General features: G+C 39.8%; 4 protein-coding genes across 14 annotated transcripts in view; all 4 read left to right on the top strand.

Annotated features, from left to right (window-relative positions):
• The first annotated feature begins 25,497 nt into the window (after positions 1–25,497).
• LOC124134431 lies at positions 25,498–33,376 on the top strand. Of its 2 annotated transcripts, none has more exons than XM_048381109.1 (4): positions 25,498–25,600; positions 26,561–26,704; positions 31,688–31,817; positions 31,990–33,376. In XM_048381109.1, the coding sequence occupies exons 1-4, from the start codon at positions 25,534–25,536 to the stop codon at positions 32,300–32,302; spliced, it is 654 nt and encodes a 217-aa protein (XP_048237066.1). In that variant the 5' UTR covers positions 25,498–25,533; the 3' UTR covers positions 32,303–33,376. The 2 variants fall into 2 exon arrangements, with proteins under 2 accessions (XP_048237066.1, XP_046355192.1); XM_046499236.2 differs by lacking the exon at positions 25,498–25,600 and adding an exon at positions 25,814–25,944.
• A 15,473-nt stretch (positions 33,377–48,849) lies between these two features.
• On the top strand, positions 48,850–115,834 carry LOC124134433 (multiple epidermal growth factor-like domains protein 10). Of its 10 annotated transcripts, none has more exons than XM_048381083.1 (11): positions 48,850–48,956; positions 74,881–75,024; positions 76,129–76,341; positions 78,311–78,508; positions 79,994–80,125; positions 83,902–84,045; positions 84,611–84,754; positions 85,510–85,653; positions 85,946–86,083; positions 87,900–88,029; positions 88,221–89,609. In XM_048381083.1, the coding sequence occupies exons 1-11, from the start codon at positions 48,890–48,892 to the stop codon at positions 88,531–88,533; spliced, it is 1,767 nt and encodes a 588-aa protein (XP_048237040.1). In that variant the 5' UTR covers positions 48,850–48,889; the 3' UTR covers positions 88,534–89,609. The 10 variants fall into 10 exon arrangements, 8 of the variants coding, with proteins under 8 accessions (XP_048237040.1, XP_048237044.1, XP_048237042.1 ...); XM_048381082.1 differs by lacking the exon at positions 48,850–48,956 and adding an exon at positions 50,413–50,520; XM_048381087.1 differs by lacking the exons at positions 48,850–48,956; positions 87,900–88,029; positions 88,221–89,609 and adding exons at positions 50,412–50,520; positions 93,524–94,339.
• LOC125372097 lies at positions 98,826–110,038 on the top strand. The gene is made up of 3 exons (XM_048381092.1): positions 98,826–98,906; positions 106,981–107,121; positions 109,386–110,038. Exons 1-3 carry the CDS (start codon positions 98,840–98,842, stop codon positions 109,676–109,678), a joined length of 501 nt encoding a protein of 166 aa, XP_048237049.1. The 5' UTR covers positions 98,826–98,839; the 3' UTR covers positions 109,679–110,038.
• Positions 115,835–137,014: 21,180 nt separating the features above from the next.
• LOC125372095 (multiple epidermal growth factor-like domains protein 10) overlaps positions 137,015–144,179 on the top strand; it is a 13,761-nt gene continuing 6,596 nt past the window's right edge. The window contains exons 1-4 of the mRNA XM_048381090.1: positions 137,015–137,095; positions 139,633–139,773; positions 142,115–142,321; positions 144,164–144,179. The exon at positions 144,164–144,179 is cut by the window's right edge and continues 185 nt beyond it. Coding sequence (XP_048237047.1) covers positions 137,029–137,095; positions 139,633–139,773; positions 142,115–142,321; positions 144,164–144,179 — 431 coding nt within the window. The 5' untranslated portion in view covers positions 137,015–137,028. The remainder of the gene's footprint in view (positions 137,096–139,632; positions 139,774–142,114; positions 142,322–144,163) is intronic.

Here is a 144,179-nt window from a genome sequence, read left to right as displayed (position 1 = left end):
CAGGGTGTGGTGCTGGGTGTGGTGCAGGGTGTGGTGCTGAGTATGGTGCTGGGTGTGGCATTGGGTGTGGTGCAGGGTGTGGTGCTTGGTATGGTGCTGGGTGTGGTGCAGGGTGTGGTGCTGAGTATGGTGCTGGGTGTGGCATTGGGTGTGGTGCAGGGTGTGGTGCTTGGTATGGTGCTGGGTGTGGTGCAGGGTGTGGTGCAGGGTGTGGTGCAGGGTGTGGTGCTGGGTTTGGTGCAGGTTATGGTGCTTGGTGTGATGCTGGTTGTGATGCTGGGTGTGATGCTGGGTGTGATTCTTGGTGTGGTGCAGGGTATGGTGCAGGGTGTGGTGCTGAGTATGGTGCTGGGTGTGATGCTGGTTGTGGTGCTCTGTGTGATGCTGGGTGTGATTCTTGGTGTGGTGCAGGGTATGGTGCTGGGTGTGGCGCTGGGTGTGGTGCTGAGTATGGTGCTGGGTGTTATGCTGGGCGTGATGCTGGATGTGATGCTGGGTGTGATGCTGGATGTGATGCTGGATGTGATGCTTGGTGTGATGCTGGGTGTGATGCTGGGTGTGATGCTGGGTGTGATGCAGGATGTGATGCTGGGTGTGATGCTGGGTATGGCGGTGGGTGTGATGCGTGGTGTGATGCTTGGTGTGATGCTGGGTGTGATGCTGGGTGTGATGCTGGATGTGATGCTGGGTGTGATGCTGGGTATGGTGCTGGGGTGTGATGCTGGGTGTGATGCTGGATGTGATGCTGGGTATGATGGTGGGTGTGATTCTGGATGTGATGCTGGGTGTGATGCTGGCTATTGTGCTAGGTATGATGCTGAGTGTGGTTGTGGTGCTGGGTATGCTATTGAGTATGATGCTGGATGTGATGCTGTGTATGATGGTGGGTGTGATGCTGGGTGTGATGCTTGGTATGGTGCTGGGTGTGATGCTGGGTATGGTGCTGAGTACCTTGTTGCGTATGATGCTGGGTATGGTGCTGGGTGTGATGCTGGGTATTGTGCTGGGTATGATGCTTAGTGTGGTTGTGGTTGTGGTGGTGGGTATGCTATTGTATGATGCTGGATGTGATGCTGGGTATGATGGTGGGTGTGATGGTGGGTGTGATGCTGGGTATGATGCTAGGTGTGATGCTGGGTGTGATGCTTGGTATGTTGCTGGGTTTGATGCTGGGTATGGTGCTGAGTACCTTGTTGAGTATGATGCTTGGTATGGTGCTGGGTGTGATGCTGGGTATGGCGCTGGGTGTGGTGCTGGGTATGGTGCTGGGTATTGTTCTGGGTGTGGTGCTGTGTATGATGATGGGTATGATGTTGGGTGTGGTGGTGGGAATGGTGCTACGTATGATGCTGGGAGTGGTGCTGGGTGTGGTGCTGGGTGTGGTGCTGGGTATGGTGCTGAGTATGGTGCTGGGTGTGGTGCTTGGTATGGTGCTGGGTATGGTGCTACGAATGATGCTGGGTGTGGTGCTGGGTATGATGTTGGGTGGGGTGCTGTGTATGGTGCTGGGTGTGGTGCTGAGTATGGTGCTGGGTGTGGTGCCTGGTGTGATGCTGGGTGTTGTGCTGTGTATGATGCTGGGTGTGGTGCAGGGTGTGCCGCTGGTTATGATGCTGAGTTTGATGCTTGGTGTGATGCTGGGTGTGATGCTGGGTGTGATGCAGGGTGTGATGCTTGGTGTGATGCTGGGTGTGATGCTGGGTATAGGCTGGGTGTGGTGCTGGGTATGGTGCTGGGTGTGGTGCTGGGTATGGTGCAGGGTGTGGTGCTGGATGTGGTGCTGAGTATGATGCAGGGTGTGGTGCTGGGTGTGGTGCTGGGTGTGGTTCTGGGTATGATGCTGGGTGTGGTGCTGGGTGTGATGCTGGGTATGGTGCTGAGTATACTATTGAGTATAGTGCTGGGTGTGGTGCTGGGTAAAGTACTTTGTGCTGGGTATGGTGCTTGGTGTGGTGATGGTGTCGTCATGTGCGTGGTTTTGGGTGTAGTGCTGGTTGTGAAGCTGGGTATGGTACTGGGTGTGGTCTTGGGTATGCTTCAGGGTATGGTGCTGGGTATGGTCCTGGGTATGCTACAGGGTATTGGTATGCTTCTAGGTATTCTACTGGGTATTGTGATTGGTATTGTATAAGTTATGGTGTTGAGTATGCTACTGGATATAGTGCAGGGTATGCTATTGGGCATGGTGCAGGGTATGGTCCTGGGTATGCTACAGTGTATGGTGCAGGTTATAGTACAGGGTATCTTGCTGGGTAATCTACTTGGTATTCTTCCGAGTAGTGTGCTGGGTATTGTATAATGTGTGGTGTTGAGTATGCTTTAGTATTATATAGTGCACTTTTTGTCCGTTTTTCAATTGCAGCCCTTTCATTGGCTGATTTCTGTCCACAGGGTCCCCTTCCCCCACCCCCCAAACTCAGAGTAATGACGTCATATATTTCTGTCCTGTCATTGGCTGATCTCTGCCAGCAAAACAATTATCCCCACCTCTGAGTAACGATGACGTATATTTTACCCTGTCCTGTGATTGGCTGATTTCTGCCCGCTAAATGATTCAGGAACCTGTGCGTTCGGATGGTGCGGATGGTGAGCCAAATACGGTCTTCATGTAGACGCAGTTCGGGAATGTCTTCTATGTTCTCGTAAGATTTTGTCTTCATATTTCCATTTGTACAGTTTAATACCGCACATATAGCACTGAACGCAATCGTTTATTCCCGTGTAGAATAACCCGCACCTGGCCAGCTCGAGAGGAGTCTGCTTAATTTGAATAGGAAATTTGTAGTAGGTTATCTAAACGATTTTTTAAATACCTGTAGGTAGTTATGAATACACAATGCCATTTAGAAAGTGGTCAAATGTAACAAATGTTATATTTGGAGTAACACTTTCTTAGTAAAGTACAGATTCTCGTACTTTTTTTGGGTTGAGTCCCGACCGGGATTCGAACCCACTCTCTCCGCGTATTGATAAGTGGAAGTAGTGCTGCTGGAAAGACCACCTTTGTATATAAGTAACTACTGAGTTCAGATAACGATTTACCTCTGTGCGAAAAACCCGCTGCCATCGTGTAAGTATTTAGCGAACAACAGGTTCTGTACGTCTTTCTGCGCGAAACACGGTATATCCTTTTCCTTTATACGTAACGTCATCGAAGCAGAAATGTTAGTTCGAGATAAGAGTTGGATAGTCGTAGACGATTTTCTGGGCGATATTACGTCCGAAGAACAGACTGAGCTACTTAGATGGTTCGTGAAAAAGTCGAGGCACAGAAGTGTATCATTGATATATTTCCAGCAAAATGTATTGCTAAAACGAAACTCCATCGAGTTATTAGTTTAAATAGTACTCATATGGTAGTTTATAAAAACCAGAGAGATGGGTGTCAAATCGAAACATTAGCTCGTCAAGTATATCCCACGAAAACAAAATGTATACGAGAGGCGTATTATAAGGCGACGAAATTGCCTCATACTTATTTGATGTAAGATCTGGGTGTAGTGCTGGTTGTGAAGCTGGGTATGGTACTGGGTGTGGTCTTGGGTATGCTACAGGGTATGGTGCTGGGTATAGTCCTGGGTATGCTACAGGGTATTGGTATGCTTCTAGGTATTCTACTGGGTATTGTGATTGGTATTGTATAAGTTATGGTGTTGAGTATGCTACTGGATATAGTGCAGGGTATGCTAGGGCATGGTGCAGGGTATGGTCCTGGGTATGCTACAGTGTATGGTGCAGGTTATAGTACAGGGTATCTTGCTGGGTAATCTACTTGGTATTCTTACGAGTAGTGTGCTGGGTATTGTATAAGGTGTGGTGTTGAGTATGCTTTAGTATTATATAGTGCACTTTTTGTTCGTTTTTCAATTGCAGCCCTTTCATTGGCTGATTTCTGTCCACAGGGTCCCCTTCCCCCACCCCCCAAACTCAGAGTAATGACGTCATATATTTCTGTCCTGTCATTGGCTGATCTCTGCCAGCAAAACAATTATCCCCACCTCTGAGTAACGATGACGTATATTTTACCTTGTCCTGTGATTGGCTGATTTCTGCCCGCTAAATGATTCAGGAACCTGTGCGTTCTGATGGTGCGGATGGTGAGCCAAATACGGTCTTCATGTAGACGCAGTTCGGGAATGTCTTCTATGTTCTCGTAAGATTTTGTCTTCATATTTCCATTTGTACAGTTTAATACCGCACATATAGCACTGAACGCAATCGTTTATTCCCGTGTAGAATAACCCGCACCTGGCCAGCTCGAGAGGAGTCTGCTTAATTTGAATAGGAAATTTGTAGTAGGTTATCTAAACGATTTTTTAAATACCTGTAGGTAGTTATGAATACACAATGCCATTTAGAAAGTGGTCAAATGTAACAAATGTTATATTTGGAGTAACACTTTCTTGGTAAAGTACAGATTCTCGTACTTTTTTTGGGTTGAATCCCGACCGGGATTCGAACCCACTCTCTCCGCGTATTGATAAGTGGAAGTAGTGCTGCTGGAAAGACCACCTTTGTATACAAGTAACTACTGAGTTCAGATAACGATTTACCGCTGTGCGAAAAACCCGCTGCCATCGTGTGAGTATTTAGCGAACAACAGGTTCTGTACGTCTTTCTGCGCGAAACACGGTATATCCTTTTCCTTTATACGTAACGTCATCGAAGCAGAAATGTTAGTTCGAGATAAGAGTTGGATAGTCGTAGACGAGTTTCTGGGCGATATTACGTCCGAGGAACAGACTGAGCTACTTAGATGGTTCGTGAAAAAGTCGAGGCACAGAAATGTATCATTGATATATTTCCAGCAAAATGTATTGCTAAAACGAAACTCCATCGAGTTATTAGTTTAAATAGTACTCATATGGTAGTTTATAAAAACCAGAGAGATGGGTGTCAAATCGAAACATTAGCTCGTCAAGTATATCCCACGAAAACAAAATGTATACGAGAGGCGTATTATAAGGCGACGAAATTGCCTCATACTTATTTGATGTAAGATCTGACGCCCGCGACACCCGAAACTTATAGATTTAGAGGGAATATATTTGACGGGGCAATAGATGTATACATACAGATGTACCTTACTCGTAATGCAAACACGCGTTACCTTAAAGCACTACGTTACGGTATATAGCTGTCAAAATAATGCGGGGGACGGTATAACGATGCTAGAGGTTAACCCCTGATATCTACACACATTGTCTCGTGTTACCGCTGTTACGCCTTAAAGGTCAGCTCTACGTATAAAACCAGAACTCGTAGCCCGACTGTACGGGTATTCAGGGTGTTAATACGCGAAATTACCTCGCCCTCGTCATTCGATATCGACATGACGTGGTGTCAACGAGGTTATAAATCGTGGGACCGCGTACGTAGTGCTGATAAGGATAACTATAGTAGCGGTAGTTGTAGTAGCGATTCCCGGGACAGTAGGAACGACAGCGCGACGTCTGAGTGCGACTTTGCCGACACTAGTGACTACGATACATCTACAACTGAAACTAGTTCGGAGGATGCGGTAGTACCGACCACACATCATACACGTGTCCCATGCGCACAGCCAGACAGAAACGTGACCCCATTCAGCCAACTATGACTGCTATAAATGCAGTAATATGGGACATTTTGCTGGAGGTTGTGTGTTACCCTGTAGATGGTACAACAAGTTTATACCAGGCCATCAGGCCCGTTATTGCGCAGAACTAGTAAGATTTAGTTTGGAAGCCACTGTGTGCAAGGATTCAATGCTGGCGCTGGGGGTGTTCTGTTTGAGTATATATGCTAGTAACATTGTAAGGTTGTTTTGGGTTTTGAATCCTGTCTGGTTTCATGATTTATGGTTATGTTTTTTTTTTAAAGAAGACATTCGATGTGTCGAGAGGGTCATATTCTGTTGTGAGTGAATCATCTACGCTTATGTTTTGGGTTGAGGTGTCCATGTTGGTTGGTTGTGTGTTTATTTGTCGTGTTGTCGTATTTGTCAAGTTGGTGTGGGGTGAGATTTTCCATTCATTGTGTATATTCTGCGGGTACTGACAATTTTGGGTTGTGTGTTGTGACTGGAGTTAGCCTCTTGGGTGTATAGTGTGAGGTCCTCATCCGTGTCTCTAGGGCTAACTCTTATAACACCTCGGGTAAAAGTTTGCCAGTATTGGATTTCGGTTGTGACGTTTACTTCAAAGATTTGTCTTATTTCTTGGCTGCTCTGAAAACGTGTACGTTTGGAAGCATAATTTGGAAACCCTTATTTTGACGTTTTATGTTAGAGGTAGACACAACTCGATGAGTCGCATTTTAAACAGTTTCACCGATGATTGTACAATAAACGATGATATCGTACACTCTTGGTGTTGGAATAAAAAGCGTTAAAAACGTATACGCTACTATTTTGTTGTTTATTCGGAAATTAAATCGACGTACGGCTATAGGTTAAACAGCTGAAAATAAGTATGACATGTTCGTACATTCGATGTAAGTGGGTGTGCGTAGCTCCACTCAACGGGTCGGTCAGACGTATTCAGCATCAACGACCCGTAATACCAGTTGCTGTGCAACAATCTCGGGTGATTAACGGGTTAACAACGGTGATGCGGTCAGCGTCAATGTCGCTTACGCACGGTGTCATAATTATTGTTTAGAAGTGTCAGTTTCAAATTGTTCGCGGCTATTTCTTAATACATAAACGTGTATAAGGTATCGTGCTGAGTATGCTACTGGGTATAGTGCTGGGTATGGTACAGGGTATGCTGCTAGGTATTCTACTGGGTATTGTGCTTGGTATTGTATAAGGTATGGTGCTGAGTATGTTACTGGGTATAGTGCAGAGTATGCTACAGGGTATGGTGCAGGGTATGCTAAAGGGTATGGTGCAGAGTTTGCCACAGGGTATGGTTCAGGGTATGCTACAGGGTATGGTGCAGGGTTTGCTAAAGGGTATGGTGCAGGGTATGATACAGGGTATGGTGCAGGGTATGCTACATGGTATGGTGCTGGGTTTGCTAAAGGGTATGGTGCAGGGTATGCTACAGGGTATGGTGCAGGGTTTGCTCCATGGTATGGTGCAGGGTTTGCTCCAGGGTATGGTGCAGGGTATGCTACAGGGTATGGTGCAGGGTATGCTACATGGTATGGTGCTGGGTTTGCTAAAGGGTATGGTGCAGGGTTTGCTACAGGGTATGGTGCAGGGTAGGCTACAGGGTATGGTGCAGGGTTTGCTCCAGGGTATGGTGCAGGGTATGCTACAGGGTATGGTGCAGGGTATGCTACATGGTATGGTGCTGGGTTTGCTAAAGGGTATGGTGCAGGGTATGCTACAGGGTATGGTGCAGGGTATGCTACAGGGTATGCTAAAGGGTATGTGCAGGGTTTGCTACAGGGTATGGTGCAGGGTTTCCTCCAGGGTATGGTGCAGGGTATGCTACAGGATGTGGTGCAGGGTATGTTACAGGGTATGCTAAAGGGTATGGTGCAGGGTTTGCTACAGGGTATGGTGCTGGGTATGCTAAAGGGTATGGTGCAGGGTATGCTACAGGGTATGGTGCTGTGTATGCTACAGGGTATGGTGCTGGGTATGCTAAAGGGTATGGTGCAGGGTATGCTACAGGGTATGCTCAAGGGTATGGTGCAGGGTATGCTACAGGGTATGGTGCAGGGTATGCTACAGGGTATGGTGCTGGGTATACTTCAATACTGTTGCACCTAACTCACCATCTACAGGTCTCAATACTGTTGTATCTCACCCACCATCAGTCTGATTACTGTTGCACCTCACCCACCATCTGTCTGAATACTTCAATACTGTCGCACCTAACCCATCATCTACAGATCTAAATACTGTTGCATCTCACCCACCATCAGTCTGAATACTGTTGCACCTCACCCACCATCTGTCTGAATACTTCAATACTGTTACACCTAACTCACCATCTACAGGTTTCAATACTGTTGCACCTCACCCACAATCTGTCTGAATACTTTAATACTGTTGCACCTAACTCACCATCTACAGGTCTCAATACTGTTGCACCTCCCCCACCATCTGTCGGAATACTTTAATACTGTTACACCTAACCCACCATCTACAGGTCTCAATACTGTTGCACCCCACCCACCATATGTCTCAATACTATTGCAACTCACCCACCATCTACAGGTCTCAATACTGTTGCACCTCACCCACCAACTTTCTGAATGCTTCAGTACTGTTGCACCCCCCCCACCGTCTGTCGGAATACTTCCATACTGTTACACCTAACCCACCATCTACAGGTCTCAATACTGTTGCATCTCACCCACCATCTGTCTGAATACTTCAATATTGTTGCAACTCACCCACCATCTAAAGGTCTCAATACCGTTGCACCTCACTTATTGTTTGTCTGAATACTGTTGCACCTCACCCACCATCTGTCTGAATACTATTGCAACTTACCCGCCATCTACAGGTCTCAATACTGTTGTAACTCACCCACCATCTGTCTGAATACTGGTGCACATCACCCACCATCTGTCTGAATACTTCAATACTGTTGCAACTCACCCACCATCTACAGGTCTCAATACTGTTGCAGCTCACCCACCATCTGTCTGAATACTGGTGCACCTCACCCTCCATCTGTCTGAATACTTCAATACTGTTGCAACTCACCCACCATCTACAGGTCTCAATACTGTTGCAGCTCACCCACCATCTGTCTGAATACTGGTGCACCTCACCCACCATCTGTCTGAATACTTCAATACTGTTGCAACTCACCCACCATCTACAGGTCTCAATACTATTGCACTTCACCCACCATCTGGCTGAATACTGTTGCACCTCAACCACCATCTGTCTGAATACTTCAATAGTGTTGCAACTCACCCACCATCTGTCTGAATACTGGTGCACCTCACCCACCATCTGTCTGAATACTTCAATACTGTTGCAACTCACCAACAATCTACAGGTCTCAATACTGTTGCAGCTCACCCACTGTCTGTCTGAATTGTGTTGCACCTCACCTACCGTCTGTCTCAATACTTCAATACTGTTGCAACTCACCAACCATCTACAGGTCTCAATACTGGTGCACCTCACCCACCATCTGTCTGAATACTTCAATACTGTTGCAACTTACCCGCCATCTACAGGTCTCAATACTGTTGTAACTCACCCACCATCTGTCTGAATACTGGTGCACCTCACCCACCATCTGTCTGAATACTTCAATACTGTTGCAACTCACCCACCATCTACAGGTCTCAATACTGTTGCAGCTCACCCACCATCTGTCTGAATACTGGTGCACCTCACCCACCATCTGTCTGAATACCTCAATACTGTTGCAACTCACCCACCATCTACAGGTCTCAATACTATTGCACTTCACCCACCATCTGGCTGAATACTGTTGCACCTCAACCACCATCTGTCTGAATACTTCAATACTGTTGCAACTCACCCACCATCTACAGGTCTGAATACTATTGCAACTCACCCATCATCTGTCTGAATACTTCAATACTGTTGCAACTCACCAACAATCTACAGGTCTCAATACTGTTGCAGCTCACCCACTGTCTGTCTGAATTGTGTTGCACCTCACCTACTGTCTGTCTCAATACTTCAATACTATTGCAACTCACCCACCATCTACAGGTCTCAATACTGGTGCACCTCACCCACCATCTGTCTGAATACTTCAATACTATTGCAACTTACCCGCCATCTACAGGTCTCAATACTGTTGTAACTCACCCACCATCTGTCTGAATACTGGTGCACCTCACCCACCATCTGTCTGAATACTTCAATACTGTTGCAACTCACCCACCATCTACAGGTCTCAATACTGTTGCAGCTCACCCACCATCTGTCTGAATACTGGTGCACCTCACCCACCATCTGTCTGAATACTTCAATACTGTTGCAACTCACCCACCATCTACAGGTCTCAATACTATTGCACTTCACCCACCATCTGGCTGAATACTGTTTCACCTCAACCACCATCTGTCTGAATACTTCAATACTGTTGCACCTAACTCACCATCTACAGGTTTCAATACTGTTGCACCTCCCCCACCATCTGTCTGAATACTTTAATACTGTTACACCTAACCCACCATCTACAGGTCTCAATACTGTTGCACCCCACCCACTATATGTCTCAATACTATTGCAACTCACCCACCATCTACAGGTCTCAATACTGTTGCACCTCACCCACCAACTTTCTGAATGCTTCAGTACTGTTGCACCTCCCCCACCGTCTGTCGGAATACTTCCATACCGTTACACCTTACCAACCATCTACAGGTCTCAATACTGTTGCACCCCACCCACCATATGTCTCAATACTATTGCAACTCACCCACCATCTACAGGTCTCAATACTGTTGCAACTCACCCACCATCTAAAGGTCTCAATACCGTTGCACCTCACGCATTGTTTGTCTGAATACTGTTGCACCTCACCCACCATCTGTCTGAATACTATTGCAACTTACCCGCCATCTACAGGTCTCAATACTGTTGTAACTCACCCACCATCTGTCTGAATACTGGTGCACCTCACCCACCATCTGTCTGAATACTTCAATACTGTTGCAACTCACCCACCATCTACAGGTCTCAATACTGTTGCAGCTCACCCACCATCTGTCTGAATACTGGTGCACCTCACCCACCATCTGTCTGAATACTTCAATACTGTTGCAACTCACCCACCATCTACAGGTCTCAATACTATTGCACTTCACCCACCATCTGGCTGAATACTGTTTCACCTCAACCACCATCTGTCTGAATACTTCAATACTGTTGCACCTCACCCACAATCTGTCTGAATACTTTAATACTGTTGCACCTAACTCACCATCTACAGGTCTCAATACTGTTGCACCTCCCCCACCATCTGTCGGAATACTTTAATACTGTTACACCTAACCCACCATCTACAGGTCTCAATACTGTTGCACCCCACCCACCATATGTCTCAATACTATTGCAACTCACCCACCATCTACAGGTCTCAATACTGTTGCACCTCACCCACCAACTTTCTGAATGCTTCAGTACTGTTGCACCTCCCCCACCGTCTGTCGGAATACTTCCATACTGTTACACCTAACCCACCATCTACAGGTCTCAATACTGTTGCACCCCACCCACCATATGTCTCAATACTATTGCAACTCACCCACCATCTACAGGTCTCAATACTGTTGCATCTCACCCACCATCTGTCTGAATACTTCAATACTGTTGCAACTCACCCACCATCTAAAGGTCTCAATACCGTTGCACCTCATGCGTTGTTTGTCTGAATACTGTTGCACCTCACCCACCATCTGTCTGAATACTATTGCAACTTACCCGCCATCTACAGGTCTCAATACTGTTGTAACTCACCCACCATCTGTCTGAATACTGGTGCAGCTCACCCACCATCTGTCTGAATACTGGTGCACCTCAACCACCATCTGTCTGAATACTTCAATACTGTTGCAACTCACCCACCATCTGTCTGAATACAGGTGCACCTCACCCACCATCTGTCTGAATACTTCAATACTGTTGCAACTCACCAACAATCTACAGGTCTCAATACTGTTGCAGCTCACCCACTGTCTGTCTGAATTGTGTTGCACCTCACCTACCGTCTGTCTCAATACTTCAATACTGTTGCAACTCACCCACCATCTACAGGTCTCAATACTGGTGCACCTGACCCACCATCTGTCTGAATACTTCAATACTATTGCAACTTACCCGCCATCTACAGGTCTCAATACTGTTGTAACTCACCCACCATCAGTCTGAATACTGGTGCACCTCACCCACCATCTGTCTGAATACTGCAATACTGTTGCAACTCACCCACCATCTACAGGTCTCAATACTATTGCACTTCACCCACCATCTGGCTGAATACTGTTTCACCTCAACCACCATCTGTCTGAATACTTCAATACTGTTGCACCTAACTCACCATCTACAGGTTTCAATACTGTTGCACCTCACCCACAATCTGTCTGAATACTTTAATACTGTTGCAACTAACTCACCATCTACAGGTCTCAATACTGTTGCCCCTCCCCCACCATCTGTCGGAATACTTTAATACTGTTACACCTAACCCACCATCTACAGGTCTCAATACTGTTGCACCCCACCCACCATATGTCTCAATACTGTTGCATCTCACCCACCATCTGTCTGAATACTTCAATACTGTTGCAACTCACCCACCATCTACAGGTCTCAATACCGTTGCACCTCACGCATTGTTTGTCTGAATACTGTTGCACCTCACCCACCATCTGTCTGAATACTATTGCAACTTACCAACCATCTACAGGTCTCAATACTGTTGTAACTCACCCACCATCTGTCTGAATACTGGTGCACCTCACCCACCATCTGTCTGAATACTTCAATACTGTTGCAACTCACCCACCATCTACAGGTCTCAATACTGTTGCAGCTCACCCACCATCTGTCTGAATACTGGTGCACCTCACCCACCATCTGTCTGAATACTTCAATACTGTTGCAACTCACCCACCATCTACAGGTCTCAATACTATTGCACTTCACCCACCATCTGGCTGAATACTGTTTCACCTCAACCACCATCTGTCTGAATACTTCAATACTGTTGCACCTAACTCACCATCTACAGGTTTCAATACTGTTGCACCTCACCCACAATCTGTCTGAATACTTTAATACTGTTGCACCTAACTCACCATCTACAGGTCTCAATACTGTTGCATCTCACCCACCATCTATCTGAATACTGTTGCACCTCACCCACCATCTGTCTGAATACTTCAATACTGTTGCACCTAACCCATCATCTACAGATCTAAATACTGTTGCACCTCACCAACCATCAGTCTGAATACTGTTGCACCTGACCCACCATCTGTCTGAATACTTCAATACTGTTGCACCTAACTCACCATCTACAGGTCTCAATACTGTTGTATCTCACCCACCATCAGTCTGAATACTGTTGCACCTCACCCACCATCTGTCTGAATACTTCAATACTGTTGCACCGAACTCACCATCTACAGGTCTCAATACTGTTGCATCTCACCAATCATCTACAGGTCTCAATACTGTTGTAACTCACCCACAATCTGTCTGAACACTGTTGCACCTCACCCACCATCTGTCAGAATACTTCAATACTGTTGTAACTCACCCACCATCTACAGTTTTCAATACTGTTGCACCTCACCCACCATCTGTCTGAATACTTCAATACTGTTGCAACTCACCCACCATCTACAAGTCTCAATACCATTGCACCTCACCCAAGATCTGTCTGAATACTTTTGCACCTAACCCGTTCGAAGGTGCCTTCTTATACAGGACTCCAAGATTTACTTGCCAATATTCAAGTTGCACGTGCACTGACGCGCACTCCCGCGCTGCAGGTTAGCCGCCCATCACACGGACCTTGTTTGAGGACGCCAATACATTGCATTCAGTTATAGTTCACATGCAAGACGCACGGAGTTCTGTGAGAAGAATTAACTCCTCAAACCCTGATGTATTTCTCGCGATATTTTGTCCACTTTATTTTAGCCTACTTCAGTGACTCAATGGTTTTCAGAGTAAAACCATTAATATGCAAGAAAATCGGTGACATAATAAACACAACATTTGTCTTTTTTTTGTCAAATAACATATTTATCTCATCACGTGACCCACAAACTCGATAATTCTCCTCATGACAAGCCTCGATCCGTAACGTCACTGTATTCTATGGAAGTATTGTTAATATTGAGCGCTACATCCGTTCAATTCCCTTCAGCTGAAGCAGGGTCAGTTACACACAACAAATGTGATGTTGTTCTGCAGGGTGGTTCTATTAATAAACATACATTCTTAAAATATTAAGGACTTCAGCTTCCATTTATTTTTTATACAGAAGGTAAATATTGGAAGTGATGCAAAATCTTCGTTGCAGATATTCCACTGTTTTCAGCCTTTGATTTCGGGTTCATTTTCCACGACTTGTAAATAAAAAATCAAAACAGTTTATTTCTCAAAGGAGACTTGCTCCAATATGTAAGTGGATATTTCTATTATGTTTACCGTTAGAATGAGTATTTTTTTACACAGGTTAACTATTCAGCTACTTTACTTTAGATGTTCAGAATAACTATTGTGTACGTGGTCTCTGCTCATAAATTAACAGATCAAGAAGCTTCCATATTTGTTAGACATCTCTGCTAAGCAACGTCGATTGAACGATTCCGACTTTAGCATGTGAGTGTCTTTAGCAATTATTTTAACACATCCATGACATTGGTGTCACCGTTCAAGCGGTAGCTTCAGCAAGTTTGCTGACACTTACTTTCAGACCCCGTATAGATACGATTGTTGTTTGAATATGTTGAATGTTAAATGTGACGTTGGGTCAATTTCCCTGCCGATCTTTCTATTTGACCCCTAGTGTTAACGTTCACAGAAAGACATAGTCTGATTCTTGTTACTACCATGTGTGAGCCTTGTGAAGGTGTTGGGCGCCACAGATGACCAAAGCATCATTCGGCGGCACCGTATGACCACTGACGCTGTTAACTGTGCCAGGATCCCCTTGTTGTGGGTTCGAGTCCCATATTTGCTTTGATTGTGATCCATGGTTTGTCAGCACCACGCCACTGCTCATGGGTTACATGTGTAAAGCCCATTTCTGGTGTCTCCCGCCGTGATATTGCTTGACTATTGCTAAAAGCGGCGTAAAATCAAACTCACTCACTACTGACTTATTTCACTCGGGGCAGGTAACCCAGAATCCCAAGTAGCTCCAAAGTAAAATATATCTGAAAGCAAATATCCGAAAAGCCGGTTTGCACGTACACAATGTACCCTGTTAACGCTGTACTGAGTTTATCAAACAACTAAACCATAACGCCGAAACCCGAGTTTGTTTTCACACATGGGTACAATGTGTCAAGCCCATTTCTGGTGTCCCTCGCCACTACTGACTTATTTCACTCGGGGCAGGTATCCCAGAATCTCAAGTAGCTCCAAAGTAAAATATATATGAAAGCAGATATCCCATAAGCCGGTTTGCACGTACACAATGTACCCTGTTAACCCTGTACTGAGTTTGTCAAACAACTAAACCATCCAGCCGAAAACCTAGTTTGGTTTCACACATGGGTACAATGTGTCAAGCCCATTTCTAGTGTCCCCCGTGATGTTCCTGTAATATTGCTAAAATGGACGAAAACCCTCTATTCGCTAACTCATTTACTTTGACAGTACGAAACCAAATGTCAAATTTGTATCATCCTGCATTCACATACAGCTCTCAAAGTCGTGAAACACTGGTATATCCACAGTCCGAAATGTTGGGTAAGCTAGTCTATGAGCTATGTGTATTATTCCCCAATAACCATTTGTTGATTCCGTCGTAGGGACAATGCCTGGGACTATTAGGCACATATCATATACCTGATATACGTTTACAGAGTGTCAGGTCTTCAACGTTATCGTGGTAGATCTGTTATCTTATTTGTTATATCCGTGTTGTACCTGTGTACAAACGGGAAATATTGAGTGCACAAACTGAGGCTAAAGTGATTGTTTGTTGTTCTTCTACTTCAGTGTTTGTACACGACCCTTGTTCGAAGTTTGCAGAGATCGGTTGGGCGCCCAGAAATAGACGTATTGATTGCTCGAAAAGAGAAAACAAAGGGGGCAACAGAGATATCTGAGGTTATATCTTAGAGTAGAACAATTATATGCAATGATTGATAAAAAGGATATTGATAGTTCATTGTAAACATTAATGAACATGTACAACATGTCTGCACTACGCATCCCCCGGAAGTATTATTGCCTGTCGATGTGACGTCATTGGGGTCAATTACAATCTTATTGTCTCTGGCTATTTTGAAGTCATCGGTTCAATTGCAATCTTATTTCTCTGTCTATTTTGACGGCATTGCGGTCAATGACAATCTTATTGTCTCTGGCTATTTTGACGTCATCGGTTCTATTGCAATCTTATTTATCTGTCTATTTTGACGTCATTGCGGTCAATTACAATCTTATTGTTTCTTGCTATTTTGACGTCATCGGTTCAATTACAATGACTGACTCTGGTTATGATGACAACATTGGGAACAGTTGCAATGCCAAAGTTTCAGGGAATTCATTCTCAAATTGCCGCCTGAAAGGAATACAATTAATATAGAAGCGATAAATTCATAGATGCCTTCACCCAGTAATTAGTAATATAGAAGTGATAAATTCATAGATGCCTTCACCCAGTAATCAGTAATATAGAAGCGATAAATTCATAGATGCCTTCACCCAGTTATAAGTAATATAGAAGTGATAAATTCATAGATGCCTTCACCCAGTAATCAGTACTATAGAAGTGATAAATTCATAAATGCCTTCACCCAGTAATCAGTAATATAGAAGTGATAAATTCATAGATGCTTTCACCCAGTAATCAGTAATATAGAAGTGATAAATTCATAGATGCCTTTCACCCAGTAATCAGTAATATAGAAACGATAAATTCATAGATGCCTTCACCCAGTAATCAGTCATATAGAAGTGATAAATTCATAGATGCCTTCACCCAGTAATCAGTAATCAGTAATTGTGTGACAAAAATGACAAAGGCATATATTTGGAACAAATTTGATGGGTGTGAGAGCCTTTCTGTCGATTCAAATCAATCCACCACACGTCATCACTTCGGGCTTCGTTCCATGACACGCCATGATTTTGTTGAAGTACTGTTCAAAGCAACGTTAACTCCAACTCATTCTCCCGTAGTTACAGCTCATATCACATCCAGGGTATGGCGCGAGTAGATGTACAAGAAAGTACGACCATTGCAGGATAAATAGAGCATGTCATATCAAGGCATGGCTCGAGTATTAGTACAAGGACGGTAATGACATTGTAGGATAAATAGAGCATGTCATATCAAGGCATGACTCGAGTATAAGTACAAGGAAGGTAGGTCATTGTATGATAAAAAGAGCATGTCATATCAAGGTATGACGCGAGTATATGTGCAAGGACGGTAATGACATTGTAGGATAAATAGAGCATGTCATATCAAGGTATGACTCGAGTATTTGTGCAAGGACGGTAATGGCATTGTAGGATAAATAGAGCATGTCATATCAAGGTATGACGCGAGTATATGTGCAAGGACGGTAATGACATTGTAGGATAAATAGAGCATGTCATATCAAGGTATGACGCGAGTATATGTGCAAGGACGGTAATGACATTGTAGGATAAATAGAGCATGTCATATCAAGGCATGACGCGAGTATATGTGCAAGGACGGTAATGACATTGTAGGATAAATAGAGCATGTCATATCAAGGTATGACGCGAGTATATGTGAAGGATAAAAAGACCATATAATACCATGTCGTTTAATTTTTAGGTGAGATATCAACGTTATTTACAGCCTCTTTAATTATGTTGATAAAATGTACAAGATATTTACGCGTATTTAAATACTGATGACTCCCTGAAAACAATTCGATCTCAACAATGTCGGACAAGTCCATTTTATTAACAGGGGGTTAAGATTGTTATTTCCTATATATTCTCACAAACTTCATAACAACGAAAAATGAGTAAATATGTTATTTTTTCAAACGTACCCACAACTCTCTAAAAAATAATGCAGTCAAATTTACGATAAAGTTGCGAGCGTATGTTCGAATCTCGAGAAACGACGTCAAAATAGAACAATGATTTATGAACTGTTCTTTGCGATTTATGGTGTAATTATCTTATCTTAGACAACACATTGACCTCAATATCATCATAAGTGGATCTCATCAGAACTGAATTTCCACATTACCCATTGGATGAAAACTACTTAAAACCTCAATCTGGAGAATATGCAACATTGTAAACTTATAGCGTTTGGCAAACAACAGGCATATCACTGTGACTGTTTCGTGGACGTGTGACCTAATAAATAAATTTCAGAAGCCTGCGATAATTATTAAAACGAGGCACGTCTTAACACACTGGCAAGGTTCCCGGATTTACTCCACTGCGACTGTTGTTCTCTTCCACACAACGGTACCAATGCTGGGTTCTGTCAGAAAGGAAGTGACGTCACTGTACATCCGACACCATGCGCCCCCTAGCAAGTAAAACATGCAGTTATTCAGCTTCGAGCAATCCTTTGCGCACGCCAGAGATGACGTCCGTTGTTTGATTAACGTAGCATTGCTAAGAAGTTCTACCCCTTCACGCCACTTCTTAAAGGAAATAAACCTCGGTTCCGATGTCGAATCTGAAAAAAAATACAAACTGTATTTACCACACAGACGATACTGTCGCTATTCGGCGACCGATTTACAGAAAAAATACTTGTCATTGCGTTATGACAAGGGAGCATATACATCTTACTGTCAAAAAATCATTCTGTATTAAATGTGCGTGAGTACTCGCTTGCCATGACCATCCCTATGATGCGGAATCTGACCACTGCTACTTGTATGTTGAAAGCCCCAGTGGAATGAAGGCGTTCACAGAAGGCCGCACAGTAATCGTTAGGACAAGGTTAGGGGCGTGCCTCACCTGGCTGGGACTACGGGCTGTACAGTACGTGTTAGGGTTTTGGGCGTGTCTCACCTGGTTGGTCTTCGGGCTGTACAGTAAGTGTTAGGGTTAAGGTTAGGGTTAGGGGCGTGTTCCATCTGGTTGGTCTTCGGGCTGTACAGTACGTTTTAGGGTTAAGGTTAGGGTTAGGGGCGTGTCTCATCTGGTTGGTCTTCGGGCTGTACAGTACGTTTTAGGGTTAAGGTTAGTGTTAGGGGCGTGTTTCACCTGGTTGGGGCTACGGGCTGCACTGTAAGGGCCAGGGTTAAGGTTAGGGTTAGGGGCGTGTCTCACCTGGTTGGTCTTCGGGCTGCACAGTAAGGGTTAGGGTTAAGGTTAGGGTTAGGGGCGTGTTTCACCTGGTTGGGGCTACGGGCTGCACAGTAAGGGTTAGGGTTAAGGTTAGGGTTAGGGGCGTGTCTCACCTGGTTGGTCTTCGGGCTGTACAGTACGTTTTAGGGTTAAGGTTAGGGTTAGGGGCGTGTCTCATCTGGTTGGTCTTCGGGCTGTACAGTAAGTTTTAGGGTTAAGGTTAGGGTTAGGGGCGTGTTTCACCTGGTTGGGGCTACGGGCTGCACTGTAAGGGCCAGGGTTAAGGTTAGGGTTAGGGGCGTGTCTCACCTGATTGGTCTTCGGGCTGCACAGTAAGGGTTAGGGTTAAGGTTAGGGTTAGGGGCGTGTTTCACCTGGTTGGGGCTACGGGCTGCACAGTAAGGGTTAGGGTTAAGGTTAGGTTAGGGGCGTGACTCACCTAAGATAGGGTAGGGTCCGCACAGTAAAGGGTATCCCCTGGTACAAGGCCTGGTATGCCAAAGGAGGATCTCTTGTTTCACCACCGCACATCGATCGTTTTTAATGTTATCCGGTTCATCGTCTTTGATGTTGTTCCAACGAGAATGTTGTACCGGGGTCCCGTCAGCCCACAGGAACTCGTTACCATTGTAGAGAAGACCCAGCCATGACCACCTCCGACCTTCACGTAAATGATTAAAAACTATAGAAATGTATTATAACGGACATAAATTACAGTTATGATCATATTTTGCCTTTTACACCAAGGGGAATTTATTTCGGCAGATTATCCAGACTTAAAATATTGTCAGAACTTTACTTGTACATTAACTTCAACTGGGTCGATGTTTGTTGGTGGACTGAAGTTACCGAGTTTCATCATAAGCTCAGTCTTGTCTGGTCAAGACTCGATTGTTTATTGGCCGCCTTCCTGTGGTAAGCGAACTGCTGTGTGGCATCAGGCATCAGGCAACACACAACCACCTACTTCTTCATGCAAATTGTGTGAGTTGCGAGTGCTTCCGGTAGGGCAGGGCATGCTTACAAATTTTGTCTTTCCCATCTGGGGACATCACTTATTTTCAGTGATCCATTGATATGATGTTCGCTGCTATTGACGGTTTGCCTTTTACGCTCTATTTGGCAAATAATCCACACTAAGCATTCTCTGGCGTTTTATCATCACAGGTCACAATGTTGATTATATGAAGAAAGAAATATAAAACATTCACATTAAGCACTATTTAGTATGATTCAGACCTCGTTAGACAAGATCCCATTTGATTCGGGCAATCTGTTTGTGGACTCTGTAGGTATTTGTAGCATCATTATTCCGAGCATTATTCCGAGCCAACGTAGTCAGATTTGTGCAAACTGTCCATGTTCGGACACATGAGGTGAGGTGAGGTGACATGGGGTTTAACGTCGCGTCCAAGATTATTGCACTTATATAGCGATGTGCATGTACGTGTGTGTGTTTGTGTGGCTGCTTGTACTAGTCCGGACTGATGCCGATTTATAGTGCTAGCCCACTGAGATGCCATACCGCAGTTTAACATGAATACCCCACTCAGACACAGTATACTGACTCCGAGCCGACCAGTCCTTGTTTTAGCCCCTTAATGCCGAGCGCCAGACAGGGTAACAACAAGTACCATCTTTTAACATCTTTTGGTATGACGCGGCCGGGGATCGAACCTCGGACCTTCCGCTCTCCGGGCGGACGCTCTACCACTGGACCACGGAGGCGGTCTGGACACATGATGCCTCTTACTGAGTTTAGATATGTGTTTACCCTGGCATGCTTGCGTATATCTTGTGCAGGTCATCAATGTCGGCTTCTGACGTTACTTTTGCAAGGTCAAGACCAAACTTCTGACAGAGTAATTGCCCCTCTTCATAATTCCTGGCCTCGCTCAGGTAGAGATAGGACACTCCTGTATATGCACAGAACAATGGACTATGTTAAGTTAAGATGCCAAGTTACACACACGCCAAGGAGGGGTAGCTAAATTAAAACTATAATCATTTCTTGTGTCGGTCTTACAGAACATACACATACATATAATGAACCATTTGCAAGGGGTGGTTGAAACGTTCAGATGATGGACTCGGCAAATGGAGTTAGTTGCTGATAATTTTCAACATACTCTCCCCTGGAGTGCCTGGATTCCACTGGTTTTCAAGGCTCCCTCCTGGTGATGTAAAAGGTCTTTTGTTCAGGTTTGGACTGTCAGTGCCAAATCCGGTGAATACGGAGGATGTGCAAATCCAAAGTCATGCATTATAGCGTCGGAGACAACAGATTTGTGCTCAGGTACATTGTCCTGGGGAAACAACACCCACTTAAAGGGTTTTCTACGATGTTTAGCTTGGTCTTACGTTTTGGGGTGTATTCCACCAGCAGGATTCTTATGGAATCCCAGGCATTTTTTGTCTTTCCCATTTCATTCCCCGGAACGGCCTCAACTCCCATAGTAACTGACAGATGCATGCTGTATCAACGGCCTCAACTCTCTCATGAGAGATTAGTGCTGACTTTACTGCCTCAACTGTCTCGTGAGAGATGCCTGCTGTATTGAGACAGGTGATGAGTTGTGAGACCATACTCATTTCATATATTATATCATCATTTTCCTCTTGGGTGGTAGTTGAAGGTCTTCCTGGTCTTAGATCATATTCAAGCCCCACCTTTACTATTCTGAACTCCGCTGCTCACCTCCTAACAGTGACAAAGGAAGGAGTTAACACCATGTCCGCATGGATTTGTTATTGCAGTTGGTCCTTTAAGTTGGAGATACTTCATGAATGCGCGGTTGCTAATTCGTCCATGATGTTCAACAGAGAATACCTGGTCACTTTGATGCCTGCAGACATATGCTGCCTGGTTGTCTACTTGGTTACTGTACTCGATACATGCAAACTAATACACGTGTACAATACATCCTTCGTAGGACATTTCAGTCACCCCTCACAATTGTGTAGTATGTAGTTAAATAGGAATTCATGGGGTTCATCTACAGTTGGGCACAAAACTATCAATGACATTATCCAAAAGGGTATATTTATTCTCCATACCAAATCACTGACAATTAAGAACTCCCTGTGAGTCTCAAACAAGGGTCCACACCTAATGATGGTTTCAGAGAGGAAAATATGATTATATTCATTGCACGGTCGTCACAGAATATAATTGTTACACATTCCCAAGCGAACATTCTAATCATAAGTTTAAAAGAAAGACCATAATATAATGAATATAACAATGAATAATAATTAACAATGAATACAACATTAAATTGTATACGGTTTAAAACATGAGGGGTTTTCAAATGTTTACCTTGAATCGCCGGAAGTATTCCAGTCAGGTACACCAAGCACGTCCACATGCGAAAATTTCCTCCTCCTGTCATCACCGCGCACCTTGTGTGTGCCACAACCACCACACCTTCACAACCTGTGGCGATCACCCGCTACCCGCTAATATCACCGGGTTCAAAGACGCCGACAGATCGATACCGTCTTGAGACAGCTCTGCCATATGCAGGGTCATGTGTTTGTCTCTTTCCACTCTCTACAAAGTGAGTGATTTAATCTTGTAACGTTATTTTCCAGCGATTTTAAATATTCTCGTTTGTGTCAGACACGCATTACAGAGTTACTTATCATTATTTCAACTCAACAATCTGATCATAATTGTTGTTGTTAGAATTACAGTGTAGGGTGAACAAGATTTCTCGAGCATTAAATTCGATCTGTTTGACGTGGTATCCTTGAACTAAATAGTTTGAGTTGTCCCAGACAGATAATCAATCCCACCAATACATTAACTAATGAAATGTCACGGACATTCTATAAATCAATGAAGATTACCTTCGAGATTTCGATGTATGAATTGACAGTAAATGTGAGCAGTAGAAATTATAGAACACAGACTAATGGCTAACCGTTCCAAATATAACGTTGTCCGTTAGAAAATGCATGAGAATCCGAAGGAAACAAAAAGCAGGGGATAAAATACAGTTAATATTATGGTGGTATCATGTTTCGTGTGACATGTCGTTATAAATTATTGTGATATAAACGCACCACGACAGACATGAACAGAAATAAGAGTGACACAACCCTTTCCATATTCATATAATTAAAGCGACAAAACCCTTTCCATATCCAATAGAAAATATCTGTATAAAGAGTCGATTTACGATTCCGAATATATCATGAGCATGTGTTTATGAATCACTATCAAATAGTAATGATACCAGGTGTTCGCGAAAAGGTGAGCGTATCCTGACCCACCGGTGGCACCCGTCACAAACACATGAAATGAAAAGACTTGACAAACATTACAACAGCTAACTATGTCACTTGATAATTAAATTAATGAAGACGTAAAATGGACTTAGTACATGAAATTGAACTGATTGATGGAGAACTTAAAGAAATAAATCGGGCTAAAACAAACGGAATGTTAATGAGATCAAAAGCTTTATAGGTGGAAATGGGAAAACCATCTAAATATTTCTTGAACCTGGAAGCAAGGAATTTTACAAACAATTAAAGCATACATGCACATTGAAACTGTTCGTGGCAATATAATAACGTAGCAACACGAGATTAGGAATGAAGTGAGATCATTCTACAGAAAACTCTTTCAAACAATCTAAACAATCAATACTGAACAACAAAAGTTCCTGTGACATTGAATATGATTTAATGTAAAGTTATGTTTTTTACCAAATCTGAAACAATTTCGGTTTGCAACAGATAAAAGACTCCCTGTAAGTGTTCAAATGGTTTAATTTGCCATACTGACTTCAGAAAATGCGTGATTTCATAAAAAACATGATCATGCCAAAATGCCAATTTACAAATCAATAGCGTGTGTGTCCACCTCTGGTTGCGATGCAAGCAACACATCTTCGTCTCATGGAATGGACCAGGCGTCGCACAAAGTCCTGTGGAATATCTGTCCATATCTGCTGGAGCATGTTTCGAAGTTCCTGGAGTGTCTGTGGAACACGTGGTTGACGTCGAAAGCGCCGATCCATCTCATCCCACATGTGCTCGATTGGTGAGAGATCAGGGGAGCGAGTCGGCCTGGGGAAAACATTCACGTTGTTTTGTTGAAGAGAATCCTGAACAAGTCGAGCAATATGAGGCCGGGCGTTGTCATGTTGAAAGGTAATGCCTGGGCCAGAGGTGTTTCCAGAGGTTGTCGTCAGGATGACCTCTTATGCCCATACTTGTTCATACTTCGTGTCGAAATATTAGCAAATGTGATAAGAAATAATAAACATATTGATAATTAAATATTGATAATCTTGAAAATCCCTTGGCAAAGTTTGTAGATGACACCACATGTATGTTAGATGGTACGGATATGCAGGTATCCCAATCCTGTGCAGACTTAAAGTCAACGCAGACAAATCTAGAATTCGTATTGTTGTTTCTCAATCGTTGAGGAGACCCACACATGAAATGTATTAACATCCAGCTAATCACATGCATGTTAGTCGTGGGGACAATGTATGAATAGCATCCCCACATGGCATAAACTCAACAAGAGCCAAGACACTCAGGTCGCGAATTCTATGTGTTAGACGTCAGGATTACTGAGCTTGAGACATTTCAAGAAGAGGAAAAAAGTTATAAACGTTGAAGATCCTATCACATTTTAAATATATTTTCACAAGGATTCGTTTTGTTTCGGCCAGAAAGTAGCGCTACGTCGTCTATAACAAAGGTAATGGGTTTCATTTACCTATGTTTAACTGCTTTAACATATAACGATGAATACAAGATGTTGTCTGAACTCAATCTAACACATATGGAGGTGAAACATCATTTTCAGAAATTATACTTTGAACATTTATGCACATTCATTTAAAGAATTATCATTCTTACTCCATTGCGACCCCGGTCCCAAAATGATTCCCAGTACATCATCTTTGTTTTAAGAACGGGATAAAACGAGAATCGGGTGGTTATGAAGTGTGTTGCTCGTGCTATCAACAACTGATTGATCTGGTCTAGACTTTATTATTTTCAGATCACCGTGATATATAGCTTGAATATTTGTGACAGTCTAAAGCCACATGCTTATTTTTTGTGTTTTCTCACCATTTCTTCCTGTGTACCTTCAGACTGTGACAGTGGCATGTGATAACCACACACCCAATCACAAACTTGATCATTTTCAACTCTTTCTGATGTGAATTACGTTATCGGTGCAACTCTCTCAGTTATCCAAAGGCAATATCTGACCTGGGTGTGCATTTGACATTGACGTAATCACTATCGCAGTCTGGACGACTAAACATTCATGATGCTCGCAAACAGATACAATATCCATAATTACAAGACAAACCTATCTCCATAGACCATACGCCCATACGCCCATATCGACATGAGTGTGTAGGGTATTGTTAGCCATATATAAACGATATGAAAAATGATAACAATAATCGTAAAGGTTTCTGATGCCCGTTCAATTTGTATTGAATGATGTAGCTTTGAATAGCTGCCATATATGCATGTACGCATTTTAAGTGAAATTCATACCAAAAGCGCTTTCAGTCTTTTCAACAGATCATTTTACTGTTAAAACTTCCTGGTTCACAAACATGGCGGGTGTGAGGTGGCTGATACTTACTGCGGCTGTGTCAGGGTGGTGGATACAACTCATCCTGGGTAGGTAATAACCACAGTTTTCTTTCTTGTGGGCAGTGAACGTGATACTATGTAAACACATTCATTCAAAGAATTATCATTCTTACTCCATTGCGACCCCGGGTCCAAACAGGTTCCCAGTACATCATGTTTGTTTAAAGAACGGAATAAAACGAGGCTCGGGAGAACACAGGTAGCGAGTTGTATAGTAAGGACAAAGTCAATTGAAAATCAAACAGCTCCCCTTTCAGCCTAGTCCACCCATCATTTGAGTGTTAAAACTTCCTGGTTCACAAACATGGCGGGTGTGAGGTGGCTGATACTTACTGCGGGTGTGTCAGGGTGGTGGAAACAACTCATACTGGGTAGGTAATAACCACAGGTTTCTTTCTTGTGGGCAGTGAACGTGATACTATGTAAAATGCTCCTTGGAACATATGCATTATACAGGTATATCAGTTACAAAAACAACGTTGTTTACAGTAAAGCTGGACAGTGTCTCTCATAAACATCCGAGGAATAAAACAATAAAGCTATGTTCTCTCTCTTCTCTCTCTCTCTCTCTCTCTCTCTCTCTCTCTCTCTCTCTCTCTCTCTCTCTCTCTCTGTCACACACACACAACTACAACAATTGTATTTTTACTAAGTATGCCCATACTGCTTTGAGTGTCATTCATTTGCTTGATAAAGGTGTTAGAATCTACACCGAAACGTTGCCCAATTGTAATAAAGAAGTTGCTCATCCATAACATTTTTGTCTTAGTTATGCCCATACTGGATTTTGTCTTAATCTGTCTTAAGCTTATTTGCTCCTAAATTACTTCACAATGACTCTTTATCTATTTTATCAAAGTTATCTGGCTGTAGGGAGTATGTAACTGATCCATGCTTACATTAGAACATGTGTTTATGGGTAATGGGGCTTGTGGGGCATTGCAAGAACATTAACCTGATTCCAACCTTTGTTCTACCTATGTTCAGGTACCAGCTGCCCGATAGGAAAGTTCGGAGAAACCTGCAGCTACTCCTGTCACTGTACTCCGCACTGTAACCCGACAACCGGAGTCTGCAGCGGTGCATGTGATCGAGGCTGGTTTGGTGGGAATGGGCAAACCTGTCAGAAAGGTGAGTTTTCCTGTCACAAGATTAGATTTGAAAGGAGATATGTAACGAACTGCTGGCGTTATAAGACGATCACCCCTTATGAATCGCTCCCGAATAATGAAGAATCCAATCAACAGATAATAGCGAATACTACACTCATTCTCGTTAGATACCATTTTATGGTATCTGACCGAGCGAAAGCAAGGTCAGAGGCAATAGAAAGTTCACGAGTGTGGTATTTTATTTATTACTCACCAATACATTAACTAATGAAATGTCACGGACATTCTATAAATCAATGAAGATTACCTTCGAGATTTTGATGTATGAATTGACAGTAAATGTGAGCAGTAGAAATTATAGAACACCGACTAATGCCAAATCGTTCAAATATAACGTTTGTCGGTTAGAAAATGCATGAGAATCCGAAGGAAACAAAAAGCAGGGGATAAAATACAGTTAATAATATTATGGTGGTATCATGTTTCGTGTGACATGTCGTTATAAATTATTGTGATATAAACCCACCAGAACAGACATGAACAGAAATAAAAGTGACACAACCCTATCCATATTCATATAATTAAAGCGACAAAACCCTTTCCATATCCAATAGAAATATCTGTATAAAGAGTCGATTTACGATTCCGAATATATCATGAACATGTGTTTATGAATCACTATCAAATAGTAATGATACCAGGTGTTCGCGAAAAGGTGAGCGTATCCTGCCCCACGGTGGCATCCGTCACAAACACATGCATTTGCAAGTCAATTGTTCACCTGAAAACATAATAGGAAATTGCATCGGACACAATTTTTGTCAATGATGCGTCATAATGGAAACAAATGAACAATGCCATAATGTACACACTGGTGAAGATAAATGATTCGCGGTAGGACAATTTCATACTCGTCTGCCTTGAAATAGGGACGTGAAAAAAATGAAACACTTGACAAACATTACAACAGCTAACAATGTCACTTGATAATGAAATTAATGAAGACGTAAGAATGGACTTATTACATGAAATTGAACTGATTGATGGAGAACTTAAAGAAATAAATCGGGCTAAAACAAATGGAATGTTAATGAGATCAAAAGCTTTATGGGTGGAAATGGGAAAACCATCTAAATATTTCTTGAACCTGGAAACAAGGAATTTTACAAACAATTAAAACATACATGCACGTTGAAACTGTTCGTGGCAATATAATAACGAAAAGCAACACGAGATTAGGAACGAAGTGAGATCATTCTACAGAAAACTCAAACAAATGTTCCTGTGACACTGAATAAGATTTAATGTAAAGACTACTGTTAGTGTTCAAATTGTTTAATTTGCCATACTGACTTTCCTAAATAAACATGATCATGCCAAAATGTCAATTTACAAATCAATAGCGTGTGTGTCCACCTCTGGTTGCGATGCAAGCAACACATCTTCGTCTCATGGAATGGACCAGGCGTCGCACAAAGTCCTGTGGGATATCTGTCCATATCTGCTGGAGCATGTTTCGAAGTTCCTGGAGTGTCTGTGGAACACGTGGTTGACGTCGAAAGCGCCGATCCATCTCATCCAACATGTGCTCGATTGGTGAGAGATCAGGGGAGCGAGTCGGCCAGGGGATGACGTTCACGTTGTTTTGTTGAAGAGAGTCCTGAACAAGTCGAGCAATATGAGGCCGGGCGTTGTCATGTTGAAAGGTAATGCCTGGGCCATCACGACGCAAAAACTGTAAATCAACAGGGTCGATGATCTCGTGGCGGTAGCGCTGTCCATTGACATTTCCCTCACTATCAAACAAGTCCTCTGTCTTGCTGTTATCCCACCCATTCCCTAACGCTGCCGCCCCCAAACCGATCTTCTTCCATGACACATTGATTGATCGGTACACTCGAATCCGTCCATCACTGTGGCTGAGGTGAAAACGAGACTCGTCAGTGAATAGAACTTGTCCCCACTGCATGGCCGTCCAGCGTAGACGCTGTCTGCACCACTGTAGACGTGCTTGACGGTGGTTTCCTGTCAAAATGGGACGTCTGGCGGGTCTTCAAGCGACAATCCCTGCACATCTGAGGCGGCAATGTACGGTTTGTGAAGATATTCGTCGAAGGCCAGGGATGCTTCTTGCAGTCACTGCTGCTGGCTGGAATCGATTTCGTATGTGTGTTGTTCGAATCCAGTTGTCTTGTCGATTATAGGTTACGCGTGGCCTGTCACTCCGAGGATGGTCTCTGACTGCATTCGCCTGTTGCCAACGTTGCCATAAACACCAAATGGTGTTTCTGTGGACGTTAACTTGTCTTGCAACATCACGTTGACTCGATCCTGCTTCAAGCACACCAATGGCTCCTAGACGCTAATTTTTGGACTGGCGTGGCATTTCGTAATGTTGAATAATTGCGTAATTTTGTTGTTTTTCTGAGTGGTTGTTGTCAGCACGATGCTAAACAATGCATATGGAATCCCGTTAACGCACATGTTTTTATACCCATTCTTGGGTAGTGAAATGCATGGGGCTTGCATAAAAGTCAACTTTTCATGGAATGCACGCTTTTCTGTAGCAGTTGCGCTTTTGTGATTCCGTACATGAACTGCAATATTGAAAAACAAACTTTACTTGTTTGAAAAATACACTAAAATATTAGTGTCACAGGAACTTTTGTTGTTGAGTATAACTTCATATCCCTAAACTTTCTGATAATACAGATAATAAATGAGAAGGGGAACTCAGTTATGACGAAGTACTACTTGCTGTAAAAATGTGAAAAGTCCTGGCCCCGGTGGATTTACAGCAGAATGTATTAAGTTTTTTTGGTTAGACCTCGGAAAGTTGAATGCAGCCTTTAGACAGGGTTCACTATCAGTCTCACGTCTCGGAAACAAGGACTTATAACTTGCATTCTAAAGGGGAATAAACCAAAACAGTTTCTTACAAATTGGAGGCCGATATCACAACGTTCAATCTTCTATAATTTAGGATAATCAACTATATCCAAAAAATGAAATCAGTACTTGACATCATTGCTAATGAAGATAAAAAAAATGTTATATAACTGGACTTGTCTATGACTTGATGGAACATACAGAGAGACACCAGGATTGATGTTCCTTATCGACTTCGAAAAGGCATCTGATATTGTCGAATGGGAAATGGCTTCGGCCCTGAATTCTTTAGTGTTTCCAGAGGTTGTCGTCAGGGTGACCTCTTATGCCCATACTTGTTCATACTTCGTGTCGAAATATTACAACTGCAAATGCACGGTAGGTAGGACAACTGGACGAAGAATGTTATCCATGTAACGCTGAGCTGTCTAGTTTCCGTCAACGATGACCAGCGGTGTCCTCTCCTGCCCACAGATCCCTCCCTACACCATGACACTCCCTCCACCATATGGTACGACCTCCTGCACGCAACACGCCGCCGTTCGTTCACCCCTACGGCGGTAAACACATTGTCTTCCATCAGCCCTAAACATACAGAATCGACTTTTGTCAGTGAAGACAACCCTCTGACAGTCACGTCGTTGCCAACGTCTAAAGTCCGGGCCCATCTCAATCGCAGACGACGATGTTGCGCTATCAATAGCTTTCCTCTGTATGGTCTAAAAGCCCTGATTCAATGAGCCCTGAGTCTCCTGGCCACTGTCTGTCGACTAACCCTGTAATCTAAGCCATTTGTCGCCGATGACGTCACTGCCAGGAAGCGATTTCGGAGGTGCAAGGTACGCAATACCCAAGGCTCGTTCACATTGTTTGACTTTGAGTCGTGGCATTTCTTTTGTGTTTTGTTATCACTGTGGATGTCTGACTTGCCGGTGCAATCGTTTTATACCCTTACTCGCACGTGCATTTGCAGTTGTCCGTGGTGTTTTTCACTTTTTCGCGTGTTATGTTGCAAACATGTAACAGACGATTAACATTTTCTGCATACGCTATTGTTTTATTTAGGTTATTTGTTTTAGATAGACTTCATCGAAAAAAAATATTATGCTTTGTCTGAAAATCATATTTTCAGTTGGTAAAGTTTCTTTTTGATGTCAGTTTAGTTAGTCCTAAGAAGACAAGCATAACCCTCGGGAAAATTATAAAATGTAATCAGCCTTTTCTATATACTTTTATCTCAATACAAAGTTGAATTTCTATTTGGACAAAGAAAAGAATCCTAATCTGCAACAAGTGTGTTATTCAAAGCATGTTAAAACCCAGTCATATCAGAAACAATACTAGGCGTGTGTTAGACACTGACGCCTGACGCTTGAGTTCCTGACATCGGCTATAACTGATGGTGCTGTTTCTCCTTATAGTTGTTGATGTTTCAATCATCATTCCCATCTGTAATCCTATTGGACACCCTCCAAGGTCTTTAGTATCGATCTCCTGGCCAAGTCAAACCAAAAGACAGCGACATTGTATCTGAGTGGGATAGCACGCACTCACACCCAAACACACCCAAACACACACACACACACACACACACACACACACACACACACACACACACACACACACACACACACACACACACACACACACACACACACACAATCACATTGCCTTCATAGATTGATTCAATGCAAAAGATAAGACAGTTAATGAAACATCTCTATCTGTAGTAACATATGCATGTCCATGTCAGACCATAATAAATTGAAATAACGGAGCTCCATAGGGAAGTACCGATCAGCACAATGGCTGTATCCTGAACAAAACAAAAACAGTCATATCTGTTTCAATTGTCGCGACTGGTACACATGCATTACTTACACACTAATCTATGTTTTAAATCGATGCAAGCGAGAGGTTCATAAAACCCCTAAAACCTGAAATGCCACAAATGCCATACAAGGCTGTGAAATGTCACAAACTATTTCAAAAGCAGGACCACGTTTGTATTTGATGACACAGCTTATACTCTATCGTTTGCTAAATTTACATTTAAAATGCATAAACATATTTGTTTTGAATCATTGCGTGATCTTGTCCTTTATGTATTCAGAAGATGCGAGGTGTGTACAAGCCGCCGGGTATAACTTGAGCCAATTGGGTGTCGCAGTGGTTCTTGCATTCGTGGCTGGTGCTGTAGTAGATGCCATCGTCAGTGCTGTTATCTGGAGGAGAAGGAACAGGTAAATGGGTCACAATATAAAGTTCCAAGATATATATTTTAAAAAATCAAAATGCATTGTGTTTTTGGGGGTCCAAAAAATAGGATCATATCTAATAACAACATCATATTGGATAATGCGTCTATGTCTTTCATGTACTTTACACCAAGCTTTGAATGTGTTCACATTCCAGATGCCTACACAAGACATCTGAATCGCGCCCAACCACTGTATCACTCGTTCCAACTGAACCACCGCAGGCCAGTGATGACGTTGGCCCAGAAACTAGGCCATACGACAGTCTCAATGCCGTCTCATATGACGCCAAGATGAAAGGAGAGCCTTACTGCACCGTTAAATCTGGCCAAACAAATGCAAAAACTGATGCCACTGTTCTGACGTCATGTGACGTGTCCGACTCTATCGCAGCAGGGACCTATGAAACCCTTGACAACACGTCACGGGGAACGGATGGTGAATACAGTGAGATCGGGAAGGTTAAGTGACTTTCTATTGACAAACTTACTGTTTAAATAAAATGATATATTGGTACTTGAAGGTATATTCGCAAAAGGTGCCCTTTAGCTCTAAGATTTATTTCTATGTTTGTGGGTTTAAAATTGTAATAAATAAATTAATTATTTACGTATTTCTGTAGCCTGATGTCTATTGACGCACAGACACTACACAGACACAGTTACAATGTGAATTGTGTAAGTTCAATGAGAGCTATGTTGTAACCCAATGTCCCCTGATGTGAACTGATAATATTAATACTTAAGACCTAACGTAAATGTATTTATATTTTGCTAAATAACAGTTATAGGTGGCGTTTATCTTATAATTATAGTTTTGGCTTTGCATGCATGAAGACCTTGTCATTATGGCGTCACCACCTTTGTTTGTGGACGGTGAACTGAAATACATGGACAGGACAAAGTTATATGATCTGTTAACTTGTAAATATTTGTAATAGACGATTCACTTGATGCATTGCGATTATGTATTATTATATTGATGATATATGAAAATAATCTTCAAAAAAGTAAAAACATTTACATGTTTTCATCAGGCATATCAAATTCACATGCTATGCTGACAGGAAAATAGTCTACGTCGTACTGACACAAATCGTATTTTATCAAAAATACCACCTTTCACATGTTGAAACCTATAGCTAGGTAAACCCAGAGTAGTAGTATGTGTAATGGGTTATTGCATCCGTAGCCTCAGGCCACGCTTGTTATCTCTATGCCCCAGAAGCCTTTAGTGTCATTAATATTGTTTGACTATGATAGTTTCATGTTTGTTATTGCTTTAATGTCACGCTTTGTTTTCTGTATATGAGTATATGTTTATGTGCATAAACAATGTCAATAAGAAAACGTGTGACGACTGTAGTCAGTCTGGAATTATTTACTCAAATTCTAAAATATATCACTCACAAGTTGGATTACTTAACGTAGATAACTTAAACACTTATTTGATTTATTGCTTTTTGATTAGTATACATCTTTGCAATCATTTTGTAATTATATACGATCACTGGCGCTTCATCAATAAACGGAATCCAAACTCACGGTTCCTTTTTTTTAAAAGGTCCAAAAAGTAAACATTAGCCTCTACCGTTACGAAGCCATGAAAAACATCTAGGAAGTCACGATTTCGCTATCTGTTGAACGTTTTTAAGTACACCAATCTATATATTCACTGCAATACATCAGGAAGTGGGGCGTTTCCTTAAGCTGTTCATCTCGAGTAAAGTATAGAGTGAAAAGGAAAAGCATGACTTAGGCATAAACATGTAACCTATATAATTTTGCAATTGTATGAGGAAGCGCCTCGACTGAAGTCCATAAGCAGACGTGGTTGTGAGGAGTCCAAGGGTGAGATCATGCCACAATGGACGAGTCTGCAAATCATAATGGGCAGGTTAACATGGAGTTTGGATTTAGTCCAGCTACATTCTGTTACAGATGACACATTTTATATAGGCTTTAGTGTCTTCAGGAAATTAAGTAACTGCCGTTTAATACATGTACATGTAAATTCCAGGTCATTCAAAACGGATTTTATTAAAAATTTAGACACGAAAGAAATTATGCTTTCGGAAAATTAAGTTTAAGTGCATATTCACACATATATGTAATAATGTTCGTATATATACATACATGTACATATATGCTAACACGTGTCCGTATTAAAGTATAGTGTTCGATCAACTTTACCTGCTGATAGAACTTAAATGTTTTCATCTCTAACCATTTCCGTGTGGTGTATGTTTACCTTGTACAATAACAAATACATGCAAACTCAAATGCTGGGCATGTATTATGTTGATGTGTTGATAACACTTCACGAGAGGAAGCTATTATGAGGGGCGTGTCTGGTTCATCACATGCTCCATTGAAAAATGGACAATGTTGTTTCCCTGTGTTATTATTGCAGGTGTTTACAGTGTAAACATGTTTTCAGGGTTCACCCTTCCCCTTATACCTTAGTCCCCAGTGTGGTGGCCTAGCTTTGGTTTATTATGGTCTGTAGCCTAGCTTTTTTAACTAAATAATCCAATGGAAAACCATTCGTTTTAATATATTGATCGTGTTTGTTATATACGTAAACCTTCGATACTTACCTCACTGTTTTTCCTCCTTTTTCGACAGGTATTTAATAAGTAATTAACTTCTTCTGATTGCAATATTGTTTACATGTAAAGTTTTAAATCACTCACGCACTCTTATCTCCGTTGGCTGGCGCTGCCATGTTGAGGTACCCATGCTTATCATGCAATTCACTTAGTAGTCTGTCTCCACTATTATGACGTTTAAAATAAAACGATAGAGCCTCCAATAGCTGTTGATGAATTAACGCAACATGTGTATACGTAAAATCACACATCTTCTTCACGGCCTTGTACTTTTGCGTCAACTCATTGATTGAAGTTTGTTGATCAAACAGGATATTGTGGCCACACAATACGACACATAGGGCACCTTACCCAACAACAAGAACAATATGCAATCAACATTGATTGACGTAAATTTGAGCTTCTTGCTTGTCATTGTTGTTCAGATGATACTTGGTTCTTGAGCTACTAGACCATGCTTGACCATACTATGGACCATAAGTATGACAACCGGCATAACTGTATATTCACATATGCAAGACAGTGTGGACATTGCCTCAGTGGACATATAATATATACTTTTAATTTAAATTTCCGATGCCAATTAGTATTGGTTTACCAAACATCCCCTGCTTCGCTCCCTTGGTTTTTCCCTCTCCACAGGGTATGCTCTGTCTACCAAAACCTCGTGAGCGTGTTTTCTCCAATACATAAAAACTGGTTATTCTGTCTGACCTTTTACTAACATAACACAAATGGTGTATGCTTAGATGGATGAAGAGTGCGCGCAGTGTGTTCGTCTGATTCCTATGACCAATGCAACACAGAGGGAATATCACACTTATTTTATGAATCTAACACTAATTCAAAACCTAACACTCAGGGGATTGTATGTGTGTGATTCATACTCCAAGTATGCCATGGAGGGCATGTGTATGCATTTGCCATGACTTATAGGACACAGAGGGATAATACGTGTGTCTGATTTATATCATTAATACATATATACAAGCTGTTCTCTTTATTTCACCAAGTACAAGATACGTTCTCATTTACCTTGTAACACTGTTGCCACACAGTTTAAGTAACGATAAATGGCATCACCAATGAGCAAGATTGTCCCAGTTAGCTTTACGTTTCAAATAATTTGTGTGCTGGATAAAACGATACATCTCGTTGATAAAACCACCTTGAAAAACGCGAACTCATGTGTCAGTGGATGTCAGTGGTTCAAGGCCACATTCGTGTTGTAGTGGATACAGCGCCTACGTAGATCGTGGAAACTCGGTGCTCAGATTCCCTGGTCGCGTCATGCAACAGTAAACTACGTTTATAACGAACACGCTTATAACAAACTGACGGATATGAAGTACTGTTTTATCCTTTTTATCCATAAAACGAGGACGGACCGGCTCGGTGTTCACTATGATGTATCTGAAGGTGTATCATACCGGCGTGGTATGTCAGGGGGTTATCAATATACAGACGAATTGATTCCGGACTAGTATTAGCAGCCAGACACGCAGGTTTATGCAAAATGAATAAAAACACCTTGAACGTGACGTTTCATTTCACTTGACCTCTCGAATAAAAAAAGTTGTATTTCCCTTGCCTACCCTCTGCAATAATTCCGGTTCATACTTACACTCAGCTACCTGGAACATATAACAAGAATTGTCAAAACATTGTTCACCAGATTAAAATGTCTAAATTGTGTGGAGATAAATCTAAATTTACATATTCCCAAATATTCCAAACTGTTCCATCGAGTGTGAGAATGGCAGAAAATGTTGTTGACACATCACACATTGACATGTATCAATACCCGTCACTGATACTGTAAGCAATGCTATGTTATATACATGCTCCGGGTTAGAAAATTGAAACAAATGATGACATTTGAACACATCCCTTCGTCACACAGGGTTGCTGTTTTGTTAGGAATCACTAAAAATACTGTAATGTTAGTAAGTACAGCAATGGAACTTTGCAATATGAACCGTCTTAGAAAATATGTGCACTCATTTTTAATTAAACAGTTTAACAAAACTATTAATGTATCAAAGTATAAGAGAAAACACTATAACGTGCATATAGCATGCATGTAAACATTGTTGGGTATCACACTTTCTATAGCAACTGTCCTGTCTATAAACACCAGTAAAGATAATTTTATTGGCTATGTATGCAACATGCAATGTATGTAGATTACCAAACGAGTCCCTGCTAGATACCGTTTTTACTACAGCGAGTTTATTTCACGTTTCTAATGAGGACAAATGTACTTATTTATTACTTGAAAAAAGTTGGCGCATCATCTAATTTCAACCTTACAAAAATACATTGCTGGTATAAGGGTAGCGTATGAATAATATGGGTAGCTTATGATTCGATAGTAGACTGATAATAATAAGTGAATAAGTTGGTTTAACGCCGATTTTAACAGTATTCCAGTTAGGTTCCGCCCCATCGGTCAGACACCCAGTTGTTGGACACTTTACTAAACAAACAAACTGAGCTAACCTGTGATGTAATGGGCTAGTCCCATTATCGCTAGACTGATAAGGACTACTACTACTGAATTGTTTGAGTTTAAACAAGATTGTTAACTATTCTTAATTTCACACCTACATTTGAGACTTCCTAATTAAGTTAACCAAACAATAATTTACCAATTTATATTGAGTTCTTACCATTATGTTCATATCGAAAATAAGGCAGACGCTTTTTGACATGTACTTTCAAACATGGAGATCTACTGTAGATGTTTCTAGCAAATGCGAATATTATAGATATTTTGAAATGCAAATATGCGCAGAAAAATATTTAACTGATGTAAATATAAGAAAATGCAGAATATCATTAACACAATTTAGATGCAGCTCACACAGGTTAATGGTTGAAGTTGGCAGGCACCCAAATGATTAAGATTATGTAAACAATGTTCTTTAAATGTTGTCGAAGATGAATTTCATTTTCTACTTGTATGTTGTAAATATGATAATTTAAGGAAAAAATATATTGAACAGAAATACTATGTACATCCAAATAAATACAAGTTTATCTCTTTAATTTCACATGTGAGCAAAACGGCTATACAAAATCTCTCTCTCTTTATATATCATGCCATGTTATTAACAAATGAATCCTTGTAACATTCCTAACCGCTTCCACATTGTCATGTATTCTGTACTATGGGCCTGTGGCCTTACAGTTATATATGAATAAACTGATTGATAAAGATATGACCCCTATATCCCAACAGCTCTGAACTCTTGCATTGCATTAAGATGGCAGGATTACAACAAGTCGAATATGTTATGTCATGTAAAGGGACACCGAGAGTATACTTCCAGGGTTATCTCTTCAACCGCAATAAGATCCGCCATACATGCACGCATTGGAGGTGTAAAGTGAAGACATGTGGCGGAAACTGCACCACTGTTGGCGACATCAAAGGGTGCTTCTTCCACTTCAGTCAAACCGCGTGGAGGAAAGCAAAGGAGTAATGGAGCAATGGATCCGACGCGCGTGTGCCCTGACCCTTGTCCCTTGCGTCAGGTTCAGGATATTTTGGGTTGATGCCATGAATGACTGCCCTGCTGTCCCCGGTGTCAATGAGTTCAATGACAACATGGTTACGACTTGGGTTGACGACGACTCCCTCTTCCCGATCCTGATGTGGAACCATCACGCCACCTTCGGTGCAAGGACTAACAACAGCATTGAGGGATTCAACAGTCGTTTGAATACTTCTCTGTCGACCCGACATCCAAACGTTTACCGACTTGTGGATATTTTGAAGAGAATTGAAAAGGCCGATCGTCTCAAGATTTCTCAGATTAACTTTGGTGCAGCCCCTCATCCTAGGAAGCGAGTATACAAGGTTGACAATCGACGGACACTACTGAAAGAAAAACTGGACTGAGGGAAAAGACAACAATGCAGTACCTGGGTGCCGTTGCCAAACCCATCAAGGTGGTTTAAGTGACTTTCATGTGCTTTGACTTTTTAGGGTTGAGATGACTCCTCCGATTTGAATTGATAGTGCTTTAAATGACTTGATATGTGCTGTAAATGACTTGATAGTGCTGTAAATGACTTGATATGTGTGCTTTAGTGCTGACATTAATTTAATTTTGTTAGCAAGTAAACACATGAGTAACAGTTTGTGGTGGTGTTTTCTTACTCCTTGCTGGCTGACAAATAGGTGAAGAAAGAGTCCACTTAAACGGTAGGTAACAGGCATGGGATTAGTAATCAATAAACCATTACTAAAAGTGTCTAACAAGTGGGATGTCTGACAGATGGGAGGACATCTTCCAGTTATATCACGGCGTGTCAGCTTAATATGGGAGGAAAGCCCGAAGTGATGCAGATCTCAGACGTTTACAACTTTGGTAAAATCCACGAGCACGGGCATGGCGCTGACAAACCTAAAAACATAATCGTGTCGAACCGGCTTTCAAACCCACTGTCATAGGTTCCTGGCGTGCCCAAGGGCCACAACTCCACACATGATATCAATAATAAGGAAAGAATAGATTCTGAAAATATATTAATAATATCCTTACCACAGACATCATCAACAGAAACATCTTCATACAAAGGACTTATCTAGCTTCATTATATCAGACTCGATCCATTGTAGGAAAGGGGAGCCCGAGACACGATCTACTCAGAGCGTCGTGTCTTGTGATTTCATGCAGGTCAACAGATATTATATTTGCTATGAACTTGTAACCTCCTTGGACAACATATATTACGAGCAGCCAAATTCACGATACGGGAGTGCATCTGCTGACATAGTGAACACGACGTTTCTATTGCCTGGCTAATGGATCCAAAGAGGTCAACTCTCATTTGCAACAAAAAGTTAACATTCGTAAATCGACTGTGGTGGTGAATTTTGTGATGATTCTTCGACAAAAACTATTTTATTTTTGATGCTCTGAACCTTTATAATTGCACGATCCTTGCATTATTATAATCCCAAAGTTCGACTCTCTATTGTTAACGTATTTGTGCGCGAGTACTTTTGTGATAATGTCAGAGACAACAGGCCCGTGTGATTAGTGCAGGCAAACACTTAGCCGTGAACAACTTCCCGGTTATTCGTAATGGCGGGTGTCTTGATGACTGACTGTCGACATTGTATCTTCGGTCTGCTTATAAAGTTCAAATCTGATGCGATGACAAATAATACAATGAAAGTAACTCTTGGTGATGGCGTTATTAATGCTACACCGATTGTAATTGTAAATTCTAAAACCATTCCAACGCATGCAGGCTGAAAGGAATTTACATAAATACACATGTGATGTCATTCCTTCACACTGCACATACCCGGTAGTGAAAGATATCATGGGAGTATATAAGAAATTTATCTACATGGATGTTGGTTAACGATAACACGGCTATGGGAGAATAATACTAAAACAAGGTCATTTGGCCTGACAAGAGTGATAAAGAAACATTATTACAATTTAAGAGATGCACTGAGAGCGAGACCCCCGGAAGTTGAAGTGTAAACAAACTGCCGAACGAGCACATGGCAAAGGATACAAATAAATATATCAGTGGTGAGTGGTAAAGTAAAGGCGTTAGGGTTGAGATACTACGAGATGAACTGCATATAATGACATGGATGGTATTATCATTGCACAAACAAAAATATTAAATTAACATTTTGTACAATGAAAACACGACAAAGGGTAAAGAAAACAATATAATTTAATACACATTGGGATATATATGATATATACAAGGGGGCTGCTCGGTCAGACACGGAATGTCCAGCGGACGTGGGTTAGTTCTAGGGCCATGCTGGCCTGCGTGGATAGGGCTACCCTGCGGGTAGAGAGGTATTGAGGAAAAGGAGCAGATTATTATTAGATTGAATGATAGGGGTACCCTGCGGGCATGGAATGTCAACTGGTGGCTGCGCCGGACCAGGTAGGTAAGGAATTTTTGGGGCCCCAAGCCATGTAATGCTGTTGCCTGAGGCATGCAATGTCTTGAGACGCCCAAACGAGGTTGTGTACGACCGAGTGCCCCCAAAGATGAGTAAGATACACGGTCACGAAACCTTATTATTGCGAACTAATACATGAATAATATGGCATGGAATCTGTATTGTAGATTAGGGTCCACATAACGACCGCTGTGCGTTTAGCAGAGTCTCTTCTGAAGTTCTAATATATCTCTGGAAACAGTCTGAATTCCAGCGGCCCATAGCCTTAATTAGGTGGTCCTCCACCCGGGCGCTAGCTGCGGTGGTGGTAGCACCGATACGGAACGAGTGCCAACTATACTCGTTTGGGGGGGGGGGGGGGGGGGGGGGGGGGGGGGGGGGCGGGGGGGGGGGGGGGGAAGGGGGGGGGGCGGAAGGGGGTGGTGGTGGTGGTTGTGCATGGTTGTGCATGTGCCGCCAGGGCTTGGAACTTGGTGATCTGCAAACGAGAAAGTGAATCAGCAATGTTATTATCTGAGCCAGGTACGTGATGTGCCAATACCACAAAGTTGTTGACTGCTGCTGTCCAACCGAGTCGGCGTATGAGGGACATGATACCTTTACATTTAGATCTACCCTTCTTGATGATGAACACGGTAGCCTGATTATCACAATAACACGCTTTTTCTCCCAGAGATGACCCCAGAGAATAGCCCCCACGACGATCGGGTAGAGTTCCATGAAGGCCATAGACAATTCACCGGACATACTACATAGCACTTCCTCCGACCATTTTTCAGGGAACCAGGCACCTTGGTAATAGCCCCCGTGTCCCACTGTAGCCGCCGCATCAGTGAAAAGCTCAATGTCTGGGGTAGGTGAGATGTGGAGGTCGTGGAAGAGGGAAATACCATTTCATTCTATCAAGAACTTGTTCCAAATCTTTTTTACAATCGCCTGACAAGCTTACATGGTGACGCAAATTATCAACAGTTGTGGAAAGTTCGATCAAATAGGAGACAAACGTCCTGCCTGGCACGATCACTCTGCAAGCGTAGTGTCCGAGCAGGGAGAGAAGTTCTCTCATGGTGCAACTTCTCTTGGTGGAGTATCTGCCAAGGAGCTCTGCTATACGTTGGAGTTTATCTTGAGGTAACATAGCAGTCATATGATTTGAATCAAGAATGATGCCTAAATACGCGATCTCTGTAAGGGGTTCCTGTGTCTTATGGAGAGCTAGAGGAGTGTTGAGTCTCTTGAAGAGAGACAATATAGTGCTCATGGTCGATACAGCGTCGTGGCCTGGAGGGTCAAGGACTAGGAAGTCGTCCAAGAGGTGTAGCACATGAAGGAAGTCGTGATTGTGTCTCAGAATCCAGCAAAAAGGCTGAGACAGTGTCAAATATTTTGGGGCTAGATCGGCAACTGAAGGCTAGCCGGGTGTAGAAATAGTACAGTCCTTCCCACTTGAACCCGAAATATGGCCAGTAGTCGGGGCTTAATGGAATCTGCTTGAAGGCATCAGTTATATCTGCCTTACACATGAGGGCCTATCTTCCGAGCTGAATAATGATAGAAATGGCATGATCATGTCTTGTCAATTAGTTGGTTGATGCTTGGGACGGTATCATCATCATGGGGGGGCCGATAAGTCCAATATCAAACGTTTCTTCCGAGAATATTTCCCCTCGGCAAGTCCAAGTGGACTAACCCTGTATGTGTCATAGGGGGCCTCCTGGAAAGGCCCGATAAGGTACTATTTGGCACATTCTTTCCTGACAGCTGCGGACACATCCACCGGATTTCTCCTGGCACTAAGGTTGTTGCAGCATTCCACTGTCGACTTAGGCACAGAGTCTAACATTGGATTGAATCCTGTCTCCTGGCCAGAAATGAGATAATCGATGAAACACTTGTCTGGGTGGAATTGTAAGTCCGCTTTTAATCTCTCAATGTAAATAGGTGTTAACGTCAATGTCTGCTTAGTACTTTTTTCTCTCTAAGGCATAGTGTAGTCAATTCTTCTTCGCTTTCTGGCATTTTGTCTTGCCGTGCTTTCTTGAATGGCAAATGAGGCAGGTATGTATGAAAGGACACTGTTGGCAGCTACAGCCGCTATCATTAAAGTTGTTATAGATCTCTTGTCCATCACGTCGAACACGAGGTCTACCTCTGGAGTCTATGTACGTGGCATTACTGTCCACATTTCGTCGGTCATATGGAACATGTCTGCCTTGAGGCCTGCCAATTGGTCGGCGAGCTGTAGCTATACTCGGGCAGACGTCGGTGCTGTGGGTTACACTTTGACACGCTGAACACGTCCTGGTACGGTGCCCTGAGGAACACAGGCTGTAGAGTTTTGAGTCTCTCATGTCCCATCGAATGACAACTCCTTTTGCTTCAAAAGCTGCCACACGAGCTGCGAAAAGTTTGTGGTAGTCGTAGTAGCATGTCCCACCATACAGAGTAGCAAATTCGATCACAGTCTGCTCGTGGCCATCCAGCTGTTTCCTGTTGGCATCATTGTTCTCACAATAAATGTCTTTGTAAATACCGAATGCCTTGATAAACTCTCCGAGTGTCAGTGTCCTATTCGGCCTGGGGTCATCTTTGAGCGAGTATACATTCCCGTCGAATTCAGTTACTCTAGTATCCAAACTGTCCTGGTTAGGTAATGTCAACAAAGCCAAATTAACATATTCCTTCCTTCCTTCCTTATCTTCCTGGATCTTTTGTCCTTAAGGTGGGGGACACTGTGTGGATATGAGGTAAGGAGTCTGATGGAACCTCTGTTGAGTTGCTAGCGGGGGTCAGGAGAGAAGTATCGATACAACTCAGGGTATTCGGTGTAGGGTGGCCTAGTAGAGGCATCGCGCTGAGCCATGTGGTTGTGATCAGTTGTCTAAGTTCAGCGATTTCTTTTTGCAATCCCGCCACCGAGGGGATCACAGGGACTGAATCTGTCAAGCTAGATACATCAGGCTGGGGACTTGTTGGATAAACTGATAAATTGGTAATGGTACCCCGCAAGTTAGTGTTGAGATTACTGCTTGGCAAGTCTTGTTGACACTCGGAAACGGAAGCCATGCTGGAACAGCAGCCGTACGTAACGTAAAACCATTCCAACGCATGCAGGCTGAAAGGAATTTACATAAATACACATGTGATGTCATTCCTTCACACTGCACATACCCGGTAGTGAAAGATATCATGGGAGTATATAAGAAATTTATCTACATGGATGTTGGTTAACGATAACACGGCTATGGGAGAATAATACTAAAACAAGGTCAATTGGCCTGACAAGAGTGATAAAGAAACATTATTACAATTTAAGAGATGCACTGAGAGCGAGACCCCCGGAAGTTGAAGTGTAAACAAACTGCCGAACGAGCACATGGCAAAGGATACAAATAAATATATCAGTGGTGAGTGGTAAAGTAAAGGCGTTAGGGTTGAGATACTACGAGATGAACTGCATATAATGACATGGATGGTATTATCATTGCACAAACAAAAATATTAAATTAACATTTTGTACAATGAAAACACGACAAAGGGTAAAGAAAACAATATAATTTAATACACATTGGGATATATATGATATATACAAGGGGGCTGCTCGGTCAGACACGGAATGTCCAGCGGACGTGGGTTAGTTCTAGGGCCATGCTGGCCTGCGTGGATAGGGCTACCCTGCGGGTAGAGAGGTATTGAGGAAAAGGAGCAGATTATTATTAGATTGAATGATAGGGGTACCCTGCGGGCATGGAATGTCAACTGGTGGCTGCGCCGGACCAGGTAGGTAAGGAATTTTTGGGGCCCCAAGCCATGTAATGCTGTTGCCTGAGGCATGCAATGTCTTGAGACGCCCAAACGAGGTTGTGTACGACCGAGTGCCCCCAAAGATGAGTAAGATACACGGTCACGAAACCTTATTATTGCGAACTAATACATGAATAATATGGCATGGAATCTGTATTGTAGATTAGGGTCCACATAACGACCGCTGTGCGTTTAGCAGAGTCTCTTCTGAAGTTCTAATATATCTCTGGAAACAGTCTGAATTCCAGCGGCCCATAGCCTTAATTAGGTGGTCCTCCACCCGGGCGCTAGCTGCGGTGGTGGTAGCACCGATACGGAACGAGTGCCAACTATACTCGTTTGAGTTAAAACCGGCCCTAGTCAGCACTCTGCTGAGCCACGACAGAAACATTGCCCGTGTGCATCCTCACTAGAAGCTCGCTGAAGAGTTCTGGTATGGATAAGCTTCCTCAAACTTGAGAACGGGCACAAGCGACTATTAGGAAACAATATTATGAGGACGCCTACTCGAAATGGGTCCGTCTTGGAAGCTTTCAGCAGGAAAGTGCACTTTCTCTTAGCGAAGTCAAACTTGATGTCACTCAAACAGCACACCTGGCAGCACACGTGATTTCTCCACATGTGAGAAACCCGAAGAAGGCAGTTAAGCAGATGCATTCCATTACAAGGTCATATAACGGCCCAGGTACTCCTGCACGCAGTGTACACACGATTCGCGCCAACACTGTGTAGGTGATGAGAAGTCGTTTTCTTGGAGTAGGAGCTTGCAACTTCTTGTAACCTCTCATGATGGACTGCAGTCTGTTCAACGCCCCGGATCCACGATGGTCGAATATCGTGGTAATGCCACGTTGTGGGTAAAAGAACTTCACCCCCGCTAGGTAGGTCTTAACAGTGACGTGTTTCAACTGCAGCACGCCATAACAATGGGCAATGAAGTACTGTAAATATACCTCATTCATGGGAGGGAGTCTGTGATGGGAGGGGGCGGAAGGGGGGGGGCGGTGGGGCGGAAGGGGGGGGGCGGAAGGGGGGGGGGGCGGAAGGGGGTGGTGGTGGTGGTTGTGCATGGTTGTGCATGTGCCGCCAGGGCTTGGAACTTGGTGATCTGCAAACAAGAAAGTGAATCAGCAATGTTATTATCTGAGCCAGGTACGTGATGTGCCAATACCACAAAGTTGTTGACTGCTGCTGTCCAACCGAGTCGGCGTATGAGGGACATGATAACTTTACATTTAGATCTACCCTTCTTGATGATGAACACGGTAGCCTGATTATCACAATAACACGCTTTTTCTCCCAGAGATGACCCCAGAGAATAGCCCCCACGACGATCGGGTAGAGTTCCATGAAGGCCATAGACAATTCACCGGACATACTACATAGCACTTCCTCCGACCATTTTTCAGGGAACCAGGCACCTTGGTAATAGCCCCCGTGTCCCACTGTAGCCGCCGCATCAGTGAAAAGCTCAATGTCTGGGGTAGGTGAGATGTGGAGGTCGTGGAAGAGGGAAATACCATTTCATTCTATCAAGAACTTGTTCCAAATCTTTTTTACAATCGCCTGACAAGCTTACATGGTGACGCAAATTATCAACAGTTGTGGAAAGTTCGATCAAATAGGAGACAAACGTCCTGCCTGGCACGATCACTCTGCAAGCGTAGTGTCCGAGCAGGGAGAGAAGTTCTCTCATGGTGCAACTTCTCTTGGTGGAGTATCTGCCAAGGAGCTCTGCTATACGTTGGAGTTTATCTTGAGGTAACATAGCAGTCATATGATTTGAATCAAGAATGATGCCTAAATACGCGATCTCTGTAAGGGGTTCCTGTGTCTTATGGAGAGCTAGAGGAGTGTTGAGTCTCTTGAAGAGAGACAATATAGTGCTCATGGTCGATACAGCGTCGTGGCCTGGAGGGTCAAGGACTAGGAAGTCGTCCAAGAGGTGTAGCACATGAAGGAAGTCGTGATTGTGTCTCAGAATCCAGCAAAAAGGCTGAGACAGTGTCAAATATTTTGGGGCTAGATCGGCAACTGAAGGCTAGCCGGGTGTAGAAATAGTACAGTCCTTCCCACTTGAACCCGAAATATGGCCAGTAGTCGGGGCTTAATGGAATCTGCTTGAAGGCATCAGTTATATCTGCCTTACACATGAGGGCCTATCTTCCGAGCTGAATAATGATAGAAATGGCATGATCATGTCTTGTCAATTAGTTGGTTGATGCTTGGGACGGTATCATCATCATGGGGGGGCCGATAAGTCCAATATCAAACGTTTCTTCCGAGAATATTTCCCCTCGGCAAGTCCAAGTGGACTAACCCTGTATGTGTCATAGGGGGCCTCCTGGAAAGGCCCGATAAGGTACTATTTGGCACATTCTTTCCTGACAGCTGCGGACACATCCACCGGATTTCTCCTGGCACTAAGGTTGTTGCAGCATTCCACTGTCGACTTAGGCACAGAGTCTAACATTGGATTGAATCCTGTCTCCTGGCCAGAAATGAGATAATTGATGAAACACTTGTCTGGGTGGAATTGTAAGTCCGCTTTTAATCTCTCAATGTAAATAGGTGTTAACGTCAATGTCTGCTTAGTACTTTTTTCTCTCTAAGGCATAGTGTAGTCAATTCTTCTTCGCTTTCTGGCATTTTGTCTTGCCGTGCTTTCTTGAATGGCAAATGAGGCAGGTATGTATGAAAGGACACTGTTGGCAGCTACAGCCGCTATCATTAAAGTTGTTATAGATCTCTTGTCCATCACGTCGAACACGAGGTCTACCTCTGGAGTCTATGTACGTGGCATTACTGTCCACATTTCGTCGGTCATATGGAACATGTCTGCCTTGAGGCCTGCCAATTGGTCGGCGAGCTGTAGCTATACTCGGGCAGACGTCGGTGCTGTGGGTTACACTTTGACACACTGAACACGTCCTGGTACGGTGCCCTGAGGAACACAGGCTGTAGAGTTTTGAGTCTCTCATGTCCCATCGAATGACAACTCCTTTTGCTTCAAAAGCTGCCACACGAGCTGCGAAAAGTTTGTGGTAGTCGTAGTAGCATGTCCCACCATACAGAGTAGCAAATTCGATCACAGTCTGCTCGTGGCCATCCAGCTGTTTCCTTTTGGCATCATTGTTCTCACAATAAATGTCTTTGTAAATACCGAATGCCTTGATAAACTCTCCGAGTGTCAGTGTCCTATTCGGCCTGGGGTCATCTTTGAGCGAGTATACATTCCCGTCGAATTCAGTTACTCTAGTATCCAAACTGTCCTGGTTAGGTAATGTCAACAAAGCCAAATTAACATATTCCTTCCTTCCTTCCTTATCTTCCTGGATCTTTTGTCCTTAAGGTGGGGGACACTGTGTGGATATGAGGTAAGGAGTCTGATGGAACCTCTGTTGAGTTGCTAGCGGGGGTCAGGAGAGAAGTATCGATACAACTCAGGGTATTCGGTGTAGGGTGGCCTAGTAGAGGCATCGCGCTGAGCCATGTGGTTGTGATCAGTTGTCTAAGTTCGGCGATTTCTTTTTGCAATCCCGCCACCGAGGGGATCACAGGGACTGAATCTGTCAAGCTAGATACATCAGGCTGGGGACTTGTTGGATAAACTGATAAATTGGTAATGGTACCCCGCAAGTTAGTGTTGAGATTACTGCTTGGCAAGTCTTGTTGACACTCGGAAACGGAAGCCATGCTGGAACAGCAGCCGTACGTAACGTAAAACCATTCCAACGCATGCAGGCTGAAAGGAATTTACATAAATACACATGTGATGTCATTCCTTCACACTGCACATACCCGGTAGTGAAAGATATCATGGGAGTATATAAGAAATTTATCTACATGGATGTTGGTTAACGATAACACGGCTATGGGAGAATAATACTAAAACAAGGTCAATTGGCCTGACAAGAGTGATAAAGAAACATTATTACAATTTAAGAGATGCACTGAGAGCGAGACCACCGGAAGTGTGAACAAACTGCCGTACGAGCAGATGGCAAAGGATACAAATAAATATATCAGTGGTGAGTGGTAAAGTAAAGGCGTTAGGGTTGAGATACTACGAGATGAACTGCATATAATGACATGGATGGTATAATCATTGCACAAACAAAAATATTAAAATAAGAATGATTATTTCAAAGCAAGGCGTCAGCATATAACTCACACAACATTCAAATATACTATCTAAACATGACACAATTACAATTACAATAAATATACCTGTCCTTGTTTTGGGACTGTAATGCAAGCGCCAGGCTGGGTAACAACAAGTACCATCTTAATTATTAATCTTGCAATTGGTATGACGCGGCCACTTGATCGAACCGCCGACCTCCCGCTCTAAGGCTGACGCTCTACTAGACCACAGAAACAGGTCGCGAAGAAGGACATTACTGTATCAACCTCGCTATAACTAGTGAGACAAGTGTGTCACAGGAAAGTTGACTCCACCTGAGCTGTGTGGAATGCACACACTTGTCCTGCAGGTTCTTATGTGATGGAAAACGCGTATCACGCGAATCAAAGTACGGATACAGGACAAAGACAGACATGCGTTTCAGATATTTACATTGTATGTAAGCAGCCCCAGCTCATAGATGTCCATTTTATTTTGACAGTGAGCACCATCAGGTGTCCCAGCTATACAGTCAAGCGGAAACAACTTCCTGGTTGTCAAACATGTCGGGTGTGTGGATACTGACTGTCACCGTGCTCACATCGGCTTTCTGGATGCAGGTTATCATTGGTGAGTGACACATCATGCCTCCTTATTTGATATACATTGTATCTTTAGGTCGATTACTGTAATGTCACTACCTCATTTTGCATTATTCTTGCACGAGAGTTTTAGCCAAGACAATCATTGTAAACAACACTCAGCACGACGGTTTAACAGTTAATGGCTTGGTTAAAGGGGGGTAAAGTTGTAGAAGATGGTGGTGTGCAGTGAATCAGAAAGGATGTCTTATAGCAAAGGCTAAGAGTGAGTGAGTACGCTTTTAGCAATATTCCAGCAATATCACGGCGGGGGACACCAGAAATGGGCTTCACACATTGTACCCATGTCGGGAATCGAACCCGTGTCTTCGGCGTGACGATCGATCGCTTTAACCACTAGGCTACCCGACCGCCCCGCAAAGGCTAAGACAAAATGCATGTAATATAATTTGATTACTACCATCTGTTGACCAAACCGCCTCTGTGTCTGAAGAGGGGAAGGGGTCGATGGTTCGATTCCCGAGTTGTGTCATACCAAAGACATTAAAAGATTACACTTGCTGTTTTGCTGTCTGGGGCTCAGTGTTAGGGGTATAGTAAGGACTGCCCGACTCGGAGGTTCTACAATGTGTGAGTCAAACTTACAAAGTGCTGCATGGTATCTAAATGAGATTGCACTATCAAGGCATAAGTCCAGACTAATTCATGCACTTCATTTATGAGTGAAATAATTTTGAACGTGACGTTAAAATTTACCTCACCACACCTCACTTCATGTGACCAGGTTCCTTTCAGCGAATATGTACCTGATTCATGCAACTTTAACTGTCCATCATTAGTGAAGAAAAATGTGTGATACCACCTGTTCGAGAAAAGGGTAAGCATCTCCTGCTCTATTGATAGCACCCACCATTCACACACTTTGTCCTAAAAGCATACTTTTGTCTGCTAGTTGCCTGAAGTAACACTTGGCAATACTTCAACCGTTTGGCGTCACCCTGAAAACAATCGAGTCTTGACCAGACAACTTAGTGATTGCCATTGTAACCAATCATCCACACGTCGGAATACAACATCACGCGATCATACAAGTCACTTAGCCTGGCCACAAGATCCACCAACCTAATTATATAAGTGTCAGTGTGTAAAATATGAAAACTCAAAGTATTGGATAGATTTGCGTATCATGTTGAGAAGCTCCATGTCATCTTCAGTAAATTCCTCTTATTGTCTACCTTAACATCCCTTGAATGACTTAACCAAGTCTTCGATGATGAAATCTTTATTGAAAAGCTGGGCAAAATTATATCTATGTTTCAGTTCCAGCCTAGTGATCATGAAAGTGTTGGTGGTGTTTTCAGATGGATTTGAAATGAAGGCGAACGCACCAGAATTTACATGTAAACTATATCCTCTTGGTAACAAATGTACGACATGAACGATATTTTCCTGTACATGTCAATAGGAACTTTCCATTCACGCCTACTCTAACACATGTGTGAGCTTTACTTCCTGGTTAGTCAACATGGCGGGAGAAGGGTGGTTGGTTTTCATGGCGGCTGTGTCAGGTTGTTGGATACACCACACTCTGGGTTAGTAGTCACGGGACGAGTTACTCTTTCATGTAGAGTTACTAATACCTAATGGTATCGAAATCCAAATAAGGAAGCATTTAACTATAGATAGGGTAACATTTTAAACATCTAATCATTTGTATTTTATAACAAGTTTGATATACCATATGTCATTTAGTAACTATAGACGTAGCTTGCTGCACTTCGTGGATGTTCTTGCAGATTACCTTACTGAGGCCCTGTTAACGTGAAGCAATTGCAAGTTCGTAAATAGAATGATGTCGGCCTTGAAAAGTCTACATTTTGTGGTACACAAATGTGATACGTTTGTATTATAACTAAATTAATACCTGGGGCAATACGTTTCAAGTAGGGCACAACGAAATTATACATTTTGTAGAAATATCACAATGTTAAAAGAAGCATGTAGCTGCTGGTATTCTTGTGCTCCTCTTGTTCTGAGAACATTATTGCAGTGGGGTGAAATTCATGTAAAGGTTATGAAACGACTAATTTCACCTAAATACCCTTTTAATCTCCAACTGTTTTCTTGATTAACAAAAGGTGGAGCTTTTAAGCTGAAATTAGAGGGAGGACCAAGAAGTGCAATGGCTGTTTTCTTCACTGAAATTTGAACGGGATGATTGTGGGGTGTATTTGCTAAAGCTTCTGTTTTAGTGGAGGTGTTATAAAATATATATATTATTTATGATCAGCTGATCACGTTGTCCTGAATAATAGCAATGATCAGTCCAGTTTTTGTGACATGGGTGGACAATATAATAAGTATACATCATGAATCACGTATGTGTAGTGAGACACGTATGTCTCTGATCTGTCGGAACTGCATCACTAATTTTACAACTGCAAATGTACCAGGGTCCAGGGAAGAGGATAGAATAGAGCACAAATATCTAAATTTTATGTTTTAATTAATTAATTATGTTTTAAGATTTCAGTATTACATCGACATTATTACTCCAACATAAGCTAAAATATATTATTTTGAATCAATTTAGAGATAGACAAACTTTGATGGTACTTATATCGTATTGACACACGCCGTCATCCAAATACACACTAGTACTCACATCAAAGGTAAGAAAGAAACGCTTGATACGTCAAACATTTGTATGTTTATTGTGAATGATCTTTATCAGGCAGTCAGAGGGACTGAGTCATCCCTCATCAGTAATGATCATCTGGATGCATTAAAAAGTATAACCATCTAACACCATGGGGTGGGTGTGTGTGTGTGTGTGTGTGTGTGTGTGTGTGTGTGTGTGTGTGTGTGTGTGTGTGTGTGTGTGTGTGTGTGTGTGTGTGTGTGTGTGTGTGTGTGTGTGTGTGTGTGTGTGTGTGTGTGTGTGTGTGTGATATTGCTGGAATATTGCTAAAAGTGGCGTAGAACCATACTCACTCACTCACTTACTCACTTACACTATGCTGTTGGCAGTACCAGGGGCATCTGGAAAGCAGCCAACGTGATCAATGATCATAGTCTGCAATGCTTCTCTTTGTTGACTTGGAAGATGCTTAAGCCCCTCGACCAAGTCAGCCAGGACTTTGGTGTCCATAAGTTCTTGATCATCATTTTCTGATGTACTGTTTAATGTCGTCAGATTTTTTCGGCCAATACAACTCTTGCAGGCCGTAAACAACCTTCAATCCCTTGGAGAGAGGATGGATCCTGGTTTTCATTGTAGTTCGTAGGTTGTGAGGTATGACCAGCCTTTCTCCCCTGTATATGAGACCATTTTGTTCTGTGATCTCGTCTCTACAGTTGAAGTATGGGTATAACTCCATCGGCAAAGAGTATCTCTCCTCTGGCAACCCACTTAACAAAACTTATTTGAGTTTCGTCTTTTTCAGTCTCTTCTCTGATCTGCTTGATCCTGTCATCCGTTATCGGCAAACCTTTGCCATTTTCACCTGTCTGAAAGGCTCTTCAATCTTTCCCGCTGTGCTTGGCAAATACGCTCTTGACAATGTGTCTGCGAAGACAACATCTGCACCTTTCTTGTACTTGATAGTGGCGTCATACTGCTTCATAGCCAGAATGATGGACTGTAGTCATGTGGGAGCACAATATAAGGGTTTGCTGGTTATTGCCTCCAGTGGTTTTGATCGTATTTCAGTGTAACTCTCCGACCAATTGTGTATGTATGGAACTTTTGAAGTCAGACAGCATTTCCTTTTCAATATTAATCAGTGCATAGCTGGACTCAGACGGTGTTAGGGCACAGCTAGCGTATGCAATTTGGTTGTCTTGTTGTAACAGCACAGCACCTAGTCCAGAGGAACTAGCATCACATTGCAGTATCAGTTCTACTTCTTCATTGTAGTATTCCAATTCTGGAGCTTCCCTGACCATTGTGTTCACGTCATGTCCAGTCAATGTCAGTATGTGTTAATTTTGGAAGTGGTTGCATTACTCCTGACAGACGAGGTAAATATCTTGCAAGGTAGTTGACGAACTGCGAAGCATTGAATGTCCTCAACATTCTGTGGTGCTGACATTTCCAACACAGCCTTTATTTGCTGTGGGTCACACTTAAGTCCTTGATCAGTGAAGATGTGACCAAGAAAGGTAACCTCCTTTCTGCACAACTTCAGTTTCTCCTTCTTCAACTTGATACCAAGTTTCTGACAACGCTGCATAAGGCATTCAAGATTCTTGTCATGGTCAACCGTGTCATCCACAATAAATTTGACACCTGGTGGTCCTTCCAAAGCTTGGTTTGAGGGTTTCGGGAAGATTTCTGGGGATGGTCCGAATGGTAGTCTGGTCCATCTGTACCGTCCAAACGGAGTTCCAAAAGTACACAGCAAACTGGATTCGTGATCAAGTTCAAGATGCAAAAATCCAGCAGACAAGTCACTTGTACAAAAAACCTTCGAAATTGTCAGATCAGGCAATACTTCCTCGATCGTAGGCATCTTAAAATGCTCCCAACGAGGTGCCTCATTTAACACTGGACAAAATATCATCCATTCCAACATTTCCAAAACTTGGAAATACCGTCATTCCAATTGGAAATATGACCATTCCAAAATTTGGAAAGGTCATATTTCCAAGCTTGGAAATGTTTGGAAATGTTTGGAAATGTTTGGATTTGTTTGGATTTGTTTGGAAATGTTTGAATACATAGGTGATTTTATGTCTGCTTCTTCTGTCTGCTGGTTAAGCTGTTCAGATCGTTTCCAAAGTGGATTTGCTGCAATATTCTATCCCAACGCTTTAGTTGAATACATAATACTGTTTATAAATGTATTTGACGGTGCAACACATCAAGAATTTACTGCCGCTTCTTCAACTTGTGTGCACTTGAGATTATTATTACGTCGGTAATGCACTCTTTCAAGTGCATCTTTGGCTTAAAGCTTCAAACGAATGCTTTCATAAAATACCCCATTAGATACTTTTCAAATGTTAGGATGTGTTGGCAACACATCATGGTTTTATTGCCGCTTCTTTCAGTTCGTAGGCTTGTATAACGGAACATGGTGGACTTATATGTCTACATATTTGATTTTATGTCACCAAGCTCATTTGTCGATGAAAACATTTCATCTGTAATACGTTACATAAGTGTATCATACTTATGGCCATCATATATTTTGGCAATATTTAGATATCGCAACACATCATGATTTTATTTCAAAGATGCAAAATAAAGGTCACTGAGGGTAGATTTTTTATTTAATTTGTATATAGCGTAGTACAGTGAATTTCTCTTGGTTGTTTAACAAGCTCACATAAAAGATGTAAGCCTCAATAAATTAAGAATTATGTTTCTACTGGTGCTTCTTCTGGTTCTCAGTTTGTTGTTGCGCTTTGTTCAAATATTTTGTAATATGAACTTAGCACCATAAATGATTTGAAATTTATCACAGGATGTACACCACCACAAGAGAGGCATCGTGGTTTTACTAGTGCTATTTTACAAATCGAATATACCTTTATCAGACATGGCGATGCGATTGAACACCGGATTGGTACCCTGTTATATATGGCTGTTTCCCTCTCTGTTTCTCAGAACTAATCCATAAATTGATAGCATTATAACTAAACTGCTGTCGAGGTGTTCATTCCAAATCTTACATTTCACCAAGCCATGCAGAAATAACAAAAATACAAAACACAGGATGAACGTGAATTTATATTCAGGATATCATGTCATAGTTCAAGGTATATGTACAATAAATAACACTTGGGCACATCACTGGGTAATGATCATACATGTATACAATTATATCTACAATAATACACATACAAGAACTAAAATATAGAATGTACAATTAAAATTTCTATTTAAAGCAAAACTTTACAACAACAATAAGCCAATAAATTACACACACACAAATCTGTCCCTTGGTGACACAAATGTAACTGTCCTGGTACCTATTTGTCCCTCAATTTTGACGAATTTACCCTTAATTCGTTGAATGGGCATAAACGAAGATGGACCAGAGTCAACATACATGGAAGAGTGCCAGGCTTCCACTGGTCGGCCACAATGGTTTTTTAGTTTATCTTCAAGTTCCCGATACCATTGAACTTCTGCAAGGATGTGTCTCTTCTCTATGCCGTCAACTCTTGCTGAGTGCTGAAGGTATCTCAATACCTTTCCAGGTCTCGGAGAAACCCCCCAACCAATTTTCCCGTCCCCGTCTGTCCAGTAGGCAGTGATGTAAGAAGATCTCACACTTTGAGACTTGGCAGATCCAAAGACTTCTGATCCAAGGTATAGAGTTTTTATTTCCCTAACGGCCGGCAAAGTCTCGACTGTTTCGCCATAGAGGGCTCTGTACATTTCTTGAAGGGAGTGTTCATCATTTTCAGTGAGGCCACGGACTTTATATTTTGAAAAAATGAACCTGTCAATGTCAGTCCACTGAAGGTTTTCAATGTGATGAAGTCGGGATGACATCTGTCGGAGCTGCAAGCATTCACTTGAATTAATCTTGCCAAGAGTACCCACTTTAATGTTAGCTGTAACAGTGGCGATGATCGGCTCAAGGGTGTCTCCAAAGTGAAACTCGTCATCTAAGACCAATCTAAGGAGATGAGAATGGCTTACGAAACGTCTCATCAGCTGCAGTTCTACGCTTTTCTTGTTAGTTGTGTAGTCGCCCAGCATACCATTAAACCGTTCAAAACTGAACAGCCAAAACGAGTAAATGGGTCCAAAGTCCTGAACACACTCAATCAGATGACCATGCAAGTGCATGTTAGGGGTAACTCTGTCACGGCCATATAATCGCTCAAAATTCTCACAGAAGCGCATCAGTAATAAATCTGCCATTTTTATGTCATTTTCAGTTAATACTCGGCAACACAAATATCTACAGGCCAATACAAAATTTCGCCAACATTCTAAATGATCATCAGAAATAACATCCTTCAGTGCATACACAGAAAACAGTAACGTCCAGTTTTTAAACTGGTCTGCACTAAACCCTGCAAAACCGGAGGAAATCTTATGTGGGATGCGACCAATGTCACTTGGACAGTTAACTGCATCCACCTTTGCTTGGATAGTGTCTAAGTTCTTGTCAGTTAGTACACCAGTGTCTCTCCATACATGCAACATATGTTTTGATGTCCCCAGAAACAAATTGTGCATAGGGTCCACAACAGACATTTTGATCAGATCAAGGTATGGCAGCTCAGACAAGACGGAGTATCTTGTTCCATACGAACTCGCAAGTGCTTCTCTATCTGTCTTGGTTCTGGCACTTGTGATGTGTCTAATTTCTCGTATATGCTTTTCATGGGTGCGAGGTATCCACTGAGTTCTGTCAAAACCACTGTAGTCTCTTTTGCCGAATTCACCAGGAAAAGACTTCTTGCACCGAGAACACCCTTTGACGGCTGCATGTCCCAGAAAGCCACATAACTTTCGGCAAGCAGGGATATCACATCCAATGCACATTAAGGCCAAGCGAAATATCTTAGAGTTGAATGAAAAACCTACTGTCCATGCTTCAAGAAGCTCATCAACTAAAGGTTGTACAAAACTGTTTGTAGGGGGTTCTTTCTTCATGTGCGGTATAATACCAACAATGATAACATTCTCACGTTTGTAACGTTCTTCTCGAGGTAGATTGAGGATGACTAAATACATTACACCTACAGAGTATTTGACGTGTTTGAATGGCTGAAACCAGTCTAAATTAAGCATAAGGCCATAGTTTCTCTTCTTCTTCAAATATGTCCCACTGAAGCTCTTCCAGATACGACCATCATACACGTCATGCAAAGTACCATCACTAACGACCCTGTCACGCCATTGTTCACATTTCTCCTCAAAACCTGGTCTTGACAAAAAGTTAAAAAGTGAATCTTTCAGAGATTTAAAATAATAGTTCTTATGTGGTACAAGCTTCTTCTTGCCAGAGGAAAGGGTCATACTTTGTAACAGTTGTGCACCACAAGGCTGGCGATAATGTCTCATTGGGTGATTAGGTTGGGAGACGTTTGAACAAGTCATACTGACTTCTTCTCCTTCGAAAACAGAAATACAGTCAGAATATCTATATATGCTACAGCATGCTGGGCATACAACATAGTGGAAAAAGTTATTGTCGTCAATTCTGAGTAATTTCTTGAGCAGGAAAATAGTACTTGGGAACATCGGTACTACAACAGCAAGGAACTTGTAATGCTGAGCGGCAACGGCGAGAAGGGCATGAAGGTATTTCAGAAGGAATGCGATGGAATTTGAGGAAATATAAAATACAGACTGCCAAATGCAAAGGAAGAAACATGTCCATAAGATGAGTGCCTTAAAAAATGGTTTCACTTCCGGTGAGGCAGGTTGAGCTTGCTGAGGTTTTCTCGGTTGAAAACTCTGAAGCAGATCGTCAATCTCATCTTCATCAAAGTATACCTCTTCATCATCGTCAGAGCTGTCTTGAGATGCAGGTTCAGGTTCTGTACTCGGACAAGTGCCTTTGTGTCGCTTGTAATTAGAAGAAGAGGAAAAAGAGTTTCCACAGTCTTCACAGCGTTTTCTCTTCATAAAGGAGGCCATGATTCCTGAAAAAGATAGTAACAAATTAGTAGTTTGTACATAAGATAGACAATACATCTAAACCTGTTACATTAATAAACATACACATCATCCGTTCATGTGGGAAGTACCTATATGCCTACAGCATAAAGAGGTCAATGAACAGATAAATGTTTATTGATAACTATTTCTAAAGTGACGGAATATCCGTTTTGTTAAATATACTTTTAGTATTTTGTGTGTGTGTGTGTGTGTGTGTGTGTATGTGTGTATGTGTGTGTGTGTGTGTGTGTGTGTGTGTGTGTGTGTGTGTGTGTGTGTGTGAGGTAGAAGAAGAATTGTACACCATAAAAATGGCTACGTATGTAGTTGGGGTAGATATGTTGAATGCCCGGCCAGTATGACCTTTGAGTCACTACAGTTTCAGTCATTAAAATGCGTAAAACAGTATTTGAGTGAAAGAAAACACTATAAGTGAGTGAAACGAAATACCTCAGTACAGGCACACCCAGTCCCACAACCCCAAGTCTGCATGTATCAATACTCATACCTGCCACATCCTCAATCACTTAACTTACTCACACAATCATCTGACAACATGTTCGCCAACCCTCGTATCACAACGCATGCACGCATGCACGCACGCACACTCGCACACACCCCCACCCACATCACATTCTTCTTTCCCCACCATTATGTCTACGTCAGCCAACATGGATCCATGCACATGCTTTCATACATAATCCATCCTCCCACCATTCCCCAACATCCATCGAACTATAACTATATCCGCCCTCATGTATCGGTATTCGTGCTTTCATACATACATACACCCCTCTACCATTCCCCTACATCCATCGCAGTATAACTATGACTATAACCGCCTTCGTGCATCTGCACTTATGTTCACATTGCATTGCATATGCATCGAATTACACGTTTAAAATATCGTAAATATTTTACAACATGTACATATTATATATCAGCAAACAGAGATTATAACGCAATAGATTTCATCCGTCAAAACATCACAGAAAGAGGGGCAGCCTGGAATTTTACAATGGCATCTGAATGCACTAAGACGTTCAACTGGTCAGGAGGTGAGAGTTGCGGAAGATTACGGTAAACTTCAGTTACAGATCTCCATTACGAATATCTAAAGTATGAATAAAGATCACAGCTTGCTATGACGTGTACTTCATGACTGCAGAATTTGCAATGTCCTTAGCTCTAAATTGTATGTCTAAATGCTTATGTAGACAAAGACCCAAATGTATATAGGCATGACCATATTATATTGTACGCACATATCACCACATTTAAAAACAAAGCTAGATTGAGTCTTTTAAGGGCATTAAGAACTGATACACACAAGGAAATATATTTATGGATGTCAACGGAGGAACACTGCGTTTCGGAATATATACATTCTCCTTCATCAGGTGCATATTATTAAATGCTATGAGGCAGAGAACATATATTTGTACCTGTAAGAACAACAAAAGTAAAACGATAGCAAAGAAGGGAACGCAACAAGGGAAGCCAACAGATAACTGGCATGGCGCTGATTACCCCGCCTCCCGTTTGCCCATTGTCCATTTCCCATTACCAATCATTCATAAGTTAAGTTTTGGCTTTAATTAGTCCATTGATAATCAACCATCAACGTCTATTATCTCCACCCTAAAAATATGTAGTTTACTGAGAAAGTGGTATCCAAATATAATGTGTGTTACTGTTGATCACTTTCTTAAAGGCATTTTGGTTCAAAGCTTTCGGTCATAGAAGCCGTGCCATTTTTCTCTTGTCAGAGGAGTACACAAAGTATACGTCATCTGGACTAACATTTTTGGTTCGGTGGCTGGGTTAGATCGCCAACTTTGTGTTCTGGCGATTGGGTGCCTCACTCACAGTGTGGGTTCAAATCCCGGACGGGACTCAACCCAAGAAAGTACGAGAATCTGTACTTTACTCAGAAAGTGTTATCCCAATTATAACATTTGTTGTCAAGAAAACACAATAAATGTATATTCGGCTTTGGAAGGGTAATGATATCACAGACATATACGGATATTGATGATGACTTGGAGGAGCTTCGTAACGCACGTCTTCTCAATTCAGGGATTGGTAAATCCAAATATGTGTGTGTGCGTGCGTGCGTGCGTGCGTGCGTAAATGTGGGCCTGTTGGATGTTACATAAAACATTTATCTTGAGCGGGATGGTAGTTCGAGTTGGATTAGCATGTTAACAATATGATCTTCTTTAGGCAGAGAATGCCGCGCATGAATGTATTGATGAAATTCCTAGGTACATGGGGCCTTTTCGTCCTCAGGAATACCCACAGTGGAGACTTCAATGGGGATAGGTTGTACTCAATGTGCTACCTGGTAGATTTTGTGTCATCAGACCGGACAACGTTGGTCTTTGACTGATTGTGGCGTAAAACACACTTTCCATTTACTTATATCGGAAATTGAATGTTCATCTTAATTGATATTGTTGAACATGTAATATATTTTTAAAGAAATAAAACAGTGACATAATAACTACAACTTTATGTGAGCGCGAGTAGCTTTTTTGGAATGAGATGAATAAGTCTTATAAAGTTGTAAGCTTCTTCACAACCGTGTAACTATGAATTGACTTTATTGTGTAATCAAAAAAGAGATAGGACCTAAAATAGCCAAATTTCATACGATTTCACTTGTCCACCATCTTGGATGCAAGGCGAAAACATTTCAGCGCGTTTGAAGCCACTGAGAATGCCCCCTGCAGAGTTGGACGAACATTCTGCGGTGGCGCGGCTGAGTTGACCAGAGGCTATCAGCAGTATTTCCTATCCAGGTTATTTAGGTCAGTTGTTTGTGTGTGTGTGTGTGTGTGTGTGCGTGCGTGCGTGCGTGTGTGCGTGCGTGTGGACGTGCGTGCGTGCGTGTGGGGGGTGGGGGCGGGGGCGTGGGGGGTGATATTGGGGGGATAGATGATAGATTTAGCAACAAGTAAGGTCATCTTGAGTGGGGGGGTATTCGCAGATGGATTAGCATATGAACTATGATTCTCTTTAGGCCGAAAATGAGGATCCACGATGTTCGACCTGGTAGAAGTGTTATCAAACCTCACAGCATTGGTTTTTTGACTGACTGTAGCGTCAAAACAAACTCATTCATTTACTTGAACTGAATGTTCATCTTAATTGTTATGGATAGTCACGGAGCCATGATCCAGAGAACAGGGTGTCATTAGATAGAAATAAACTAAGTAATAATAGGATTACCAGAAAAACGGGGTTTTACACACAAGCCAATAAACTGCGCTCATTAACACCAGAGTAAGTCAGTACAAGATTGAAAACTGCCCCATAATTATGTATGACATGCTTGTCGGGTATTGCTACATATATATGTGACAACAAAGTTATTAAAATGAAGAGCAAAACTGATGAAAGTTAACAATAAACGTGTATACGTGTTATATCGTCACTGCAAAAATAATGATTGTTTTTCTTTAGTATTAACATTCAAATACGTTATATATGTATCTGTATTAGCGATATTGTCTTTGTTCCGACGGTGAGTCAGCGTTAGCCGTACTATCTCGTAGTATAATTGAATTTCTGAAGACATTACGATACAGTTTTTCTGATGCATCACGTCTGCACTAGCGCTTGATAACAGCCTTGTGTTTGGGTGTTTCAGTGGTTTAAATCGCTGCTCTTGATATTGTTGATTAAACTTTGATACTGTGAACAATATAATGTTATGTGAGAGGTTGACTTTAGAACGGTAACATACTAATAGTATATAGGATGACATAAACAGAACAATGAGAAGTTCGTCCAGATTAGTGTATAGGCAACATTTAATAATTAAAATAATTACATTCAACAACTCCCCTTTTAAGTCCATTTTCCTGACTTATAAGTAAATGCAAGAACAATCGGCCGGAATAAAATGTATAGTTCTTGTCCACTTCCATATGACTATATAGCATACAATAAGCTATCGGGTCCCGTTTAGATCGGTTTGGGCGGCAGCCTAGATAGCCATAGAATAGTTTCATCTTGGAATCTCCCATATCACTGGGGCTCCTCTTTAATTTAAATGGAGTTACTCGTTACGATTCCGAACCTTCACGTGACTGAGTTTATGAACCATTGTCAAATAGTGGTGACATTAAATCTAGGAAACAATACGCGAAGTCGCGCATGCACAGAACGGAAAATTTGGTCAAGGCATTAAGTAATCCGCATGCGCAGAACGATTGATTTCAGTACTTCCGCTAAGCGCTTCGAGTGCAGCGTCAAACGCGGGCCTGTAATCTAACACGCGGAGACTGACCAATGAAATCTGAGAAGTAGAAATACCGGTAGACGCTGTTGCTTGATTGACAATGACAATGTCAATCAAGAAAGGGAGGAGCTTAACGCTATCGTTCTCTCCCAGTAAATTCCGATGTCAAATAACGACGTTATTTGGACGGAAAAACGATGGTTTGAAAACGTCCAAATAACGTCGTTTTTCCGTCCAATGACCATATACGGAAAAAACCGACGTTTTCGTGTTTGCAGTGTAAGGATGCCACTGTCTTAAATATACATGTTAAAAACTAGTAAGCACTATTTCTATGGTTTACTATTTCTATAGCAGAATATGCAGGTACAATTTACTGACGAAGAACTGGACGAAAGGTTTGGTTTAAATGCAATAAAGTCACATGCCACATCTTAATGTCATTCCATACAATAAACACTTGCGACCAAATACGTATTCATGGTGATAGTGTTTACAGAGATCGAGTTTCTGTGCCAGTTATATAATGATAAACTTATACAGCCTTTCAAAAAGCAATAATTCATTAAATAAAAATTGATGTAATGCTCAAGCCATAGCTTCGTCACGTCCTTATACGATAACAATAAAAACGTGAATCCATACACTTTTAGGTTAATCATATTGGTTCTACCATGATGTTAGCCTGTTCTGGATTCTGATGTGGTCAGTCAAACTGAATCAGAGGTATCAAAGGAGTGTAAGTTGTCTCGTACGAAAGTATCAATATAACATCAGTCGGTAAAATACTTCGAACATTTATACCATCAAATCTAAGTGGACTTAACAAATAATGAATAATTAATATTTCGGTGTGAAATGCAATTAAATTGGTTATGGACCGCGAAATAATGCTTAATTTCACATATAAATCTAGTATGAAAGGTTTTTAATGCTGCGTTTGTTGCTTTCAACTGTCGTTTGTTTCGTGGCGTTCTTGTACAAAATCCCACCCCTTTCATATTATCATCGTTGAAAGCAAAGAGTTCATACGCAATTCTCACTATGTTCACATAATTATATATTCTCTCAATTAAAAACAAAGTAGTTTTGTTTCCAAAATAACACGATCTATTGTTGAAGTTGCCAGAATACTTATAGATAAATAGTCATTGGATTTGTCATAGTGAGTCGTATATAGTGTTTCCAACATCACTCTTATTGGAACAAGAAGTATATTGACACTGTATTCATATATGAACCGTTCACATTTATTTGTAGTAAGATAACTAAAAACGAGTCAAGAGGCGTCACTCTATTATCTAACAGAACCCTAAACGAATTAACAGACATTAAAACGGTAAGTTTTCGAAATATAATCAATACCCCATTCTACAGTTCAATATTTCTCTAGTGCATGCTCGCCTCAGACTCGGGTTTAGTTATGTAACTGGTCATGTATAAGATTTATATCTGAATGCTTGATGAACACAACGGATCCAATTCTGTTTTAGTGCATGGAAATTACAGTAAAGTTAAGATCTACAATAACTGGTTGCGAACTAGTTACAGTTTTATAATTTCCCTGTATCAAGAAGAAAAGATTTGGCATAATGCTCAGGTCGGCAATTAATGGTTGGCAGTTTTATCTCTTTCTAGAGTGAGAGCTTTCATTATGGAAGAATGATATTTGAATTTCACACTTTCTAAAGTGACGGTTATCTGAAGATTGTCAACATATTCATCTTTTGAATTCCGATTACCCTCACGTGTATCTTATCATAACATTTTACGCATAAGTCTTTATTGGTTCTCGCTATTGGTGAAATTGTGCCGTCTATGTACGACTATGATATTTTTAATATATCATAGTTCAAAAGACGTTCTCGTCAACTACGGACATACCCAATGTCGTATTCTCGTTATGAAAAACCTACCTCGCAGTCGTGAAATGGTATCAAGGACACTAAACTAATTAAATATTTTATCTGGGAGTGGTATAGCCGGAGTTGTACTGAGACATTTCAGAAATTAACATACTCTCGACTCACATTCACTTTCGACAACTTAGACAGTAGTTTCGTATGGTATGAAAGCAACTTCCAAATCTGTTTGAAAAATCGCAAAGAAAAGCTGTTTACATGTAACGCATTGCCATCTAATCTACATCATATCGTCAAACAAGACATTGTTTTCAGCTTTCATTAATCAATATCTTCTACGCAACATAACATCTACATGGGAGAAGTAAAATGATTACTTACTTATTCAGTTGTTAATCCGGCCCTCTCCAGAAACTTGACCAGTTTCTTAATCTACGATGAATGGCAACTTGAGCAGGCAGCTGGGCAAACACAGGAATGTGATGATTGTTGAAGCATACCAATCAGGGTATACTCTGCCGCTGAGGAGAACGTGTCATATAGCACCAATGACCTACCACGTGACATAGCGAGCAGTCACGTGATATGTTACGCGCGAGAAGTTAATTCCATGGTGTGCAATAGTCTTCATTCCAAACTGACGCCATCTTTCAGTGCTTTTATACAAACAACATTATATTTTATTCATTTAGTTTTTACTTACCTTTTTTAAATAAAATTCACTTTCTGTGAAGCAGACGTTAAATAAACGAAAGAAACAACTCATTTTAGTATCTGAAGTAATCCTTAACTTATTATCTTAAAACTCACCTCTAGTTTTTACATAATATTCAGTTAGATTATTTACCATATCTTGTTTTGTGTTTGTACCCGTCGGGCACATCCCATTTGTGAAGCCGATGTTGAATGATGATGTGACACTCCCACTCCAAATAAAGGGGATAATAGAATATAAATATTTCAGATAACACTTACTGTTACCTTTAATAAATCTTTTCCTTGTTGTTGTTTTAAATGAATAAAAATAGCTTTTTGGGGTGATTTTTTTGTATCTAAAGATAGTAACCCGGCATGATGAAAGGACAATGTATGAAACGATGAAACAGAAGCAACATATATAACGGAATACGGTTGGTCCTTATAGCCTTCTGTTCTATTTGTAGGAACAGACTAAGCAAGAATGCTTCGCTGTGAACTTAATTTTTTCAGTGAAACCCCTATCAAAATACTACCCTTGTTTCTCTTTTCAAAGATTCTAGTTTTCACCTGTTTTGTCTGGTTTAAATTTAACAGTTTTTATTCAGAAAGGCCATACGCCTTTCATACGACAATTCACTGCAATAATGATGAGAAAAACAGATTGAGTTATATCATTGTAGATACAATTACTGGTAGCTGCATATTATATTTTGGCACTATTTACCACGAAAAGACCAAATCATGAGCAAATTTAACTGAAATGTAAAGTGGCTACTCTTTATATTTATTTTCTTATCTTCCTTGTCTATAATCATATGACATTGCCTATGAAATTTGAATAAATAAACAAATATTTTGTTTTCCCATACCGACTGACGATTGTCGTAGAACAAAGATCGTTTCTACAATAGAGGGCCTCATTAGTAATATTTGAACTAATATATTATATTTTGTAAACGCTTTTGCTGGCTGTGACCTAGGCAAACCATGATGTTTTTAGAAGAATCTGCTTTGTTTAAATCACAATCACTGATCCAAACATGTGCGCCAATATGTTAATCCTTCAATAAGATTATCTTATCGTGAGAAGAAAGGTGCCGTTTATGAACTGTGCGTTGCGACTCAACGTTCAACTGAATTGTGAAAACATTTTAGTATTGGGCAGAGACGTCCACATTATACAAATTCTCACTTCCGTTTAAAAAATCCAAAATGCATATATACTTAGACGTCTGATGGCCAGTTACGTTTGAAACGCGTTGAAAAAAGGCTGTTCATTATCTTGGATCGACTTTTTGCAATGGAAGAGGCATCACTGCATGGAATTTGGTCAGAGTCAGGAGAAAGCTCAGGTAAGACCAAATATCTACATATTTATTTATGTAAAGACATCGGTTTATTTCTGTGTAAATCACCATATAGAGGAGATACATTATCGTTCGATATTATTATATTATGCAAAACATCACACATAAGATTATGAAATGTTTTCCCTTTCTGAGATATTGCTCATATCTGACAAATATACATACATTGTAAAGGAATCGTTTAGTGCCATATACATGAATATAGAAATGTAATGACTACTCTATTAACATAAGACGTTCGATATAGAGTTGTGAACGGACCTAACAATTTACATCTACCATCTTTTATTATCTCTGTCGCAGAAAGCACACTTCGTTGTGAACTGCAGTGTTATAGTGAGAACCTTTGACACAGAAGACAATTATTTCTAAAATATGTTCTAAAATAACGTATCGCTTTACCGTATGCATGTACATAGTATAACGTTAGTTGTTATCTATTAGATTTTTGATCCCCGTACATTGCTAAAACTGCACAATGCGACACCCGGGTATACGACTATTAAAAAACCTCCAATACAACAATGTTGATAAACAAAGATTATTTGTGATATCTACAAGCAGTGTCACAATAAAACTGAAGATTTTGATTTTGTATCGCCTATGAAAAGTAATTTATTCTGCAAACATGCAGTGCCACGGAAACTCTAACTATCTTTTATTAAGAAGCTGCATATGTGTTATTTCGTTTAAACAATTTGTAACTACAGTTTGAATCCCCTTTTTAACATGGACATATTATACACTTGATGAGATTGTTTGCGCGGCTCAGTTCTCAGTTCACATGTTTGACAAATGGCACTATAAAACGTTGGTAAAAATATCAAAAACAGCCTTTTTAATTTGGAATAGTATATGCCCAATGACGGTTTGGCAGAAACCACAAAAAAGTATAGATTGTCAATAACATGTCGCACATACCGGGCCCTAGTTCAAGATCGAAGATAATTGCCGCCTTGGAATGTCTAGCGGAATGATTGACACCTGTTATCACTGTAAATGTCTTGTCAAGGCTTGACTAACGATGACTCAACGCCAATTTAAAGAGGACATTACCACATGTTTATTGATAAACATTGAGAATAACCATAGACAGTATGGCGCCGCTTAATTTGACTGTCTGCCGCTTTCACACTGATTTGACAATATGCATAGGTAACACGCGTTACTGCCGCATGAGTTTGTTATTTTCTATGATGGGTAGTGATACGTGTGCGATTTATTTGCAATGAAACTTAGCCAATTCTCTATGACATCGGCATTTGTGCACGGGAACCACGGCGTGTATGTTTATTTCTCTCAAATCGTAAACGTAATTATTAATTACTACAGTCACCTACTACAATATTTTGGGTTATTTGTCATTTGGATATTTTCTTAATAACTTAAGACAAATAATTGATATATGAATTATTTATATTAATATGAATTCAGGCTCTTGAAATAGAGTTTATTAACATCATTCCTCTATTTGGCTGGCATTTTGAGTAGATTGTTCTGACTAAATCTAGTTCCACCATGCAAACTACATGTTTTCCTCTGAATTTATAATCAGTATCTCTTCAATTGTAATTATTCTACCTGCGTTTTATGTTATAAGAAAACCGAACAGTTATCATCATTCGATAGGACAAAGGCTTAACTATGCTTCTTACCCAAACTACCAAACTAAGTATTCAGATGTGTGACCATATCCCTACAAACACGCTAAAACCAAGCAATCCCATTTCACTTACATATTGTTTGAAACACATGCTAGTCAATCGCAAAATACTGATTCGCATTTTAGATTCAAGGTAAGCAATGCATTATATACTTACAACATATTTATCATGTTCAATTTAAGGATCCGAATACCAGATCGACGAGGAGGACAAGAGTGACACATCGTCGGAATTTGCCACCAATTACCAGGTATTAATTGAAATAGTGAATAGATTATTCACTGATTATCCGGGGAAGTTAACAATTTTTGATTTAAACAATATTTCATTCGGAAATAATATAACGATACAGAATAGGGAAAAGGTGAACCGAAAACTAAATATCTATACTAAGTCTAACATCTTTCCTCTTACAATAATGTACGCAGTAACTATATTCTAATGTAAATGAATAACATTTTGTAAAAAGGAAATACGGTGAGACAGTTAAGTAATGTTGTATCATTTATTTCGGTTTCTTCATGTCCCAGGAAACTATACGCTGATCTCTTGTAATAGAGTAACATAAATGTTTTATTAGTAGACTGAATGCGTGTCTGTATGAACTGAATTGTATCATCATAGTGTTGACCCAAAAGGAATATCGCCAAGGTGAACGAGACAAAAATATTGAAAAAAATCATAGAGTAGGTTAGGAAAAAAAGTCATGGGAAAAAAATCATAAACAATAAAATCTGTATGCATATCAGTTTTATTCAAGTAACAACAAGTGATCTGAAGACTAAATAAATAAAGTCCTGTTCTGTTCTGAAGACGCCGTCATGATTAGTTGGCGCCAGCCTAGACTGTCCAATCAACGTGAATATACAAACCGTGATGTTACTTGACCAGTTGATGGCACCTGTCAAACTCAAAGTGCCCCTGGTCCTCCACCCACCATGTGTAATACTTTAGCGCACTTGAACGTTTTATGTGCAGCTATATCACTGTTAGGCTGAGTGATGAGAGAATAAATTTGGTCGTTTTTGTTAACGATCGTTTTTATGTTCAACCTGGTAACCTTATAAGTGACTAACTGTTTTATCATGATGAAATGAAACATAAAAAAATAATCAGAGGGAATGACGGTCGCATTTTTCGCATACATGTCATGCTCGCATTAATTTCATGATTTACTCAAGATAGATTTGAGCAACGATCATGTTTGGGTAAGGGAGATAATTTTGTCTCCGCTTGCAATTGGTTTCAATCGGACGAGCAGCTCCGAGATCGCAGCTTGACTGTTCGGTACGGCCGAAACGCGGCATCCATGTTGTTCACGCTCCTTAGATCACGCGGCCTCATTGGCCTGACGAGACATAGCTCTACATGCCACTATCGCTTTGCTTCAGTTTCTGCCAGTCTATACCTTTCTTGAATCAATTAACGATTTCATTGTCAAAGTGGTCTGATTTCAGTAATGTTAATGAAATCGGTGTTGTAATATATTATAAACTTGAACATTGTGCACTATCTGTTATACATCTGTCAGTTATATATGTAATATTCATATTGTCAGGGATTGTTTTACTAAATGTGTTAACACTTATATCACCCGTTTACATCATCTGCTGCTAGTGTCGAAAACAAGTGTTTGACGAATTCAAGTTTTACCGCATAACCATATTGTGGAAACATTTTAATTTTGTATTTGGTCTCATCGTAGAGTCCAGTCAAGCGCAAGAACAAAATCTTGAGACAAAGGGAAGAAAATGGAAAAAAGAATAGATTAGGAAGCGGTCCAGTTGCCTCATCTACACCTATGACAAGAGTTTACGACTTTTCAGGTATTTCTTACCGAACTTTACAATAATGGTTCCTAATTAGTGGCCAGGTTGAACTGTTGAAATGTGTCTGTGTCAAAGGTTTAAAGTCATGTAGGGGGTTCAGTACAGTCATGTGATTGTTGCAATTTAGTGAGGATTGGAGTGTTGTTTGGTCTGTGTTGCTGGTAATGTGTTCCATAAAGTATTGAATAGGGCGCTCTAAATGTAAATGTCACACGGGAATAATACGTGTTCGGGCGTTCTTTTTAAGTTGCAGTGGGGGTATTTACCGGTTTGGTGTTTTTTTTAATTAGGTGTAGGTGAGAGCTTAACTTAGTGTGGCCTGTTTGTAGTTTGGTTATTACTCTGTCAATGTTTTTGGTTTTATGATGGATATGTTTTTTTGAGTGGCGTTTTAGTTTGCAATCATATTTCTGATTGTTATTTTGCCGCTATTTTCCTTTGAGATACTTTTAACTTCTTTTTTTTTATTTTGGTAGGTTGATGCTTGGGATGCTTACTTCTTCTAATTTTAGTGCTGATTTGGCTGCTTTGTCTACATGTTCGTTGCCAAACACCCCAACGTGGGCAGGGATCCAAACTATTTCTATGTCTTTACCTAGTTTACGTAGATTGTTGGCGCTTTTATCTGTTGTATTAGTTTGGGGCGTTTTTTGTGGTTTTGTTTTTATGGCCTGGAGCCCACTTAATGAGCCGGGATGCGCATGAATCACGGTAGTCAAAACGAATATATTTACCAATTATATGAAGTCAATTAGCCAGTTCAAGAGACAATACCCTGGTGTAATTACGTCGCATGCCTCTGGTTCACGGTTCGTCTGATCTCCCGTCATAAAACCACGATGTTTATTTACCTGGAGCCCCAGACAGCGCTGACCTCCCTGTGTGCAAGTACGTACATGGCAATAAATGGTTTGACAGTTGTTTGACGGAATCCCCCCCCCCCCTACCTTTTATGGCATATTTCAAAATTCCAAACTTGACCTGTTTTGTATATATGTATATATTATTATGTTAATATGGACAATGGTAAAATTCATAATCACAGTTCAAGGGCTGTTCACAAATTATGTAAATCTGCTTCGTGATGAATGAAGCATGGTAATAAATGTATGCATCTGAGTCATTTGTTCTGTATTCTTTGATGAGAATGAGTTTTCTTATATTAATGATGATTACTCTCACAGAATATTTGATAAGAGGATAGGACTTTCACTTGAGAATAGTTATGCAAAAGTATAGGCGGTCTGTGCACATGTGGTAAAACTGATATATCATTGACATGATAATCGGGACTTGGAAATCATAGTCTCTCATTATATGACATAAATACACGTCTATAAGGACGCCCGACTTGTTCACGAAGCGTAATTTCAGGTTATCTGAAATCTGTCGGTTTGGAATTATTATTTTTTGTTTGTAATAAGGATAACAAAAACATGTTTTGTATTCTATTGAAGCATTCATAAATAATTCAGTGTTCGTTTCCCGCGGTTAAAGAGTTTAAACTGATTGCAAACTGATTTTAAAATATATGGTTCTGTCTGTAGTACGTCCTGATGTCATAATATTATGTCGTAAACATGTTAAATAAAACAATTATTGATAACTTCCTGAATTCCAATTGTTCAATGAACAGAATTATTCACAGCTCTGGCCTGAGACAACAATCAATTAGATGTTACTAAAGATTGTCCATTCTATGATCTTAGGCACATGTCGGCGCACTTACATGTGAGCCGTCTAGACGACCGTCTGTTTTGTCATTAAATGGCAGCTGCCATCCAGCCGAATACTTAATCTTGAGACCTATTAGGGTCTTGTCGAGTCAAGTGCGGGTCTCTCTCCCACCTTAGGGACTGAGACTGTAAAAGCCCCTCGCTACACAGACAAGTAGTGAATGTTTGAGATAAATATATTATTATATAGTTTAAACTCAATAAATAACTGTTGTTATTGTCCAAATTACTGATAAAACATATTTTAACTTTTTCCTTCTAACCATATTTCCAAACCATTCCAAACCATTCCAAACCATTCCAAGCCATTCCAAACATTTCCAATTTTGGAAATATGCTTGGAAATGTTGCCATTCCAATTTTGGATTTTTTGGAAAGATCGATCTTTCCAAGCTTTGGAAATGTTGGAATGAGCGATCTTTCCAAAGAAATCCAACGATCATTCCAAATTGGAATGGACGCTATTTGGTCTTGTGTAAGCACTTAGGGTCAGTACAAATTCTAATTTCCCCTGATTTCTTTAGTACTATCACTAATGAGCTGACCCAATCTGTTGGTTCATCCACAGGTACCAAGACACCAAGTTTCATAAGACGATTAAAGTGTTAATAAGAATTCTGTGAAAGTTGTTATTATTTTTTTAACAGAAATGACCTCAATTAAGTTCTTGCATTTATTGAGTGACAAAAGTAAAAACTGGTGTAAATCCACTTCGCAGAAGTCAGTTCCTAGATTACTGATGTATCTTTCAGGATTTAGTTGGTAATATTGCCTTGGTAACGTTAACCTGTTAACTGTAGTGCGTGACTGAAAGTATCGACCTATAACATATCAATCATTCGCCCATTTACTTATATTGTAAATTTCCTGTTTTTCTGTGTACAGTATACAGTTTATATTAAATGGTTTGTAAATTAATTACGTAATAATCATTCATAAATAAGAAACAAGAGCAAAGCACGTAAAGTGAGGTAAAGTTGATTGCGGCGGAAGGTGCAATTTCGTACTCATTCCCTCTCGGGTACCCATGCATACACAACTCTTGCTCCATAATGACAGGATTTCGAGGTTGCATGTTGTATTAAATCATATACATATGGGTTTGTTTTTAAATAGTACCGGTAGACAGACCAGACCATGTCGTTCATCAATGTGGTTGGTTGGTTGGTTGGTTGTTTAACGCCGTACTCAGCAATATTACAGCTATATGACGGCGGTCTGTAAATAATAGAGTCTTGACCAGACAATCCAGTGATTATTACATGAGCATCGATCCACACAATTCGGATCGATGATTTGCATCAACCAAGTCAGCGAGCCATCCGATCCCGTTAGTCGCCTTTTACAACAAGCATAGTCAGCTTTTACAGCAAGCAAGGGTTGCCGAAGACCTATTCTACCCCGGAATCTTCACGGGTCTCATCAATGTGAGTATCAATAGTTCTAGATATACTAAGTGAAACACATATTCTGTTTTTCTGCTATATTTTCCTATTTTAATTGCTCGAACACATTTTAGACACTTGTATGATTGACAATTGCACTGTTCAGAAAATATATTTATAAACTAGGTTTTCCTAATTAAAAATTAATCTTCAATTAAATGTCGCCAAATAAAAGGTGTCAGACAAAACGGAAATACTTTTTGACTTTTCAAACTTTGTGTATGGTCTAAATATTCGTTCAAGTGTTGTTACAATTGTTGTATGCAATAGTAATCTAAATCTTGAAACCTCGGTCGGCAGATCTGCCGAACGGTCCGAGCAATGTATTTTATTGTGTTATTAGAATCATAATGAAAACATAATATTAGCAATACTTAACACTATTAAGTTAGCAAACGTTCATTTAATTCAAAAGGTGTGGATGTGTGTACATTTTATTTACGAATGTTGTTTCTCAATCGTTGAGGAGACCCACACATGAAATGTGTTAACATCCAGCTAATCACATGCATTTTAGTCGTGGGGACAATATTAATGTATGAATAGCATCCCCACATGGCATGAACTCATCAAGAGCCAAGACACTCAGGTCGCGAATGCTATGTGTTAGACGTCAGGATTACTGAGCTTGAGACATTTCAAGAAGAGGAAAAAAGTTATAAACGTTGAAGATCCTATCACATGTTAAATACATTTTCACGGATTTCGTGGATTCAACTCATAACATCAATCATTTCTAATTCCCAAACCTCTGCTCCATATAACAAAATTGGGCTTAATTTCACATGTTGAAGAATTGCAATAAGGATGTTCTTAGTTTGTACTGCAGCTGTGTTAGCATGCCTCTTCCATGACAATATATTTGTAAACTATACACCTGAGAACTTATAGAACGATACAACATTGGTGATAAAACCATTTCTTCCTTCTAGCCAGTGTACCACCATTTTTAAAAACAATACCTTTTGTCTTATTCTTGTTGACAGATAAATTCCATTCTTTGCAATAACATTCCAGCTGATTAATCAATTTTGTAGCTTGAAAACTTTACTACATCATCGGCAAACAAAAGAAGAAATAACTGTATAGTTTCCGGGTGAAGTTGGATGCCATCAGAACAGTTCTACTGAATTTGTTGAGCTAATTCATTGATAAAGAAGGTGAACAAAAACTGACTTAAAATGTACCCATGCTTAACGCCAATTTTGCTTTCAAATGTGTCAGACACAGTACCGTTATTTCGCACACAAACCTTTACATTCTGATGCATACAACACGTTAACTATCAATTTTACTGATACGACCATGTGCTTTGAAACGTGACCATATTTTTTTTCTGCTAACAGAATCAAAAGCTTTAGAGAAATCTGTAAAATAAATGCGTATACTTTACCACCCTTCTTTGCTTGGTTCTTTTTCATAAGCATCAGCCAAGTATACTTACCTTTTGTTAATGATATATATGAACACTTTGCTAAAAATGCTTGATAACACAATGCCTTGATGTTTATTTGTATCATTCACTAAACCCTGTTTATGGAGAGGGGCGATTATACCAAGTGCCCAGTCTTTAGAAAGATATGATGTTTCCAGCATAATATTAAAATCAACTATAGATATGGTACAAGGATATCTGTAGCATGTTTAAAAAACTCTGATATGAGTTTGTCATATCCAGCTGATTTACCATTTTTAATGCTTTCTCTTATTTCATCACTCGTTATCGGAGTCTCGAGGATGTCTCGTGGAAATTCGATATCATCATATGTTATATTGTCGTCTGCAAATCCAGAAAAAGGGCATGATCACTGTCATCATGAGCTGGTAACTTTTTAAAGTGAATATACCAATTTTCGATACTAATATTATTATGACTGTGTGGAGTTGTCCCTAGCTTTTTAAGAGTTGACCAAAATACTTTTGAATTATGAATGTTTGCTATGTTCCTGTTTTATTTCATATTATTCAACTTTCTTTTGTCAATGTGTTTCATTATACTGATTCTGGATGCGTTGATAACTTTCCAATGAAACCAAATCTTTGTTCCTTCGAAAGGCTTCAGTGATATATTTTACACTAGCATCGATGCTAACGAATGCTGTATTTACGGCTGTATTTTCTGCCCTTTTAAGTAAATAAGATACTTCATCTGTTGTCAAATTATATCTGAAGTTATCAGCTCTATCGTGGACTCATGTAAATCTGAAAGATTCATGAATAATTTAATCACTTTCAATCTGTTCAGTTGTGTGAAACGTACGTAAATCCATTGTCGGGAATCGAACCTGGGTCTTCGGCTTAACGAGCGAACGCTTTAACTACTAGGCTACCCGACCACCCTATCTGGCTGTATGAAGTATTTGACTGATCCATGCTTACATTTGAACATGTGTTTATGGGTAATGGGTCTTGAAGAGCATTGCGGGAACATTAACCTGATTCCAACCTTTGTTTTACATTTTTCAGGTATCAGCTGCCCGATAGGAAGGTTCGGAGACACCTGTAGCTACTCCTGTCACTGTACTCCGACCTGTAACCAGACAACCGGAGTCTGCAGCGGTGCATGTGATCCTGGATGGTTTGGTGGGAATGGGCAAACCTGTCAGAAAGGTGTTTTTCCTGTCACAAGATTAGATTTGAAAGGAGATATGTTTACGAACTGCGGGCGTTATCAGACCATCACCCCTTCTGAATCGCTCCCGAATGATGAATAATCCAATCAGCAGATAATGACCTCCCGGATACCACCCTCTTGTCAATACATTTTGGTATTTTTAAGGCACCAGTGGCTAGAAGTACCGTCGCAAATGGCAAACAAACATCATTTTTGCACCGAGTATCAGCTATTGCTATTTCACATACTTTTAAAACTAAACTTAGTCTTCCGGACGACATATTGCCTCACGTACAAAATCGATAGAAAATTCAGAGACAAAACATAATCAAACAGACACTCTGCATAACATTCTTGCACATGATTCGTATATTGAGCTTGAAAATACTATTTATAAGATACTAAGTTTAGTCAAAACTTGGATAGCCCTTTACAAACGTAACTTCCGTATATTTTCGTATCTTGCGTTATTTAAGACCAGCTATGCATCTTCACTATTTCATCTTTCCGGCTATTTTCGAACAAAGCCTCTCCAGCGCAACTTCACTGTCTTCAACAAATGTTACATTTCGCCGACATCGCATACATGTATGTGGTATCTGTAAGCGTACGAGTTGAACATGATCACAATGCCATTTTCGATAAGCTAGATCGAATGTTGTTCTGGTTCGTTTTATATCTGTTACTTTGATGTCCCCCTGATTAGTTTATCAAATGAAGATGGGGGCTTCAATTTTGAACTTTCTGTGCATCAATACTCAATACCAATCGAAAAATACGTCATGTTTATGGACATAGTAAATATAAAAACTAATGAATGATTTCCCGTAATTTTCTCTTTCTCGTGGACAGATTCTCTTCTTTGAAGTTAACCTTTTCAAATAATTATATGCCCAAAATTATGTAACCTGTATAACTTCGGGACAATACAACCCATTCTGGGAAAGGCCTGGTACGTGTATCCCATACATGTATCTATGGAAATACGGTCTGTCGGATCCACCAAGATTAAATTCCTAGGGAGTTAAAACACGTACTTTTCCCTCATAATGAATAACAATGTGAAAGTAAATTTATATTCGTTTTTATTTTGGTACAAGGGAACGTCGCCTTCAACAAGACAGCAACTTCGTCCATAACTAACTACGCAAAGGACAGCTGGACTGCAGACAAAGTTGTAGATGGGAACCGGGACCAGTATGTGTCCGGCAACTCCTGTTTTCACTCTACTTTTAATCAAAGAGCTATGTGGACAGTGGACCTGGGACAGCAGTACAGGATACATGACGTCAGGATATACAACCGGGTAGGACGTATGTATCAGTTCGGACATTGTTATTTGATTTTTTTGGATATTACGTTGAGGCGTCACAAAATATGTTAGTACATCAGTGTGCGAGCTCAGCCCTAGATGAAAACCAAGCCTCGCTTTCACGCAGGTTATAAATAGATTCAATGCTAAAATCCCCATAGTGACATCACAACCTCTGTCACAGGAAGTGAAAAATCCTGTGCTCTACACCAACCTCATATAAACCTTTTTTTACAAATCCTATTTGAACATGTAATGTTTTCATATATTTCCCATTTCCACATATGTCAATTTATCAACATAATACCAAAATATTACCCGTCCATGCTCTGTAAAAGTTGTGAGAACATGTTTATTGAAGTCACGTGACCTCAAAATATTCTCTCACAGGGTAGAAGTCATTCACAAAAATATGGGTTCCATTTATTTTAAGGGGAGGAGGGGCCAATTCTTATCTTTCCTGCAATCACTGATCACTAAGCTTCCTATATCCAACTTAAAATAGGAGGAGCTACAGTTGTAAACATGTTTTAATTGGATAAAAGACAGTCCCCACTTTCCCCCTCGCAGTGACCAAGAAGTCCCACACAGAGCGGCCAGAAACATAAATATATCTGGCACATTACTGATAGCTTCACATTTCAGTGACAGATATGTTACTTTAGGGCAGTTTAACACCATTTGTTTAAATTTATGTTGACTGATATGTCATTGCGGGTCTAATTTGTGTGTCAGGGTTCTAAACTGATGGTTTACAGGTTGCGGTGTTTGACATTTGGTTCTTTCTGTCTTAAGCTGGACATAGTTTGTCAATGTTATCACACTGAACAGACATTTGCGCTTAATAAATCAGAACTTAAATCTCAAATATGTATTTGTTTGTTAGTTTTAATTAGGAATAGTAACCCTTCACAGCACCGGAAGAAGTCAAGGTCTTAGTCACGTGACCTCTATCAGTAAAATGATTGGCTCAAACCTATCGTCTGCTGTAGCAGTATACTACTGTTACTGTTGTGGTGGACGATTACTTTTCGATTATGCCTTGGCTATTGCATCTTTTATGCTCAATCGTGGCTAAATGGTGTGTTTCAAGTGTTATTTTCTTGGCACTCACTTGGAATACCAGTCTCTAACTAACTATTTATCATGACGCAACTTCCAACTGCACCACTGGAGATTTGTCAAGAAAGGTATGAACATATTGGAATTCTGATACCTCTAAAACTAATGAACTTTGAAGTGAAAAATATCAAGAGTACATTTTTACCAATAAGGCTTGTGTATGCATTACTATTGTGTAGAAAGTTTAAACTCTCGTAGAATTTTGCATCTTGTGAATGTATGTGCATTATGGCATCCAAAAAGTCAGAAAGAAAATAAAAACAAAAGCTGGAATGATGGTATTCCTCCTGAGAAAAAATGTAAGACATCGTATAATTATGGTAGCCCATGTAGTCCCTGTCAGGTATGCATAGAGTTGGGAACATTTTTTATCAAAGATGGTCCTCATCATGAAATGAATACACCTTATCACCCAGGTGAAAGCATTAATATTCAGTGAATATATTTCGTAACATGAAAAACTAATAAAAGTACATAAACACAGTTATTTTAGTAGAAACCTCTGTTTATCCAGTTGACAGAGACTAGAGAGTGAACATGTCATCTGCTAGCAAACTCTATTTACTGTTTGTAGGTCGCACTTGAGAACGAAGCTTGGTTCTTACGGGAAAAGATATCAATTACAAAACTGAGGCTAAGCTCGCACACTGCATGCTGATCAAAAATATTTTTAAATGTTTCCTACACATTTTTACTAAATGTGGTCACATGGTCTTATTTGACGTTCACACATGTTTAGCAAAAAGATGATAGGTGAACTGAATCACTTTGATATGCTAGTTGTCATTGTTAAAGAAACACATTGTCACCCTTCGTCAGTATGTCATTTATTTCATTGCCTGTTTTAGATATTGAGCGGATCAGGACTGCTGTCCTCTCCCTGAGTAACTCCAGCAGCCCCACGCCCGGCGTCAACTGCTACACCTTCCCCTCTGACACAGCTAAAACAAACAACAGCGTGTACGACGTGCCGTGTGGTGGCACAGGGAGATACTTCACCATCACACACAGCACAGTGCTAAATCTGTGTGAGGTGGAGATTTATGGTACGGATAATTGTTGATAGCATATTTACACGTTATTTTCAAACAAAAAATGGCTACTCCGATTTACGTCGGCAACTTCTGCTTTTCGGAAACCTAAGTGTCACCACTCAAAATAGGACCAATGAAAGGTAAGTACGTAGAATAAACCTGTAGCAAGTTTTAAAAGATGTCATTTGCATTCTCTAGGTTATACATTTCATAGTTTTATTCGTAACGGTAGGCTGTGTGACTACACCGGAGAATTTGGCTGGATGAGATTATGTCCTTAATCCGTTTCACGCACACAAATACACGTCACAGTTTCTGCGGGAAAGTATCTCTTATACCATTAACAATTATTTTAGGCAAAGTATATGTGCAATAAACGAAATAATGTACAGCAAAAAATCGCCTTTTTGCGCATTTTGCAAATTCTTCATTCTCAATTTAATTATTTATTCGAATAACGGATAGCTTCATAGGAAGTTCAAAAGTATCTGATGTCTGCTCTTTATCCAAGCACCAATGATAATCCTTAAGAGTCTCCAGTAATTGTATATTCGTTTTCGAAATGCCGTACAAAATCTGATCCAAACGACCATTTTGGACCATGTTAAAAAGTACGTGACCGGCGATGGTACCGTTCTTCCTTTCTACGTAGTATCAACGGTAATATAAAAACAAATGGCGCAGATTGATTCTGATTATTCAACTTACATGACTCGTGTATGCATGTATGCAATCCCTGCATCAAGGAAAAACCTACTGTCAACATCAACATCGTTGTACATATTTTTTACTTTCTTTGGTGTGCGGTTGAATCAGTACACAACACATTCATTTCATGAAGTGGTTTACTGTTTCAATCGTGAATTGAATATTTGTATTTTCACTGCTTCAGTATGAGTGTTGAGAAAACCTTACTTTCTGTCCTTAACGTATCCGATTTCATCACTTTATCATTACCAACTTATGTCTTCAGGACATTTTAGATGATAATCTAAATCAATGTCGATAGCTGTATGGGAACTGTTTAGGTACACAGGATCGAAAATAAAATAGAACGTATCGTCGTGAGCCATAGCAAATGTTTACCACGGACATGACGCATGCGGATTTACAATGGCTTACAGTTAAACATAGCGCAGTTATGCCGTTTTCTCTTTGTACATTAGACAACTCCCTCGTGTTTTGACGTCAGAGCAGACAATATAATATAGCTACATAAAAATGGTACGCTGTCGTATTGAAACATTCTAATTAGTGAACATAGGCGGATGGCCTACATTCTTTATGTAATTTAATGTACAGTAACACCCTCCAACACACCCAGCTACATCTAATTTAAACAAGCTGTAAAACGAAATAGTAAAGACCCAACAAAAATCGTTATTGATTTCCTTCTCATGTTTGATAATATATCATATTTGGTACTGTTAAGCTAACTGATAAGATTGTTAATACAGCCATTGGAAGCAATACTATTCACTATCATCTTATTTCAAGTTTGTAGCCCAGGAGTCTTCGGCGATAGCTGCACTCAGTTCTGCCATTGCCTCCAAGCAACGTGTGACCCAGTCAGTGGTGTGTGTCCAGGATACTGTAGACCAGGGTGGCAGGGAGAGAGATGTGATACAGGTGAGGAGATTCAGTCAGTGGTGTGTGTCCTGGAGACTTTAGACCAGGGTGGCAGGGAGACAGGTGTGATACAGGTGAGGAGATTCAGTCTGTGGTGTGTGTCCTGGAGACTGTAGACCAGGGTGGCAGGGAGACAGGTGTGATACAGGTGAGGAGATTCAGTCAGTGGTGTGTGTCCTGGAGACTGTAGACCAGTCGGACACTTCTCCCTTGCCCAGAACATTGATTCCTCGGGATTAGGAGTCCTGGACTATTGTCACGTCATTGCTTTTAACAAAACGTGATTGATGAATTGGTATATGTTAGTAAAATGTATAGTAGTCAGCAACACCACAGCTACGTTATGGCAACATGGCAATGAATCATTCCGCAAACACCCAGCTCAACATATTAATCTTAAAAGTGTGTGATCATACAAGTAAGACTCATGTATGACAAACCAGGTTGGAACTTTTGAAAGAGCATCCATTAAATCTACTGTACTGCACTGCAAACAATCTTGATCTTGAACATGTTTAATAACGCACGTAACTATGTTCTACCTGTAAATAGTCGAATCTAAATAAAACATACTAGTGATGTATATTATGTGCAACATACCACGCAGTTTGGGTAATGTTGCAAGTGGCTTTAAGAACAATTAGGCTCATATTGTCACTTTTATATGTAAAATTTCTATTTTTTCTTAAATATCTAGTCTCCAAGTCCACGCCACACACCCCTTCTCGCCTCACAGATTTCAAAAATAAGGTCGGTCCAGTTCTGTAAACAGTGATATCTGGTGTCATAGTCCTCTAATTACAACAAGAGTTAATTACTTTCTTAGCAAAACTTGTAGAGTTTGACCCATCCTTTTTGGGAACAGTTGTAATCTCTCTTTTTTAAATGTAGTTGAGGACTTCTTGATCAATTCTTGTTTATAAATGTATCTCATTGTTATCAAACGTATTCATATTACGCTGTGTTCCAGCAGTTCCAGAGTAACAACCAGTAATCCTTATTTCTGTTCAACTGCGTCCTGTGTGTGTAGACTATAAGGATGTATTGCATACACAAATGGACTCATTGTTCTCGGGACAGATAATTCAGATAATATTACATAAACCGACATAGTTTACCCTTTTCCACGTCAACACATCAACCAGTAACTGTCAAATCTGGCAAGTGTTAGCTCCCTTCGTCTTTGCCTTTGGTCATAAATCATATGGCTTGGCAGCCACAATTCAAGATTTTCAGGGTGCATTTTATGTCTCTGTATATATTTAAATATGATGTAACTTTCTTTCAAATGGAAAACAAGTGTATTTCTTTGCGTTATGAATGCTTAATGGATCTGTTTGGATTTATCGGCAGTGGTATCTAAAAAACAGAAGTTGTATAGACATTTGGTATAGGTGCAGATTGATGTAGAACTTAGAGTTGTGGTCCTCTGGTGAAGTGGGATGGGTTTTTACTAGCCGGAAATGTTATTACTAAGATATAACATCTTTGTTGAGACGGGCTTAGAGAGTGCTGCAATGACAAAGTTGCGAAGCTAGAGCTTCGTGTTTTAAAGTTTTAGTGTAGTGTTTTCAGAAACTGCAAGGGAGTTCCACAAAATCGGAAGTACTAAGACCTTTTTTACATTGTGAACCAGAGACATAGGACTTGGGTTTTAGTTGTAATGCACCAGAAGTACTAATATCTCTGTTACAAATTGAGAAAGAATCATGAAACCGACCGAAGCTGGAATTGCCTTAATCACGCCAGAAGTAGCAATGGAGTTTAAGTAATAGACATGTTTCGTTCCGAGTTTCTTTTTATGTATAACCAAAAGTGAGACCATTCGAGTTGACATCCATGTATGCCAACATGGATATTAAACCATGTCTCAAGTTCACATTGTAACAAAATTGTGGACACTTACGATGCCACTTCTAGTTAAAAAAAACCCCAACTACAACATATTTTTAATGAGAGTAGGAATATGTGGCCTACTAATCAAAATTCCCAGGTCTCCAGCTCACTTTATATCATATTATGGACATTCAAGATATAATGGCGTCACTTCCGGTTCAAACAAAATCATATGACAGTTGAAGGTGTACGAACCAGAACCACCCTTGTAGCTAGCTAACCTAATTGATAAATGTGTATTGATTATAATTGATCTCTTCAAGTCAATATAGGCGCGTGACCGACAGCTGTTATAGTTTTATCTCACTGCATTAAGGTCCAACTAGCCGTTACATGTACATACTTCTAACTTACTAGTCATAGAAATATGAATCAAATATGACCGCGAAACAATGTGATTAATAAATAAGTTTGATTACATTATGATGTACATAGACATTGCATCTACACAATCTCAACGTGTTATTACCAGAGGTTATGAAGAAGATCTTTAAAGGACAAAGGTAATTGAAAGGGTCACAAAATCTTGTGACCAAATGCATTTGTTTTGTGAAACTTCATTAAGGTCTCCATGCACATTAAATTTTAAGTTTAATTTTGTCAAAATCAGAAAGTGATTTATTTTAAAATACCAAGTGCCCAAATTTCAATCAAAGATTATTGACCATTCAGCATTCAGCATAAAGTCATTTTAGTTTCTGTTGTGCACAAGCTCTCAACATCATTCATCATCACAGACAAGTTCAATTCAATAGGCATAACGTAAAAAGGTAGGCGAATAGCGCTATTCTGAACAATTACACTGGAGTTTGAACAGTTGAACACTTGCTCGTGATATAATCGGAATCATATAATTACTCTGTTTTCGGCAGAGGTTTCTTATGAATATGAGAAGGGTTTTGTCGCTTATATTTATTTGATAAAACTTGTCCCAATAAATACACTAGGATTTCTGTCTTTTGCGTGGAAACGTAAAACAACATATCCCTTCTCCTGTTGACTTCAGAGACGATTGTCCAGACTATGATTGGCAGACTAAGTTCCAAATTTAAGGGTCATTTTGCAATAGAAAGCACACATGTTTTCAGTGATAGACGTTCAAACTAACTAAACTGTTAAAACTCTGCTTGGCTATATTTTAGGTCCTCTGCCGATGTAAAGACAGATAGATGGGTGTTTCAATCTATTTCGTTTTGGTAGCCTAGTCCCTACATTGACTGCAAAGGCAGTAACATAACACGCAATATGGTGTTATGTCATATTAGATTAATTATTTCCTGAGACCTTGAATATGTGGTTCTAAGTCTACATACATGACCAACATTTGGACAAAATCGGTTTACATGCTTTTCAGATACGTTTAGTCGTTAAAGAAAAATGTAAGCCTGAAGTTTAACATAAAACGTATCGCAAACAAATAACATCAAGGTCACGAAACATCGTTTAAGAACAAAAAATGAAGAACATCTGAGATACATTTAGAATGATACATTCTGGCTTATAATCAGAACAAGTACGATAGGGATTCATCCTTTTTGCTTGAAAAACTGAAATAATACCTTTTGTATTATGTTCATGACAGCTATGTTCAAACACTGTTAAATATTATTTAACCATTTTATGATGTGCTGTTGCCCGCTTACGGTTTTCCTTTGAGGGCATTGGGAAACGGTTTGATCATACATTTGAAAAATAACCATTTAAAACACATTACCGCTGATGCTATCCTGTTTTACCCGATCCATGGCGATGGCACAAACTACATATTGTTTATAGAGGAGTTAGATAACATTAAAGATGTGATCATTAAGACAAGTAATAAACATAACACTTCTTAGCAATAGACGCTTTGTAATATACTCTTTGTTATTCCTCCACAGCATGCTCAAGTGGAAGCTATGGACAGAGCTGCAGCAACTCGTGTACCGACAGGAAGTGTGCGGGAGACTCGCCATGTGATCACGTACGAGGGACATGTGTTTCCGGGTGTGAGCCAGGGTGGATGGGTGAAGACTGCAGAGAAGGTTATAACCATCGTTTATATTATATATTAAACGCAGCAAAACATTGAAATATGTATCGAAATTGTACCCAATTGCTGAACGTTGTGACTCTCCTTTATGAGAGGGTTACTATTTTATAATAGTATTCCAGCTCAACCGGAGACTGTGACATTCTGAATGATACATTCTGGCTTGGAGACCGACTTATAATCAGAACAAGTACGATAGGGATTCATCCTTTTTGCTTGAAAAACTGAAATAATACCTTTTGTATTATGTTCATGAAAGCTATGTTCAAACACTGTTAAATATTATTTAACCATTGTATGATGTGCTGTTGCCCGCTTACGGTTTTCCTTTGAGGGCATTGGGAAACGGTTTGATCATACATTTGAAAACTAACCATTTAGAACACATTACCGCTGATGCTATCCTGTTTTACCCAATCCATTGCGATGGCACAAACTACATATTGTTTTTAGAGGAGTTAGATAACATTAAAGATGTGATCATTAAGACAAGTAATAAACATAACACTTCTTAGCAATAGACGCTTTGTAATATACTCTTTGTTATTCCTCCACAGCATGCTCAAGTGGAAGCTATGGACAGAGCTGCAGCAACTCGTGTACCGACAGGAAGTGTGCGGGAGACTCGCCATGTGATCACGTACGAGGGACATGTGTTTCCGGGTGTGAGCCAGGGTGGATGGGTGAAGACTGCAGAGAAGGTTATAACCGTCGTTTATATTATATATTAAACGCAGCAAAATATTGAAATATGTATCGAAATTGTACCCAATTGCTGAACGTTGTGACTCTCCTTTATGAGAGGGTTACTATTTTATAATAGTATTCCAGCTCAACCGGGGACTGTGTGTTATAGCAAGAAGGCTGGCTGTGAGTAGAGAGTTGGCAGTGGCTGGACGGTAATATAGCAAGGTATTATGTGTTTGAAAAGATATTGAATATCTGTAATACAAAGAAATGCAACATCAAGCGTTGGAATGGAAGTGTGAAGAGCAGTGGGAATTGATAGCTGATCTATTCGATGTGCTACACATCCCAATTTAATGGCAATACAGCGACAAAACCCTTTCCATATCCAATAGAAATCTCTGCATGAAGCAGAGTCGATTGTACAATTCCGACTATTATACTGTTCAAATTAATGGAATTACGCCAGTGAAGACGTGTGTATCTATTTGCCATAATTTAGATACATTGACATATCAAGAATATATTGTTTCCTTAAATTATGTTGACAAGGTAAGGAGTGAATTAGTGAAACAGTAAAAAGGAAATCGATCAACATAGCTTTCATTCGGAAAGATAGTAATTTATTTCTTAACAAATTGTCCTGAATACTTTATAATGAATCAGGTGTGATGATGTGCTATGATACCCGTATGTGTTTGAAGCAGTAACATAACACTTATTAGCAATAGATGCTTGGTAATATACTTATGACATTATGATTTTACAGCATGCACAAATGGAAGCTATGGACAGAACTGCAGCCACTCTTGTATTGACAGGAAGTGTGCAGGAGACTCGCCATGTGATCACATAAGAGGAACATGTGTTTCCGGGTGTAAGCCAGGATCGATGGATGAAGACTGCAGAGAAGGTGAAAACCGTAGTTTACATTATAAATTGAACGCAGCAAAACATTGAAATATGTTTCAAAACTGTACGAACTTGTTGAACATAATGATTCTCCTGTATGAGAGGCTTACTATGTAATGATAGTATTCCAGGCATAACAAAAAACAAATTAGGGAGGCTAGATTTTGTACATGTTAAAAAAGGCAAAGATCAGAGTTAACATATGAAGATAAACATTGACATAAATTCAGCCATGTTTCCAACCTTAGGTTCACGGCATATGACAGCATAATGCTCCTTCGATAATTTTCCAGCATGTGATATAAATCATTACGGAGCTAACTGTGACAAGACATGTGCCTCCAGACACTGTGTGGGGAACTCTTCCTGTAGCGCAACAGGGAACTGTGACAGGGGATGTGATACAGGATGGGCACAAGCGGACTGTACAGGTAACTATGTTATGTCAACAGGTAGGCAGTGACTGTAGAGTTGGCACTGGATGGAGGGTAATATCGCAAGATATTATGTGTTTAAAAGGTAATGGATATTTGTAAAACAAGGAAATGCAACATTAAACGCTGGAATCGTATTGTGAAGAGCAGTGGGAATTGTAAGCTATTCTCATCGGTGCACTGCTCGTTTTCAATTGATGGAAATACGTCAGTGAGAAATGTAGTTGCTTTGACATATTAAGACTATATTGTTTTATCACCAAAACTGGCTCCCACAGGATATATCGCTTGGATTAGATCAAACGATATCTACACTGTAGATATCGCTGCAATGAAATTACATAACAATGCTTTGCAGACCATTGTGACGTCACCGGTTACAATGACGTCACAATCAAATGACATCACTAATGGCTCTGCTACTGAAGCTGTTAGCAGTACTTTTTGACACTTAAGACACTGCTTATTACTGCCTACAAACTGAAAATGTTGGAAGAATGATGTTGGATGATAAAGAAAATGTTTCCCGCTTTTATCATCTCGTGTTGATATAGTTGATATCAAAATACACTCTGGTGAGATTCTCTATTTCTTATACACTGACGTAAATGATGATTCAACAAAACTAAAATAATATCAATACTCATACGTGTACGACTTTGATGTGAATTCGAGGCAAAGTAAAAAGCACAGCGATCGCCATCATTTTCATTTGGAAAGAAAGAACATTAATGTTTGCACATTGTTTGTTTTTGCCCCTCGTTTTAAGAACTATACTTATATATATGTTAAGAGGCAAATGCATCGATCTCTGAATCTGCATGATTACTCATATCACAATATTGAATGTTTCCTGTAACAGTTACTTCATTTCGTTTTCATATAAACATTATTTGTTTTGGCAATATGGTTCATATTTAGAAATCATAGGTAAGTTTCACTTTGACTTGCAGTTGCTGCTTATTCTTTAATACGTGTTGTTGACAATAGTTAGTCATAAGAAGACAAGCATAACCCTGGGGAAAATTATAAAATGTAATCAGCCTTTTCTATAAACTTTTATCTCAATACAAAGTTGAATTTCTATTTGGACAAAGAATAGAATTTTCAATCTGCAACAAGTGTGTTATTCAAAGCGTGTTACAACCCAGTCATATCAGAAACAATACTAGGCGTGTGTTAGACACTGACGCCTGACGCTTGTGTTCCTGACATCGGCTATAACTGATGGTGCTGTTTCTCCGAATAGTTGTTGATCTTTTCATCATCATTCCTATCTGTAATCCTGTTGGACACCCTCCGTGGTCTTTTGGATCGATCTCCTGGCCAAGTCAAACCAAAAGACAGTGACATTGTATCTCAGTTGGATAGCATGCACCCTCACACACAAACACACACACACACACACACACACGCACGCACGCACGCACGCACGCACGCACGCACGCACGCAAGCACGCACACACACACATAACGGAGTTCCAAAGGGAAGTAATGATCAGCACAATGGTTGTATCGTGAACAAAATACAAACAGTCATAACTGTTTTAGTTGCCGCGACTGGCACACATGCATTACTTACACACTAATCAATTTTTAAATCTATGCAAGCGAGAGGTTCATAAAACCCCTAAAACCTGAAATGCCACTAATCCCATACAAGGATGTGAAATGTCACAAAATATTTCAAAAGCAGGACCATGTTTGTATTTGATGAACAGCTTATACTCTATCGTTTCCTAAATTTACATTTAAAACGAAAAAAACATATTTGTTTTGAATCATTGAGTGATCTTATCCTTTATGTATTCAGAAGATGCGAGGTGTGTACAACCCGCCGGGTACAACGCGAACCAGTTGGCTGTCGCAGTGGTTCTTGTATTCGTGGCTGGTGATGTAGTAGGTGCCATTGTCAGTGCCGTTATCTGGAGGAGAAGGAACAGGTAAATGAGTCACAAAATATAGTTCCAAGATATATATTTTTAAAAATCAAAATGCATTGTATTTTTCGGTAAAAAAGATAAGATCATGCCTGATGAGAACATGACGTCATATTGGATAATGCGTCTATGTCTTTCATGTACTTTACACCAAGTTTTGAATGTCCTCACATTCGAATGTGTTCATATTCCAGATGCCTACACAAGACATCTGAATCGCGCCCAACCACTGTATCACTCGTTCCAACTGAACCACCGCAGGCCAGTGATGACGTTGGCCCAGAAACTAGGCCATACGACAGTCTCAATGCCGTCTCATATGACGCCAAGATGAAAGGAGAGCCTTACTGCACCGTTAAATCTGGCCAAACAAATGCAAAAACTGATGCCACTGTTCTGACGTCATGTGACGTGTCCGACTCTATCGCAGCAGGGACCTATGAAACCCTTGACAACACGTCACGGGGAACGGATGGTGAATACAGTGAGATCGGGAAGGTTAAGTGACTCTCTATTGACAAACTTACTGTTTAAATAAAATGATATATAAGTACTTGAAGGTATATTCGCAAAAGGTGCCCTTTAGCTCTAAGATTTATTTCTATGTTTGTGGGTTTAAAATTGTAATAAACAAATTAATTATTTACGTATTTCTGTAGTCTGATGTCTATATTGACGCACAGACACTACACAGACACAGTTACAATGTGAATTGTTTAAGTTCAATGAGAGCTATGTTGTAACCCAATGTCCCCTGATGTGAACTGATAATATTAATACTTAAGACCTAACGTAAATGTATTTATATTTTGCTAAATATAAGTTATAGGTGGCGTTTATCTTATAATTAAAGTTTTGGCTGTGCATACATGAAGACCTTGTCATTATGGCGTCACCACCTTTGTTTGCGGACGGTCAACTGAAATACATGGACAGGACAAAGTTATATGATCTGTTAACTTGTAAATATTTGTAATAGACGATTCACTTGATGCATTGCGATTATGTATTATTATATTGATGATATATGAAAATAATCTTCAAAAAGTAACAACATTTACATGTTTTCATCAGGCATATAAAATTCACATGCTATGCTGACAGGAAAATAGTCTACGTCGTACTGACACAAATCGTATTTTATCAAAAATACCACCTTTCACATGTTGTAAACCTATAGCTAGGTAAACCCAGAGTAGAAGTATGTGTAATGGGTTATTGCATCCGTAGCCTCAGGCCACGCTTTTTATCTCTATGCCCCATGAGCCTTTAGTGTCATTAATATTGTTTGACTATGATAGTCACATGTTTGTTATTGTTTTAATGTCACGCTTTGTTTTCTGTATATGAGTATATGTTTATGTGCATAAACAATGTCAATAAGAAAACGTGTGACGACTGTACTCAGTCTGGAATTATTTACTCAAATTCTAAAATATATCACTCACAAGTTGGATTACTTAACATAGATAACTTAAACACTTATTTGATTTTTTGCTTTTTGATTAGTTTACATCTTTGCAATTATTTTGTAATTATATACGATCACTGGCGCTTCATCAATAAACGGAATCCAAACTCACGGTTCCTTCTTTTTAAAAGGTCCAAAAAGTAAACATTAGCCTCTACCGTTACGAAGCCATGAAAAACATCAAGGAAGTCACGATTTCGCTATCTGTTGAACGCTTTAAGTAAACCAATCTATCTATTCACTGCAATAAACCAGGAAGTGAGGCGTTTCCTAAAGCTGTTCATCTCGAGTAAAGGAAAGAGTGAAAAGGAAAAGCATGACTTAGGGACAAGCATGGAACCTATATAAATTTGCAATTGTATGAGTCGACTGAAGTCCATAAACAAACGTGGTTGTGAGGAGTCCAAGGGTGAGATCATGCTATAATGGGCGAGTCTGCAAATCATAATGGGCAGATTTACATTGGAGTTTGGATTTAGTCCAGCTACATCCTGTTACTGATGACACATTTTATATATGCTTTGTTGTCTTCAGAAAATTAAGTTACTGCAGTTTAATAGATGTACATGTAATTTCCAGGTCATTCAAATCGGATTTGATTACAAATTTAGGCATGAAAGAAATTACGCTTTTGGAAAATTAATTTTAAGTGCATATTCACACACATATGTAATAATGTTCGTATATATACATATATATGCTAACACGTGTCCGTATTAAAGTGTAGTGTTCGATCAACTTTACCTGCTGATAGAACTTAAATGTTTTCATCTCTAACCATTTCCGTGTGGTGTATGTTTACCTTGTACAATAACAAATACATGCAAACTCAAATGTTGGGCATGTATTATGTTGATGTGTTGATAACACTTCACGAGAGGAAGCTATTATAAGGGGCGTGTCTGGTTCATCACATGCTCCATTGACAAATGGACAATGTTGTTTTCCTGTGTTATTATTGCAGGAGTTTACAGTATAAACATGGTTTCAGGGTTCACCCTTCCCCTTATACCTTAGTCCCCAGTGAGGTAGCCTAGCTTTGGTTCATTATGGTCTGTAGCCTAGCTTTTTTACTAAATAATCCAATGAAAATTCATACGTTTTAATATATTGATCGTGTTTGTTTTATACGTAAACCTTCGATACTTACCTCACTGTTTTCCTCCTTTTTCGACAGGTATTTAATAAGTAATTAACTTGTTCTGACTACAATATTGTCTACATGCAAAGTTTTAAAACACTCACGCACTCTTATATCTTCGTTGGCTGGCGCTGCCATGTTGAGGTACCCATGCTTATCATGCAATTCACTTAGTAGTCTGTCTCCACTATTATGACGTTTAAAATAGAACGATAGAGCCTCCAATAGCTGTTGATGAATTAACAGTGGACATATAATATATACTTTTAATTTAAATTTCCAATGATTGTAACATGTAATGAAATGTAAAGTCAAATGACAAATATTTTCTTTATATTCCCGAGAATCGAACTCGCAACCTTCATATCTGTAGCCCAGTGAGTGTACCACGAGGCTACAGAGGTGTTGAGAAGCCTCACTGGTTTTTAGAAGGTCCTTTTCAAGATCCGTACGCCAGCAACAGATATTTTACGTGCGTTTCCTAAGCATGCCCTGGGGGTCGGGGAAAACCGCGGGGGCTTCGCTGATTCATACACCAAGTATGCCATGGAGGGCATGTGTTTGCATTTGCGATGACTTATAGGACACAGAGGGATAATACGTGTGTCTGATGTATATCATTAATACATGTATACAAGCTGTTCTCTTTATTTCACCAAGTACAAGATACGTTCTCATTTACCTTGTAACACTGCTGCCACACAGTTTAAGTAACGATAAATGGCATCACCAATGAGCAAGATTGGCCCAGTTAGCTTTACGTTTCAAATAATCTGTGTGCTGGATAAAACGATACATCTCGTTGATAAAACCATCTTAAAAAACGCGAACTCATTTGTCAATGAATGTCAATGGTTCAAGGCCATATCCGTGTTGTAGTGGATACAGCGCCTGCGTAGATCGTGAAAACTCGGTGCTCAGATTCCCTGGTCGCGTCATGCAAAAGTAAACTACGTTTATAACGAAAATGCTGATAACAAACTGACGGATATGAAGTACTTTTTTTATCCTTGGCATTTGCTGCATATATGCTGTGTGTATGCTTGCAACGAACTGTTGTGGTTGATGTTACCCGGCCTCGCGTGGATCGCGGAAGTCTGGTGTTCCCTGGTTGCGTCATACCAAGAGACGTTTGGTAGTTGTTGTTACACTGCCTAGCACTCGGGATTTACGGAATAAAACGAGGACGGACCGGCTCGGTGTTCACTATGATGTATCTGAAGGTGTATCATACCGGCGTGGTATGTCAGTGGGTTATCAATATACAGACGAATTGATTCCGGACTAGTATTAGCAGCCAGACACGCAGGCTAGGGTTATGCAAAATGAATAAAATAACCTTTAACCTCTCGAATGAAAAAGCTGTATTTCCCTTGCCTACCCTCTGCAATAATTCCTGTTCATACTTACGTGGCACATATAACAAAGATTGTCAAAACATTGTTCACCAGATTAAGATGTCTAAATTGTGTGGAGATTAATCCAAATATTCCCAACTGTTCCATCGAGTGTGAGAATGGTAAAAAATGTTGTTGACACATCACACATTGACATGTATCAATACCCGTCACTGATACTGTAAGCAATGCTATGTTATATACATGCTCCGGGTTAGAAAAGTGAAATATATGATGACATTGGAACACATTCCTTCGTCACACAGGGTTGCTGTTTTGTTAGGTTGGTTGGTTGGTTGGTTGGTTTGTTGTTTATCGCCGCACTCAGCAATATTCCAGCTATATGACGGCGGTCTGTAAAATAATCGAGTCTGGACCAGACAATCCAGTGATTGACATTATGAGCATCGATCCACGCAATTGGGATCGATGACATGTATCAACCAGGTCAGCGAGTCTGACCACCCGATCCCGTTAGTCGCCTTTTACGACAATCATAGTCACCTTTTACGACAAGTATGGGTTGCTGCAGACCTATTCTACCCCGGAATCTTCACGGGTCTGTTTTGTTAGAATCACTAAAAATACTGTTATGTTAGTTATTACAGCAATGGAACTTTGCAATATGAACCGTCTTAGAAAATATGTGCACTCATTTTTAATTAAATAGTTTAACAAAACTATTAATGCGTCAAAGTATAAGAGCAAACACTACAACGTGCATATAGCATGCATGTAAACATTGATGGTTATCGCACTTTCTATAGCAACTGTCCTGTCTATAAACACCAGTAACGATAACTTTATTGGCTATGTATGCAACATGCAATGTATGTAGATTACCAAACGAGTCCCTGCTAGATACCGCTTTTACTACAGTGAGTTTATTTCACGTTTCTAATGAGGACAAGTGTAGTTATTTATATATTACTCGAAAAAGGTGGCGCATTATCTAATTTCAACCTTACAAAAAGACATTGCTGGAATAAGGATAGTGTATGAATAACTTGGGTAGCTTATGATTCGACAGTATACTGATATCAATAATAAGTGAGTGAGTGTATAAGTTGGTTTAACGCTGATTTTAACAGTATTCCAGTTAGGTTCTGCCCCATCGGTCAGACACACCATGTGTTAGACACCCAGTTGTTTGACACTTTACTAAACAAATAAAGTGAGCTTACCTGTGCTGTAATGGGCTAGTCCCATCTTGCTAGACTGATTATCACCACTACAACTGAATTGTTTGAGTTTAAACAAAATTGTTAACTATTCTTTTGTTTAAGTAATTTCACACCTACATTTGAGACTTCCTAATTAAGTAAACTAAGCAATAATTTACCACTTTATATTGAGTTCTTACCATTAAAGATATGACCCCTATATAATCCCAACAGCTCTGAACTCTTGCATTGTATTAAGATGGCAGGATAGCAACAAGTCGAATATGTTATGTCATGTAAAGGGACACCACGGGTATACTTCCAGGGGTTATCTCCTCAACCGCAATAAGATCCGCCAGACATGCACGCATTGGAGATGTGAAGAGAAGACATGTAGCAGAAAGTGCACCACTGTTGGCGACATCAAAGGGTGCTTCTTCCACTTCAGTCAAGCCGTGTGGAGGAAAGCCTACATGTAGGTGTAATGGAACAATGGATCCGACACGCGTGTGCCCTGACCCTTGTCCCCTTGCGACAGGTTCAGGATATCTGGGTTGATGCCGTGAATGACTGCCCTGCTGTCCCCGGTGCCAATAAGTTCAATGACGACATGGATACGTCTTGGATTGACGACGACTCCCTCTTCCCGATCCTGATGTGGAGCCATCACGCCACCTTCGGTGCAAGGACTAACAACAGCATTGAGAGATTCCACAGTCGTTTGAATAGTTCCCTGTCGTCCCGACATCCAAATGTTTGCCGACTTGTGGATATTTTGAAGAGAAATGAAAAGGCCAATCGTCTGAAGATTTCTCAGATTAACTTTGGTGCAGCCCCTCATCCTAGGAAGCGAGTATACAAGGTGATTGACAATCGACGGACACTACTGAAAGAAAAACTGGACAGCGGGGAAAAGACGACAATGCCGTACCTGGATGCCGTTGCCAAACTCACCAAGGTGGTTTAAGTGACTTTCGTGTGCTTTGACTTTTTAGTGTTGAGATGACTCTTCCGATTTGAATTGATAGTGCTGTAAATGACTTGATATGTGTGTTTTAGTGCTGACATTGTTGTAAATCTGTTGATATGACTCATGTCATTTGAATTGTTAGTGCTGTAAATAAACATATGAGTAACAGTTCGTGGCGTTGTTTTCTTACTCCTTACTGGCTGACAAATGGGTGAAGAAAGGGCTGAGTCCAAGTACACCGTAGGTAACGGGCATGGGATAAGTAATCAATCAATCATTACTAAAAGTGTCTAACAAGTGGAATGTCACACAGATGGGAGAAAAACTTCCAGTTAAATCACGGCGTGTCAGCTTAACTAATGGAGAAAAAACGACTGAGAGGTTTTGGTAGAGAATGTAAAACCCCGGGAATAGGGAAATCCCGAGGGGCGAAAGCATTCTCTACCAAAACCGAGGAGGAGTGTTTTATCCGGCTTAGAAACCGTTAAACGTTTAGAATTACTGCAAATTTAATTGTCTCACATTTAGGACACTATAACGGGGATTTACTACCTCACTATTGCCAGGATAAGCGTATAGAAAGAACACGAACCGAACACGTGCGATACATGCGGTAAGAACACGTGGTTGTCTTTCTCAGTTGAGTTTGAGATGTCGAGCGAGGAGGAAAGCAGAGACCTATTTCTAACTCAAAGTGAGTTTGTGGAAACTAAGGATGTCAGTGACGACGCAGATGATTTTCACTTTCGTTTTGCATCTCTATTGTCTGAAGAAGAACTTCAGAAGAAACTGGACGTATGTGTTCCCCAAAAGACCAAACACAAGAACGACTGGGCCGTTGGCGTATTTAGAAGGTGACGGAAGTAAGCGAGCAGCAGATTTTCCAACAAACTGGTAAGTTAAGTTCAACGTATAGGACAGTCCTTTACCAATATTTTATGTTTCGAATATTATCTGTGAATAAACAAGCATATAGAAATGGCTATTTTTTTACTATAAAAATGTATTTTGATGTTGCCATATTTCTATAGTGGCTTAATGCTTTATAGATGTTTAGAACATACGGTAGTATACTTTGTTGTAATTAACTATAACAAATATTTTTTAGGGGACCGGAGTAGTGCTGTCCGCATCTACAAACGCACCAGCGACGATCTAAAGTCCAAGGCTTCAGACATTATCGGAAGGAAGATTCCTAAAAAACGGAGACAGTGTCTTGTGCGCCACCAACTCAACGACTGAGGCAAGTCTGGAAGGTCTATCCCAAAAAGGGTCTCTCTACTTTACATTTAAGTTTCATTAAAGGATGTTACTGGCTGTTGTTTTCTGTTGTCTTTGTGCAGAAGTCCGGGTATGTGCCTTTAAGTAAGACTATGTGATGAAAAATCAGTGTGTATCTGGTGTGTTTGTTCAGTGCCGAGACCTGGTATGGAGGTCTTACCTTTTTACAAAGACCCTGGGATGAGGTTTTACTAAATTTTCAAAAACCTCATCCCACGGTTTTGGTAAAAATGTAAAACCTCTTCCCAGGTTTTACCATTGGTAGAAAACACACCTTTCATAATTGCGATACCCACATAACAGGTTTCTAATGTGGGAGGAAAGCTCGAAGTGATGCAGGTCTCAGACGTTTACCAATTTGGTGAAACCCTCGAGGACGGGCATGGTGTTGACAAACCTAGAAACATAATAGGGGCAAACCGGGATTCGAACCCACAATCATAGGTTTCTGGTGAGCCCAAGGGGCGCAACTCTGCACATGCTATCAATAATAAGAAAAGATAAGACACATCTGCATCCAAAGGACTTATCCGGCTTCGTTACATCAGACTCGATTCAATGTAGGCAAGGGGAGCCCGAGACAAGATCTACTCACAGCGTCGTGTCATATGATTTCTTGCAAGTCAACATATATTGTATTTATTATAAACTTGTAACTTCATTCGGGCAACATCACTTGCGAGCACCACACATTCACGATACGGGATTGCATCTGCTGCCATAGTGAACACGACGTTTCTATTGCCTGGCTAATGGATCCAAAGAGGTCAACTCTCATTCGCAACAAAAAGTAAACATTCGTAAATCGACTGTGGCGCTGAATTTTGTGATGACGCTTCGACAAAAACTATTTTATTTGTGATGCTCTGAAACTTTAGAATTGCACGAGACTTGAATTATCACAATACCAAAGTTCGACAATCTTTGTAAACGTACTTGTGCGCGAGCCGAGTACTTTTGTGATAATGACCGAGGCACCAGGCGCGTGTGAATAGTGCAGGGAAACACTGAGTCTGAACAATTTCACGGTCGTCGGGAATAGCGGGTCGACATGGTATCTCCGGTCTGCTGAGAAAGTTTAAATTTGATGCGGTAACAAATACTACAATGATAGTAACACTTGGTATTGGAGTTGTGAATGCTACACCGATTGTAATTGTCTGAATTCTAAAACCATTCCAACACATACAGGCTGTGTTTTTTTCCCGATTACTGTGATTACTCCAAGGCAAGACGACAGCATATGCCTCACAAAACGTACAAACATACTTTCTAAACATAACACAATTACAATTACAATGAATATAACTTCCTTGTTTTGGGATTTAATGCGGAGCGCCAGGCAGGGTAACAACAAGTACCATCTTAATTATGTATTTTGGTATGACGCGGCCACTTGATCAAACCGCCGACCTCCCGCTCTAAGGCTGACGCTCTACTAGACCACAGAAACAGGTCGCGAAACAGGACATTACTGTATCAACCTTGCTATAACCAATGAGACAAGTGTGTCACAGGTAAGCTGACTCAACCTGAGCAGTGTGGGAGGCACAAACATGTCCTGCAGGTTTTTATGTGATTAAAAACGCATATCATGCGTATCAAAGTACATACACTCGGTGGTCCGGAAAGCTATCGGGTTCCATTACTGTAAAGGTAATCATGAACCTTGATCCTAGCCATGTAAGCTTCTTTTTATTTAATCAATATCTGAATTTCTTTACTTATTTCTCTATCTGCACATTTGCATTTTTGATAAGGGAAGAAAGAGACACATTCACTGACTATATTATGAGTAAGTTATGACTGAGTTTGCTTATGTAAGACCCTCCGACCGAGACGATGGTAGTTCCGCTCACTCTGACTGGCCAGGGAAAACATGTCATGAGCAAGCGTGAGAGGTTCCAGCAGATCTACAACTCCAACACTGACTAAGTTTAAAATGATTTATATAAACAAAGAGGATGGTTATTCACAAATCAATATGGTTAATAAATAGAAAAAGCGACTAAATCATGGTACATGTACACTGTTTCTCAGTTGGCAGCTGATGTATGGGTAAAACTATCTACCGAGGGCAGTCATTGGCGAGCTGAGGAAATTAGCACGCGGTGTTAACCCTAAGCATGCTCATACGCAATGGACATCCCAAGTTTGGAGTAGCTTGCATACCACGTGATTGTTGTGGCAAATATGGAAATGGTGCTGAAGCATGGTAGACTTTCACTAATGGCGGAAATTGATGATTAATTATTATGAAATATAAGAGCCATGATAAGAGTGAGGAGATTACACTGTTGTAACTTTCAACCATCACTAGAGGTACTGCTTAAAATGTCACAGGGAAGTATATTGTTCTCTTCATGTACAGTGAGACTAAATCACATTATGCTGTAATAAACGCCCTTTCATTGTGAGTTTTAAACATACACGTACCACAATCTGATAACGTACTCGAATAGCCTATGACTTTATTATTTATAATCATGGCATTATAACTTTTACCTTACACTAGAAGGAAGCTGTGTGTTGTTTCCTGAAAACATGTATCCCCATCTTTTTAATGCAGCTTGATCATGACCTCGTCCCTTTAAGTCGATGAAGCCACCCGAATACACACTTCAGTTGTTCCCCTCTCTCGAATACACAATATACAGTCACAATGTATCATGTTACGTATGGGTGCTTTTCACCTATCCGCACTATTAAGGCAGTATGAAATAGAAATTAAGCATTCAACATATGCTGCAAACTCTCCATTCAGTCCTCGGCAGCGAATGACTCCAAACAACTACTATAATACAAATGACGTTTGTGTAACTCCCATGAATTATATTATTTCGGTTTGTCTGCCTCCTTAGTACACAATGATGGATACTGCCTGATTCCTACACACAGATAACCTGTGGTTTGTGTGTCTCATTCATGCGACTAATGTAAAACAATGATCATGTCTAATTCATAAACTGAGGAAAGTAGACTTTTCTTACTTTATGAAAAACCTCGACATGTGCGGGGATCGTGTATCGAACACCCAAGAATAACATCCCATCAGAAACTATGATTTGGCCATTAACGTGTCCACGTTATCTATTACAATGCACTTTAAGTTACAAAATATTTTGAAAGCTGAATATAATGAGGCCACCTAAAATATCCTTTTCTTGACGAGTTGACGGAAATGAGACTTAATGTTTGTTTGAATACGAATTCTGAGCCTCCTCTACGATTACTTGAATGATGAGAGACAAAGACACACATGCATCTCACGTATTCACATTGTATGTAAGCAGCCCCCAGCTTAAATTCGTCAATGAATATTTTGACAGCGGGCAACGTCAGGCGTCCCAGCTATGCAGTAAAGCGGAAACAACTTCCTGGTTATCAAACATGGCGGGGGTGTGGATACTGACTGCTACCGTGGTCACATCGGCTTGCTGGATACAGGTTATCATTGGTGAGTGACACATCATGCTTCCTTATTTGATATACATTGTATCTTTAGGTCAATTACTGTAATGTCACTACCTCATTTTGCATTATTCTTGCACGAGAGTTTTAGCCAAGAAAATCACTGTCAACAACACTGAGCACGACGGTATTACAGTTAATGGCTTGCTTAAAGGGGATTAAAGTTGTAGAAAATTGTGATCCGCAGTGTTTCAGAAATGATATCTTTGCAAAGCCTAACAGAAAATGCATGTAATATAATTTGATTACTTCCATTTCCGTTGAACAAACCGCCAGTGTGTCTGAAGAGGGGGAAGGGGTCGAAGGGGTCGATGGTTCGATTACCCAGACGTGTCATAACAAAGACATTAAATGATTACACTTGCTGTTACCCTGTCTGGGGCTCAGCGTTGGGAGTAAAGTAAGGACTGCCCGACTCGGAGGCTCTACAATGTGTGAGTCAAACGTACAAAGTGCTGCACAGTACCTTAATGAGATTGCACTAACAAGACATAAGTCTGGACTTATGCATGCACTTCCTCTATGTGTGAAATAATCTTGAACGTGCCGTTAAAATCCCCTCACCTCATTTGACCTCATTTGACCATTTGACTAGTCAAAGTGATGCATGGTATCTAAATGCGATTGCACTATATCAAGACTGCACTGTATTGGAGTGTCTATGGCCGGTTAGATTGAGTGAGTTTCACTGTGACAGTATTTCACTTATATAAGGGCGTGTCAGGTTGAGGCTGCCAGATTGATGTGCGAAAAAAGCGACAAAACCCTTTCCTTATCCAATAGAATTCTGTGCATAAAGCAGAGTCAATTGTACAATTCCGACTATATCATGAGCATGTGTTTATGAATCACGCTCAAATAGTAATGACACCAGGTGTTCGCGGAAAGGAAGACCGGAAGTGATGCAGGCAGAAGATGGTTACCAGTGTGATGACACCAGAGAACACTGGCATGTTGCAGACAAACCCCGAAACACTATCATGATAACTATGAATTGAATGCTTAGTCTGCCTACATGTTTTCATAAAACCATTTGAAAGGTATAAAATACATTTGATAATGCAATGCAGGATATATGTACTCAAAGGTTATTCGAACAAAGGTGGCTGCAACTTAAGGTACTACGTGTTGTCCCGATCCTCGTGTCGAGCTTAAGTTTCCTGGATTTGCCCACGAGTGAGTATTTGCTTGGGCGATTGGTTGGATGGGTGTTTGGGTGTGTGTCGAGGGTTCACACTGAAACCAGGAAAGAAATTGATGGAATATTAATATCACATGTTACCACTGATCCAGTTAAATTCATCACACAATATTATATTAGTATTTGACATTACGGCGTTTGATTAATAGAGCAGGATCATATACATGTTCACTGTAGTAATGTACACACCAGTCAACTTGATTATAATTTTCATTATAGTGTAGCGCGGCATCAACGATTACTTTATGATATCCTCACTTGTCATCGATGTATTGACATCGAACAATGGACGACAATTCGAAATTCTTATAAATAGCTTCAATAGGGACAGCGCCGGTGTCAGTACAATTTTCCTAGTTAAAAATATGTACTGTATGTACAAAATATAATCTGAAGCAGACAAGAACAATATTTTTCTTATTAATGTTTACTTTCATGGATAGAATTGAGGCAAATGTAGGCTTGCCAAATCGTTCTAGACTTGAGCTGGATTCCTTTTAAATTTATTCTCTATGGTCTGGGAGACGAACGGGCGTCAGTATCGCATGGAGAACTGGGACAGCCTTAATCAGTGTAATCGGATAGAGATTAAATCATTACCACCTCTCTTTATATCAGATATGTAATTGTGATTTGAAATCTCTTTTGGAGAATTGCGAGTTATGTATACTATGTATTCTTTCGTCATGGTAGCATATATATTTTCTATGTTGCTTTTTGAATTATCCACAAAAAACGAGAACTACAATGTAAACCTCTCTCTGGAGATATACAATAATACTACTGAAGGGCATATCTGAAAAATGGGACTTATCGACAAATATTTCTTTCTTAAATACTACCCGTTACAGGCAGTCTGACCATTATATTATACTTTGTACTGTTTTAAAAGTCAAATAATGGCAAATTGTGTATCTTTCTACATTTTGAATTAATTATAATTTCTGCAATAAAACCTTATCATCAGATAGTGATATAAACGGATATGATCTATACTGTGATAAATGAATTATCAATTTCGTATTATGAATTCGATAAACAGAAATATGATAGTAAAACAAATTATTTTAATCTGTTCGTGTGAGTAGGTAACGAGAAATCTAGGCAACTCACTAACGTAGCCATTTGTGAAAAATGAAATATTCAAAGTTTAGGGGTTTGAACATTGAATGACAGGGAAGAAAGCAACGCAATAATTAAATTATGAATCAAATTATGTTATAAATATAACAGAATATATAGAAAATATAAGTTTAATTTCTCATTGTTGGAAGGTGCTTAATAATAGATTTTGTTTCAATGTTTGTTGTTTAACGCCGCACTCAGCAATATACCAGATATATGACGGTGGTTCGTAAATAATCCAGTCTGGACCAGACAATCCAGTTATTATCACCACGAGCACCGATCTACGCAACTGGGATACGATGACATGCATCAACCAAGTCAGCGAGCCTAACCACCCGATCATGTTAGTCGCCTTCGTACAAGCATGGGTTGTTGAAGGCCTATTCTAACCCGGATCTGCACGGGTATTTTTTTTAATAATAAGGTACAATGAAATTCTGTATATGTCCATAATAAGTGTGTATAAGTAGATTGATAATATGTCCATACACGCCAATTAAATGGGTTAGACTGCATATGGTTCAATGATGAGTTCTTTTACAAGTCCATATTTCAAGACATGTATTTGATATTCATAATAACTCCACAAAAGCTACACAATGGCGACACAACGGTACCAGCATCACAGATACCAATAATACATGAGATCCATATAATTACTTTAAAGTTAAAACATGTATCTAAATAGAAAATTAGAAGGATACACTTCCGACATTTTTCATATTTTGTTTTCGTTTGGAGAGAGAAGTTGTGATTGGTATCTGATGGGTGCAAATAGGTGTTCCCTTCCGGCCAGGCCTTACACGGCAATGCTATAGCCCAAAATGAAACAAGCCTAGATGTTCAACAGGTTCAGGCTGAAATTTCCATCCCACTTGGGCTCCTTTTAAATTTAGATATAGTTTCTCGTGTCGATATGTGTCAAAAGAAATGAATTAAATATTACAGCACTGGTGAATAGATTATATGCGCATGTCAGCGTCGTTCCTACAATATCCTTTTATGCAAAATACATATATACTGATGAATTAACGTAGTAATACTTCGCAAATATATGTCCAGATGTATACATCAGTATCATCTCGTGATTTTTATTTGTGCTTTAAGCTCTTTTTCTAAGGGAGGTATTACATCACACCAGAAAGCAAGGTCCAAATTCAAGTCATAATTTCCTGGTCCGTCTTTTATGTTGGAAACCAATATCGCAATATGGCTGAATATTGCTAAACGTGGTATTAACCCGATTACTCAAATAATTATTCCATTTTCTACAGTCATCTACGAACACTATATTTAAGGAGGTATTTCTATATCATCCAGTTGTCCATACATATATGTCCACATATATATGTATAAAGCAAGTCGTCCTGCACTCTTCCTTAAACGATAATTACTAATTTCCTCTGTATGTATTTATATATGTAAATTACGTTTTAATGTAATGCTGATGCAGTGAACGTACCACAGACCTGATGTTAGAATAACATCTAATTTATGAAATGAACATATTTTACAGAAAACAAACAGTTGGTAAACAATAGTTATAAAATATAATAACAAGGAGCCAAGAGACTTTCTTCATTTTGCCAAATATTGGGCTGTGTTGGACATATTTGTTTCGGGGTCTGTATGACAGACAAACCTGATGCCTTTAAGTATAAAGATAAGTAAGTCTAGCTGTTGTATATTTTCAAATATGTTTGTGATTAACCCAACCTTGAAAAATATTGAAAGATGAGGGGTAACTATTTATGTCATTATTTCAAATTAGAATGATAGCACATCAGGAAAGCATGGCACTTTAATATACGTATCTTGTTAACCCACTTGTCATTTTTAAGTAAGAGCAACATTTATATCGAGAGTATATGTTTGGTGCGTGACTTATCACACAGTACTTTCAGAAAGTGTGCATATTCTGTTTATCGGCAATAAATAACATAAGACGATTCATACGGGTAAATACGATTTACTTCAGAACTAGTATAGATTACTTAAGGTTAGGGGGAAATGTATGTAATTAACAGAACTTTGGCCGGGTTTAAAGGATTTGGGTCCTGGCTTGGGCTTTGCGTTGGATATGTAGATGGCATTTCCAGGTTTGACGAAGCAATGACCAAAATGATGTCTGATGCAATTAACTGCCTTTTCGGGTGAACAACTGGCTTGCCTTTGCATGTGTTTGTGGCGGGATCGGAATGAGCTCGCGTTTTTGCGAGCACCAAGTGTCATCATTTATTATGATGAATCATGAAACATGCTCCTGATGTTGTCGTAATCGTGCAGTTGGCGCTACTTTTGGCAAGGGTTTCTCATGATAATGGAAATGCTAATGTCGCTTTTGTTGACTGATAAACATGAACAGATATAATGTTAGTGTAAATGGTCAGGTAATTAAGAAACAAACGACGAGTGAGAGTTGTTTATTGTACGATAAACAACGACCACGACTCGTTTATTTCTATATGAGATATCAACATTACTTACAGCCTCTTTGAGGGTGTTAAATTAGGAAAAAATACACGCTTAAAAATATTTACCCGTACTTAAATAATGATGACTCCTTGAATAGAATCCGAAAGCGGCTATGCTAGATAAATCCATTTTAGGATTTGAGTTTGGTCTTTCCCGCATATTCTCGTCGATTATCTGTACCTTTTCTCCCAAAACCGATTGTCATATCACTCTCACTTTGGATTCGATTGTTCGGGCACTGCGTTTATTTACCTTCTCCAGCAACATTTATTCGAAACAACTCACTAGACACATACCTCTCAAAAATAAGGTCAAATTTACGACGTTTTCAAGTTGCGAGTGCATGTTCGAATTTCCATAAATGACGTCATGATAGAACAATGTTTTATCGTGAAATAAATATTGCTTCCTTCTTTGTTCTTTGCGATCGCGTAGCTATCTTATATCATCAAATGTCAATTTCTCATTGCTTTATCATGACGTATCCGTGTCATAACCAATCATGTAGCAATAACATACACAAATATATTGGTTTATTGTTATGGTATCCACAAAATAAGTAGGATCCGATTTTTCCCTTTTTTTTTGAAATAAAACTGAATTATATTTGCTGTTTACATATCAAAGTTTGCCAAATTGTTACAAAATGTTTGCCCACAGCAAGGCTACGTATTCCTAACATTTTGTGCTAGGCACAGTATAACTGGACTGAGGGAGGGCGGTATTCCTCCTTGTGGGTCACCTGCTTGGCAATATGGGACGGGAAAATGAGGGGGGTGAGGGCAGTTAAGTTGATGGTACAGACAGATAAGAGAGATCGTTTTACAAATGTGAAACCTCACTCCACAAACGAAGAGGCGGAAGCTGAAACTTGGTGATATTTACAGAACAAAGGCAGCTGTTTCTAGTTTCATACTGACTCTCGAGGATACATTTAATAAAACAATTAATGTGTGTGTGTATATGTGTGTGTGTGAGTGTGTGTACGTGTGTGTGTGAGTGTGTGTGTGAGTGTGTGTGTGTGTGTGTGTGTGTGTGTGTGTGTGTGTGTGTGTGTGTGTGTGTGTGTGTGTGTGTGTGTGTGTGTGTGTGAGGAAGAAGAAGAAATGTACAGCATAAAAATGGAATGGCAACGTAGTTCGGGTAGATATGTAGAACGCCCGAGCTTTGAGTCACTACAGTTTCAGTCATTAAAATGCATGAAACAGTATTTGAGTGAAAGAAAACACTATAAGTGAGTGAGACCTCAGTACAGGCACACCCAGTCCCCCAACCCAAAGTCTGCATGTATCAATACTCATACCTGCCACATCCTCAACCACTTAACTTACTCACACATTAATCTCACAACATGTTCGCCAACCCTCGTATAAAAACGCATGCACGCATGCACGCATGCACGCACGCACACACACATCACATTCTTCTTTCCCCACCATTATGTCTACGTCAGCCATCATGGATCCATGCGCATGCTTTCATACATAATCCATCCTCCCACCATTCCCCAACATCCATCGAACTGTAACTATATCCGCCCTCATGTATCGGTATTCGTGCTTACATACATACACCCTCCTACCATTCCCCTACATCCATCGCACTATAACTATGACTTTAACCGCCTTCGTGCATCCGCACTTATGTTCACATTGCATTGCATATTCATCGAATTACACGTTTAAAATATCGTAAATATTTTACAACATGTACGTATTAAATATCAGCAAACAGAGATTATTAAAACGCAATAGATTTCATCCGTCAAAACATCACAGAAAGAGGGGCAGCCTGGAATTTTACAATGGCATCAGAATGCACTAAGCAGGTCAACTGGTCAGGAGGTGAGAGTTGCGGAAGATTACGATAAACTTCACTTACAGATCTCCATTACGAATATCTAAAGTATGAATAAAGATCACAGCTAGATTTGAGGCTTTGAAGGGCATTAAGAACTGATACACATAAGGAAACATTCATTTACTTGTATCGGAAATTGAATGTTCATCTCAATTGTCATTGATGAACATGTAATATATTTTTAAAGAAAAAAAACAGTGACATAATAACTACAACTTTATGTGAACACGAATAGCTCTATTGGAATGAGAGGAATAAGTGTTATAAAGTTGTAAGCTTCTTCACAGCCGTGTAACTATGACTTGACTTTATTGGGTAATCAAAAAGGAGATAGCGACCTAAAATAGCCACATTTCATACGATTTCACTTGTCCACCATCTTGGATGCAAGGCGAAAACATTTCAGCGCGTTTGAAGCCACTGAGAACGCCCCCTGCAGAGTTAGACGAACATTCTGCAGTAGCGCGGCTGAGTTGACCAGAGGCTATCAGCAGTATTTCCTGTCCAGGTTATTTAGGTCCGTTGTTTGTTTGTTTGTTTGTTTGTGTGTGTTTGTGTGTTTGTGTGTGTGTGTTTGTGTGTTTGTGTGTGTGTCAATCAAGAAAGGGAGGAGCTTAACGGTATCGTTCTCTCCCAGTAAATTCCGATGTCAAATAACGACGTTATTTGGACGGGAAAACGATGGTTTGAAAACGTCCAAATAACGTCGTTTTCCCGTCAAATGACCATATACGGGAAAAAACGACGTTTTCGTGTTTGCAGTGTCATATTCTGGATGATCCCTTTTCTGTCAACATATCAATACAACATGTTACTGTTACAAGTAATATAAATACCATTTTAGGCATCGATGCGTTTTAATGTATGGTTTGATTTTGAAGAAATATATATGCCTCGTACAGTGTAATGTCTATTCTGAACACTACTTGTGTTCATTACTTGAGTGAAATGTTGTGTTGATATCAAAAGCGAACACACGCCTCATCCCCTCCTCGACTGTGGTCATCTGCCTGGTCTGCAGACAAAGCTGTTGATGAGAACTCTAACCAGGATGTGCACCAAAACTTCTGTTTCCACTCTGCTTCCAGGTCGCTATCGATTCCAACGGGAAACATACGCGTAATTGATGGTAGCCGACCTTCACCTTGGACTTTTTCTATGTACCGATAACTGAGATGACTACAATCACCAAGTGTTCTCTCCATAACATTTTGGCTCAATACCTTGTACGGTTCCTCGTACCTCACACTAATCTGGCTTTGCGTTTCTTTTTTAAAAATATATGTGTGCCTGCCTGCGCGTGTTGTAATGCAGATAGTTTTAAATTCTCTACTCAAATGTATGCATCTGCTGCTGTCTATATTTGATGTATTTCACCTCTGTGTGTGTTTTACAGGTTCCTGTCCAACAGGAAAGTTCGGAGACTCCTGCTTCTACTCCTGTCACTGTGGAGACTCCTGTGACCAGACAACAGGAGTTTGTGGAGGTGACTGTGAGTCTGGTTGGATGGGAGGAAATGGATCTAACTGCCAGAAAGGTGTGATTTAAAATGAAATTGATTTGGAAACAAAAACAGAAAGTGCCCTTATTCTCTATGAGCAGCCACATACTTACAATACCTATTTTAAAACATTCTGCTTTATTAGTACCGCCTCAGTGATCTAACGGTAAGGTCTTCGTCCAGAGAACGGAAGGTGCTGAGTTCGATCCATGACCGCGTCATACCAAAAGACGTTAAAAGATGGTACTTGTTGTCCCCCTGTCTGGCGCTGGTCATTGAGGGGCTAAAACAAGAACTGGTCGGCTCGGAGTCAGTATACTGTGTCTGAATTGGGGTATTCTTGTTAAACTGCCGACATTGTATCTCAGTGGGCCAGCACTATAAAATCGGCATTTGTCCGGACTAGTTCAAGCAGACACACACGCACGTGCATACACGTTGCTATATAAGTGCAATAATCTTGCGTGCGACGTTAATCCCCAAACTTTATTACTTTAGCTGTGTTTAGGCATAAATATATTGACGACAGTCGGGCTGCCTGTTGTGGGTACAATGTTGGCCCCTAACGCTGAAGGCCCGGGTAAGTGCAATGTCCGAAACGCATTTATGAGGTCCCCTTAATTGTGAGAATGAATAATTCTTAAAGCAGCGCAACATCATTATCCCTCGCTCACTCACTATCACGTACACGAATATTACAACAGCCCTCTTCGGTTAGTATGAATATGAATATAATACATATTGAAATATGACTGATTCAACCTAATCTCCCAAATAGGCTAAATTGTTGATATCTGACTATTTCATTTCAGATTTGACTGTCTTTCATAATTTCGCAATACATATTTTTGCGTCATGACATTAAAACTGCATGTACTCTTATGGTGACATATTACACTAATATGGTAGATTTACTTTTCAGTCTATAAGGTGGAATTATCATCGTTGTTTTTGATGCACAATAAACACAAGACATGGCTAATGACATTTCCGATATTGAAAAGAATCATATATTTGTTTCTGGTTAGTTTACTTACATGTTATGCAAATTGTGTGAGTGGCAGGTGCTACCAGTAGCGCAGGACATGATTTCCCTTTTCGTGAACTCCTGGTGTCATCACTAATTTTCAGTGATCCGTTCGTGTAGTTGTCACCGATGTGTTGCCTTTTGCGCCATGCGGAGGATCGAGGCAAGCCTCTGGAGTTGACGTTATATATTTTTATGTGTTAGTTTAATGGCTTTAATGAAAGAAGGTTTTAAATGTTCCAACTGCTGAGCATTTGATCCTCAATGACACCTAAAATATGAGAGCACATAATGTTTATCAACACGGTAAATATAAAAGTTATCGTTGATTTCCATAATATTCTCTTTCGACGGGTACTCCAACAGCTGTGAGACATACATGTCGTCACTCTGGTATGCCATGACGTTATGATGAAGTTATGATGCAGTGAATGACAACTGAAGCCTCAAGGTTAACAGAATGCTGTATACACTCTCCAAGACGTTTGTTTGACTTTTAATCAAAGAAATTCTATGATTAATGCCAAACGCAATTTAAAATTTGGCACCAATGGAAAGTCGAGAAGATTCCCAGGCTTTGAATCCTATTGTTTCATCCAATCAGATTGTTACACATCCGGGAGGCGGAGTAGCCTTGTGGTTAAAGCGTTCGCTCATCACGTCGAAGCCCCGGGGTCGAATTCCGCATTGGGTACAATTTGTGAAGACCGTTTCTGGTGTCCCCCGTCGTGATATTGCTTGAGACTTGCTATAATCGGTGTAAAACCATACTCACTCACTCACTGTGACACACCTACCCATTACGGAACCATTTAGTAAGTTACCTGTAGTTATATATCTTTATAATCCATCCAATAATGTTGGGAGGGTCATCACAGAATTCCATATTCCAGAAAGTTTGAAACTGAATATTTCATGCTGTCCTACACGATCTATCAAGATCAAATTCCATCGAAGTTTCAGCATTTACTTTCCCTCATATTAGGTCGTTTAAACATTTAAATGTTGAAACTTTGCATACGTAAATCCTGCTTCTCGCACAAAATGGGGGAAATGTCACATTCGTTTCTATGAAGATCACTTTTAATCATAGTTTTATGTCCAATATTATTAAAACGAGACATCAGCTCAGGCAAACCGAATAAACATTGTCTTTATTATGCATAACATGGGCCTCACCAGAAAGATTCATCTCCTACTGAACAATATAAACCATTCTGGTCAGGTCAAGTCTTTGTGTGACATGTCTTTGAAAATATATATATCCAAACAGAAAACATTGCGAAAGGAAAATCAGCGACAACTCCTTCTGGACTCTATTTACCTTCGTGGTCTGCAGACAAGGTTGTAGATGGGAACCAGGACCAGGATTATTCTCACTTCTCCTGCTTCCACGCTTCCCTGCTAGGACGGCCAAGTGTGTGGACAGTTGACCTGGGACAGCCGTACAGGATACACGACGTCAGGATATACAACCGACGGCATTGTATGTATCAGTTCGGACAATGTTATTTGATTTATTGGGATATTGGTGGAAGCGTCACAAAACATGTTAGTTCATGCTGATCAAAAATAACCACCGGGCAGGATGTATGTATGTGATATATTTGGACTGTAGAGAGGTTTCATGTACTGACATGTATATTTAGGTAAACATATTTACAGAACAGAACTCCAGACCCATATATGCAAGATGCAATGAAGATACTCTATTTCATAACACCTGCATCAGGATATCGTAGCAAATGTAGATTTCATATGTGGTAATTTGGTGAGTGGTTGTTTGGTTTGCAAATATTTCGATCATCTTCATGGCATGATAAAGCGACTACTTCGTTTTTGGTATTTTTGTTCAATATCATTTTCAACATTTAATACATATTATTAGTTATGGTGTCTTTAGTTGGCGTATACGGTGTCATATTTGGTTAGCAGAAAAATACATACACACGCACGCACGCACGCACACACACACACACACACACACACACACACACACATACACAACCTTGTTGGTAATTTTAACTATAATCTTTATCAATAAAGTCAAGAAAGTGATAAAAAAATATTAATGTCCTTCCACATCAAACTTGATAATATTAAAATACAAAAAAGTGTCCAATAAAGAAATTCTGTACCAGAATGTTCATGTGAAATATGTGAAGTGGGTGTTGGAAAATCCAAGATGGCTGTATCTGACGGGATACGGTCTCATATTAGGCCAGAAACATCCATCTTGGTATTTTACTGACGGTATACGGGCTCATGCCCGGTCATTAGTTCTGCTCTCTGATTGGTCAATCTCATTTTGAGGCATAATAAAATCACATGTGCATCTTACTTTTTAGGGCATCTTTATGCATTGTACTTCGGGCGCCGGCTTATTATTATGTCTGGATTACCTGTGGAACAGGATTACCTGAAATATTCGACCAGTTTGTTATTCCTTTAATATGTTAGTACCTTACCTAAAACAGGCTAACGAACTATTCCATTTCAGGGAATTACTCTGCATCATCCTGAAGACTCTGATAGGAACCTTGTTAGTGGGCGTCTATTTGAATATTAGCACCTACATGGATATTGTGTCCCCTCGTTTGTCATATTTTAATTATTCATGACTAAAGTCAAACGGAATAAGAACACAATTCCCCGAAATTTACACGTTGCAGTTCAAGTTCCCCTTTGAATTTACATTTGTCAAACAATAGCTGTCTCCCTTAATATTTGCCTCAAAGAATTACTATATTCTTATTGATGATTCAGAATCTCCTCTGTGGAATGGAAGAACCAGAGTACGATGTATTTTGAACATTTAGTGTCACCACGTATTTTCAGCGCTCCATTGATATAATCATTATTTTTACAGCTATTTTGCCCTTTCCGCCAAATTGAATCTGTTAAGCATTAATCTAAACTGGTTATTCCCTTGCATTGACCATTTTTATTTACGCACAAAGCTATGGCGTTCCTGAATTCTACATAAACTGGATGCAAGACATAATATCAACAATATGCTATCACAGTTTTCACAAATGCTTGGTGTGTGTTCGTTGGTGTGAATGCTTCATCACTCAAATCATCACAAAAATCTTGCTAGTTTTGATGAGATATGAAAGGCACATAGTTTTTACTAACATATCATACACAGGATATATAAACTGAGAACATAATTTCTTAAAAGGGGACAACTATGTCTTACATACATGCTTATGATATAGTCGGAATCGCACAAACGACTTTTATCAGATATGTTTTATGATTTTTTGTCGCCTTATAATGATCACCATTTCAGCTATTGACAGACTCCAAACCGCTGTTCTCTCCCTGAGTAATTCCAGCAGCTCCATACCCGGCGTCACCTGCTACACCTTCCCCTCTGACACAGCTGAAACAGACAACAGCGTGTACGACGTGACGTGTGACGGCACAGGGAGATACTTCACCATCACACACAGCACAGAGACACTAAATCTGTGTGAGGTGGAAATATTTGGTATTGATAAACATTTGTTTGTTTTGTTGATCTATCTTTGAATCAGATATGCCATTCCACCATGACTGTTTAATCAGGAGGCAGTGTTATGCAACAGGATATTTTGAGATTCGTTTGCCCCTCTGTGATGTGTTGCTAAAGACATTGTTCCTTCGTAGAAAGAACCCATGTTACATAAATAGACTAATACTTGTAACACGCATAAGATTTTTGAAATACTAGTATTCAAGCTCTTGATGCCCGGATGCCAGGAGTCGTCAGTTGGGTCAATATTCCACAGCTCACTGTGCATAATTCATCCTCTGATCGCCTGATTATGGTCAGGGGCATTCTAGGGTTTATGTGTTTCATCAAAGTGAAAACATCTATGACTTTCAGATCTCTTTACATTCATAATAACATCTGTAATTTCAACAATCAACGTACAGTTCTTATGTCTTAACTACCAAATGTTTAAGGCAGAGACATGAACAACGCCAATGCTGTTTTAAGTCTGCAGTCACGGAACCTTTGGCGAACTTTGCAACCATTTCTGCCATTGTTCTGACGGGCCCTGTGACAGATTCAGTGGGATCTGTGCTGGTGACTGAAGACCAGGGTGGCAAGGACAAAACTGTTCTACTGGTAAGGAACTAACAACATTATTGCTGTAATATGAATATATTTCTTGTATGAGAAAAATGATGTAAACTTGAATACCTATGTCTTAATAATAAAATGTATAATGATAACCATTTACCTCATGTTCCGAATGATTCTGATCAACACACGCTGAAAACGTACGATACCTTTCATTTCTAGCGTGTGATAAGGACCGTTATGGCGTCAACTGTAACGAGACATGTGGAAAATGTGCTGCTGCTCCGTCGTCATGTGACCGGCATAAAGGGTCATGTGACACTGGATGTCTTCCTGGGTGGACAGGGGTCGACTGTAAACAAGGTACACCATCATCACTCTTCTGTATAAATAGACAGATACACATGCTTAAACGTTGCATTGTCACGTAGATTACTGTGTACAGAAAGCTGAACGTGTAGTTTGTGTACATATGCACACACGTCACCTTCGGGATGTACATCTTAGGTCAATCAAGATCCAACTTTGCACATATGACGATATCACTATAATTTTACAGACTGTTACCCTGGGACCTACATGTATGGACATAATTGCAGCTTGCTATGTCCTGAGAGAAACTGTCAATCAATTAGTGCATTATTTAATTTTAATAAATAAATTAAAGATGTCAATTCAAAATAATGATTGTATACATATTTGTTCATGTTGCAGCTTGTGAACCTCATCGTTATGGGCCAAACTGTGTCAAGACATGTGCCTCCAGACACTGTGTGGGACACTCTTCCTGTAACACAACTGGGCATTGTGACAGGGGATGTCAGACATGGTGGACACTAAACGACTGTACAGGTATGATTCTGTAAGCCAATTCCAAGAGGATTTGGTCTGTAGTGATGAATGCAGTGCATATCGATAGTACACAGTCAGCATTATGGAGATAATTGTATCAAGACCTGTATCTCCAGACATTGTATGGGAACCCATCCTGTAACACAACAGGGCACTATGTGGATGTAAGGCAGGTCGGACACAACCTGAATCTACAGGTATATAACAAACTTGTATTGTGCTACTTGAAACATATTTCAAATAGTAAAGAGGCACTTGGAATAGTCACATCACATCACACAAAATGAAGTATTTATCTCCTGATTGTTGAACAAGTGATTTGCTTTTATGTTATTAGCCTGTGACAGCCAGCACTACGGGCCTGATTGTATCAAGACCTGTGCCTCCAGACACTGTGAGGGGAACTCTTCCTGTAACTCAACAGGGCGCTGTGACACCAGGTGTGAGGCAGGGTGGACAGGAGCGGACTGTACAGGTACAAACACCATTGGTTCAATAAGGACATATTTTTGGATAGCCATGATGACCATACATATTCTCAAGCATCGGGGATGTGTAACAAATGTGCAGGTGAGTATTTCTCTGGCTGTGTTGAAGGATACATGCGACCCCGGCGTAAAGGTCAGCATCACAGATTGCAGGTACCAACTGTCAGGTTCATAAACACACGTATTAGGTATCTTCAGATTAGGATGAGCGTATCTTGGTTTTACGATGTATTGGTAAATCTGGCTATTACAATAACAACCATTGTTTGTGTTCATTGCTGAAATAATGCATTTTAGAACGTTATAAAGTAAGCAGCTTAGCAATCACTTCACGGTACATTTGAAATGTATTTATATACATATTATACGTAAACCTAGATTGTTGAAAACATGAGTCAAGTTTTATTCTGTCAATCAACTGTAACGTTCATGTGCTATGAACGAAATGAAAGTTGGAGTCTGTATGACCGTGATCCTTAGTCTCTCAACCACGCTGTTCAAAGCGCTTTGCAAATTTTGGAACAGAACATATTTCTTTAGATTTACTGGCAATGAGTAAATTCTGAAGCTAGAACGACCCACGGTGAACACCGTGCATGTCGCGATGTAACGGCACCGTGCCGGGGTGCCAACTGGTACGGAGGTACAGTGGATGTGATACACGTAAATCTTGGAGTAAAACAGAAGGGAACCTATATGTTACTAGCTAAAATTTCTTTGCACGGGACCTCTAAATTGCAATAAAACGACAAGTAAAAGGGCTTCCACAATATTCTACCTTGACATTTTATAATGCCGTATTCTGACTGGACAGTCAGTGTTTTCTATGTTGATCGAAATACTGATAAAAAATGATATTTATTTAGAAGCACCTCTTACGCAAACCCGTCCGTTTCATGACTTCAAATACTGATTTTACTTTCATCAACGTTGCTAAATAGTCCAGTTCACACATTATTTACAGAAGTGTGTCAATATATCTCAATATTGAGAGTGTATTGCAAAATTAAGTAACATCAACATGGCATGGCTTTTGGCAATACTCTTTCACGTACTTTAACGTCATGTCCACCTTGTCAAAATGCTAGGTTTTCCATCTGTAGACCTTTATGGCGTCATACATACATTACAAAGGTCGCGTCATTTTCACTGGGGATGTCAGTTTGAATTAAGCTTTCAGGATATATGCCTACGTTGTTGTATTGCGTCTCAGTGGAGTGGTGTAAGTATAATGGTGACAATTATGGTCTGGGTACATGATCTTTAAACGTGAATTCGCTCTTTCAACCCGCTGAAACTATTTGGCTGATCACAAATACTTTCCACCAAATCTACGTTCAAAACATCTACGTTGAATACAAACCTGATTGATCCTTTAAATGTGATGATTGAAATGCGTCAGAAGGTTCGGAAGGTGTCTTCAAGAAGGGATTACCTGCTGCAACCGTTCACAAAGAGATTGAATATAAGACAGGCATTAAGAATATAAGTGTTGTGACATATATGATTGATCTTTAATCAAAAGAAAAAATAGTATCTGCAAAAGTGATCATATTCAAACGTGTGATAACACAGTATATTAGTCTCCATTGACCAATCTGTCATCACCACATTACAAGTATAACTTCTTTTCCAGCATCTTCACCTCAGCAAAACAACCCAGTCGGGGATGAGGAAATACTTATACATGCAGTGACAGCAATTGTTATCTTGGTAGCTGCAGGGGCTGCCGTCGGTGTTGTTTGCTGGAGAAGGAGACAAAGGTACTTAATCTCTGGCCCAATCAAATTGAACAATTGATTACACTTCCAGTACATCATGTTTTTCAAAACACATAGCAAGTAATGTAATAAAACTATTTGCTACTCATCATATGGATTGGATTTTAGAGCCATGAATTAACGTAAAGATTTTATTCCTGATGTTTCATATATCCCTATTTTCAGACCATAACTGCAGGAATCTGATTCCCATGATTACTACAACACAAGTCATCTGTCAAAGGTTAAAACAAAACAATCATGAAACACCGACGAAACTCAACTTGAAGACCGAACATACGATGGCCGCAGCGTCATGTCACGTGAAATCCAGGGACCTGGAGAGACATATTGCACACTGAACACAGAGAAGCCAGATCTGGAGGGTGGGGCAGCTGCTGAAGTGGCTGACTTACTTATTTACTTACTTTGGTGATTTAACGTGCGCTTTCCGACTGATGCGTATTTCGCACACGGGCCCGGCCAGGCCATTTAATGTGTTTCCGAAAGAGGCGAAAGTGGTCTGTGCAACCCAAGAGGGGGCTTTAGGGGTTGCTTATGTAGAATTTAGGAATTTTGAGATTTGGAATAGATGCCGATGGGGTTGGGGAGGAGAACTAAGGGAGCTGGGTATGGTGGATGTTTGTTTGTTTATGTGATTTTGATTTGGTAGGTTATTGTGTTTTTAGATGCGTTTTATAACTTCCGTTTTTATTAAGAATACGCCTAAGGCCTTGAAGTTTTCTAGTTTATTTTGTGGGTTTAGTATTGCTTCTAGAGTGAGAGCCTTGTTTAGATTGAGGGTGGTTTGTAATGCGGTTCGATGTGTTAGGTAGTGTGTGCAGTGGATGAGTGCGTGTTCTGGGGTTTCTGGTTGTTTGCAGTGTGGGCAGTTACCTGTAGTGTGTTTTTTAATTTTTTTTAGGTGGTTATTTAGGTTGGTGTGTCCAGTTTGGAGTTTAGTGATTACTCTGTCGATTTTTGTTTATGGATGGAGAATGTTTGGTTTGGTTAGTGGTTTGCTGAGCACTTTTTTGATTTGGCTATTTGAGTTTAGATATAGGTTATGCCATTTTTTGTGATTTTTTGCTTGCTTACACTTTTAATTTCTGATTTTGAGATGGGTAAGTTCAAGCTTATTTCTGGGATTTTGAGGGATAGTTTAACTTCTTTATCGGCGTTTTCATTACCGTATATTCCTACGTGGGCGGGTATCCACAAGAAGGTCATTTGTTTGCCTGCCTTAGTTAGGTCGTTGGAGCTTTTAAGTATTTGATTTATTAATTTAGGTCGGTTTTTGGTATTTTTGTTTTGGAGGGCTTGCAGTCCACTCAGGGAGTCGGTAAGTATTAGAATTTTTTTTGTGGTTTTTGGATTCTTGATTATGGAGGGCTGAGGCCATGCCCATTAGTTCTGCCGTGAATATTGATGGGGTTGTTTGGGAGTCGGAAGGATTGTGTGGTTTTAGTTGGTTTAGTGGTATGGACTCCGAAACCTGTGTGTTTGGAGGTCGGATCTGAGGATCCCTCCGTATAAATGTGACACCAATTTGGCCAATTTTCGTGTATGTATGCTAGTGTGGTAGTTTTAGCTATGTTTGGGTCGGTTTGTTTATTTATTTGGCCAGCTAGTGTTGTGTCTATTTTGGGTATTTTAAGTTTAGGGGTGAAGATATTTGATTGTTTGCAGTTTTGTTTAAGATTTTTAATTTGGTGTTCATTTAGGTAGTTTGTTATTCTTTGGGATATTGGGGTAAGTAAGGGGTGTTCACGAGCTAGAGCTTGGTTTTTGGGGCTGATGTTTTGGTTTATTAAGTTTTGGATGAAAGGGTTTTATTGGGACGCAGCCCAGAAATTTAAGCTTAGCTGTTCCCTGCGTAGACTTAGTGGCATTTCTCCTGTTAAGGCCTGAAGCGAGGTGTAGGAGGTGCCATGTTGGGTGCGTGTAATTAGTTTGAGAGCCTGAAATTGTATTGAGTCAAGTTTTTTAGATAGAAAGTTGTTTCGGGTGTTGTATATGGCGCAGCCGTAGTCTAGTTTTGATCTAATTAGTGATATGTAGAGAGAGAGGAGGGTATCTTTGGAGGCTCCCCAGTTAGAGCCAGTTAGGCATCTTAGGGTGTTTAGGTCTTTACTGCATTTAGTTGTTAGGTTTTGGATGTGAGCATCCCAGGTGAGATGTTGATCGAAAGTAAGTCCTAAGAATTTGGTTTGTTTTTGAAATTTGATTGTTTGGTTGTTTAGCTGAAGGATTGGGGAGGCGGGTTTCATGTTTTTATGTTTGAATACTATTCCTGTTGTTTTTTCTGACTTAAGGGAGAAGCCCCATTTGTCAGCCCATTGTTGTATTTTATTAAGAGATTTTTGGAGTAAATTTTGGACCATTTTCATGCTTTTAGTGCGGATCCAGATGGCTCCATCATCCGCGAATTTTGATGTGTTTACTTTAGGGGATGGACCCTTGAATAGATCGTTTTTCATCATTATATTGAAGAGGGCGGGGCTGAGGATACTGCCCTGTGGAGTGCCATTTTCTAGGGGACATTGGTCCGATAGAGTTTGGTCTATACCCACGGTTATTTTAGGATTGTTTAGGAAGTCCTGGATGTAGTTTATTATCTGACCTTTGAGTCCGATTTTTTAAAGTTTTTGTATTAGCCCATCGTGCCCTACCATGTCGAAAGCTTTAGAGAAGTCTAAGAAGATGCCTGTGGTATATTATTTATTTAGTTGTCCTGTCTTAATATCTTGTTCTAGTCGGGCGAGGTTATCTAGGGTTGAGCGGCCAGGAGTGAAACCACTTTGATCTGGGTTTATGATGTTATTTTGGGTTAAGTAATGTTGTAATCTACTTTTAGCCATTGATTCCATTACTTTACATAAGTTTGAAGTTAGGGATATTGGTCTATATGAGTTAGATTGATTAGCTGGTTTATTAGGTTTAGGGATTGGTATGACTAGGGCCTGTTTCCAGGGAGTAGGAACCTGTCCGTTTAGGTAGATGAGATTGTATAGTTTGAGTAGTGCCTGGAGTAGTTTTAGGGGGAGTTTTTTCCAGTCTCTACTTTTGGCTATTTGGACTAGTTTTTGAACCTGGTGGTTTAGTTCGTGAGCTATGTTTAAATATTTGTAGTCGCGTTTTGCTTTATTGAAGGCTGATTTACGTTGTCGTCTAGTCTGTTCTATTTCCTCATTCCACCATGGTACCGTCGGTTTGCCTGTTTTAGATGTTTTAGAAGTGGCTGAAATGACAGGTCGAGATATATACGAGCCAACAGAACAACGAACGTATGAAACACTTGACGGCACATCACGTGATATGATTGGTGAATATATTGAACTGGGCAAGATTGCATAACTATGTTGATGCGGCCTAATAAGTTAACTCACTCACTCACACTTTAATGTGACGTTTGATATTTCCGACAAGGAATTTATCCAAGCTGAGAGAAACGATTGAAACAGCTCCATCATTTCTTGTGTGTGTGTGAACGATATAACCTCACATACATGGATTATTGACATGTACACGAGACATTCATGTGTCTTCATGTCGTCATGTCAGCATATGTCTTTGTAATATTAGCATATGATTCCATGTTTGTATTTCGACAGACTCGTTTTACATTGGGGTTTGTCCTACCCAAACTACACCATTTTTTTGTTTTGTAATATATATTGATTTGTTCTTAAGGTGAGATGAAATTGGGTTTAACGTCGGGTGCAAGATTATTGCACTTATATAGCGACGTTCATCCACGTGTGTGGACTGCTTGTACTAGTCCGGACTAATTATAGTGCTAGTTCACTGAGATACCATGTCGCAGTTTAACATGAATACCCTACGGTATACTGAATCCGAGCCGACCAGAATACGTTTACTTTTATCAATGTTAATATCATCCCTATTTCACTTTGGACATATGCATTATAACACAATGTGAAGGCGTTAGATGAGGAGATTAACCAAAATGACTTTGGCTATGAGAGTCGTTTGATTCGATGCATTTATATTTCTTTATACACATGATGTATTATAATTACATTTTCGTAGTGTTCTTTGTAATACGTGTATTCTGAATAGCTTAATTGGTCACGCGATATTGCTTTCATTCCCCAATGAATGTAAAAATATTAAACCACGTCCACCAAAATGGACTTCTTTCATCACTACTGAATGTTGGGAATTCTGATTACACAACCACACTTTCTGTTAAAAGTTGCAATTTTTCTTGCTTTATGTCAGACATTGTCGACATGTTGAAATGCCATGGCGAAACCATGTAGACCATGGCAATGGATGCCAACACAATTGATGCACGCTCACATATATACATATATAGACATATACTGTTTATGTAATTACATTTATAGTCATTAACATATAGAAAGATCTGTAGTTTCAGTTTTAGGTTCAGTTTCGTAGCAATCACAATGTCACAACCTTAGTGGTATTCAACCGAATAAACAATGAATGTATCATTCCTCAGTATATGACTCATTTGTTCCCATGACTACTACAACACAGGCATTGTGTGAATACAACACCGACATTGTGTGAATACAACACAGACATTGTGTGAGTACTACACAGACATTGTGTGAGTACTACACAGACATTGTGTGAATACTACACCGGCATTGTGTGAATACTACACTGGCATTGTGTAAATAAAACACAGACATTGTGTGAATACAACACAGACATTGTGTGAATACAACACATACATTGTGTGAGTACTAAACAGACATTGCGTGAGTACTAAACAGACATTGTGTGGAGACAACACAGACATTGTGTGAATACAACACAGACATTCTGTGAATATAACACAGACATTGTGTGAATACAACCCAGACATTGTGTGAATACTACACTGGCATTGTGTGAATACAACACTGACATTGTGTGAATACAACACAGACATTGTGTGTATACAACACAGACATTGTGTGAATAGTACACTGGCATTGTGTGAATACAACACAGACATTGTGTGAATACAACACAGACATTGTGTGTATACAACGCAGACATTGTGTGAATATAACACAGACATTGTGTGAATACAACCCAGACATTGTGTGAATACAACACAGACATTGTGTGAATGCAACACAGACATTGTGTGAATACTACACTGGCACTGTGTGAATACAACACAGACATTGTGTAAATACAACACAGGGATTGTGTGAATACAACACAGACATTGTGTGAATACAACACAGACATTGTGTGAATACTACACATACATTGTGTGAATACAACACAGACATTGTGTGAATACAGCACCGACATTGTGTGAATACAACACAGACATTGTGTGAGTACTACACAGAGATTGTGTGAATACTACATTGGCATTGTGTGAATACAACACTGGCATTGTGTAAATACAACACAGACATTGTGTGAATACAACACAGACATTGTGTGAATACTACACTGGCATTGTGTGAATACCACACTGGCATTATATGAATACTACACTGGCATTGTGTGAATACAACACAGACATTGTGTGAATACAACACAGACATTGTGTGTATACAACGCAGACATTGTGTGAATATAACACAGACATTGTGTGAATACAACCCATACATTGTGTGAATACAACACAGACATTGTGTGAATGCAACACAGACATTGTGTGAATACAACACAGACATTGTGTGAGTACTACACAGACATTGTGTGAATACAACACAGACATTGTGTGAATACTACACTGGCACTGTGTGAATACAACACAGACATTTTGTGAGTACTACACAGACATTTTGTGAATACAACACGGACATTGTGTGAATACAACACAGACATTGTGTGAATGCAACACAGACATTGTGTGAATACAACACAGACATTGTGTGAGTACTACACAGACATTTTGTGAATACAACACAGACATTGTGTGAATACAAAACAGACATTGTGTGAATGCAACACAGACATTGTGTGAATACAACACAGACATTGTGTGAGTACTACACTGGCACTGTGTGAATACAACACAGACATTGTGTGAATACAACACAGACATTGTGTGAGTACTACACAGACATTTTGTGAATACAACACGGACATTGTGTGAATACAACACCGACATTGTGTGAATACAACACAGACATTGTGTGAGTACTACACAGAGATTGTGTGAATACTACATTGGCATTGTGTGAATACTACACTGGCATTGTGTAAATACAACACAGACATTTTGTGAATACAACACAGACATTGTGTGAATACTACAAAGACATTGTGTGAATACTACACTGGCATAATATGAATACTACACAGGCATTGTGTGAATACAACACAGGCATTGTGTGAAGAGAACACAGACATTGTGTGAATACAACACCGACATTGTGTGAATACAACACATACATTGTGTGAATACAAAACCGACATAGTGTGAGTACAACACAGACATTGTGTGAATGCTACACAGACATTGTGTGAATACAACACAGACATTGTGTGAATAGTACACTGGCATTGTGTGAATACAACACAGGCATTGTGTGAATACAACACAGGCATTGTGTGAATACAACACAGACATTGTGTGAATACAACACAGACATTGTGTGTATACAACGCAGACATTGTGTGAATACAACACAGGCATTGTGTGAAGACAACACAGACATTGTGTGAATACAACACCGACATTGTGTGAATACAACACATACATACTGTGAATACAACACACAAATTGTGTGAATACAACACAGACATTGTGTGAATACAATACAGACATTGTGTGAATACTACACTGGCATTGTGTGAATACTACACATACATTGTGTGAATACAACACGGACATTGTGTGAATACAGCACCGACATTGTGTGAATACTACACAGGCATTGTGTGAATACAACACAGGCATAGTGTGAAGACAACAAAGACATTGTGTGAATACAACACAGACATTGTGTGAATACAAGACATACATACTGTGAATACAACACAGACATTTTGTGAGTACTAAACTGACATTGTGTGAGTACTAAACAGACATTGTGTGAGTACTAAACAGACATTGTGTGGAGACAACACAGACATTGTGTGAATACAACACACAAATTGTGTGAATATAACACAAACTTTGTGTGAATACTACTCAGGCATTGTCTGAATACAACACATATATTGTGTGAAGACAACACAGACATTGTGTGAATACAACACCGACATTGTGTGAATACAACACATACATACTGTGAATACAACACAGACATTGTGTGAATACAACACAGACATTGTGTGAATACAACACACACATTGTGTGAATACTACACTGGCATTGTGTGAATACAACACAGGCATTATGTAAAGAGAACAAAGACATTGTGTGAATACAACACATACATTGTGTGAATACAACAGAGACATTGTGTGAATACAACACAGATATTGTGTGAATACTACACTGGAATTGTGTGAATACAACACAGACATTGTGTGAATACAACACAGACATTGTGTGAATACAACACAGATATTGTGTGAATACTACACTGGCATTGTGTGAATACAACACAGACATTGTGTGAATGGAACACAGACATTGTGTGAATACAACACAGACATTGTGTGAATGCAACACAGACATTGTGTGAATACAACAGAGACATTGTGTGAATACTACACTGGCATTGTGTGAATACAACACAGGCATTAGGTGAATACAAAACCGGCATTGTGTGAAGACGACACAGACATTGTGTGAATACAAAACCGACATTGTGTGAATACAACACAGACATTGTGTGAATACTACACTGGCTTTGTGTGAATAGAACACAGGCATTGTGAGAAGGCAACACATATATTTTGTGAATACAACACAGACATTGTGTGAATACAAAACAGACATTGTTTGAATAAAACACAGACATTGTGTGAATGCAACACAGAAATTGTGTGAATACAACAGACATTGTATGAATACAACACAGACATTGTGTGAATACAACACAGACATTGTGTGAATACAAAACAGACATTGTGTGAATACTACACAGACATTGTGTGAATACAACACAGACATTTTGTGAATACAACGCAGACATTGTGTGAATACAACACAGACATTGTGTGAACACAACAGACATTGTGTGAATACAACACAGATATTGTGTGAATACTCCACTGGCATTGTGTGAATAGAACACAGGCATTGTGTAAGGACAACACAGAGATTGTGTGAATACAAAACCGACACTGTGTGAATACAACACAGACATTGTGTGAATGCAATACAGATATTGTGTGAATACAACACAGAAAGTGTGAATACTACACTGGCATTGTGTGAATACAACACAGACATTGTGTGAATACTACACAAACATTGTGTGAATACAACAGAGACATTATGTGAATGCAACACAGACATTGTGTGAATACTACACTGGCATCGTGTGAATACAACACAGACATTGTGTGAATACAACACAGACATTGTATGAATACAACACAGACATTGTATGAATACGACACAGACATTGTGTGAATACAACACAGACATTGTGTGAATATAACACAGACATTGTGTGAATACAACACAGACATTGTGTCAATACAACCCATATTGTGTGAATACAACACATACATTGTGTGAATACTACACTGGCATTGTGTGAATACAACATAGACATTGTGTCAATACAACCCATATTGTGTGAATACAACACATACATTGTGTGAATACTACACTGGCATTGTGTGAATACAACATAGACATTGTGTGAATACAACACAGACATTTTGTGAATACAACACAGATATTGTGTGAATACTACACTGGCTTTGTGTGAATAGAACACAGGCATTGTGTGAAGACAACACATATATTGTGTGAATACAAAACCGACATTGTTTGAATAAAACACAGACATTGTGTGAACGGAACACAGAAATTGTGTGAATAGAACAGACATTGTGTGAATACAGAACAGACATTGTTTGAATACAACAGACATTGTGTGAATACAACATAGACATTGTGGTAATACAACACAGACATTGTGTGAATGCAACAGAGAAATTGTGTGAATACAACACAGACATTGTGTGAATACTACTCAAACATTTTGTGAATACAACACAGACATTGTGTGAATACAACACAGACATTGTGTGAGTACTACACAGACATTGTGTGAATACAACACAGAAATTGTGTGAATGCAAGAGAGACATTGTGCGAATACTACACTGGCATTGTGTGAATACAACACAGGCATTGTGTGAATGCAACATAGACATTGTGTGAATACAACACAGAAAATTGTGTGAATACAACAGACATTGTGTGAATACAACACAGACATTATGTGAATACAACACAGACAATGTGTGAATGCAACATAGACATTGTGTGAATACAACACAGAAAATTGTGTGAATACAACAGACATTGTGTGAATACAACACAGACATTGTGTGAATACAAGAGAGGCATTGTGTGAATACAACACAGACATTGTGTGAATACAACACAGACATTGTGTGAATACAACACAGATATTGTGTGAATACTACACTGGCATTGTGTGAATAGAACACAGGCATTGTGTGAAGACAACGAAGACATTGTGTGAATACAAAACCGACATAATGTGAATACAACACAGACATTGTTGGAATACAACACATACATTGTGTGAAAACAACACAGACATTGTGTGAATACTGCACTGTCATTGAGTGAATACAACACAGACATTGTGTGAATACAACACAGTCATTGTGTGAATACTACACTGGCTTTGTGTGAATAGAACACAGGCATTGTGAGAAGGCAACACATATATTTTGTGAATACAACACAGACATTGTGTGAATACAAAACAGACATTGTTTGACTAAAACACAGACATTGTGTGAATGCAACACAGAAATTGTGTGAATACAACAGACATTGTATGAATACAACACAGACATTGTGTGAATACAACACAGACATTGTGTGAATACAAAACAGACATTGTGTGAATACTACACAGACATTGTGTGAATACAACACAGACATTTTGTGAATACAACACAGACATTGTGTGAATACAACACAGACATTGTGTGAACACAACAGACATTGTGTGAATAAAACACAGATATTGTGTGAATACTACACTGGCATTGTGTGAATAGAACACAGGCATTGTGTAAGGACAACACAGAGATTGTGTGAATACAAAACCGACACTGTGTGAATACAACACAGACATTGTGTGAATGCAATACAGATATTGTGTGAATACAACACAGAAAGTGTGAATACTACACTGGCATTGTGTGAATACAACACAGACATTGTGTGAATACTACACAGACTTTGTGTGAATACAACATAGACATTGTGTGAATACAACATAGACATTGTGGTAATACAACACAGACATTGTGTGAATGCAACAGAGAAATTGTGTGAATACAACACAGACATTGTGTGAATACTACACAAACATTGTGTGAATACAACAGAGACATTGTGTGAATACAACACAGACATTGTGTGAGTACTACACAGACATTGTGTGAATACAACACAGACATTGTGTGAATGCAACACAGACATTGTGTGAATACTACACTGGCATCGTGTGAATACAACACAGACATTGTGTGAATACAACACAGACATTGTATGAATACAACACAGACATTGTATGAATACGACACAGACATTGTGTGAATGCAACACAGACATTGTGTGAATATAACACAGACATTGTGTGAATACAACACAGACATTGTGTCAATACAACCCATATTGTGTGAATACAACACATACATTGTGTGAATACTACACTGGCATTGTGTGAATACAACATAGATATTGTGTCAATACAACCCATATTGTGTGAATACAACACATACATTGTGTGAATACTACACTGGCATTGTGTGAATACAACATAGACATTGTGTGAATACAACACAGACATTTTGTGAATACAACACAGATATTGTGTGAATACTACACTGGCTTTGTGTGAATAGAACACAGGCATTGTGTGAAGACAACACATATATTGTGTGAATACAAAACCGACATTGTGTGAATACAAAACAGACATTGTTTGAATAAAACACAGACATTGTGTGAACGGAACACAGAAATTGTGTGAATAGAACAGACATTGTGTGAATACAAAACAGACATTGTTTGAATACAACAGACATTGTGTGAATACAACATAGACATTGTGGTAATACAACACAGATATTGTGTGAATGCAACAGAGAAATTGTGTGAATACAACACAGACATTGTGTGAATACTACTCAAACATTTTGTGAATACAACACAGACATTGTGTGAATACAACACAGACATTGTGTGAGTACTACACAGACATTGTGTGAATACAACACAGAAATTGTGTGAATGCAAGAGAGACATTGTGCGAATACTACACTGGCATTGTGTGAATACAACACAGGCATTGTGTGAAGACAACACAGACATTGTGTGAATACAACACAGACATTGTGTGAGTACTACACAGACATTGTGTGAATACAACACAGACATTGTGTGAATACTACACTGGCTTTGTGTGAATAGAACACAGGCATTGTGAGAAGGCAACACATATATTGTGTGAATACAACAGAGACATTGTGTGAATACAAAACAGACATTGTTTGAATAAAACACAGACATTGTGTGAATGCAACACAGAAATTGTGTGAATACAACAGACATTGTATGAATACAACACAGACATTGTGTGAATACAACACAGACATTGTGTGAATACAAAACAGACATTGTGTGAATACTACACAGACATTGTGTGAATACAACACAGACATTTTGTGAATACAACACAGACATTGTGTGAACACAACAGACATTGTGTGAATACAACACAGACATTGTGTGAATACAACACAGATATTGTGTGAATACTACACTGGCATTGTGTGAATAGAACACAGGCATTGTGTAAGGACAACACAGAGATTGTGTGAATACAAAACCGACACTGTGTGAATACAACACAGACATTGTGTGAATGCAACACAGATATTGTGTGAATACAACACAGAAAGTGTGAATACTACACTGGCATTGTGTGAATACAACACATACATTGTGTGAATACTACACAGACATTGTGTGAATACAACATAGACATTGCGTGAATACAACATAGACATTGTGGTAATACAACACAGACATTGTGTGAATGCAACAGAGAAATTGTGTGAATACAACACAGACATTGTGTGAATACTACACAAACATTGTGTGAATACAACACAGACATTGTGTGAATACAACACAGACATTGTGTGAGTACTACACAGACATTGTGTGAATACAACACAGACATTATGTGAATGCAACACAGACATTGTGTGAATACTACACTGGCATCGTGTGAATACAACACAGACATTGTGTGAATACAACACAGACATTGTATGAATACAACACAGACATTGTATGAATACGACACAGACATTGTGTGAATGCAACACAGACATTGTGTGAATATAACACAGACATTGTGTGAATACAACACAGACATTGTGTGAATACAACCCATATTGTGTGAATACAACACATACATTGTGTGAATACTACACTGGCATTGTGTGAATACAACATAGACATTGTGTGAATACAACACAGACATTTTGTGGATACAACACAGACATTGTGTGAATACTACACTGGCTTTGTGTGAATAGAACACAGGCATTGTGTGAAGACAACACATATATTGTGTGAATACAAAACCGACATTGTGTGAATACAAAACAGACATTGTTTGAATAAAACACAGACATTGTGTGAAAGGAACACAGAAATTGTGTGAATAGAACAGACATTGTGTGAATACAAAACAGACATTGTTTGAATACAACAGACATTGTGTGAATACAACATAGACATTGTGGTAATACAACACAGACATTGTGTGAATGCAACAGAGAAATTGTGTGAATACAACACAGACATTGTGTGAATACTACTCAAACCTTTTGTGAATACAACACAGACATTGTGTGAATACAACACAGACATTGTGTGAGTACTACACAGAAATTGTGTGAATACAACAGACATTGTGTGAATACAACACAGACATTGTGTGAATACAAGACAGGCATTGTGTGAATACAACACAGACATTGTGTGAATACTACACAGGCATTGTGTGAATACAACACAGACATTGTGTGAATACAACACAGACATTGTGTGAATACAACACAGATATTGTGTGAATACTACACTGGCATTGTGTGAATAGAACACAGGCATTGTGTGAAGACAACACAGACATTGTGTGAATACAAAACCGACATAATGTGAATACAACACAGACATTGTTTGAATACAACACATACATTGTGTGAATACAACACAGACATTGTGTGAATACTACACTGGCATTGAGTGAATACAACACAGACATTGTGTGAATACAACACAGATATTGTGTGAATACTACACTGGCATTGTGTGAATAGAACACAGGCATTGTGTGAAGACAACACAGACATTGTGTGAATACAAAACCGACATAATGTGAAGACAACACAGACATTGTGTGAATACAAAACCGACATAATGTGAATACAACACAGACATTGTTTGAATACAACACAGACATTGTGTGAATGCAACACAGACATTGTGTGAATACTACACTGGCTTTGTGTGAATAGAACACAGGCATTGTGAGAAGGCAACAAATATATTGTGTGAATACAACACAGAGATTGTGTGAATACAAAACAGACATTGTTTGAATAAAACACAGACATTGTGTGAATGCAACACAGAAATTGTGTGAATACAACAGACATTGTGTGAATACAAAACATACATTGTTTGAATACAACACATACATTGTGTGAATACAAGACAGACATTGTGTGAATACAACACAGACATTGTGTGAATACAACACAGAGATTGTGTGAATACAACAAAGACATTGTGTGAATATTACATAGGCATTGTGTGAATAGAACACAGGCATTGTGTGAAGACAACACAGACATTGTGTGAATACAACATCGACATTGTGTGAATACAACACAGACATTGTGTGAATACAAGACAGGCATTGTGTGAATACAACACAGACAATGTGTGAATGCAACACAGACATTGTGTGAATGCAACACAGACATTGTGTGAATACAACACAGACATTGTGTGAATACAACACAGAGATTGTGTGAATACAACAAAGACATTGTGTGAATATTACATAGGCATTGTGTGAATAGAACACAGGCATTGTGTGAAGACAACACAGACATTGTGTGAATACAACATCGACATTGTGTGAGTACTACAGACATTGTGTGAATACTACACTGGCATTGTGTGAGTACTACAGACATTGTGTGAATACAACACAGACATTGTGTGAATACAACACAGACATTGTGTGAATACAAGACAGGCATTGTGTGAATACAACACAGACAATGTGTGAAAGCAACACAGACAATGTGTGAATGCAACACAGACATTGTGTGAATACAACACAGAAAATTGTGTGAATACAACAGACATTGTGTGAATACAACACAGACATTGTGTGAATACAAGAGAGGCATTGTGTGAATACAACACAGACATTGTGTGAATACAACACAGACATTGTGTGAAAGAACACAGATATTGTGTGAATACTACACTGGCATTGTGTGAATAGAACACAGGCATTGTGTGAAGACAACACAGACATTGTGTGAATACAACACAGATATTGTGTGAATACTACACTGGCATTGTGTGAATAGAACACAGGCATTGTGTGAAGACAACACAGACATTGTGTGAATACAAAACCGACATAATGTGAATACAACACAGACATTGTTGTAATACAACACATACATTGTGTGAATACAACACAGACATTGTGTGAATACTACACTGGCATTGAGTGAATACAACACAGACATTGTGTGAATACTACACTGGCATTGAGTGAATACAACACAGACATTGTATGAATAAAACACAGACATTGTGTGAATACAACACAGACATTGTGTGAATACAAAACAGACATTGTGTGAATACTACACAGACATTGTGTGAATACAACACAGACATTTTGTGAATACAACACAGACATTGTGTGAACACAACAGACATTGTGTGAATACAACACAGACATTGTGTGAATACAACACAGATATTGTGTGAATACTACACTGGCATTGTGTGAATAGAACACAGGCATTGTGTAAGGACAACACAGAGATTGTGTGAATACAAAACCGACACTGTGTGAATACAACACAGACATTGTGTGAATGCAACACAGATATTGTGTGAATACAACACAGAAAGTGTGAATACTACACTGGCATTGTGTGAATACAACACATACATTGTGTGAATACTACACAGACATTGTGTGAATACAACATAGACATTGCGTGAATACAACATAGACATTGTGGTAATACAACACAGACATTGTGTGAATGCAACAGAGAAATTGTGTGAATACAACACAGACATTGTGTGAATACTACACAAACATTGTGTGAATACAACACAGACATTGTGTGAATACAACACAGACATTGTGTGAGTACTACACAGACATTGTGTGAATACAACACATACATTATGTGAATGCAACACAGACATTGTGTGAATACTACACTGGCATCGTGTGAATACAACACAGACATTGTGTGAATACAACACAGACATTGTATGAATACAACACAGACATTGTATGAATAGGACACAGACATTGTGTGAATGCAACACAGACATTGTGTGAATATAACACAGACATTGTGTGAATACAACACAGACATTGTGTGAATACAACCCATATTGTGTGAATACAACACATACATTGTGTGAATACTACACTGGCATTGTGTGAATACAACATAGACATTGTGTGAATACAACACAGACATTTTGTGGATACAACACAGACATTGTGTGAATACTACACTGGCTTTGTGTGAATAGAACACAGGCATTGTGTGAAGACAACACATATATTGTGTGAATACAAAACCGACATTGTGTGAATACAAAACAGACATTGTTTGAATAAAACACAGACATTGTGTGAAAGGAACACAGAAATTGTGTGAATAGAACAGACATTGTGTGAATACAAAACAGACATTGTTTGAATACAACAGACATTGTGTGAATACAACATAGACATTGTGGTAATACAACACAGACATTGTGTGAATGCAACAGAGAAATTGTGTGAATACAACACAGACATTGTGTGAATACTACTCAAACATTTTGTGAATACAACACAGACATTGTGTGAATACAACACAGACATTGTGTGAGTACTACACAGAAATTGTGTGAATACAACAGACATTGTGTGAATACAACACAGACATTGTGTGAATACAAGACAGGCATTGTGTGAATACAACACAGACATTGTGTGAATACAACACAGACATTGTGTGAATACAACACAGATATTGTGTGAATACTACACTGGCATTGTGTGAATAGAACACAGGCATTGTGTGAAGACAACACAGACATTGTGTGAATACAAAACCGACATAATGTGAATACAACACAGACATTGTTTGAATACAACACATACATTGTGTGAATACAACACAGACATTGTGTGAATACTACACTGGCATTGAGTGAATACAACACAGACATTGTGTGAATGCAACACAGACATTGTGTGAATACTACACTGGCTTTGTGTGAATAGAACACAGGCATTGTGAGAAGGCAACAAATATATTGTGTGAATACAACACAGAGATTGTGTGAATACAAAACAGACATTGTTTGAATAAAACACAGACATTGTGTGAATGCAACACAGAAATTGTGTGAATACAACAGACATTGTGTGAATACAAAACATACATTGTTTGAATACAACACATACATTGTGTGAATACAAGACAGACATTGTGTGAATACAACACAGAGATTGTGTGAATACAACAAAGACATTGTGTGAATATTACATAGGCATTGTGTGAATAGAACACAGGCATTGTGTGAAGACAACACAGACATTGTGTGAATACAACATCGACATTGTGTGAGTACTACAGACATTGTGTGAATACAACACAGACAATGTGTGAATGCAACACAGACATTGTGTGAATACAACACAGAAAATTGTGTGAATACAACAGACATTGTGTGAATACAACACAGACATTGTGTGAATACAAGAGAGGCATTGTGTGAATACAACACAGACATTGTGTGAATACAACACAGACATTGTGTGAAAGAACACAGATATTGTGTGAATACTACACTGGCATTGTGTGAATAGAACACAGGCATTGTGTGAAGACAACACAGACATTGTGTGAATACAACACAGATATTGTGTGAATACTACACTGGCATTGTGTGAATAGAACACAGGCATTGTGTGAAGACAACACAGACATTGTGTGAATACAAAACCGACATAATGTGAATACAACACAGACATTGTTGTAATACAACACATACATTGTGTGAATACAACACAGACATTGTGTGAATACTACACTGGCATTGAGTGAATACAACACAGACATTGTGTGAATACAACACAGACATTGTGTGAATACTACACTGGCTTTGTGTGAATTGAACACAGGCATTGTGAGAAGGCAACACATATATTGTGTGAATACAAAACAGACATTGTTTGAATAAAACACAGACATTGTGTGAATGCAACACTGAAATTGTGTGAATACAACAGACATTGTATGAATACAACACAGACATTGTGTGAATACAACACAGACATTGTGTGAATACAAAACAGACATTGTGTGAATACTACACAGACATTGTGTGAATACAACACAGACATTTTGTGAATACAACACAGACATTGTGTGAACACAACAGACATTGTGTGAATACAACACAGAAAGTGTGAATACTACACTGGCATTGTGTGAATACAACACAGACATTGTGTGAATACTACACAGACATTGTGTGAATACAACATAGACATTGTGTGAATACAACACAGACATTGTGTGAATGCAACAGAGAAATTGTGTGAATACAACACAGACATTGTGTGAATACAACACAGACATTGTGTGAATACAACACAGACATTGTGTGAATACAACACAGACATTGTGTGAATACAACACAGACATTGTGTGAACACAACAGACATTGTGTGAATACAACACAGAAAGTGTGAATACTACACTGGCATTGTGTGAATACAACACAGACATTGTGTGAATACTACACAGACATTGTGTGAATACTACACAGACATTGTGTGAATACAACACAGACATTTTGTGAATACAACACAGACATTGTGTGAACACAACAGACATTGTGTGAATACAACACAGAAAGTGTGAATACTACACTGGCATTGTGTGAATACAACACAGACATTGTGTGAATACTACACAGACATTGTGGTAATACAACACAGACATTGTGTGAATACAACACAGACATTGTGTGAATGCAACAGAGAAATTGTGTGAATACAACACAGACATTGTGTGAATACTACACAAACATTGTGTGAATACAACACAGACATTGTGTGAATACAACACAGACATTGTGTGAGTACTACACAGACATTGTGTGAATACAACACAGACATTATGTGAATGCAACACAGACATTGTGTGAATACTACACTGGCATCGTGTGAATACAACACAGACATTGTGTGAATACAACACAGACATTGTATGAATACACACAGACATTGTATGAATAGGACACAGACATTGTGTGAATGCAACACAGACATTGTGTGAATATAACACAGACATTGTGTGAATACAACACAGACATTGTGTGAATACAACCCATATTGTGTGAATACAACACAGACATTTTGTGAATACAACACAGACATTGTGTGAATACAACACAGACATTGTGTTAGTACTACACAGACATTGTGTGAATACAACACAGACATTGTGTGAATGCAACACAGACATTGTGTGAATACAACAATGGCATTGTGTGAATACAACACAGACATTGTGTGAATGCAACAGAGACATTGTGTGAATACAACACAGAAATTGTGTGAATGCAACAGAGACATTGTGCGAATACTACACTGACATTGTGTGAATACAACACAGGCATTGTGTGAAGACAACACAGGGATTGTGTGAATACAAAACAGACATTGTATGAATACAACACAGACATTGTATGTATACAACACAGACATTGTGTGAATACAACACAGGTAGTGTGTGAATACAACACAGACATTGTGTGAATACAACACAGACATTGTGTGAATACAATACAGACATTGTGTGAATACAACACAGACATTGTGGCGTCAAAATAATAAACCAATAACAACAAATATAATCAATGATGATAACAGGATGATAAATATACTGAAAGCCCCATAAACTGTTACAAAATAGGCATAGAACGGGTGTAGGCCAGTGTTTAGTGGGCGCCCCGAAAGAAGAGTAACTAAGCCTTGTAATGTTTAGTTGTACACCTCGCGTGACTAATGTGACATCACACCGCTCATTGTGACGCAGAAACTATTACGTCAGGGTCGCTAACAGAAAGGCACCAAATTTCAATAGTGAGCGAAAGAATCCCTGTCCATGATCGTAAGAAATATCTGCTAAAAGCAGTCCATTGTACAATACTGACAACATGTGTTAATGAATCACTATCAAAAAGTGATGATACAAGGATTTCCCGGCACCAGTCACAAACACGTGCAAAGTCTAGTCAACTGTTCACCTGAAAAAATATGGGACTGTTAAGGACAAGTCAAAATAGCGAATTGCACCAGCTCTCTAAAGCCCCAAAACATGGATTACCCTGTCGATTTCTGCACAAAACGTATTATCACCTTTTCTTTGAATTTAACAGTTACCCCAAATCTGCAATATATTTATATATATAATCATTTAAAAGTGCCTATCACCAATGAATGAGAAACATGTTTGTATATCGTCCCTGATGATACTGTCGTCAAATCGGCTGCTTCAATCAGAGGTGGTTATTGTGATTTTATACAATTGATTGGCCAATCAGAATCCAGGATCGACCCAATTTAAGGAAGAAACATTAATTTCACATTATAAAATTATCATATATAGTTGCTTATGTAGTTAATGTGTAAAACATTCCAACACTGTTTATGTACATGAATGCATTATCGTACATAGCCAGTGTGACACCAGTGAGAGAGGCACAAATATGTCCTGTAGCTTTCAATCTGATGGACAACGCGTATCACGCGCATTCTAGTTCATACGCGCGATCGCCCGAAAAAATATTGCACTGTATTGTTGCAAAGTGATTATCCATATCATAGGTAAATCATGAACAAACAATCGCATACGTGATGTAAGTTCTTTACTTGTTTCCTATTCACTTAAACACAAACCACACCTGTAAACAACATTGACATTTCGTGTATAACTATCCACACATTTGAATAAGAAATAAGAAGACACATTCACACTCTACAATGTATGTAAGTTGCATTGATAAAGTGTGTGAGTTTGGTGACACCCAAATTGTATAGACTTTCAGCAATATCACGGCTTGGTATTAAGGAAAGCTCGACGCGGTGCAATTCTCAGACGTTTACCACATTGTGAAGCCCACGAAGGGGTGTATCTATGTGTGTATGTACTGATACACCTATAACCACACTCAGATTCGAACCCACTTTAAATAGGTTTTTGGCATGCCTAAGGCATACAACTATGTACAGCGAGTAAGTTGTATATTACAAGCATTTAGTAGAGGTGTTGTTAAGTATTGCTATTGCGACAGGGAAGTATACTAGTTCTCAAATCACAGCATGCTGTGGTGTACATCCCTTCAAGGTGAGTTTTAAACATACACGTACCTCAATCTGATAACGTACTCCAATAGCCTATGCCTTTATCATTTAAAATCATAACATCATGACGTTTACCTAACACTAGGAGGAAGCTGTGTGTTTTTCCTGATATGCCTTACCCCAATGTGTGTACTGCAGCTTGGAGTTGTGCGATTACGTTACACAATATATGGATATTATATGATATCCGCACTTTTTCGGTGTATAACTGTCTTAGAAATTAAGCATGCAACATCAGCTTTAATACCCTCCATTTCGTCGATGGTTACACTAGCCAATGACGACTATAACACAAAAGTCGTGTGTGTAACTCTCATTAATTATATTATTATGGTTTGTACTAAGTACCATAACACACTGTGGAAGAGTGTATGTTTCATTCACAAATGACTTCTTTGTGTGTGTGTCTCATCCATGCAACTTATGTAAAACATTGATCGTGTCTATTTCATAAATTGAGGAAGGTAGACTTTTCTCACTTAATGCGATGATCGTAAATGGGGCACCCAACAAAGACATACCATCATAAAATGTGCTCATGCTATGTATTGAAATACACTTAATTTACGAAACATTTTTAAATCCGTGCATCGACATATCCTTTCCTTGACGAGTTGAACGAAATGAGGCTTAATGTTTGTTTGAATATGAATTCTGAGCCTTTTCTATGTTTACTTGCATGATAGAGGACAAAGACATACATGCATTTCAGATATTTACATTGTATGTAAGCAGCCCCCAGCTTATAGTCGTCCATGAATATTTTGACGGCCAGCAACGCCCTGTGCCCCATCTATTCAGTCAAGCGGATACAACTTCCTGGTTGTCAAACATGGCGGGTGTGTGGATACTGACTGTCATCGTGGTCGCATCGGCTTGCTGGATACAGGTTATCATTGGTGAGTGACACGTCATGCTTCCTTATTTGATATACATTGTATCTTTAGGACATTACTGTAATGTCACTACCTCATTTTGCATTATTGTTGCACGAGATTTTAGGCAAGACATTCATTGTAAACAACACTAAGCACGACAGTATTACAGTTAATGGCTTGCTTAAAGGGGAGTAAAGTTGTAGAAGATGGTGGTGTGCAGTGAATCAGAAACGATGTCTTATAGCAAAGGCTAAGACAAAATGCATGCAATATAATTTGATTACTACCATCTGTTGAACAAACCGCCTCTGTGTCTGAAGAGGGGAAGGGGTTGATGGTTCGATTCCCGAGTCGTGTCATACAAAAGTCATTAAATGATTACACTTGCTGTTATGCTGTCTTGGGCTCAGCGTTAGGGGTAAAGTAAGGACTGCCCGACTCGGAGGCTCTACAATGTGTGGGTCAAACTTACCAAGTGCTGCATGGTATCTAAATAAGATTGCACTATCAAGACATAAGTCCGGACTAATTCATGCACTTCCTTTATGAGTGAAATAATCTTGAACGCAACGTTAAAATTTATGTTCATGTTCCCGGGGAACGTTCGGAGATTTTTGAAGCAATATTCCTGTCACTGTAGACAATACTGTAACCAGGAAACTGTTGTTTGTGGAGATGTCTATGATAGGGACTGGGTGGAAGGACATGGAAAAGGAAGGGATAAAAGGAGTGAGTGAGTGAGTGTGCGTGGGCGGGTGAATTGAGGATTTGGTGGCTGAGTGAGTGAGTGAGTGTGTGAGTGTATTGGAGTGTTTATGGCCGGTTAGATTGAGTGAGTGTTACTGTGACAATATTTCACTTATATAAGGGCGTGTCAGGTCGTGGCTGTCAGATTGATGTGTAAACTAAGAGACAAACCCTTTCCTTATCCAATAGAATTCGAGTCGATTGTACAATTCCGACTATGTCATGAGCACGTGTTTATGAATCACTTTCCAGTAGTAATGACACCGGGTGTTCGCGGAAAGGAAGACCGGAAGTGAAGCAGGCAGAAGATGCTTACCAGTGTGATGACACCAGAGAACACTGGCATGTTGTAGACAAACCCCAAAACACTATCATGATAACTATGAATTGAATGCTTAGTCTGCGTACATGTTTTCACAAAACCATTTGAAAGGTATAAAATACATTTGATAATGCAATGTACTCAAAGGTTATTCCAACCAAGGTGGCTGCAACTTACTGTACTACGTGTTGTCCCGATCGTCGTGTCGTGCTTAAGTTTTCTGGATTTGCACACGAGTGTGTATTTGCTTTGGCGCATGGTTGGGTGGGTGTTTGGGTGTGTGTCGAGGGTTCATATTCTGGATTCGCCCTTGCCTGTCAACATATCCATACAACATATTTCTATTACAAGTAATATAAATACCATTTTAGGCATCGATGCGTTTGAATGTATGGTTTGATTTTGAAGGAATATGTATGCCTCGTACAGTGTAATATCTATTCTGAACACTACTTGTGTTCATTACTTGAGTGAAATGTTCATCCCCTACTCGACTGTGGTCATCTGCCTGGTCTTCAGAAAAAGCTGTAGATGGGAACTCTAACCAGAATGTGCACCAAGACATAATTTTCCACTCTGCTGACAATGTTAAGTGTCTGTGAACAGTGGATCCATCTGTAGTCTATGATCTACGTACTTCACTTAGCTTATTTGAGCGGCACTGTTTGCTTTTCATGAAGGCCATTTGATGTACAAGTAATTGGTCAAACCTTGAGGACGTCCCTGACCAGAGACGGACACTATTCCCAGTGGTGGCACGCGTCAGACAACAGAGTCGCAATTGTATTCCAGCGGGACAACGTTCGACCGCATACTGCAATGATCACAAGAGCATGTCTACACAACAATAACATTGATGTTTTTCCCTTGCCCTCAAGATCCCCGGATTTGAACACTATAGAGCACCTGTGGGATGAATTGGACAGACGGCTACGCCGACAGCAGCCACAACCCCAGACTTTGCAGCAGTTGGCCTTTGCGTTGCAGGCAAAGATGGCTACCATTTCCCAGGATTTGATTCTAATACTCGTCTCTTCCAACGGGGAATATACGCAAAATTGATGGTAGCTGGCCTTCACTTTGGACCTTTTCTATGTACCGATAACTGAGATGAATACAATCATCAAGTGTTTTCTCCACAACATTTTGCCTCAATACCTTGTACGGTTCCTCGTAAGTATTTCCCTACCTCATACAAAGGTTTGCGTTTCTTTTTTTAGAGTATATGTGTGTGTGTGCGTGCGTGAGTGCGTGCGTGCGTGTCTTGTGTGTGCCTGCGTGTGATTCTGTGTGTGTGCGTGTGTGCGTGCGTGCCTGCGTGCCTGCCTGCCTGCCTGCCTACGTGCCTGCCTGTGTGTGCAAGTTTGTAATGCAGATAGTTTTAAATTCTCTATCCAAAAAGTGCTGAATGGAAGATATTTGTGAACCCTTTATCGCAAATGTATGCATCTGATGTTTGATGTATTTCACCTCTGTGTACGTTTTACAGGTTCCTGTCCAAGAGGAAAGTTCGGGGACTCCTGCTTCTACTCCTGTCACTGTGGAGACTCCTGTGACCAGACAACAGGAGTTTGTGGAGTTGGCTGTGATGCTGGCTTGGTGGGAGGACATGGAGCTACCTGCCAGAAAGGTGTAATGTAAAATGAAATCGATTTGGAAACAACAGAAAGTGCCCTTATCCTTTATGATCAGCCACATACTTACAATAACTATTTCAACACATTCTGCTGTATTTGTACCACCTCCGTGGTCTCATGGTAGAGCGTCCGTCCGGAGAGCGGAAGGTCCGGAGTTTGATCCCCGGCCACGTCATACCAATAAGCCGTTAAAAGTTTGTACTTGTTGTTACCCTGCCTGGCGCTGGTCATTAAGGGGCTAAAACAAGAACTGGTCGGCTCTGAGTCAGTATACTGTGTCTGAATGGGGTATTCATGTAAACTGCGGCATGGTATCTCAGTGGGCTAGCACTATAAAATCAGCATTTGTCCGGACTAGTACAAGCAGACACACACACGCACGTGCATGCACGTCGCGATATAAGTGCAATAATCCCCAAACTTTATTACTTAAGCTGTGTTTAGGCATAAAAATATTGACGGCAGTCGGGTTGCCTGTTGTGGGTACAACGTTGGCCCCTAACGTTGAAGGCCTGGGTAAGTGCAATGCCTGAAACCCATTTATGAGGTCCCCCCTAGGGTGGGAATTAATACTTCTTAAAGCGGCGCAACATCATTATCACTCGCTCACTCACTATCACGTACACGACAACAATAACAGCCTTTTCTGGTAGTATGAATATGAATATAATACACATTCAAATATGACTGATTCAACCTAATCTCCCAAATAGGCTAAATTGTTGATTTCTTAGTATTTCATTTCAGTGTTGACTGTCTTTCATAATTTCGCAATACGTATTTTTGCGTCATGAAAATTATAACTGCATGTACTCTTATGGTGACATATTACACTAATACATGTATGGTAGATTTACTTTTCAGTCGATAAGGTGGAAGCATCAACGTTGCCTGTGATGCACAATAAACATGGTTAATGACATTTCCGATTTTGAAAAGAATCAGTTTCGATTCAGATGAGCTAGATTATATTTGATTCTGGTAAGTTTACTTACATATCATGCAAATCGTGTGAGTGGCAGGTGCTACCTGTAGAGCAGGACAAGCTTTCCCTTTTTCGTGAACTCCTGGTGTCATCACTACTTTTCAGAGATCCGTTCGTGTAGTTGTCACCGCTGTGTTGTCTGGAGTTGACGTTATATATTTACATTTTTTAGTTTAATGGCTCCCTGAGACTATTTATTGAATGAAGTAGGTTTCAAATGTTCCAACTGCTGTGCATTGAATCCTCAATGACACCTAAAATATGAGAGCACATAATGTTTATCAACACGGTAAATATAAAAGTTATCGTTGATTTCCATAATATTCTCTTTCGCCGGGTACTCCAACAGCTGTGAGACATACATGTCGTCACTCTGGTATGCCATGATGTTATGATGAAGTTATGATGCAATGAATGACAACTGAAGCATCAAGGTTAACAGAATGCTGTATACACTCTCCGAGACGTTTGTTTGACAACTTCTAATCAAAGAAATTCTATGATTGATGTGACATTTATGTCGCAATGCCAAACGCAATTTACAATTTCACACGCAGTTAAAGTCCAGAAGATTCCCAGGCTTTGAATCCTATTGTTTCATCCAATCAGATTGTAACACATCCGGGAGGCGGAGTGGCCTTGTGGTTAAAGCGTTCGCTCAACACGTCGAAGCCCCGGGGTCGAACCCGCATTGGGTACAATGTGTGAAGAACATTTCTGGTGTCCCCCGCCGTGATATCGCTTGAACATTGCTATAATCGGTGTAAAACCATACTCACTCACTCACTGTGACACACTTACCCATTACGGAACCATTAAGTAAGTTACCTGTAGTTATATATCTTTATAATCCATCCAATAACGTTGCGAGGGTCATCCCAGAATTTCATATTCCAGAAAGTTTGAAATTGAATTCAGAAAACAAAAATGTGATATAGTGTGAATATATTCAAACAGTCATGTTGTTCCACTTCTCTTTAACAGTAGGTTTTACCACTGTCCTACAGGATCTATCAAGATCAAATTCCATCGAAGTTTCAGCATTTGCTTTCCCTCATATTAGGTCGTTTAAACATTTAAATGTTGAAACTTTGTATACGTAAATCCTGCTTCTCGCACAAAATGGGGGAAATGTCACATTCGTTTCTATGAAGATCACTTTTATTCATAGTTTTATGTCCAAATTGTTTTAAACGAGACAACAGCTCAAGCAAACCGAATAAACATTGTCTTTATTATGCATAACATGGGCCTCACCTGAAAGATCCATCTCCTACTGAACAATATAAACCATTCTGGTCAGGTCAAGTCTTTGTGTGACATGTCTTTTAAAATATATATCCAAACAGAAAACATTGCGAAAGGAAAATCAGCGACATCTCCTTCTGGACTCTATTTCCCTTCGTGGTCTGCAGACAAGGTTGTAGATGGGAACCAGGACCAGGATTATTCCCACAACTCCTGCTTCCACGCTAAACGGACTCCGAGTGTGTGGACAGTGGACCTGGGACAGCCGTACAGGATACACGACGTCAGGATATACAACCGATTGTATTGTATGTATCGGTTCGGACAATGTTATTTGATTTATTGGGATACTGGTTGAAGCGTCACAAAACATGTTAGTTCATGCTGATAAAAAATAACCACCGGGCAGGATGTATGTATGTGATATATTTGGACTGTAGAGATGTTTCATGTACTGACATGTATAATTAGGTAAACATATTTACAGAACAGAACTCCAGACCCATATATGCAAGATGCAATGAAGATACTCTATTTCATAACACCTGCATCAGGATATCGTAGCAAATGTAGATTTCATATCATGGCATGATAAATCGACTACTTCGTTTTGGGTATTTTTGTCAATATCATTGTCAACAATTACTACATATTATTAGTTATGGTGTCTTTAGTTGGCGTATACGGTGTCATCTGGTTAGCAGAGAAATACACACACACACACACACACACACACACACACACACACACACACACACACACACACACACACACACACACACACACACACACACACACACACACACACACACACACACACACACACACACACACACACACACACACACACATATACACAACCTTGTTGGTAATTTCAACTATAATCTTTATCAATAAATTCAAGAAGGTGATACAAAAAATATTAATGTCTTCCACATCAAAATTCATTATATTAAAATACCAAAAAGTCTGTAATAAAGAATTTCTGTACCAGAATGTTCATGTGAAATATGTGAAGTGGGTGTTGGAAAATCCAAGATGGCTGTATCTGACGGTATACGGTCTCATATTAGGCCAGTAACATCCATCTTGGTATTTTACTGACGGTATACGGGCTCATATGCCCGGTCATTAGTTCTGCTCTCTGATTGGTCAATCTCATTTTGAGGAATAATAAAATCACATGTGCATTTTACTTTTAGGGCATCTTTATGCATTGTACTTCGGGCGCCGGCTTATTATTTTGTCTGGATTACCTATGGAACAGGATTACCTGAAATATTCGACCAGCTTGTTATTCCTTTAATATGTTAGTACCTTACCTAAAACAGGTTATCGAACTATTCCATTTCAGGGATTTACTCTACATCATCCTGAAAACTCTGATAGGAACCTAGTTAGTGGGCGTATATTTGAATATTAGCACCTACATGGATATTGTGTCCCCTCGCTTGTCATATTTTCATTAATCATGACTAAAGTCAAACGGAATAAGAACACAATACCCCGAAATTTACAGGTTGCAGTTCCAGTTCCCCTTTGAATTTACATTTGTCAAACAATAGCTGTCTCCCTTAATATTTGCCTCAAAGAATTACTATATTATTATTGATGATTCAGAATCTCCTCTGTGGAATGGAAGAACCAGAGTACGATGTATTTTGAACATTTAGTGTCACCACGTATTTTCAGCGCTCCATTTATATAATCATAATTTTTACAGCCATTTTGCCCTTTCCGCCAAATTGAATCTGTTAAGCATTAATCTAAACTGGTTATTCTCTTGCATTGACCATTTATATTTACGCACAAAGCTATGACGTTCCTGAATTCTACGTAAACTGGCTGCAAGACATAGTATCAACAATATGCTAATATGCTATCACAGTTTTCACAAATGCTTGGTGTGTGTTCGTTGATGTGAATGCTCCATCACTCAAATCATTCCATTCACAAAAATCTTGCTAGTTTTGATGAGATATGAAAGGCACATAGTTTTTACTAACATATAATACACAGAATATATAATTTCTTAAAAGGGGACAACTATGTTTTACATACATGCTTATGATATAGTCGGAATCGCACAAACGACTTTTATCAGATATGTTTTATGATTTTTTGTCGCCTTATAATGATCACCATTTCAGATATTGACAGACTCCA

This window comes from Haliotis rufescens, unplaced genomic scaffold, assembly GCF_023055435.1.
Source record: "Haliotis rufescens isolate VD_foot unplaced genomic scaffold, xgHalRufe1.0.p SCAF_35, whole genome shotgun sequence".
NCBI classification, from domain to species: domain Eukaryota; kingdom Metazoa; phylum Mollusca; class Gastropoda; order Lepetellida; family Haliotidae; genus Haliotis; species Haliotis rufescens.
Note: the sequence above shows the minus strand (reverse complement) of the source record. Positions and strands in the feature narration are given on the sequence as shown.

Coding starts and splice junctions, on each gene's coding strand:
- LOC124134431 (XM_048381109.1), top strand. CDS start 25,534: ATGGCGGGTGTGAGGTGGCTGATACTTACTGCGGCTGTGTCAGGGTGG. Junction 26,705..31,687: donor TGGGCAAACCTGTCAGAAAG/GTGAGTTTTCCT, acceptor TTATGTATTCAG/AAGATGCGAGGTGTGTACAA. Junction 31,818..31,989: donor ATCTGGAGGAGAAGGAACAG/GTAAATGGGTCA, acceptor TTCACATTCCAG/ATGCCTACACAAGACATCTG.
- LOC124134433 (XM_048381083.1), top strand. CDS start 48,890: ATGTCGGGTGTGTGGATACTGACTGTCACCGTGCTCACATCGGCTTTC. Junction 75,025..76,128: donor TGGGCAAACCTGTCAGAAAG/GTGTTTTTCCTG, acceptor TTTTGGTACAAG/GGAACGTCGCCTTCAACAAG. Junction 84,046..84,610: donor GGGTGAAGACTGCAGAGAAG/GTTATAACCATC, acceptor ATTCCTCCACAG/CATGCTCAAGTGGAAGCTAT.
- LOC125372097 (XM_048381092.1), top strand. CDS start 98,840: ATGGCGGGGGTGTGGATACTGACTGCTACCGTGGTCACATCGGCTTGC. Junction 98,907..106,980: donor CTGGATACAGGTTATCATTG/GTGAGTGACACA, acceptor TGTGTTTTACAG/GTTCCTGTCCAACAGGAAAG. Junction 107,122..109,385: donor TGGATCTAACTGCCAGAAAG/GTGTGATTTAAA, acceptor ATATCCAAACAG/AAAACATTGCGAAAGGAAAA.